General features: G+C 41.2%; 2 protein-coding genes across 2 annotated transcripts; one reads left to right on the top strand and one right to left on the bottom strand.

Annotated features, from left to right (window-relative positions):
• Window positions 1–5,070: 5,070 nt before the first annotated feature.
• On the bottom strand, window positions 5,071–27,452 carry WRNIP1 (Werner helicase interacting protein 1). Its single transcript, XM_006085711.3, has 7 exons — window positions 26,142–27,452; window positions 23,809–24,000; window positions 22,788–23,029; window positions 12,260–12,489; window positions 8,145–8,300; window positions 6,873–6,952; window positions 5,071–5,830 (listed from the first exon to the last, which is right to left on the bottom strand). Exons 1-7 carry the CDS (start codon window positions 26,979–26,981, stop codon window positions 5,555–5,557), a joined length of 2,016 nt encoding a protein of 671 aa, XP_006085773.1. The 5' UTR covers window positions 26,982–27,452; the 3' UTR covers window positions 5,071–5,554.
• A 9,657-nt stretch (window positions 27,453–37,109) lies between these two features.
• Window positions 37,110–117,786, top strand: MYLK4 (myosin light chain kinase family member 4). The gene is made up of 10 exons (XM_023751368.1): window positions 37,110–37,373; window positions 98,400–98,478; window positions 102,421–102,526; window positions 105,623–105,898; window positions 106,814–106,955; window positions 109,964–110,034; window positions 111,240–111,368; window positions 111,870–112,022; window positions 114,864–114,942; window positions 117,742–117,786. Exons 1-10 carry the CDS (start codon window positions 37,215–37,217, stop codon window positions 117,784–117,786), a joined length of 1,239 nt encoding a protein of 412 aa, XP_023607136.1. The 5' UTR covers window positions 37,110–37,214.
• The last annotated feature ends 25,193 nt before the right edge of the window (window positions 117,787–142,979 follow it).

Consider the following 142,979-nt stretch of genomic DNA (forward strand, 5'->3'; position numbering starts at 1 on the left):
AGCTTGTCAGGTCAGCATGTGGCCCCTTTTGTCCACAGTTGTAATAACAAAATGCATAAAGTATAGAAATTTATTTTTGAAAAAAAGTTCTTGCATTTTCTCTGGAGAAATTAGTAGTTCAAAATATATTAGAGTCCTTATATGTACTACATGTGGTAAAATTTCAACCTAAGATATAATATTTTATATGCTCTAATTAAAAAAGGATGATTAATTCTATAGTCTGAACCAAATTTTTAATATAAAAACCACTTTAAATTTAATTAATATATTTTAGAATAATTACAAAGAATATATGATATAATATTTGGGTTATGTATATTTGATGGTCTTTCTAAGTTAAATTTCAAGACTTTAACTGAGAGATAGCCTTGGGACATTACAAGGGCCCTGGAATGATTCAAGGATTTACTCTTGTCTTAAAAGAAATATTTTTGAACCCAATTAGGCCAATCTAATATACTTGAAATCATGTGGAAAGCTCTATCAAATAAAAATTAATAACTACATTTTATTTATATACATATATTTTAAATGTTGTAAAAGTTTCAACCTCTAAGGGAGGGTAGGACAAAGTTGCTAAATACTTTTAAGCAAAACCAGATTATTCAGCAGCAGAATTTCAAGAAACCCTCAGGCAGTCTGCTCTTTAAATAGGCTAAGGGGGTAGGGCAGCATCTGTACTTCATAGGTCAAATATATGTTTGCTTTTTCAATAAAGGTGCATACTTTAATTACTTAATAAATTAGCTTTTTACAAAATAATCAAGGTCTCATATAAACTCAGTTATATGAGACATCAATATTTTTATAAGTAATTAGATCTTAACAAAGGCCAAAGTAAAAATTTGCATATGTATGCAAATGATCACTAGCCAAAAAGAATACTATTTAAGAGTAAATTTTAAACTTAATGAAAAGGAGACATTTTAAAATCTCTTCCGCTACTATTTACAAAGTAAACTAAAGGTTATTATTCAAGCATTAAATCTCATCATTAATAAGTCACCAAAGGTAAAAAGAGAGTTACTTTTACTTGATTTGTATGCATTACAGTATTGGCCAGCATCTAAAAAACAACCAAGTTTGTTGCTCCTTTTAAGAGAAAGATAAAAGTTTTTAAAATAAACTCCCTAAATGTGGCCTAGAAATTATTCTAGGAGAAAAAACAGGAGATTCCCTTCAAATATCTAAGTAAATAATTTGTATTTTGCTTCCCTAACAAAGCTTATGTCAATATACTCAAAGACTGATAGCAGAAATCCAATTATGTCATTTACTGTCCACACCCAAGGACAAGTGAAGTTAGAAAATAAGCCTTATTTCAGACTGATTTAAATTGGCAAATTGAAATAAGTGAATATTCAGGGTTACTTAGTTGTACTAGGCAGGAGCCTATTCCTGGAGCATTAACTATTTTTTATTTATGGTTCATCTCATAGTAAAGCTGCTTATCATGCAATAAGTTCAAGGAATGTCCCACTTGCATGCTCCCAATTTAAAACAAAAAAGGGGGGATAGCAATCTCCTGTGAGTAAATTACATCAAGCCTTAATTACTTTAAAATTTTTTCACTTGTAATGCTGATGGCAAGACACCCATGGTGTCAGAATAAGCCAAAGGAAAATGATTTGGTTAAATGAAAAGATCCTGAGTTTGGTTTATAGAAGGATCCCTTTATTAACCTTTGGTCAAAGGTATGCTGTGTATTTCCAGAAAACTCCTCCAAGCCTGGGTAGATTCTTGCAACAATAAATCTGAGAGAGCAACTGCCCACCCTGTACCTGTGGCTACAGACAGACTACTCCAGCCCCAAATAGCAGTAGCCGCAAGCAACACGCTGATGAGACAGGAGGAGAAACAGTCCAGAGATGGGAGATGGTAAAGACGCCTTGCCATGCTAGCAGTCATCAGCTGTGCATCAGTGCAGGTTGCCCTGGACAAAGCCAAAGAAGGTTGGACCTGTATTGTCATTGCCCATTGTTTGTCCACCACCCAGAACTATCATGTCACAGGGGACAGTGATTGGAAAGGGGAGTGAAAGAACTGATGGCCCAGAAAGGAGCCTACTGCAAACTGGTTCCTTAGATGCCTGACAGCAATTTAAAAGGACATAAAAAAACTCAATCCTTTTCATTAAATTTAAAAATCTTAAAAGGACCTGAGCTCTGCGAATGGCATACACCTTTCTAAATTTATTAGAAAACCAAAAGGGGGATAGGCTGGAGGCAAAGACCAACAAGTAGTTAACATATAAATGCGAGAAGTCCATCAGAAGGCTGATGGACTTTGATATTCAGCAAGGGCTGAGAATCAGCACTGTATTACCCTGCTGCTGGCTGAATGGTTGAAGGCAATCTCGCGAGCCGCAGTTTGCTGACCACTGCCCTAACCTGATAATCCTTTATTGTTTACCAAACCTTACCATTGATGTCTGTTTGCTTTGCTAAAGGCAAATGTATATTCTAGTAAATAAAAAGCTATGTGTCTGGAGATTCAGGGAGCCACTCCACTAGAGAGTAGGTCTCCACCTGGTTCCTCCATGCCTTCTAAATTTTTATTTCTTGTCTAGTATATCCGTTTGTGCATCAGCCCCTTCTCCAGATTCTGAATCCTTGCTGCAAAAGGTGGCCACAAAGGTAGAGACCAAAATGAACAGAAAAAACAATTAGAGGAAAGAAGAGTATGTAGGGAGAAAAATGAAAAACAAATGTATTCTTAGGGAGATAAGCAGTCACAAAATAAATAAGTAAATAAACACAAACAACAAAGGAAAAATTAAGAGAAAAGTGAACTCTTGGAAATTTAAAACATGATGATGGCAAAATTAAGTAATGAAATATAATGTTGAGGAAATTTCCCAGAAAGTGGAACAAAAGACAAAAGAATGGGAAACATATACAGAGACCGGTTTGAGGGAGGGCCAACCTCAGTACTGTGAGTTAAAAAGGAAGGACCAGAGAGGTGAGAAGAATCCGCAGGTGAGAACGTGGGCTCCACATCAGATGGCCTACATTCAAACCTCAACTGGCGGGGCGATCCTGAGCAAAGATTAAACCTTTCTGTGCCCCCATGTCCTTACCCTAAAAATGTAAATAATAGTATTTTGCTTATTGGGTTATTGAGGATTCAAATTAGTCCATGCCAAAGCTAAGTTGTTACTTGTTACATTCTCAGTAAATGGCAGCCATCATTAAGTCCTCTTTCTCACACTACATACAACCTGTCACCAAATTTTACTGTATCAAACCACGTCTTACAATCTCTACTACCACCACTCATCCTCCATCACCTCTCCCTCAACACAGCAAATTCTCATTTCCCATCTCCCACCTCTGCCCTCCCTACAGTCTTATCTCAACAAAATTCAAGTCCCATTGTAGCACTCTTTTGCTAGAAATCATGAGTAAAAGCCAAACATTTTCCCATGAACAAAATGGTTCCACATAATCCAAACCCCCGTCATCTCCTGACCCCCCCCCCCCCCCCCCCATGACTGGCCTCCTTTCTGGACACTGTCTGCCAGGCACCTTCCTCCCAGGGCTTTGTGTTTGTTGCTCCCTCTGCCTGGAATGACCTTCTAGATATCTGAATGGCACACTCATGTTTTCTAATTCTTGACTCAAATAACCACCTTCCTAATGAGGCCTGTCTAGGCTACTCTAACTAAAACTGCAACCACACTACCTCCTGACCCTTCCTATCGCCATCCTGATTATTTTCTCCTTAGCACTTAATATTAACTGACATATTAAAATACTATTTTTTATCCTATCTGTTGTTTCATGAGCATAGGATTTGTCTCTTTTGTTCACTGATACATTCCCAACAAGAGTGATCAGTATAAGGCAGGCACTTAATATTATTGAATGAACTATATATCCACCTGGCTGGTATGGCTCAGTGGTTGAGCATGAACTAGAAGCCACGGTTGGATTCCCGGTCAGGGCACATGCCCGAGTTTCAGGTTTGATCCCCAGTATGGGGTATGCAGGAGGCAGCCAATCAATATTCTCTCTCATCATTGATGTTTCTATCCCTCTTCTCCTCTCCCTTCCTCTCTGAAATCAATAAAAACATTTAAAAATAAAAAAGAAAAAGAAACTATCCTAGAAGACATGAATTTCTGGATTGAAAAGGCCACTAAATGACCAGTAAAATTACTCCAAACATGAGGAACAGAAAGAGGATTCTATAAGCTTGCAGAGGTCATAAAACAGAATGTCATCTAACTTCTCAACAGCAATGTGGGGAAGAGACAATTGACAAATAATTTCTGACCTAGAATTTATTCTCAAATTATCAGATGAGTCTGAAGATTTTGACACTCAAAGTCTAAAAATATTTTGCCTCCCATGCCCTAAAGCTGCTATAAGGATGTGCATCACTTAAGCAGAAAGGAAAGCACAGGGTTCTGCAATCAGATGTGGTACAGGTCGAACCAAAGGACATTTCCAGGATGACAGCAAAGGGACAAGTGGGTACTAAAGCATGACCAGTCCAGACTGAAGAGGGAGGTTCACACACAGGGCCTGGGGAATGCCATTGTACAGCCCTCCAGCTTGGTAAAGGAGAAGGCAGAAGTCCCAGGACATAGCTGTGCAACATTCCAGACAGACGGAAGTGGCATGCCCAGGAGGGATCACACCCAGGGCGGAAACAGAACCTATGGGTTACTGATGGAGCCATCTCTGTGGAAATGTGTGCAAAATAGCTATTACGGAGTTTGAGAAGAATTAGCAGTAGATACAAAGAAAACTAAGTTCTCTCTCTGTGTCAGACATTTAACTTTAGGAAACACAAAAGTGAAATTCCTATATTATTTAGAAACACAGAGCTGCAAGAAGAAACTGGAGGAAGCAGGGAGAAATGGAACAAACAACTGGATTTTTATAAGCCATTTAAAATTATATGTATTCCTTTAAGAAATTAAAATTTTCAAAAAAATACAAAGCTTTTCAATTTCACCTATGATAATTTTTCTTTTACAGTATTTACCCACAATGTGATGGTAACAAGACGTTGGAACCTAGGTATCCAAGGCGAGAAAAACAGGAGCCAACTGAAGACTACTTTGAAATAGTTTTATTGGCTCATAAGACCTTTGCATATAAAAAAAATACCCCAGAACACTATGCAGTATTAAATCACAATTACATTTTTTTACCAATTAAAACTACCCAGAATATACATTTTTTAAAGGGAAAAAAATCCTACAGAACTGAATTCTGAAATGACATTATGATTTAAATACTATGACAAAATAGATAATTCCTTATAACATTAATTCATTGCACAAAGCTGCCAGACACTTCCATACGCATAACCACTGCAGAGTGCAAATGAACACGATTCAACATTACACACTTAGCTGAAGTAGCTGTGCCTCCACTTAAGAAATTCTCAAATTTCTGGCACAAAAAGTTGGGCTGTTTTAACTTTTACCAGGAAACCAACTTCACAATCCATTTACTCTCTTTCTGGCCATTCCTATTAAAAAAAAGAAGAAAAAGAAAAGAAAGTAACATCCTTCTGCTGTCATAGCCTCAAAGAGTCAGCATCGCCTCTGTTTGAAGAAATCCACTCCTCTCAATTCTTCGGGCAGGTATTCCTGGTCCACAGGCTCGCTGTACATGGGGTTGTATTTGTAGCCCTTGCCATAGCCCAGGTCCTTCATGAGCCGGGTCGGCGCATTCCTCAGGTGCAGTGGGACGGGGGGCAGAGGCCCCTGGTGGTTCCGCAGGCAGGCTTTGACGTTGTTGTAGGCGCTGTACACCTCAATAGACTTTGGGGCTCTGGCAAAATAGACTACACACTGGGCCAGAAGCACCTAGATGAAAAGGAAACATTTTGTTATGAAGGTACCAGAAAGTTTATTTTGCAGAATACTCTATGATGCCTTTAGTTAATTCTGAGAAGATTCCCACCACACTTTTATCACTCCTCTTTCTGCTTCCAGTCTGGACAACCACCTATGACAGAAAGAAGAAATGCCTACATGAGGAGAGAGGCTGAACCAGACCTGTGGTTTTCTTTTTTTAAACTGAAGAACTTTTTATTAAATGAAGTTTTTCTTAAAACCCCAATACATAAAACACAACTACGAAGCTGGTGTGTTTGTGGGTAAACTTGCACAGACTTCCTGTTCAGCTTCAACACTTCTGCCCCCAGGAAATTCTGAGCACTTCCTCTGAACCTCAGGTGACTGGAAATAGTTTGAAACCATGACCTGTCAACACCCAAGATTCTCATATTTTCTCTCTCTCTCTCTCTCTCTCTCTCTCTCTCTCTCTCTCTCTCTCTCTTTCTCTCGTCTAAGCTTATAAAATGGGAGTTAAATAAGAAGCTTCTTCAGTGTGACCACACATTAACTAATGGTGAAGGCAGAAGATAAAGGGTGTCCCCCCAAAATGTATACCACTTTGAATGATTATAAAGTCAGCGTTTATTAACATACAGTTCATTTACAACATTTAAAAGAATCTATAGAAATGAAGATGCCTGTTTTCAAACTGATGACTGCTGTGGTCCAGGCCCTGATGATAACATTAAGAATAATTTCGTTCAGTATTTGTGTACCCTCAATTTGTTGACTGTTGCCAGTTTTATACTGTAAACTTAGTATTCTATGTATCTCCATTAAAAAAAAAAGTCTAGTGGCACTTTAGGATAACTTTTCTTTGTTCAAAGATTAGTCTGACTTCACCCATTATTTCAAAGCAGTAAACCTACAAAGGAGTGAAAATTAAGTGAGTTATCAAGTGTAAAAGTGTGTATACCATTTCTGGGATACCCTATATATGTAAATCCACAAGGAGACACAGTACAAGAGAAAAAAGCTGATCTGCACAGAGCTGAGCTGAAAATGTTACCTCACATTCGGGCATGCCTATGAAGTGACAGCCCTGGTAGGCAGCTACTGCTTGTGGTAATGCGGATGGGTCTGCCAGACCTGCACACAGAGAGAAAGGGAGATGTAAGTCACAATGCACTCCCACCCTGATCTGTCTATGTGCTGCCGAGACCCGAGACTGTCACTGCTTGCAGGCTACTGACCAAAAAATCCCACTTAGAATGGACAGAGTTTTCTCTGATCTCATTAGCTTATTCAAGACAACGTTACTGTATGGTTACTGTGTGGTGTCAAAAATTGTTTCCTCAGGGATAAAATCTCCATTCTATCTAGTAGGAAAAATAATAAACATAAGGAGTGGAGACCATGAAGACAGTCACAAGGATGGATACATTAAAAATAAAACATTTACACCCTACCTGGTTTGGCTCAGTGAATAGAGCAGTGATGGCGAACCTATGACACGCGTGTCAGAGGTGACACGCGAACTCATTTTTTTGGTTGATTTTTCTTTGTTAAATGGCATTTAAATATATAAAATAAATATCAAAAATATAAGTCTTTGTTTTACTATGGTTGCAAATATCAAACAATTTCTATATGTGACATGGCACCAGAGTTAAGTTAGGGTTTTTCAAAATGCTGACACGCCGAGCTCAAAAGGTTCGCCATCACTGGAATAGAGCGTCAACCCACAGAAGACGGGTTTGATTCTGATCAAGGGCACATACCTCAGTTGCAGGCTCAATCCCCGGCTCTGGTTGGGGTGCGTGTGGGAGGCAACCAATCGATGTGTCTCTCTCACATCGATGTTTCTCTCTCTTTGTCTTTCCCCCTCCCTTCCACCCTCTCTCTTAAAAAAAAAAAAAAAAAGTCAATGGAAAAATATCCTCCAGTGAGGATTAACAACAAAAAAAGTAAAATAAAATGAAACATTTACTAACACCAAGAAAACGTTTTCTGATCTTTTTCTTTAAACAGTGCCCAGAATCTTCCATTTCTATCTCAGAAGCGATCCAATAAAAACCTGAAAAATTTGACTGGAAGCAAATTTAAAATATTTCTTAGATTTCAATACTCATGTTATGAAAATCACTACTGAAGAGGGAACAGAATGTTGATTTTAGGAACACACTCAAAAGCTCTCACACACAACATCAAGGAATACACTGAGTTCTTACTTCACTCTTATCTTCTTACCTGTCCCACATGGTACAAACAGCAACACTTCCTCCCTCCACCCACCCCAACCTCATGGGCTCCAGGCTCTGGGCCCTCCTATCACACTCACCTATGTCTTCACTGGCAAACCTCACCAGCCTCCTTGCCACATACAGCGGGTCCTCTCCTCCTTCGAGCATGCGTGCCAGCCAGTAGAGGGAGGCGCTCGCGTCTGAGCCCCGCATCGACTTATGAAGAGCAGAGATGCAGTTGTAGTGCTCTTCTCCTGGACACCACAGAAAGCACCTGCTCAGTTACTGGCAGAAAGAGGGACTCCTCAGGGCTCAGAGGAGGGTCCACCAAGCCCTATGGTGCTCTTACTGGCTGACTTAGGGAAGCCTAAACTCCCACAGTGCCTCGGAAAGCTGAGGAGCATATGTGGTAGGTTGCTCCGCACTGATCAGTGTGAGGGCACATGCCGCTAGAGTGGGAGTTAGAGCAGGCCTGTGCAGTAACCTGGGGTAGCCCAGCCCGTCAGAGCAGGAGGCTGCTGGACACCTGTGGTTGTTCACACTGAATGGGAGCCCAGACTAAGCAAAGGGAGGGACATTCACTGTGAAAGGTGGTCCTCACAGACCTTGGTGGATGTGCCAGAGCCATGAGTGGGAAGAGGGGGATTGTGATGTTCTGGCTTCTTGTGCCCCACTGGCAACTTGAGGAGAATTGACCCTGGGCCTGGATGTAGCCCATAAAAAGAAGAGCCAAGTGGCAAGAACAGCTGTTACAGCCCATTTGTTCCTCAGTGTCATGTCCAGTTGCCTTTCTGATATCTGAAGCCTGTGGTCATTTGAATCTGGTGTGGGACACATGTGCGTGTGGCAGGATCCCAGGACTGACACAGGGACTAACAGCTCTCACTCTGAAAGCATGCGGCCCTTCTCCCTCATCACTTGGTCTTACCCATTTTTTTACCCAGGACAACAAATCCGTCAAATGTGCTTTAGGAAAACATATTTAAGAAGAGAAAATTATGGCTAAACATTTGCAACTACACACATTCCACTATTTTCTGACCACCATCTCTTCCTTAAATTTGAGAAGAGGGCATGCTGCTCCTGAGAGAGAACTGTTATTCTTATTAGAAACAGTCCTTCCAGAGAAGCACCTGGTCTGTGCTCCTCAAGCCAAGGGCAACAAGACCATGACCTGCTCTATACAGCATCTGGGCCCAGGAAAGTCCTGGCGACTGACTCTGCTGATAAAGTGACAGCCTTTAGTTGAAGAGCACAGGACAACGAGAAAGACCTGTGAAGCTGACGGGGTGGGACCGAGCCTCTCCCACTTTTCAGAGGATCACCAAGGCAGATCCACGTTTTAGCAGAGCTGCCAGACTTCTGTGGACAAATTGAGTTGTTGCCTGTCCCAGGGCTTCCTCAACTAGGTCACAGTGGCGCAGAGACTGGCTGGAAAAGTGTCCTGATGAAACCCACATGGTTCTGCCTACCTCCTTCACAGTCCTGGACGCTGGCCCTGTGCTGAGCCCTTCCAGTGCTGAGCCTGGACATGGCAAAGGGCCAGACAGTGCAAGTCTGGCTGACTCATGGACATGGAGAAGGCAGCAGCCACCTCTACTTCACTCCCTGTCAGATATAAATAAGGAGCTGGCAATGACCCTCCCTGCCACAGAGGTTATTCACTTTCTTATATCTTTCCTGAGCGTCAACAACAAAAGGCAAGATGGTTAAGACCTGGGCTCTGGAGCCAAGCTGCCTGAGTTTGAACACCAAACTGGGCAAGTGACTGACCCTCTATGTAACTGAGCAAGTGACTGACCCTCTATGCCTCCTGGGGTTTCTCATCTGTAAACTGGGTATTATAAGACGAGCTAACTCACAGGGTTGTATTAAATAATGAATGCCTGGTATGGAGTAAGCACTATGGAAACATGTGTTAGATCATTATTCTATGCTAGCTTCATTTTTGCTTTTAGTTTATACCGCTTTATAACTTAAAATTATTATTTATGCAGAACTCTGACCTTAATGCATGGCAGAGAATGTGTTCTCACTTGGAAATTTCTTCATTCTGATGCAGAATTATCTGAGCTAGTTATTGGGTCCAACAATAATAGAAGACAGTAAAAGAAATAATTAGAATCCTGGGGGTAAGGGTCTTTGTTCCACCCGAGTTAAAAAAGGCCCCAAAGTATAAGCCAGCAGACTTCCAGGGTAATGCTTCAATCACCCTACTGATGGGGCAGCCTGATGCTCTAGGATGTGGCTCTAGGATTTGAATTGTGTGAGTCTCTGGATACACTGTGGGGCAGATAGAGTATACACAGTGAGTTTGAATGGGGCAGGTTGGGGTGTAAGACTTGTGGACTGTGTGGGTTCTCAAGACTGGGCTCCAGTGGCTTCCATGGCTCCAGCTCTTCCTAGGGCAGCAAAGAGCTATAGAGAAGGTGATCCCCAAGGAGCAGGAGCCCAAGGACTGGACATGTATGGCATCCACTGTGTGTGTCCATGAGTAGGTATGTGTGAATGTGCATGAGTGTGAGCAGCATGAGTGACCTGCTCCAGCAGTGAGACTGGTGACTGTGGGGAGGGGCTGACATGGAGGCAGCACCGCCCTGGGGAAGGACACAGTCCTCCTAACCAGTCAGACCTGGAGTTGAGGATGACTTTAACCACTTGCTTTGTGAATTCAGGCAAGTTTTGTCATTTGTAAAATGAGGATAATATTAATAGTTACCTCCTAAAGTTATTTTAAGAATTAAAACAAAGACAATGTATATAAAATACTGAGATTCAATATTAGCTAATGTTCTGTTAAATGGTAGCTTTCTGTTTTTTAAGTGACAGAGTGATAAAATGTGAAAGACCAGTTCTAGTTGGTCCAATCAAAATAAAGTCTCTTTTATGACACCTCCGAGTAGAGAAAAAGACCACTGTTGCTGGGACCCCCAAGAAACAATGGAGAGTCCAGCATGTGGGACTATTTCTACCTCTTAAAATTTTTAATTTTGTTCACATCTCCAATGAGAAATTCTACATCCAGAATGCTTTACTTTTCAGATTTTCCAAGCATTCATGACATTCAAGGCCTTTGGAGACCTTCGGGGCATAAGAGAAGTACCTGGTGAGAGGCACATTCACATCAGAAAGTAAAGAGGACTGTTGTTAAAGGCCTCTGATGTGTCCTGCCTGCTTGTCAGCCACCCCATCCCCATTTCACCCCCATTGTCCCCACTGGCTGAGGAGCTTCAGTCACTTCTCCAAGGTCACAGGTTACTCACTCACCAGGAGGCAGTGCCTAGAACCAAAGTCCTTCTTAAACTCCCCACCCTTCTCTAACAAATAAGAAGTCCTCTCCAACATCAAAAGGCATTTGGAAATACTGCTAAAGACATGGTGCAGCCTCCATGATCTCTGGAATGTTCAATCATCAGCTCCCTTTCCAGCAGAGCTTTCCAAGGTGTGGAAATTCTATTCCTGTTACTGCAATATCCAGAATCGCACAGATACTCAAGCCCGAGACATCCAGGCTAATCTACAGTGTGCTATCTTCCTCATCCACATCTTCTATAAAAAGACACAAATGTGCTGTGCTTATGATATTTAATATTGCCAACTCACGGATTTAATAAGAGCTGGTATCAAAATTGATATCTGTAAATGTGGTTCTACAAAAACATAACTTCACAAAGCAAAATTAAATTTTTTAAGAAGCTATTTCAAAATAAAAGCATCAAGATCCAAATAAACTTAATATTTAGTTCAGACACTAGAAATTAAGAATTTTAATTCTCATTAAACTAATAAGTCACTTATTTCAAGAGTCCTGCTGTTATTTAATGCCATTATAAATTATCTCAAGAATTATTGTTAATTGAATGTATGGGTTTTAAAAATGCTTGTCTTCTAAAAGGTGCCATCAGCGAATAATGGAAAAATAAACTACCTTATAAGGTAAGTTTGAAGCCTGCAATTTCAAACCCTAAAAGCCCTCTCAGTTCTCATCAGGACAGCTTCTGCTCTGCAACTCCCTTGAGAATGCTCAGGAAGGTGGGTCTTTGAAATCAGACTCTGAGTGTAAGGTTTAGGTCTATGACCAACCTGGAGATCCCAATGAGAAACACATTCATGCTTTGGACCAAGATGAAGGTCAGAGGCCTGGAAGTGAGAGTGTGTGCACACAACTTATTTCATTAAAGTTTCACTCTTTCCACACTTCAGAGTTATTTACCTGCTCGGTCATATAAAATGTGAGACTTCTGGAGGCCTTCCTTCACATCATTCTCAGTGATCAGAACTCTACTGGGAGAATAGGCTTGCCCACTCTTCTTACAAAACATCTTCCTGGAGCTTAACCTGGCCAGCACCGCCAGCTGCAGTCCATTTAGTCCAATTCGGGCATCCCCGTCACTGAGATAAGCCAGAGTGTCTACCGCTTTATCCTCTATGAATACGGAGGGCCTGCAACACAACCAGCGTTAGTTTTGGTCACACTGATATGACACAACTTTCATTCTATAGCACTTCCTAGCAAACTCTAAGCAAGGTCACTAAAAGCTACCTTATATTCAAGATTCCTTCTCTATTTTGAACTTACATTGTTAACATGGTTAAATACTGTGGAGACTGAAAACTGACCTGACTTTGAGTCATGAAGGTAAGCCACTGGATAAGCACATACACATAAGCATGTATAAAAACATAGAAGTTTTAGAAAGTTGCCGTGGACATGCGGTCTCCGTGGTTCTATCTTACAGAACAGTGAAAACTACAAAAACACCAGTACCTCATTATGATGTACAGAAAACATGCCTCACACGCAGGCCACATCCTGACAACATGGGTGTGCTCAGACCACTCCTCACACAGAAGAGAGGTGGCAACACATCAGAAAGCTAGTTCTGAACGGCTCCAGATCACAGCTCAATTACCTCATTTTATAAAAAATAAACCAGGTATCCAGTTATGCTGGGCAGAGCAGTACCTGGAAGCAGGTCTCTGGGATTCTGGCCTGGGGTGCACTTCCAGGTGGGTATTAATTGCCTTAAGTGTATAAAGTAGCAGAGGTCACAAAAGATTCTGCCAGGACTTAGCTGTGAGATCTTGGGTAAATCACCTAGCCTCTCTCTGAACATCACTACTAAAATTTATCATCACATTTCTAAATGTGTACCTTTATAAAGAAAGTCTAATAAGGATTCATTTTCCAATCTTTTTGGGCAAAATGTTCTATTCCTAGTGTAGTCAGAAAATATATCTAACACATTTAATTACTTAGAGGGGTCTTATTAAGTCATGGCTAGCTGTTAGCAGCACAATTTTTTAGTTACAGCTTACCCATGTCATTGCCAAACTTCAGCTACAAATAGCTATCGTAATTAATAAGTTGACTAGAACTGTCCAAATCTGCTAGTTGGAAAACAATGGATAGGCACCAACTGGGCTGGGCCAAGGCATGGGGACTGAGGTAGGTATGTGGGTGGCTGTCATAAAAGGGGGCCCAGCTTGTCTTCGTAAGTTCCTTACTGTACACCTACCCCAATACTTAGCTTGGTGAATGGCTTGAATAATACCAATTTGCATTTCATTTGTTTCTATCATCTTAAAGACCACTTCATCTCATTTCTTAATTTCCTTAAACTAAGACTCCTAGTTATTAATTGTGGATCCCGCGCCATTCATGAAGCACCTATTTTGCCTTATCCTATCCAATAAAAGAGAAACATGCAAACTGACCATAACAGCAGAATGACTGGTCACTATGACACACACTGACCACCAGGGGGCAGATGCTCAATGCAGGAGCTGTCCCCTGGTGGTCAGAGCGCTCCCACAGGGGAGCTCTGCTCAGCCACAAGCCAGGCTGACGGTTGCATGGCAGGAGCCTCTCCCGCCTCCTCAGCAGCACTAAGGATGTCTGACTGCAGCTTAGGTCTGTTCCCTGCTGGTAAGTGGACATCCTCCGAGGGCTGCTGGGCTGCCAGAGGGATGTCTGACTGCCAGCTTGGGCCCGATCCCCCAGGGAGCGGGCCTAAGCCAGCAGGTGGACATCCTCCGAGGGGTCCCAGACCTGCAAGAGGGCATAGGCCAGGCTGAGGGACCCCCCTCGAGTGCACAAATTTTTGTGCACCGGGCCTCTAGTGGCTTAATAATGACCAAATCTCTCATCAGACTCCTGACAGCCTCCTGGCCCCAGAGCCATGGTTGCAGTCTGGAGGCCCATCCTTCTCCCCTGCTGACCAAATACTCAAAACACTCAACGAGGCTACATCACTGACATTCTGTAAAGCTGACAGACCATTTCTCAAGCGGATATTCTTTAGCAGATTATAGATGATTTGGAAAAAAACGACAGACAATACACACCCAAAGAAAATGTGTTAGAAGGAACCAATATCAAGGACTGTGGCATCACCCAATGTGCCCCAAAGGGAAGGGCAGACACCTGGCTTGGTTACTGCACATCATGAGCGTGGGTATTGCAGGGACCAGGGGGGAGGGAGGGGGGGGAGAAGCAGAAGAACCAAAGTTGCCTAAATATCTCATTTCAGCCTCAGAACTAACAAAAGCAACACCTTCCACCTCCTTAAAAACCCTCCTGGCAACAACAAGCCTGCAGGACCACTTGCAGGAAGAAAAAAGAGTGAAGCAGGAACCCTAGTCAATACTAATCGATTGTGGAGCACATTCCTCATCTCTCCATTCCCTCTACATGTCGAGGCCCCAAGGACAGGATTTACGTTTTATTTTTTATTTGTATCCCCAGTACCTAGTAAAGAATAGGCATTCAATATCTGCACAATAATTTTCCCACAATTTTAGAGCAAAACATTTATTTCCTTTTAAATAACAATATAGATAGTGTAGCTCCACCCCCCCGCCCCCCCCCCCGCCCCGCCCCATCTATTATCTCTTCCACCTAGAGATAACAATAGCTACTACGGCCTTTGTTGAATTTCATTTTTGATCCATCCGCCCCTTCAACCATAAACCTTACATTTAATTTTTTTTTTAAATATATTTTATTGATTTTTTACAGAGAGGAAGGGAGAGGGATAGAGAGTTAGAAACATCGATGAGAGAGAAACACCGATCAGCTGCCTCCTGCACACTACCCACTGGGAATGTGCCCGCAACCAAGGTACATGCCCTTGACCGGAATCGAACCCGGGACCCTTGAGTCTGCAGGCTGACGCTCTATCTACTGAGCCAAACCGGTCAGGGCACCTTACATTTAATTTAAAACAAAATTGGGATCATAGTATGTATAGTTTGCATCCTTAACAATTAAATAAATTTTAGAAAAACAATGTACTCAAAACTCTAAATATTATTATTTTTAAAATGTACATTATATTAAATTTTAAAAATAGGGGTAAAAATCACTTATTGCTGTTTTACCTTAACATTAGTATTTTGGTATAAATCTTTCTATGAATTTGTCCTTTATATAGAGACAAGAATGCTTGTGTGACAAGAAAAAATGTGGGGCCTTTAATACTCTAGTGCAGGGGTCCTCAAACTACGGCCCGTGGGCCACATGCAAATACAAATATTGTATTTGTTCCCGTTTTGTTTTTTTACTTCAAAATAAGATATGTGCAGTGTGCATAGGAATTTGTTCATAGTTTTTTTTTAAACTATAGTCCGGCCCTCCAACGGTCTGAGGGACAGTGAACTAGCCCCCCCTGCTCTAGTGTATACTATCCTGCCCCGTTTCCATGGAGTCCCCATATAGAGCCAGTGAGCAGGCCCTTTTACTTATGAGAGAAGACAACTCATAGACTGCTTCATAGATTTATAGAGCACACAGTGAATAAGCATGTATTTGAGAATGGGCATGTACTGTATATGGCTGGAAAATAGGATCCTTCCTTCAATTTTTAAACTCTTAACCAAAGTCCAAGTTAGTCCATCATTATCTTTGTGAATCAGGTTTGAAGTCATGGAGAATGAGAGTGCTGCCACAATAAAGCCAGAGTTGAGTGCTTCCACCTAAGCTCCCACTCCATTCCTCCTCCCCTTCAATATGAACCACACTCCAAATTTCACCCAATGTTCAAAATAAGCTAGTTTTCTTTTAAAACACAAATGAATCTTCCAGAAGTTCTGGTCAAGTAATAAAAGCGATTACTGACGGCTCTCACAATGGTCAAATAAATCCCCAAGCGAAAATGTGCTACTAAGAACACTGTATAGGATGTTCAAAGGGTTCTACTTACCACTCAGTGTTTCCGGAGCCCTAGTTCATTCTACCTAGGTTCTGAGGAGTAATAAAATGTGTGAAAATACCTTGAGCTTTTTAGGAGAGAGCACAGATGAGAGTCCTTAGGCCAAGAATGATGAAATAAGGGATATTCATATTTATATTTGCAAAACTCCCCTCAGCAAACAGTAACTACTGCACAAAGTATCTTGAAAGAGTGCTTCTATTCCTGAGAATTTAACATGATTTTAAAATTTAAGCATAAACTTATAAAACGTTTTCCATTTGGAATGAATTTCCAAAGTTACCATAGGATTAAATGAGGCACAATTTACTCTGGGGCTAGAGTGTCTGCAATCCCATACCAAAATATAGAGGAAGAAACAAGATAGTAAATTATATTGTTACTAGAGGCTGGGTGCACGAAATTCGTGCACGGGGTGGGGGGGGGAGAATAAGGGGGGATCCCTCAGCCCGACCTGCACCCTCTCCAATCTGGGACCCTTTGGGGGATGTCCGACTGCCTCTCACAATCTGGGACTGCTGGCTCCTAACCGCTCGCCTGCCTGATCGCCCCTAACCCCTCTGCCTGCCTGCCTGATCGCCCTTAACCACCTCTGCCTGCCCGATTGCCCCTAACCACCTCTGCCTGCCTGCCTGATCGCCCCTAACTGCTCCCCTGCTGGCCTGATTGCCCCTAACTGCCTCTGCCTCGCCTTGCACCCGGGACCAGGATTCCCTTCTCCGGCTGGTCACAGGCACCCGGGACCCGGGCTTCCCTCCTCTGGCTGGCTGCAGGCACCCAGGACCCGGGCCAGCTGCAGCCACAGGGGACCGTGGGCAAGCGGCTTGTTCCTCTCCTGGGCCGCAGCCCCAGCCATTGGCGCCCGTGACCACGGGGAGGGCAGCTTGTCCCTCTCCCGAGTTGCAGGCGCAGCCGCTGGCGCCTGGGACCGCAGGGCAGGCGGCTTTTCCCTCTCCTGGGCAGCAGCCTGGCTGGTCCCCATTCCTCTCTCAGGAGCTCATTTGTTCCTGGCTGGTCCCCATTCCTCTCTCGCGAGCTCATTTGTGCCTGGCTGGTCCTCATTCCTCTCTCCCCAGTGTTGAATGTCTGAGCCATTACGGTGTGACAGCATGAGGGCATGATGACCATTTGGATATTAACGCTTTATTGTATAGAATAATGTGATTAAAAAACAAACAAACCTCAACACCAAATCCTCAACTGTTCCACAATGAGAAAAAAAAAAGGTTGAAATAAATGCTTTGAAAAGATCATATTTCTAGTTAATAAGACCTAGAAATAAAGATAGCCTAGTTTCTCCAACTGAAGCGAAATGCTTTGGACTTAGCAGGAATATGGGAAGCATGCTGTACATGCTGTAAAGACACCTCTTTCCTTTCTTTTTTTCTTTCAAGAGTGTGAATCTTTCTGCCCATTGTTTTTCTGGTGAATAACATAGGATCTGAAGGATTCTACTGAGATGGCTGGATATTTAAGTTGAAGGAGTGAGGTTCTAAAAATGTACCTGTTGTTTCATGGCAAAACAAAAGACTCAGTTAAACTCTCCCTAAATTACAAAACAATATTCTGTGAATCTCTTTCACTAAAGTAAAACATTCCATGGATAGGGTAACAACTGCTATGCAGTGGTCCTCTACCAGAAATGTGCATCAGATTACAGAGAATTTTCCCCAAGTACAGCCCGTGGATCTTACCACACATGTACTGATTCTGAAACTTCCAGGGACAAACCCTGAGCACATGTCTTGTCAAGACGCATCCCTGGTCATTGTGATGTGCAGATCTGGTTAAGAGGCACTCCTGCTAAATTACAGCTGGAAATCTTTCGTCCCTAAATACTTTACAAATTAATACAGTGTTGCCCTTACACACAGAAACAGATTAGAATATTAATACTAACTAGCAGCAGTTTTAACTTATACTAACTAGTAAGTAACCCTTTTAACTTCATACCCAGACCCCTTTTAATACCTGAGATAGTTTAGTAGTTAAACATGACTTCAAAACCTGGTTCTATTCTCTTCAAGCTGGGTGACAAAGGACAAATGTCTTTATAAAAAACAGTAAAAGAGAGTACACAGAGGAGAAGGCAATGTGAAGATGGAGGCAGAGACTGGAGCAATCCTGCCACAAACCAAGGAATGCCACAAGTCACCAGAATTTGAAAGGAAGGACTCTCTCCTAGAGTCTCTGAAGGGAATGTGACCCTGCCAACAGCTTGATTTCAGATTTCAAGCCTCCCTAACTGTGAGAGAAGAAATTTCTATTCTTTTAAGGTACAGTTTGTGGTAATTTGGCACAGCAACCACAAGAAGAGAATACAAGTTCCCTGAGATCTTTCTAGTTTCCAGTGTTTTTATGTCATCATTTAATAATGTATATTAATGTAACATTTTTCTTTATATCGAAACATTTTTAAGAAAAATTATTAAAATCCACAACTCCTTCTGACTAATACCTTCTATGCTTGTGTTGCTCTACCATTCTTTCTATTCAATGTTAGAAAATATTATTTTTAAAGGGCAGGCAGAATAGTTCAAACTTCTATAAAAAACAAAAACAACCAAGAAACAATCTCACAGCAACCTTGTTTTGGGCCACCTCATCTGGGCTCTCCTCTCAAGATGATCAGAGAAAAGCCCCCATCTCAGAGCCAAGCCAACGCACCTTCCCTTCAGGACAGAAGCCACTTCACCTCTTTCAACCAACTCTTGGAGCTCTGCCAAGTTAGACAGTAATACGGCAATTACAGACTCTCATTTCACTCTCTTCATGTCCACAAACTTATGCGCTATTATTTGGCCTACAAACAACTGATTCTTTAGGGGTGTTTTTGAATATGCACATGTCCTATGATCTGGAATTTACAATCCTTCAAAACAGCAAGTAAACATTAGTTTACCTTCTCATTTTCAAGAGTGCAAGCTCATCAGACAACAGACCACGTGCACAGGGTTGGGGCGGGGGGAACATGGATCTTTTTTTTTTTTTGGCCTCCAAAATTAACCCAAAGCACAGATAACATGCTTTACTGTACCATGTGACCAAAATGTTTAGAGAGCAAATACATGAAACTGCTGATTACTCATACAAACCAAAGGCACTATGGGATAGATAATTCAATATAAACTACCAGCTTATCTCCATCATTCTCTTCACAACCAAAACACAACTGAGTATACATAGAGTACTATTTTGCAGATGTCACACTAAAGCTGGAGGGTGAGAGGGAGGTGATATGCTATTTTTTGGCTGCTCTTCTTTCCTGTTGTCTGGAGTACAAATATAACAGCTAGATTTCCAGTAACCAGTTACCTTGGGGCATGAGGTAGAAGCCCTGTGCTCAAAGGGTAGAGCAAAAAGATGAGCCCATGTCCTTAAAAATACTGTGAAAGATAACTGGCTAGGAGCTGCATTTTTTATACCTTCAGACTAAATATAGGAGGGAAACAGAAAAAAAAAAACCTTTCATCTCATGCTAATGAGAATTTATATTGTACAGGTACATACTGCATAAGAATTCACAATTCCTCAAGTAAAATCAAGAATGGGCCCGGCCAGCGTGGCTCAGTGTTTGAGTGTTGCCTATGAACGAGGAGGTCATGATTCGATTCCCAGTCAGGGCACAAGCCCAGATTGCAGGCTTGATCCCCATTGGGGGATGTGCAGGAGGCAGCCAATCGTGATTCTCATCATTGATGTTTCTATCTCTCTCCCTCTCCCTTCCTTTCTGAAATCAATCTATATATATAAAAGCCTAAGCAACCGGCCAACCTGCCAGTAGCTATGACATGTACTGACCACAGGGGGCAGATGCTCAATGCAGGAGCTGCCGAGCTACGGTGACTTGGGAGCTGTGGTGACTTGGCAGCTGCAGTTCTTGGGTGACATACCCAGAACCAGAGAGGAGCAAGCCTGATTCTGAGGTGTGTCACCCAAGAACCGCCCTCTCACAATCTGGGACCCCTCGGGGGATGTTGGAGAGCCGATTTCAGCGGTTTCAGCCCGATCTCCACAGGCCAGGCTGAGGGACCTCACCAATGCACAAATCCGTGCATTGGGCCTCTAGTAAAAATATTATTTAAAAAAAAGAATGGTGTAAGCATCAGCTTACTTTCCAGATCTGGTACCTGCTCAGCTCCTCTCATGCACAACCTTAAATAGTCTGGGATTTCTCTGAAAATGTTCTAGATGTTATTTAGGGCACTAAACCATAAGAATACAAATGTACTCTCTCAGCTTTCCAGAGAGAGAGTAATTATTTGGGGTCAAAAGTCTTTTCTTCCCACTAGATTTTAGTGTAACCAAATCTAACTTACGTCCACAATAGTGTATATATAGTTAATGCCAGTTAGCAGGAATTTGAAAGTAAAATTTTACCTAAAACTGAAAGAGCACAATCCACTATTAATGATCCATGGCAACTGGGGTGGCCAGGTACTTCTATTAGGAATAATTCTTCCTATGGCCTATGACATCTCCCAACTTAACTTCTTCTCAGAATTTCTAACAAGTAGACCAATAAATTACGCTTAATAATCGTTAATTTCATTCTGCTTGCTGCTAGTTTGCTTGGACAGTAGTATTAAAGGGTTCTTGATACCTGGGCAATGGGGCAATTATCCCTTATGCTGGATTATACAAAAAAACAAACAAACAAAAAAACCATTAAACTATTTCTCTCATACTAAAAGGTACGACTTATTTATTCATTCACAAACCATTTATTAAACATATATTAAAAGCTGGGCTGTGCTGGGTGCTGGCGATATGAATAAGAAGGAAAAGTTCCTGTCCTCCTAGCCTACTCAGGAAGGTAAAGGATATAAGAAAATAGATAGGAGAATGAAAAGAAGTCATAGTTAAGATCAATTCTAGCTGAGTGGTAATGGAAAAGTGAACAATCTACTAGAGAGAGAAAGTGTTCTCTGACTGGAAGCAATTTTAATAGATTAAGAATCACTGGCTTGCCCAGTTGGTGTGGCTCGGTGGTTGCGAACTGACCTATGAACCAGGAGGTCATGATTGGATTCCCAGGCAGGGCACATGCCGAGGTTGCAGGCTCCATCCCCAGTAGGGGGCACGCAGGAGGCAGCCGATCAATGATTCTCGTTCATTATTGATGTTTCTATCTCTCTCCCTCTCCCTTCCTCTCTAAAATCAATAAAAAAAAATATTTTTTTAAAGAAAAGGATCATCGGCTCCACTTCTGTATACAGCTTCCAGTTTCACTTGCTCCTCTCAGATTTTAGTGTGCATGCAAGTGATGTGGAAATCCTGTTAAAATGCAGAAATCCTTTTTAGGATGAGCTCCATGGCTCCTCTGTCCTCATTTCACTAAATATTGGCATGGCAGTGACTGGGAGAGGAAAAAACAAGTGCCCAGCATACAGAGGGCTCCTAAGTCTGAGTGCATCTGACTGACAGCAGCAGCTCCATATATCTTCTTGGTCACAATTCTGATGGCTATCCCATCACAACTATACTCTAAAATGATGTGATTTTGTTCTGCTTGGGGGTCCTTGGCCACATTTTAGGTCTTTCATGAGATATAGCATAATTCCTCTTATATCTGAGACAGGAGCAAATGGGAGAGGCCAGACATATAGGGAGAGACTGTTGAAACCTAAACCCTGAGCCTATGTCTTGTACTTAATCCTCACAGAAGAGTGGCTCCAGAACTTGGCCCCAGGGCGGGCACCAGCAGCTGCGGGGTCCCCGGCATGAAGAGGCAGGCATTAGCCTCTCATCACACCAGATTAAGTTCCACTGCAATATTTCAACTGACACATGAATCAGCGACATCTGAAGAATACAGTCTAAAATTAAGAAATGAAAACCTATAACTGAAGTAATCTAATTGATTATCCATGATATAGAACCTGTGAATTAAGGACCTCATGTAGCACTCATGTACAGTTATTGATTACCGAGAGGAAAGGAACAGCCTCTATATGTCTTTTCAGTTAAAATTACTTTACTTCCATGAAATTGAGTCTGACTTTAGAGTATGCAAAAATCACTCTAAAATAATTTAAGTGATTTTATGGTACCATTTACATTAATTTTTACTTAATATTTTTAAAGAAGTAAACTGCAAGAAAAAATTGCAATCTGATTATAAACCTCTAAAGAATTATAAATTAAATCTATTCCATAAAATAATCAATAAGGCTTCCCATAGTTTTCCAAGACTTTTTAAAAAAGTGTGCTAGGTAAAGAACCAAATCCCTAAGCACAAAAACAAACACCCCAAAACTAAAATAATGGGCAAAGTAATGTTAAAGCTTGAAGAATTATAGATACAGACATTATAAACTACAAAATATCTTAAAAGAAAAAAAATATTTGCAGAGATATACTTGTTGGTATAATTCAGCACTCCCTTCTCTTCTGTTTTCATTACTTGATCAACATTTCTTCTCTGTCCCCACTCTCTCCCTACTGCTGTCCAGCCCTTTTTGGACCCCTGCCAGGGGATTTTCTGGGAGGTGTGTTACTCTAGGATACTGCACACAGTCAACTTACTCAGAACTGCTGTTGCTGCTGTGGCTCAGAGGGTCTGTGGAACGGCTGGAATCCAGGACGTGGATGCCCAGTGAGTTGATTGCTCGCATTAAAATAGTCACCATTGCCTCTACTGGAAGCTTCTCAAGAACAATAACCCTACAGCGGCTCAGAAGAGCAGCATTGACTTGGAAAGAAGGGTTTTCCGTGGTTGCCCCAATTAGAGTGATTGTCCCACATTCCACGTGAGGAAGGAACGTATCCTAATCATGGGAGGAAAGCAGAAGACATTGATTCCAGTCAACGACAACCTGCAGAGTCCTATGTAAGTTGGCCAACCATTCCTTCCTTTTCCTAATTTTGATTTCAGGAATAGCAGCTTTATAGTCACTGAATACTGAATATGGATGCAATAGCAAGAGAACACAACTAATGCGTTTTTAAGCCTAAAACACATCTTCTGGAATGCCAATGCCCAAGCCCGGTCTCTTGCTGGTAGAATAACAACTCAAAGTAGAATTCTACTCTAGTTTCAATATAAATCATTTCTTTACTTAGAAAAGTATCTTCTATCCCAAGGCCAAACTGAAATAGCTTGAATACAGAAGCTATGTAATTACAGAAGTCTAAGAAAACACAAAAATAGTATTTCCAAAATCTTCTTCCACTGCTAGTACTCAAGACATATTGTTATTCCTCCTAATAAACTTAGTAAATATATATGATATATTAAATATGTATATCAGTGAATATGTAACCACCAGATGCTGCTAATGGGAAATGCCAAGGTGAGTCAATGATCCAATCTGGAGTGCTAACATCCAGTTATAACTCTAAGAGTCTATTTAGTGATAGAGTCAAATCAGGTAAAAAAGTTTAGCTAAAGAGATGGGTTGGCAGCCTGTGCTTCTTTGTAGACAGTTAATAATGAAAACAGTTGCTAGCATTTGTATAGTGCTTAATGCTTTTCAAAGTGATCTTACATACTTTATATTATTTAATTAATGTTCACAATGACCAAAAGGTAGAAAAGTTAATATACCTGCTGAGATTTATTGAACCGGTGAATCTCATCAATAAAAAGTATGGTTTTCCTTTTGAAAAAGCTCTTTTCATTTTGAGCTTGTTTTATGACATCTCGTACATCATTTGTCTTGGCATTTGTTGCAGATAATGTCACAAATCTTATACTATGTTTCTTGCTGTTGTTGGCTATGATGTGAGCCAACGTAGTCTAGAAAAGATGACACACACAGTTTGAAAAGCTGATCAGACACAGAGAAAAAAGCACCCATGGGTACAAACACAATCAACATAAGCATATACCAAGCAACTTGATCTCTGAAAAATGCTTAGCAGCGTAGACACAATCTGAAATACCATAGCACATTATCAGAAATTTAAAAAGTTATGGATCAAACAGGAAAGTAGCTAAACCTTAGGTTAATCCTGATTTTTCCTTCTTTGTACCTAACCCCATTTGGTTCCTTTTTTATTTTATTTTTTTTTGGGGGGGGAGGGGAGTCTAAGATCTTTGGAATCCTAGTAAAAAGAACAGCTGTTTTGATTTAGTAGAGCCTGGGTGACAGCTGTGATCTCTTCCAGCCAAGAAAACATTATTGCTGAAGGACTAGGTGTGCAACTGAAGTGCAGGACCACAGACTCCATCAATTCCACAACTGGAACCTTTTGCAGCTTAGAAGAGGAGAGGTAGCCTTTGCATTGAGAGACCAATGACAACTAGCTAGCATTGAATATGACTGCATGATACTTCTGAATGTCTACTTTGGAAGGTGAAACAGCACTCTGATGCTCAGTACTTACCAGAAAACAATGGAGATCCAAGGGAAATACTGCTCAATGCCTGGCACTTAATGGTGCTCTACAAATTTGCATATGCTTATTAACATTATTGTTAGCAATATAGCAATATGGATAGGAATAAAGCAAAAGGAAAGATTAAAGTTTGGGAGTCAAATTTGCCCCTGAATGAAAAGGTGGCACTTTAATTTCTAAAAGTTGTATAGCACCAATAGATACGAGGCTGCTTCTGCAGCAAATTCCATTCTATTGGCTCCCAAGCCACATATATAGGCTTGTGACTCATCACCAACCACTACGTTGAGGAGTATAGCCTACTAAATCTTTTGTCCAGCATCTTCTGAGTTCACCCTACTCATCATCTCCCTGGGGACTTTGTCATGAGACCATCAACAGCTGATCAGCCATTCTCATGATGTTAAGTAAAGACTCATGGACAATTAATAAAACTGCTACTGCTCAATCCCCTAAATGGAGTAACAACTAAATCCACCACCATGGTAATACATTATTTGGGTTACATCTAATTTATACCTGGCCAAAGGGAAAATATGACAGCAAACAAGGCAACAAAAGGAACAACATGCATTTCAGGAACTGGGGTAAAGGGAGATGCGATATTAAGTTGTGGGAGATGAAGCTGGAAAGAAAAACTGCAGAAAAATCATAAAAGTTCTGGTGTACTAAGGAGTCTAAACATGAAAGCTCTGAGAGCCCCTTTACTCTGTTCCTAAATGTTGCCTTTCATTCACTGGTGCTCATTCCTCTCCCTCTTCCTATGGATTTTTTTTTAAATCACATATTTAAACACCCCAGCCTACTCTTTTTGTTGTTGTTGTTTCAGTCTTAACACTCCACTGTTTTTCAAGTGCTCTTCCAATGACATGTTTTCTGGACACCAATATCCTAACTGCCCTCCTTTGGACTTGTGGTAATTCCTAACAAAGTATATAGAACTGGACACCAAAATACAGCACCGGTTTTTCTCTAAATACATGGCATTATGCGGGCAGTTATGGAAATTCTAGATGAAAATGACTTGCACAGGGCAAAGTGTTCACACTAGTTTTGTTAAATAGTTTCTAAGATAAATACAAATCAGTCTGATAAAATAAATTAACAGCTAGATGAAAGGGAAGGAAGCACAATAGGGATTAAATTTTTTAAAAACTGATTCCATATACCTAAAAATGTAACATACAAATGATGCTCTGCAATTTATAACATGCTGTTTCCTTAAGAATTTGGTCATTAATGTGGTGTTGGAACACAAAAGTAGATTAAATCTAACAGTCCACATATTCTTGTAAATTTACGAATTCACCCAATTCTCACGTTGAACACGACAGAAAACGTGTCTGATGAATCTGGGTGGGTGTGCCTTTTTCAATCCATCACAACACCCGTGGGCCGGGCGCCGCCCGGCGCGGAGGCTACCTGACCCCTGCGCTCTGAGGCCTCAATGTCCAGACCGGCGGTCTTCGGGGCCGGCCGACGCCGCGGCTCCCTGGCCGTGAGATCCACGCCCGAGCCGTGCAGATCCCGGCTCGGAACCTTCCCGGCAAGGCGGCACTCACCTTGCCCGCAGCCCGGCGGCCCCCACAGGGATGAGCGAGGGGGATTTCGTTTCGTCTCCAGAGAGACCTGAGCAGGGGTCTCCTGCCCCACAGCTCTGCTCTGCCCCGATGTAGCCCTGCAGCGAGTCGGGGCGCATCTTGGTCGGGCAAGCGGCTTTGCCTCCAGCTTCTTACAGAATCTCCTTCGGCCGCCACCGCCCTGGGATGGCGCGCGGCCCCCGCCGCTGGCCCCGAAGGCGGCGGCGCCGGCTTCCCAGTGGCCGGGGTCGTCCTCGCCGTCGGCATCCGCGTCCCCATCGCCCTCGCCCACCGCTTCTTCCTCCTCCGGCGCCTCCGCCTCGTCCCAGCTCCGCGGAGACGCGCTCCCCGCCACGGCGGCCGCAGCGGCCGGCCTCTTCCCAGAGCCCTTCCTCGCCGGGCTGCTGGCGCGGGCCACCGGGAAGTCGGGGATGAGGCGGGCGCCGCTGGGCGTGGGCGGCGCGTCGTAGCTCTCCCGGCTCTCGGTCTCGCCGCCGTCGTCGCCCTCCTCGCCCTCGCCCTCGCTGCTCTCGGCCGCCGTCGGGGTGGCCGGCTGCTTCAGCGCCGAGCTCTCGGAGAGCCGCCGCCTCTTGGTGCCGGGAGGCGAGAGCCCCTTGGGCCGCTCCCCGGGTCCGTGCGGCCCGGCCGCAGGCTCCGCGTGCCCCGCGGGGTTGAGCAGCAGACAGCGGTCCAGGTGTGAGTTGATGTGCGCGGCGGGCATCATTTGCTGGCACACGGGGCACTGCACCTGGTGCAGCTGCGACAGGAAAGGGTCGTCTTCCGGCCCGCTCACCTCCATGGCGGCTGCTGCCCTCGCTGGCGCGCTCGCAGCGCCCCTACGCACGCCAAGGGCTCGCGATGCCCGCCGCTAGGCCCCGCGCCGCGCGACCCAGGCTCTGGAAGGCGGCAGGACGCGAGCCCGCCGGGGGAGGGCGCCGCTCATGCTTCGCGCTCCGGGCTGCCGGGGCGGCCCGCCCTCAGCCGGCCTCCCGCGGCATCTCGCGCTTTGCGTCGCGAAGAGTCCTCCGCATCCGTTTTCCGCAGCTGCAAGCGGGAAACGTGTCCCGCTGCCTGTCGGGAATTGTAGTCTGCGCACCCGCTTCTGGCCGACCTGCGAGCCTCCGGAGGGGCCAAAGAGGCCAGCAGATTGCGCGTGCGCACGAGCGCGTGGTTGACAGGCACCTTTCCGCGCATCTTCGAAATCCATGATATCTGAGCAGTGTCCATTGAAACGCCCCTAGATTGCGCCCTGGAAAGCGGTTTTCCACACCCGGAGCTGAACTGGTGTGTGGGGAGGGCGGAGGGATGGGAATTAAAGGGAAAGGGGTTCCCTTTTCTCCACATCCTCGCCAACACTTGTCATTTGTTGATGGTAGCCATTCTAGCAGGTGTGAGATGGTAGCTCATTGTCGTTTTGTAGGAAGGTAAATATATAAGGAAACTAAAGAAAATACAGGCTAGTTTGTTATGTAGATTCCTCTGGGTTAAAAGGATTTGGAGTTGTTTCTGGCCTTTCTGGTAGAGAGGGGAGTGGGGGTGGGCACCTTTACAATGTATGTCCTGCTTTTAAGTAAATTGGGAGAGAGTAGAGAACTGTATCTGCTGCTTCTCAACTGCCTTCAACTCAAAATAACCCTTATACTAAAGTGGCATTTTGGTGTGGCCTATTCCACTGCCCTTTAGGTTCTAGTGCTGCTCTCAAAACAGATTGTGAAGGTAAGTATCCTATATAATAAAGAGCTAATATGCAAATGGTCATCACACCCTCATGCCAGCATGCCTTAATGGCTCAGACACTCAACACTGGGGAGAGAAGAATGGGGACCAGCCAGGCACAAATGAGCTTGCGAGAAAAGAATGGGGACCAGCCAGGCTGCAGCCCAGGAGAGGGACAAGCCGCCTGCCCCGTGGTCCTGGGCGCCTGTGGCTGCAGCCCAGGTGAAGCCACCCAGCCACGGTCCTCTGCGGCTGCGGCCAGCCCAGGTGAAGCCAGCCCGAGTCCTCAGTGCCTGCGGCCAGCCAGAGGGAGGGAAGACAGGGTCCTGGGTGTGGGGTGAGGCAGAGGCGGTGGGGGTGATCAGGCCAGCAGGGGAGCAGTTAGGGCGATCAGGCAGGCAGGCAAGCGGTTAGGAGCCAGCAGTCCTGGATTGTGAGAGGCAGTCGGACATCCCCCAAGGGGTCCTGGATTGGAGAGGGTGCAGGCTGGGCTGAGGGACACCCCCCTGCACAAATTTCGTGCACCGGGCCTCTAGTTACTAAGTATGGAAATGTAATATACATTATTTTAAACATTAATAGAAATATGTATATTGACATATGGTCATCATGAACACAAGCAAAATACTTTAAAGTGATGACAATAACTGAGACAACAACTGTGAAGTTTGTTGAATGTCTTTTCTCTTAATAAATGTAAGGCTTACATTTTTTTTTCTTTAGAAATGATACATGCTTATTATGGAAAATCTACTCAGAGACCATTATTGTTAATATTTTAGTACCTTATTTCAGTCTTTTTAAATGATTTAAATAGTATACTGTGTATTTATATATAAATATGATTCTATGTTTTTATTGTTACCTAATATGTATTTTCAAAAATATATATACTATGAAGTCAAAATGGCACTAGACTTGGACTTTAAGAATCTGGGTTTGAGTTGGCTACAGAGTGACCTTGGGCAAGATTCTTAACTCTTTAGACTCAGTTCCCAAATCTAAAAAAGGAAATTAAATGATCTTATAAATGCAAATGTTTTGGTATAGTGCCTAGCACACAGTAGGCCCTTGATTATTATTTTATTTGTGAATCCCAGCTCATTTTGCCTGTAGTTCAAAGTTTCCTCAACTAGATGGTGATGGTAGGAAAAAAAAAAGAATAAACCATACCAGCTTTTCTAACCAAATTTAAACTTTCTTTTAAAATGAGCATAAATACAAATAAACTTAAACTCCATTATAAGGTCACAGGAAATGAGGTCAATGTAAAGCAGTAAAACCTACTTAAATTTTCTCCTTTAATACCTCACTGCTTAATGGTTTTCAGCTGACCTTGGCAGTTTGCTTGGGGTGGTGTAACCATCTTCTCTGTCGTCCTTCCCCAGACTCAGAATAGGGATGATGTATTCAGTGAGAGTCTCAATAAGCCCTTTGTTCCGTGGCCACAATAAAAGTCTCAGCCTGGCTTCAATGCTTAAGTGCAGATATGTGGCAGTTAGATAGGCAGCTAGGTAGACATGAGTTGAGCTGAGCAAAGACTCAGCCAGGTATAGAAAATCACCAGGGTAGAAAGCCCCAGGTACATAGCAATGGGCAAAACTGGGCTGGGACCTTGCTCCCAGGGTGACATTTCCTACCCTAGCATATCTATGATCATGTGGTTTAGACAGCCCTGACCTTTCATATCACTGGTCATGTGGTTTGTACCCTCCCCTGATCTTTCCTCCCCTGGCATGTTGCTAGTCATGGGGGTTGGAACCCCTTAGAAGGGAAAGAACAAGGGGCCCAGAGAATAGCCCTTAAGCATTAAGCCCCCAGGACAATGCCCCACTTCCACGATTTTCTTACCTCTCACATGCATCTAGGCCTCAGTTGTGTTTCAGCTCCAGGCCCAGAAAAGCAACAAAACCAGACAAGTGAAGGCATGGCTGACCTCAGGACCAGCTGCAATGCCTAATGAGCCCCCTGGTGCTGACTAATCAATAGAGATCCTGACCCTGAAAGAACACACCTGGAAAGCTGATGAATATTCTATTGGGATCTTCCCCTGAGACCTACAAATAAATACCCTCAAGAGCAGTGGTTCTCAACCTTGGCTGTACATTAGAATCACCTAGGAATCTTTTTAAAATCCTGATTTCTGGGCCTCATCCTCCGGAAATTCTGTTTCTTTGTGATGGGGTGGGGCCACAACATTAGTAACAAAGAAACAGAATTTCCGGAGGATGAGGCCCAGAAATCAGGATTTTAAAAAGATTCCCAGGTGATTCTAATGTGCAACCAAGGTTGAGAACCACTGCTCAAGAGGAAGGACCCTGTTTAGCTCTCTCTATGGAGCACACCTTTCCCCAGGCATGTTTTCCTTGCCTCTTTCTCCTAAGCTCTAAGGGCCCTCTCTTGCCTCTGTAACTTGTTTCCTGAGCCCATTTCTTCTAAGGCTCATTTCTTCTACCTCTGTGACTTTCAAAATAAACTTTTTTTTAGTTTGAGTCGGCTCTGAATTCATTCTTAGAACTCAAGTACCCAGGTTGGTGAACCGAGGTCCCACCTGCCTCCACTAGTCTCATACCTGGTACCGTTTTGCTGCCAACGGGTATATAATGTCTCCTAGGATTATCAAACTTCCAGGCATCATCTTGTACCCTCCTATTCATATCCAAGGTATGTTGGGATATATTGGACAATTTGAGTCCAGTTAGTCCCACCATAATGTACATCCCTTACATGTTTAGTCACCATCCTAAAAGTTAGCCCTGTTCTTCCTGCTTTGTTGTTATGGGTTCACTCAGCGAGATAGACCACCGACTCAGAATTCAAATTTAAGAGCCTTTATTAAGCTGGCCAGCTGACTACAATTACAGCACCCTGCCGAAGCAGAGGCTGAACTGCAGTGCCGACTGCAAGAGTTACATTTTATTATTAAATTTTGTGGAGGCCCAGAGAAAAATGTGTCTTTCAAATTCTGGGCCCCCAATATGGAGGAAACTCTCTTTATTTATACTTTTTCCAGTCCTTTGTCTCCCAAATTTGGAACGAGACATCTGGATCTTCTGAGAAAGAAGGCCTGCGTGCTGGGAAGGGGCCATGAGATCATATCTCAAGGCCTGGCCTGATGTCAGTACCTTCCTATCTATGTGTTTTAGGAACAGACAGCACAGCGTGCCCCATCTGGCCGAAGTGCCAGATATGCAGCCCAATACATTGTGACTTCTCTCTCCTAACCCAACCTCCTGCTCCTTTCTCTTCCTGACTTCCCCCTGTGTCCTTTGGAATCTGTGGCACATTATTCTAGTAAATTGTATACATTTCCTCACTATTGTAATAAGACCTTTTAATTGTTCTATTTTCTTACTGGTCTTATTGGTCTAAAAAATGCATTGATTTTTATTAATTTTTAATATTTCACCTTTTGGGGAACACTTTTAATAGTTTTGGGTGATTTTCAATTGATACCTGTAGTATAAAAAGAACATATCTGAACTTTTCTCTGGTTCTTGACACAGAGTTAAAAACCCTTGGAATTTCCTGAGTAATAGAAGAGTCTTTATTATGCCAATGCGGTTACCCTAGTCCAGGGGTGAGCAACACCTGGCACATGTGCCAAACATGGTACGCCAGTAACTTTTGCTGGCACACGAAACCTACTCTTATAATCTTCCATTTACAATTGTGAATCTTTGTTCTCAGTGATGAATTTTGTTAAGTCTCATAATAGGAGTAGCTCTGAAGGTCACGAAATATAAACCTGATGTAAAATCTCTGTCATCAGTGATGCAGCAGCAAAAGTCCCACTGATAATATCAAATGGAGTCATAAAGTTTTCTGTCGGACTATCAGTGTACATGTATACATTAAAAAATAAATGTATTTTTCATCATCATATACTGTGTTTTTGTTGCTCGAATGAATTTTATTTCTTCAAGGTTCTTCACATATGTACACCTTAAGAGATATCAAGTAGGCATAACATGTTCTCAAAAAACTAGGGTTGGCACGCCGAAGAATTTTGAGTCAGAGATTTTGCTGGTTTTGGCACGCACTCACAAAAAGGTTGCCCACCCCTGCCCTAGTCAGTCCCTGGATAGCTTCAGAATGGGGGCTGATCACCAGAAAGAACAACCACATAATTAGAGGGTTGGAACATCAGGCCAGCCATCTCTGGGGAGTGGAGAGGGGGTTGGAGTTTGAGTTTGATCACATAGCCAGTGATTTAATCAATCTGCCTACTTAGTGAAACCCCAAGAAAAACACTAAGTTCGGTGAAGCTTCTTGGTTGGTGAACACATGTGTGAAGGGAGGGTGATGAGCCTTGTCTTCAGGGGAGAGGGCTTGGCAGCTCTGTGTCTGGGACCCTCCCAGATGTTATATTATGTGTCTCCATTATTTAAAAACTGTAATCATAACTAGTGTGCTTTCAGTGATTTCTGTGATTAATTCCAGTGAATTATCAAACTTTAGGAGGTTGTAGGAACCCCCAAATTTGTAGCCAGTTGATCAGGAGTGCAGCTGGTCCCAAGACTTGAGGCTGGTGTCTGATGTGAGGGCAGTCTTATGGGGGACTTTGCCCTTAATTTGTGAAGTATGACACTAACTTCAGTTAGTTAGTGTCAGAAATGAATTGAGTTGCAGGTCACGCAGTTGGTGTCAGAACACTTTTGTCTCTTCCTCTTCAATTCCTTTATCTATTATTTTTGCCTGGGCTGACCAGCAGCCCCTGAACAACGGATGAACAGATTACTCCAACACAGTTTCACTGTGGAGGAGAGGGCAAAAGATGGCCCGGCTGAAGAAGCCAGGCAGCCTCAATTACCTGATTGCCTGCCTTGTTGGGCTTTTATTGGAATTTTTATCTTTAGATAAAATCAGTAGGGTGAGTAATCTTGGGAGGACACAAGATTACTAGGCAAGGACACAAGAATTAAGCGTAAGGATTCCAGTAAACACCCAGAGGTCTGTACATGCACAGACTTGTTTGGAAAGGTCAAAGAATAATTAGGGGCACCGCCTTCGACACTCCCCTAAGTCTCCCCTAAGTCGGAATTCCGATAAACAGGGCAGGCGGCCTTCCATACACTTCCCTTTTCTCAGAATGTCCACCTTACAACTTTCCAACTGAGTCTCGTGTGCTCCCCAACATCTCCCCCTTTTTTGTTTTGCTGAATGTGAACTTTCTGCTTTGGAATGTCGGGGTCCACAAATCATGTTTACTGCGCCAGTTCTGATTTTACAGACTATAAGAAAAACAAAAAGAGCTATGGTTAGTTATCTGGAATGCATGGAGTGTGAGTACGCTCCAATAATTACTCAGCCTCTGCCGTCAGCTTCATCATCATTCCCCAGGTTATTTCGGGGGCCATCTGGGTCCGGGGAAGGCGCTATGTTTGGTGCTACGAAGTCCCCAGGCTCAGATTCTTCATTTCTGGAAGAGGGTTAGTCCCGTGCCATGTCATGATAGGGTTTAATCTGGCGAGCTGGAACCCACAATGGCCCTGTGAGGGCAGAAACACATGCATATCCTCTCCCTCATGTTAATAATTCATTGGGTCCCATTCAGTTATTAGTGTCCACATCTCGCCACAAGACTTGTGGTTTCTGAGGTGGGGTTATTGAGGTAAAGTGCTGTTCTACAGAGGATTGAAAATGACCATTCAGATTTTAAAAATTAAGGGTAAAGTGTGCTTTAGATAGTATCATAGCAGAATCCTTGAGTCCTTTATTCCCCCCCCCCCTTTTTTTTGTTTTACTAGCATACCCTTCAGGGTAGCAGGGTAGTATGGTGGCCTGCCTTTGTGGATTGTAAGGGATTCCCGTGGAATGCTGGATAGACCAAGTTCTGCAAAACGTGGTGAAATCATGGCTGCTATAAGTAGGCACATTATCAGTTTATCTTGGTTAATATAGCTACAATTGGAAACAGGTCTTACTGAATTCATGCAAAGAAACGTATTGCCACTTATTAAGAATTGCCAAATACTGGAGGGACAGGTGGGGAGAATATATCTAATTTACCAAATTTGCGTTAAAAATGCTTCCTTATATCTGAAAAACAAAAAGTTTAAGAATCAGCAATACTTGCAAATGACATGGAATCTTGTCCTTTTTGCAAAACACAATATTCCAGAATAACAATTAGAGCTATAAATGAAAGCATACTATGGTTATTATTATTTGACAAAGCTTCACATGTATTTTAAGCAGAAAATTTTCCTTCATGAGAGAGAAAACAAATACTTGAGGCATTCCATCCAGGGCCTATTGGAATGATCTAAAGTCAATTTTAGGTCAAAAAAAGTTTCTTAAAATTCAAACCCTGGAAGGATTGTCAAATTTATTTTGCCAAAAGATGATATATCAAAGAGTATTAGACACAAACATGAGCTAGTAAACTTCAATTCCCATGATTAAAAGATTTATTTTTGTAAAAAATACCTGATTAACATGAAACATAACCATTTTAATAGTTTATAGAACTTTTGCTTCCTGGGTAGAAAAACAGGAAAGATCTTTTCCCTTTTAACAGACTAGAAAAGGACTAATCAAAATGAGGTTTATTCTCTAACTTCATTTGTCCTTGGGTGTGGTCAGCAAATGACACTAATTGGATTTCTGCTATCAATCTCCCTGAGTACATTGATATAAGCTATTCACCATCTGGTTATACCCTCTGGTTAGGGAGGCAAAATGAAAATCATTTACTCGTAAATGTCCTTGGTTTAGGGAAGATGGTTTACTAGATGGCTCCAAATTGCTGTTTACTATCCAAGTGGAAACATGTATTTTTATTTTATATAGAATACATCATTGATATGAATTAAAAATAAGAACTTTGTTTTTCTTTTTTGAAAAGCAAGAGAGCACCAGGGGTTGGTGTTAAAGTGGGGAGTGGAGGAATCAGCAAAGGCCCAAAAAAAGAGGAGAAAATCACCCAGACCTTGAGGAACTAGAGGATTATCTGTATTACTAGTTGTATTTTCTAAGCAAGCCATGTTTTAAATAAAGCTAGGAATGCACTACTGTTATAATCAGACAGGCGGATTATTTGGCTGGATTTTCTTTTCTTGGTCTGTGATGGAAAACTCGAGGGAAATGTATGGTGTTGCCTGTTCCTGTTCTTTGTAACTCCCTGGACGCCTGCACTTTCAACCTTTCCCTAGAATTGTAAACAGTTGGAGATATTGCAAGTAATTTTAAAGATTAAAAGATTAAAACTGGCTAAGTGCTTTCAGAAGATCTCTTCTATTCTAGTTGGACATGTTCACAGGGTAAGATGGGTAAACAAAGGTGTCTGTGGGGTTCTCTTACCAAGGATCCTCCTGGCTGGGAATGAGCAGTTATATAATCATGAGTCTGAAAGGGGCAGAATATCTGGACTTATGATCATCAACAACAAATGCAGTTTTATAATTCTGAGCATGTTGCCACACTGATGAGAGGAAAAGGTGAAGGTGATATTTCATCCACTGCTCCCAGTCTGTCCTTTCCTTACCTGACCTCTGAAATGGAGCCATTGGCCTTAAAAAGCCTGGTGTCTAAAATTAATATACTTCCCCATCTGACTAAGAAGGCAACAGCTGAGCAACATGAGATCAAGGACCATATTAGTTTAAACAGGAGCTCAAAGTGATGTTTGAGAGAAAGGATACTTCTTTTCATAGTGGAGGCTGTCTTTTCAGAAGGTTTATGCTGACTGACAGTGAAGGCTTATACCAGAAAACCATGTAGTTATTTTGAACTCTGAAAAACTTCCCTTCATCTGCCAGAACTCATACTCTACACTTGGAGTGCTCAAAACCCTAGATATCCTCCTATAAATGGTAATTACTCTATTTAAAAAAATTATTACAACCTCTCAAATCTCTTTTCTTTCTCTCCACATTGTCTTAACAAGTTGTACCAAACTCCAGGTAGAGATTAACATTTAATTTTTTTTCAAAATTATTATCCCTTGAACCTAAGCTTTTTTAAAAAAATTATCTTTATTGTTGAAAGTATTACAGATGTCCTTTTTTTCTTTTGTTTTCATATGTTAATTGTTGTGTGTGTTTCTGATTCATTTTGAGTTCCATTTGCAATGACCTATTATATTTTAGTCATAATTTGCCTTAGAAATAGTTATGCATTTCTCTCCTCATTTTAATAATGAGTTTCTTTTCAGGGCAATTTGAAAGAATTCTAATAGTGGTCTATAACATATCTTATAGAGTTGTGGTTGCTACTATTTACATTTTAGTGTGTCTATATGTAAGATCTTCATGCGGCTACGTTGAATTTTGTAGAGCACTGAATTTTAAATAATTTGAAACTCAAGGTATAATTTTACTATATGAATTAAGAAAATGAAAGATGAAGTTTTGTGGAGATAAAGACAGATTATTTTAAATTGACAAAAAGCTGGAAGAAGAAATTTTCAGAAAATCTCCAGCAAGGGCCACAGAAGTTGGTGTTGGGAACTTGCCACCAATTCAAATCACACCCTTCCCCACCATATAATCAAGGGATGTGTAGATACATGCATGCATACATACATGTAGATCTCTAATATCGAAGCAGTATTATGTGTAGGACCTTATTTGTAAGGAAAATATTTCAAGGAAAGCATAAGGATTTGAACTCCTTGGTACTGAGCTATTAATGAAGATGAAAAGAAAGGTATCTGGGCAGATATCTTATCTACATGGGAGGGCTAGAAGGAAACGAATTTATTTTTAAAAATAAACACCGAACATTTTAAAGTCTAGGCAGAGAAGGGCTCTGGAAAGTATTCATTTGGTGGAGACCACTCCGCAGAGGGAGCAAAATTCCCAGGAGAAGCATGTGCGACCTTCCCACAAGAAGCCCTTCCTACTGGGGCTGGGAGAAGCAAAATCTTCAATCCCAATGAAATACAAAGACACTTTATATTCTGTATTTAAACTGGCCACTTGATAGAAATATTATTTTATGCAGTGAGGAAAATATTGTTGCCCAGTGAAACTTAAGGTGCTTCTTACTGTTTGCTTTGGTAGCAAAATGTGTGTGAAAAAACTTCTTTCTTTTAAAGTTCCATCATTTGAAATTCAATACTAATATTAGCATTTTTCTTCCTATTTTTGGATCCTCCCTCCAGTTTAAACAGAAGAAACTTCAAAATTTTCACCTGTCATTTTCCCAAAAGTCAAATAAGTGAATAAGTGATGAGAACTCTGTTTCCTTTCTTTGCAGTCAGGAGGAAGGTGCAATCAAAAGTCACAATTGCATCTTGATTTACAAATCTGGGACAGAGGGAGATGAACACAACACTCCAGACAGTCACTTCATCGGACTGACCACCACGATGTTAAAAGTGAAGAGGCTGGAGGAAATTACCACGTGTTACAACAGCAACCGTCTGGAGAAAGTGGCCTTTTTTCAGTGCATGGAGAAGGTTGAGAAGATGAAGTGTTTTCTAGAAGAAAGTTCTAGTGAACAGGATTCAAGATCTGGAACTAATGAGGTAATTGTGTGCTAATTTAGTCCCCTGAAAAGTCCTAGTTCTACCTTATCTTTTCTTACATACATCAATAAAGATAGCCATTCATCAGACCTCTTTCAAATTCTATTTTGTCACTTGAGTATAGGATTAGAGAACATTTATAAATAGGAAAGTTTTAATTTTGTTTCACTGAGGACTATGCATTTGTAAATTAAACAACTGAGTTTGGGAAGTACTTAAGAGGCCTTTGATTATGCATCTCTACCCGCAGGCTACATTATAGTTAGTGGCTTTGAAGTTATGAAAGCGAATTTATGGAAACACACATTTCTTAATATGAAAACACACATTTCTTAAGAAGGATCATTTAAAAGCATGGAGTTGGACATGAACTTTTGAGAAGCACTGCAATGGGTACAATTGCTGTGCAGAAGTTTCCAATTTCCTCAAGACATTAATCTCCCAGATCGGTGGTAGAGCTGTTGACACTGATGGTCAGTGGCAGGGATAAGTAGGCCTTGCCCAATGGCATGCTGTGTCCTCATCTGGGCTGTACATGGGCCCTGAGCCCATTGTGGCTGCTTGATCTTTGGTAAGTTACTAAACTCCACCTTATCTGGATAATGGGATGATAGCTGTTGTGGAAATTAAGTGTGATAATGGATAAAAAGCCCTAGCATACTATCTGCCACCATGCTAAGCATTTGCTACATGTTAGCTAGCAACAATCCCATCCCCTATCTTAGCTCAGTTAGTTCCCCGTCATCCCTTTGTAGATAGGCAGTTCCTGGCCCAGCATGGGCCTCACAGTGTGTTGCCTGTGCCTTGATTCCAGCACAAGCAATTGTTTTGAATGTGTTTGTCACTTTTTTCTAGTGTCACTCCTCAAGGTCGGGAACTCATATTACTTTGCATTCTCAGGTGCTTTCCCAGTAACTGGCACATAATAGGCACCAAAAAAAATGTTTGTGGGAGGAACAGATCTATTTAAGTGCAATCTGCTTTCTGGCTAAGGGCTAGGAGTCATTGTTCTTAATAATCAGAGCAACCTACTCTTACTAAGCAGGTTTGGGAAACCTCTTTCTTTGTCCAGTTACTTTCTGAAAAACACTATTCAGACAGGAATTGCATTTTTAATGAGCAACAGAATGAAATAGATCTGTTAGGTATAAAGGGCAGAGGTGTCTTTACTGTAAGTGAATACAGAATGGTAGAATGTACTAGAGAGGAGTGAGGTCAAAACGTAGGTTTTCTGAGATCTCTACTTTCCCTATTGAGCTAATGTCTTGTTCAGTATACACCAGGAAAAAATTTCCACAGGTGAAATTTCAGTCAAATGCAAAGGGCTTCCTCGTGAGGGCTGTTTACAGCCCAAAAAAACCAGAAGGATTTCTTTCTCTGTTCATTCATTTCTGTAGACAGAGAAGACAAAATATTCTTCTCAGATAACTTTGAAATTACCAACTGCCTTAGTAATTTATATGAATTTGATTACTTTTCCAGTACTGTTTTTCTCCACATTCTGATATAATTTCTATGAGTAGGCAATGTCTTCAGAGTGAGACGGTGCTAAGTTAAAACATGGACATTTTAAGGAAGAATTTTTTTGGTGATGAATTTCTTCAGAATATTAGAAATCAAATGATTTGGTAGTCAAATACTTTAGGATGCATATACCTATATATGTACCATATACATATTTACTTCTCACCCAAGGACATGTTTTTATTGATTTGAGAGAGAGGAAGGGCGAGAGAGAAGAACATCGATATGATACAGAAACATTGATTGGTTGCCTCCCAAATGCTCCCTAACTGGGAATCAAACCTGCAATCTAGGTATGTGTCCTGAGTGGACACCTGCCACCTTTTGGTGCACAGGACGATGCTCCAACCAACTAAGCCACCTGGCTAGGGCTAGGATATTTTTGAGGGAAAGACTGAGAATGTCATTGCTCAGAAACCCTAAGAACATCCTTCACAATTAATCTGATGTCCTTTGTGTAACCTGGGCCTCCTGGCTGGGTCCTGCAGTCAGTGCTGTGAGGAAGGTGTGGAGGAATGGCAAGTAGCTCCATATGTCCCATTCAGCTTCTTCTTTGTAAATGGCAAGGGGCCCAGAAATGTCAGCAGTAAATTTCCCTGTCTCTCTCTTGCCTGGTGGAGGACAGATGGGCACACGAATGTGAGGCTCAGAGCTTTTCTCCTTTCTGTGGCAGCCAAGGTCCCTGTGTTGGAGGCTCCTGCCTCCTGAGCCAGTAGGTGCCAGGGTAGCCAGAGGCCTTGGCAGTGGGTGGGTGGAGAAGGGCATTCCAGCAGCTCAGATGTCTTTGGATATGTAGACAGAGCTAGATTGACATGTTTCCATATTCTGCTGGGGTCACAGTAAAGAACACTCTTTTCTCTCCAGGGATTATTTTTTTTTAAGCCATAATTTTCTCCACTTATTCTCCTTTCTCTTTTATCCCTTCTCTCTTTGAGAAGATTAGCACTGCTAATCATAGTAAAAATCTTCACCGTGGTGCACTGGAAAGAATGTACTCTGGCTTTCAGACACTATGTGATGTGGAAGCTGTGTTTGGAAAGTTTGGAGTACAATTCTTTCTAGAAAAGTCTTTACTCTCCAGTCCCAATAGGGCAAATTATCTGCAAATTTAACAATTTATATTTATTAACATGGTTTGGTAAAGTTCAGATTATTTTCTTTTCCTGCTCTTAACCAGGTTTTCTATTTCATTTATATTTCCTCCACTGGATTTATTTTAAACTATCTTCTTTCAATTCCTCTATGTTTTGTTGAATTTATTAAATACTACATATTCTCCTTTATAGCATGTTTTATTCATTTTATTTTTGTAAATTCCTTTTTATCTTGTTTTTTAATTACTTTTCTCATTCTATGATATTTAAAGGTATTCAAAATCACCTAAATAGTGTAGAATTTTAAAAGTTTTTAACAGATATGCCATAATAAACTAGATCTAAATGTATAATCAAGTAAAACCTAAAATAAATTAATCTGCCACATATGAGTGATGGGTTTCATAGCTGTGTGTATATACCATGAATTCATACATGATAAATGACTCATAATGCTAATTAGTATTGTTTTTGTACAATCAAACCCAGGGTTTCTCCTACTGTTACTTCTCTATTTCTTGTATGAATAGCCCCATTCTGCATTTCCCTCAGATCTAATTTACTGTTTAATACAAATACATGTACACACTATCCTATATAATAAAAGCCTAATAAAAGCTAAGTGTCTGGTTGTCTGGTCATCCATTCAACCAATCAAAGTATAATATGCTAATGATATGCTAAGGCTGCTCAACCGCTCACTATGACGTGCACTGACCACCAGGGGGCAGACAGTTGACCAGTCGCTATGATGTGAACTGACCACCAGGAGGCAGACACTCTGACTGGTAGGTTAGCTTGCTGCTGTGGTCTGGCCAATTGAGACTGAGCAAGATAGGCCAGACATGCCCTGGATCCCTACCGTGGTCCCTCTTCGGCTGGCCAACCTCCTGCCTCCCTCCCCGACCCTGGTCGTGCACCTGTGGGGTCCCTTGGCCTGGCCTGCACCCTCTCTCAATCTGGGACTCCTCGGGGGCTGTTGGAGAGCCGGTTTTGGCCTGATCCCACTCAATGCAGGAGCTGCCCCCTGGTGGTCAGTGCGCTCCCACAGGGGGAGCACTGCTTAGCCAGAAACTGGGCTCATGGCTGGCGAGCACAGCGGTGGTGGTGGGAGCCTCTCCTGCCTCCACAGCAGCGCTAAGGATGTCCAACTGACAGCTTGGGCCTAAGCAGTCAGTTGGACATCCCCCAAGGGTTCCTGGACTGTGAGAGGGTGCAGGCCAGGCTGCGGGACCCCCCCCCCCCCCCCGTGCACGAATTTTGTGCACTGGGCCTCTAGTTAGCTTAATAAAAGACAAAAGAACCAGATAATTTTTTTAGGCAACCAGAGTTCCATTTTCCCTTTGTGTTCTGTCTGCATCCCCTGCTTGCTATACATACCCCTACATTTTATGCCCAAGACTATCCACTCTCACCTCCTTGTTCTTTGATTTCCCCTACCTTCCTGTACACTCCTAGTTACTTATCCTCCATCCAAATGGCATGGTCCTGACCAGGGAAGTAAGGTGAAGCTGTTGGGGGTGTGGGAGGGGGGTGGCTGGGAGCACAGAAGAAGGATGACCCTAACAGAGGCAGGATATCACAGCCTCGGGAATATTTAAATGCCTAGTACAAATGCTCCAAAGATCAAACAGGAAAAAACATTAATTAACAGAATGTGAATAGGATAGAGTGGGTTGGAGCAAAACATGGATCTGCCTCTTTGGATTGCAGTTGGTGCTTTTAATAGTAGGTGGCATTTCCTGACTAACTGCTATGAAAATGTACCATCAGTGGCATTCATAAAGATTAAAACTTAGATCTCAAGTAACGTTGATGAGGGTGGAGGTTTTATAATTTTTCAAAGTTACATTTCCCCACCCCACTTCTTTACTCCTCACCCTTGGGGCAGGAGGAAGCTGCCTGGGGGTGGCCCCGCCATCCAGGCGGATGCCAATTTCTGTCTTGCTAATCTCTTTGAACTGGGCACAAGCTCCGTCTCCTTGGTGTCAATTGTCACCATAGGTCTCTCTCTGACCCTGCACCTGTTTCAGATCTGTTACACAGACCATCATATTTTTCCTTTTAAAGAGGCGATTATCTGTGGATCGTGTAACTGGAACATCTATTGCAGGACCCTGCAAGCACTCTCTGTGATCTCACACTGCCTGCTCCTCAGAGCAGAGCGTTAACAACCCTGTGCTGGGACATGTGCTGGTGCGAGAGTGGGAAAGGGAAGGAACATATAAGCCAGGTGACTTCTTTATAGCCGCTTCCAGAGAATGGACCTACCACTTAGAAGGAAAGACGTCTGGATTGTAGGTAGCGTGTGCCTCATCTCATCTCCCTTACTCTGGCGTGTGCTGCGGTCCAGGATGACACAGGGAGGTCGCAGACAGGCTCCTGCTCCTGAGGACGCACAGGTAGTGTTACCACTTTCAACTAAGACAGATTCCTTTTACTCTTGTTTGAATGTTTCCAATCAGGGAGTGGTGCTCGCCAAAGGGGATGGAGTGCATGCCCCAGACTGCCCTCTCAGGAGAGTCGGGTGATAATAGAGGCAGGTGCTACATTTCAAAGTTTCCAACACTTGCACCGCCTTTTGGGAACCTCAAAGCAGCTATTCCTGGGGGCATGTTAAAGTTGGCGACCTGTTTTTGCCTGTGAGAGCTAAAAATTAAGTCAGCATCTCTTCATTCTCCTGCTTATATGACAATTAGAAAATAAAATAGCACAAAAGCAGAACCCCCTTTCCCTTGTTAAAAGTCTATGGCCAAAGCAGTCTCTGAAGAGTGACCTCTCTGCTGAGGAAGCTCTTCAGCGCGGCCTTCTGTGCTATTCCCTTGAACCCTTGCCCCATGATGCCTTTCACTTGATACCATAGCTATTCCAGGAATGGAATCCAGCCAGGAAAAGAACAGGACTCGGAAAGAAGAAAAATAACTCAGACTCTAAGGATATTAGCACTTTCCAGGAGATGGTATTGCATCTGGAAAAGCAGCCCTTTCCAAATATTTAATTTGTTTTTATCAGTTAACACAGAATAAGTTATTTTTAGAACAATGTAAGAGTTTAGAAGATGCTACAGAAGACAGTCTGAACCACTGTTCCCACAGGAAGTGGATTTACAGTGGTGGTCCTGAGCTTTTTCCATTATCATCTACCTCACTTCCAGAGACTTTTGGCTTTCCCCCCCTAATTGAACACCCCCTATGAAATCTTAATACCATAGATAGACTGTATATCTGTTTAGGTTTTAAAGATATATCTGTGTTTTATACATAAAAAGAATAAAAGTTTTTTTAACCCTCCTAAAGAATCATTTTTACCCCCTTGGGGGGTGATATTACCCCCATTGAGAATGCATGATTTACAATTAAAATATTTCCCTCCCCCAAGCAATTGAGCAACATTTTCCTATGCCTATATAGGAGGGCAAAAGTAGGTTTACAGTTGTGAATATGTGAAACACAGAGTTTATTCTTGTAATTTTATTTACTAATTATTGTATGTTTTCCATATAAACCTTCTATCCTCTTTGTATATAAATGCCTTTCTTATACCTTATTTAACAAGAAACTACCGACTCAGCACCTTGGTGGTGTTTAGAGGACTGAGCGCCCTGGGATTCAGGCTTTTTGGATGTCTCAGACTTTTCAGGGGATCCTGACACAGTAAGCATTTCTGGGATCCTTAAGTTCACTCTCAGGAGAATTGCCAAACCTTGGAATGGTTTATCATCTGGTCTGTTGTCCTTGGGGACAAAGTAAGAGAGATGGGAAAGACATGGATAGACATGAATGGATTTCTTTTATTTAAAGAAGACATCATAAAACATTGTAAATCTCTTTAGATCTGACCTAACATCATGATTAGGTCTGTGTTTTCAGACTTGGTCATTGGTGCCCAAGCATTTATAATTTTTGGCTATTTAACATATCTCCTATGGGAAATGCTAGAAGGGTTTTCATCTTCCAAATGGAAAAGAATGTTATTCACCTAAGCTATGAGAATGTAGCCCTCAAACTATTTCTCAATGAAAAGGTTAGCAAGATATATGGCCTACTTAGGAGTGTTGTTGGTGTGGATTTAAGAAAGTTTTGGAAACTTTTAACTCTTAAAAAAATGTCTCTGTAATCAGCTTCTACAACATATACTTGCACTTTTTCCCATCGCTAATAATTATTCAGAAATGCGGGCTTAGAAATTTCTATAAGCCTAGCAGTTTTAAAAACAGTTGTTTATAGGGACATCAGAGAATCCTCTTTGTGATATTAATGTGCTCTGTATCCATTTATAACACGGAACAACTGAAAGGTTTGTCCAATATGCTGGGTAGAATACCTGCCATGTCATCCAGGCGTGCTGTCCCAGACATGCCGATGAGTCATATTTATGTTTGTGTCAATCCAGGTTCTCAGAATAATTAAAATTCTTGCTAGTTCTGTTATTTGGGGGTAATATAAGAAAACATATCTTATTTTTATCTTTCTACAAGTTAAAGCAATGTAGTACAAAATATAAATATTGCAGATCAAGTCTGTGTTCCTAAATAAGAAAATGTATAATGTACGTGAGAACAAAATTCCTGAATGTCCCTATCGACTTACCTAAACACGATGATGGCTGTAAAGAGCACATTTATCTATTAGTGTTTCCCAGACTTTCATTTTTCACCTACCACCTCCATGACTTTTGCTAATCTGCATACTCATTTTACTCCTATTAATTACTTTCACGTACCAAGTCATTTAAAAAATGAGCAGAATCAATAACAGAGTGAAGCCATGGTCTTGATATGCTTATCCTAAATGTTCAAATATACAGTAACACGTGTGAATTTTAAAAATGGTGTGTGAGTTAACCCCAGGTCCCTAGCAATGAGGTTATCCCAAGTCAGCTCGTGGAAGCAGTTTCCAGGTCTCCGCCCTGTGCCGTTTGGCACTTCCAACTTCATTTCTCATTTTCTGCCTGCCCTGTAGCGACAATAGCAAAGACCAGAGAAACTGAGAAGCAGTCAGCAGTGGAGAGAAGAGAGAACCGAAGGCTTGCCTCTAGATAGCAGACACATAGAAAATCGATAGCAGGTAAAGTTTGTTTAGTGCTTTTTATGTGCTTGGACCAGAGTTCTCCATGTGGTTGCTTCTGAGGTCCCATCAGAAAGCGGAGCTGAGACAAGAGCATGTGTTGTTGATGGATCGTTTTGGGAATTGACTTAAGGGCATAGGTGTGGGGCCTGGAGGAGTGTGAAACAGGGAAGGAGAGAAGCTCCAATGAGGTCACATTGCCAAGCTGACCACTGCTGGGTGGTGACCTCAGAGCTGTTCACCTATCGGACTGCGGGGGCTTCTGACCCAGCTGGCGCCATCCCCACTGGTTGAGGGTTGTCCCCTGGAATTTTCAGTGGCATATGGGTGAGTGCTGGCTCCCGTTGGGGTCCCAGCAGCACTGCCACCTCATTTACAACTTTTAATTAGGGAAGAATGTTTGCTTTGCCGTCCATTGATTGTGTAAAAATGACAGGTGCTCATTTGGATACTAGCACAAACTAGCATGTAATCCATGGCTTGTGGCTTCATGCATTCAGAGATTCTCATGGGCATGGTTGTTGTGGTATTTCCATAGTGAGTGGACACCACGGGCCTGTGCTCTGCATGTAGGCTGTGACTCAAAGGTTAGGAACACTAGGGGCACAGCCTTGAGAGACTGTGGAGGTCAGCTCAGCCAAATCCTTTTCTGTAGGGGGAACTTAAAGTCCAAGAGAGACCAAATGGACTTGCTCACTATTTGTGACATCAAGGGACTATCCTAAAATTAGAGTTGTCTTCTAACTACATTTTCTGATGCTCTTTCCATGTTTTCTTTGGTTAGAGCCAGGCTCCTTCACAAAGGGGTGGGCAGCACTTGGCATGGTCACTGTCAAGGTTCCCCACTGGCCTTTTCCCATGGGGGCCCAGCACAGATCAGGGCAGACTCCTCCTCGCAGGGTGGCTGACCATCAGCAAGGCCTGCTGACCTCCTGCCTTGGCACCACCTCTTTCTAGGTAGGAACATCATATTTTTTCACTGTACCCAGACTCCTCCTCTAAGAATAATTTCCCCAAGGCCTCAGTCTGGGAGCTGGCAAGGCTCAGCTTTAATGCTCGTGTCAGTGACGAGGTGTCAGGAAACCTAAAAAAAGGCCGTGAGCAGGCTAGAGGTGTGAGAGCCAAACCTCTGACTTATCTAGTTGACCTTTAGCTTCTAGTTTTTGCATTCCAAATGTGAGCAGTGAACAAGGATGTAAAGTTCTCCTGTTCTTATACTTTTTATACAATTCAATGCTTATCTGAGCTAACTTAGGATAAGGGGTAACTATAAAAATTAGTTATAAATACAATATTTTAATTCACAATGTATTTTTTTGTTGTTCTTGGGAAAGGACTCTACCTTCTGTATAATGTTTTATAATAGTACTCTCCTGCCTGGCTGGCATGGCTCAGTGGTTGAGCATCAACCTATGAATCAGGTGGTCATGGGTTCAATTCCCGGACAGGGCACATGCTTGGGTTTCCTGGGTTTTCGGCTTAATCCCCAGTAGGGGGAGTGCAGGAGGCAGCCAATCAATGGTTCTCTCACATCATTGATGTTTTTCTCTCTCTCTTCATCTCCCTTCTTTTCTGAAATCAATAAAAATATATTAAAAAATAGCATCCTCTCACTTCCAGTCATACAATTTAAGTGGAGCTTTTGCTCCATTGTTTTTTGGAATGCCAGGGTGCATACCCCTGGTACTTTCCTTTTCTTTCATTCTCACCTGAGGATATATTTATTGATTTTGTATGTGTCCTGAACGGAAATGGAACCCGAAATCTTTGAGTGCACTGGACGACACTCAACCAGCCGAGCCACCCAGCCAGGGCTACCCCTAGAACTTCGACTTCCCTGTGCCGATAGCTAGTATTGTTCCATCACAGGGGCCTGTTCCAGAGCACCTGTCAGTTCTACTGGCCCGTTTCCAGCTTGGATAACTTTGAGTCTAGAATATCTTTAGTCTTCTGGATGCTCCCAGAACACATAGGGGATAAAGGAGGAAGAAACAGCAGGGGTGAAGATTTGATTTAGAGCTTCTAACTCTCCCAGAATCTACCAAAGACCTTAGCATTGCTCTGAATCACTCAAACTCCTTTAGTTCTCTGGAGAGAGCTTCAGAGAGTCTCACAAGTGTGGCCTCAGAAAGTGTCATCACCTACTCTAGCCTGAACCCAAGGAACTCCAGCTCTTGGTGTTTTCCCAAATTGCCCAAGGAAGGAGAAGCTGGAACAGGCAAGGGCAACACTTGGAGAATCTACATTGGCCAGTGCTGTCTTTTGCTGAGACCAGCAGTTCTCAAAGTGAGGTCCCTGGACCCCCGGGGGAGTAAGATGTAAGGCTCTTTCAAATGTCTACAAGGTCAAAACTATTTTAAAATAATTCTAATATTTTGGCCTTTTTTCCTGCTTTGACATTTGCACTGATGAAGAACAGGCAGTAGTGGGTAAAACTGCTAGCACCTCAGCACAAAATATAGCAGCAGCACCAAAGTGCACTAGTCAGTAATCCTAGCAATTTTTCATCACTAGACACTCAAGTATTTGTTTTTAAAGAGCCAGTCTTGCTTAAGAATGTCCTTGATGAAGCAGGAATAAAAATGTACTTAATTGGACTATATCAGTGTAAATATTCATTTAAATCTTTGTGCCTAGATTCCGTATTAATTTACTCAATAAAGAATTGCTGAGCCCCCCGCTGCACAAAAGACAGCATTGGACCTGCTGGGATTCTCCCATAATTATTGCCAAATATAATACAGGTTTGCAGAGCAGATGCTTGGAACTCAAAGATGCAAGAAATTTCATTTACAAAGGTCTCTGACACTCTCAAAAAGAAGTAGAATCTGATAAAACATGATCATTTACTTAAAGGATAAGTATAGGAGATACATTTGAGTTGCAAAAGGCTCTTTCAGTCTGTAGCTCAACATATTTATAGAGGTGTTTTATGTTAAGGTCTTTCTTTAAACTACTTGGAAAATTCTTACTTAGAAATTTAAAAATTGATAATTATAAGTGTTAGGTCTCACTTCTTCCCAACCTTCTAGAATGAGCATGTTGAATTGATATTATGATATGAGTAAGTTTCTACATTCTTTAGGCTGTTTTTGCATTTTACCTATTTAAGATTTAAACATGGGTCTCTATTTACTTATTTAACAAATATGTAAATGGTCCTTGCTGTGTGCCAGATCCTGTGCTAAGCATTGTACAAATATGAACTCATTTAAACCTGCAGGTACTACCCTGCTGGGCTCTGTAGAGAATACTAACAATTTCTGACATTTATGTTGTGTTGCTTGTGTTCTAGGCACTGTGATAAGTACTTTGCACATGGCAAGCACTTCAGTTAATCCTCACAATGGCCCCATGAATTTGGTATAATCATCATCTCTTTTTTATAGCTAAGTAAACTGAGACTTAGTGATGTCAGGGACTTGCCTAAAGGTTATGCAACTATATACCATGTTATTTCTCTTTGAATGGATTAGTTTGCCCAACACATGACATAGATAATTCAGCTTATATATAGACAATTTAACTAGAGTGTACTTTTTAAAACGAAATGTTTTAAATTCAAATTTGAAGAAAAATTATCTCTGATAAATTTTCTAAGGACAATTTGTATTATCTTCACGTGATCTGAAACATAGTTCACATTTGATGATTGTTTTGGCTCTTTGTTCCAATTCTTTATCGAGTAAATTAATATAGACTCTAGGCACAAAGATGTAAACATAGCCAGAACCGATGGGTAACAGGAGCTAGTTCATTTTTCAAGGCAAACCAAGGCTTGGCTCTGGGACCACGAGGTAACAGTGACCTCTAGTGGGCAGAAGTTACGAAAGTTTCTACAACCCTGTGGTGAAATCAGAGCACTTTAGGGGAAAACAAATTGTTGGAATCAGTGTCATGGGTCTGCAGTCAGCACACTCTCTCAGCTGTTGGTTAATGAACACCAGAAGAATACACTGGGACTGGTGATTATCTCAAACATATAATAAGTTTGGGAGTTTATAAACTAAACTAGAGGCCTGGTGCACGAATTTGTGCAACAGTGGGGTCCCTTGGCCTGGCCTGAGGGATAGGGCCGAAACCAGCTCTCCAACATCCCCCAAGGGGTCCCAGATTGCAAGAGGGTGCAGGCCAGGCTGAGGGACCCCTCCAGTGCATGATCGGGGCTGGGGAGGGATGCAGGAGGACTCCGGGGTATGTCCAGCCCGTCTCACTCAGCCCCGATCGGCCAGACCCCAACAGCAAGCTAACCTACTGGTTGGAGTGTCTGCCCCCTGGTGGTCAGTGCACCTCATAGTGAGTGGTTGAGCGTCCTTAGCATATCATTAGCATATTATGCTTTGATTGGTTGAACGATCGACTGAACAACCGGACACTTAGCATATTAGGCTTTTATTATATAGGATACTGTTTGTCAGCATGCTCGAAAATACTTTTTTTGTTATACAGTGCATAACAGTTTTTATATTTTCCATACTTTATTAATCATAATTATGTCTTGACTATTAAATGAAATTGACTTTTCACTAAAGATAGATCAGGTGTTTGGGTGGTTTGCATACACACGGTTTACCTAATAATGAGAAGTTACAATGTGAGACATTGTTTACTGTCTGGTATGTTCAGTGTGAGACTACAGATTGAATTTCATTTCTGCCTCCTGCTATCTTTAGGACACTGAGCACAGTATCGAGCCTCTCTCAGCCCATTTCCGCATCTGGAGCTAATGATACTGACCCCACAGGACTGTTGTAGAATCCAGTTAACATCATGCTTAGCATGGAGAAAGTGCTCCGTATACCAAATAGGAAGCTTTATGTGACACTGGGCATCTTTTTGGTGGCCTTGTCTCTTTCCTGCTATGAGTCTCACAGGTCTAGTTTCCTGAAGGACTCTTCTCCTTTAACATCTTTCCACCTTGAATTTCCTTCCTTATTTTACAGTGACTAGACTGGAAACCTTAGTGATCTTGTCACCTCACCATCCTGCATTATTGACCCTTTCTATTCCCTGTCACATCCTATCGGACATCAGATAACAAATTCTGTATGTGGCATCTTGAAAGGTTTCTCAGATCTCTCCTTTTCATTCCCACTGGGTTGATGGCAAAATGGGTTTGTTTCTCCCACTGTCACTTAAGGATATGTACAGAGAAATTGAGTTATCTTCTCTTCAGAGGGAGAAAGGCATTGCGTGCAGTTCAGCATGAATGCTCGTTCAAGATGCCCAACTACATACAGGATAATGGGAATAGGACTTTAAAAATGAAAAGGTTGAAATTCTTAATGGTGGGATCATCTTTTTTGATATAGAGGATTTGGCCACATGGTCTTAGTAGAACACGAGAGAAGGCAGAGACTATTATTTTATTGAACACATTACCCAACATGCCATGGGAATTGGACAATGAGTGGTTTGTTCAAGCTTGAGGCAGTTTACAAAGATTTATAAACTCACAAATTACAACAATTGCTATCACTGTCATGACAAAGCGGGTGGGAGAAATTCCACCGGTGCCCTGTCCAGAAACTTAGTCTCAATATTTCAAGTGGTGGTCGATCAGGCCTGACTTCCCCTGCTGTTGGATACCACAGGAGAAGCTACATTCCCACCTCCCAACTTCCTGTCCTCATTCCCTGAGAACCATTCCTGGTCTCGAGCTCAGACGGCCACACACAGTTTATTACAGAGTTGTCTATTCTAATAAAATTAACTGGGGATAAAGGAAAGAATGGGAAGTTACCAGGCATAATGTCTAACTCTTAAGCTTGCCCACCAGAAGATAATGACTTAGAGTTGAAGCTTATTGATCCATTTCCAATTATCCTACTTTAATATCATGTGCTTGCATGATCAGCATCATCTTATGTGAGATTATTAATATTATTGCTCAACACATAATATTGGAAATTCTCAATGCATGTTAAAATATTCAAAGCTCTGCCCTGGCGTGTGTGGCTCAGTTGGTTGGAACATTGTCCTACACACCGGAAGGTTGTGGGTTCAGTTCCTGGTCAGGGCATATACCTAGGGTGCAAGTTTGATCCTCAGTCAGGGGCACGAATGGGAGGCAACCGATCAATGTTCTCTCACATCGATGTTTCTCTCTCTCTCTCAAAAATCAACAAAAATATTTAAAAATTTAAAGGCTGTGAGAGGTCCCCCTGTTCAAGTGACAAGAGCAAAACTATTTTCAACCACGCACATGAGAAACATTTAATAAATGTTAAGTTATTACATTTACTTGAAATATTATTAGCATTAGTATTTATCATAAGAACTTTCAAAATTTATTTGACCACTGAACTCCTCTGTTTCCTGATTTATATTCACATCTTAGGGTACCTAACATATGCCCTGGGGAATGCTGGTTTGTTGACAGAAGACCAGTAATTGACTTTGGTATCAAACAGACCCAGATTCAAGTCTCTGTGGGAGCTCTTACCAGCTGTGTGGCCTTCATCATTTAACCTGAGCCTCAGTATTGTGTTCATGAAAATGGTGTAAAAGCACAACTTTGCAGGATAATTGGGAAGATTGAATTAGTTAACCTATCTGTTAGCACGTAGATGTGACCCCAAATTTAATTTTTGTTCCCACTTTTTACTTTTCACGACCATTGCCCTCATTCTTGCTCCATTTCTATGCCTTTTGAAACCCTTTCTGTTCTTCAAGGTCAGTTTCAAATCCCTCCACAGTTGATCCTAATCTGACCTCTGAGTTTGCATTGACTACATCATCCTTTAAGTACCCCGTTTAAGTACCCTGTACCATTTGTAGGAATGGGTTTGGTGTTCTTATTTCATGGTTGGGCCTCCTACTAAAAAGCTGAGGATCATCCCCTGTGTCCTTTGTGTCCTCATAACAACTGTGCTATGAAAGTCAATTTTCATCTGTGTACTAGTTATTACTAGTACATCTCATATTTTAGCCTTAGAAGTGAGCATAATTATTCATATACTTGTTTCAAATATTTAAACAAAGTAATGAGTAGGGCCAATTTCCAAACAGCTATTTGGAGTAATATTAGTGTTGGACATTTCTCCCCAGAGTTCCAGGAGGCTGACTTGAATTAAGTTGTAGTCATTTCTAGACTGGCAGAATCAATTTAGAGAGCTTGGTGTGATCTGATATACTACAGCTTTCTTCATTTACCCACAGATTAAATTGTTCTCCATAAGAGATACCTGCATGTAATTCTGGGTGCTTTCTGCTCCCTTCTGAAGAACAAGGCAATCTTCTACCTCTTTCTTTCAAGTCAAAATTTGTCAATCAACTTGCACTCTGAAATGACTCTAATAAAATTGAATGAATAGCCAAGAGGCATTGCATAGATTCTGAAGTCCCTTTTGAAATGAGTTATCCAAGAAAGAATGTGTTAATTTTAACACAGTTTTTATATGTTTGCTTGCTTCTTTTTTATGTTCTAATCTTTGAAAGTTGTTATTTTATGTGTGATGATGGTGATCATTCACTAACAACAAGAATCTCTTGCTCTGAGAGTGGTCTGTAACTTGTCAGCACCACCTGGTTCCACCCAGACCTACAAAATAGGAACCTGCATTTTCACAAGATTCCTGGATAGTTAATGTGCACATTAAGGTTTGAGAAACACTAGAATATTCGTTACCTCCTGCAATTGAAAAATGAAGGTCAATTAAAGTTTGCTGTAAAAAAATTGCTGAAAGAAAACTAGACATTTACTACTACAATTGTGAATATGTTTACCTAAGTATATATATACTAAGTATATATCCATGTCCAGATTATATATATATATTCTCCCATGGGTCTCTCAGGCTGATCCTTGGGAACCAGGCAATATCCCAAATCCTTTCTTGAACGTTTTCAGAGCATATTTTCCTTGGTAAAATAAATATGTCTAATAATAGTTCTTTCCATTAGATTTCCCAGGCAGACAAAATGCAGAACTTGTACTGTGGCCAGTTAGATAAGAAGGGTGAGAGAACACGTGAAAAGCCGGGTGTGGCCTGCCTTCCCTGTGAGGGCCACACTGATTCTCAGAGATGTGTTGGGCCATGCAGATTCTCACCCACCTGAAGGTGGTGTGGCCCTGTGGTGAGATGCTATGTCATAGAAATTCCTTGGTCTGCTCTTGTCGGCAAGGCAGCAGGCAGTTTATATGAAAGCCACATATGTACTGAGTAAAGGAATATAGTACGTGAGAATCTAACTTGCAACTCAGTTACTTCTGCAGGTACTTTCTAGTATGTAAAAAAGAGAACATGTCTTGCAGAGTGGCTGAATCCTTTTCATTCTACTCTTGCTGGTTTTAGGATGACTTTAAATTCAGAAGGTCCCAGGGTCAAGTGGGAAGATCACTGGTACCTGTGAGTTTGCCACTCACATTGGGTAAATGACCTTGACTTTGTATGTGACTCTGATCTTTGTTTATCTGGGTTGAGAACCACTGTGCTAAGGTGGTGTTTCTCAAACTCTCCTGAAGTTGAGAATCATGGAGGGGGCTTGGTGAGCAAGTATACAGACCCCTAGGCCCAATAAACGATGGATGGAGAATCTCCATGAGTGGAGCCTGGGAATCTGTGTTCTTAATAACCCTCCAGGAGATTCACTAAAAATTTTTTGTTTTGTTTTCAATTATAGTTGATAAACAATATTATATTAGTTTCAGTTATACAATATAGTCATTAGACATTTACATAACTTATTAAGTGATCCTCTAATAAGTCTAATACCCATCCAAAACTAATAGGTAGTACAATATTGGGTGGGGCAAAAGTAGGTTTACAGTGATTTGTATGGAAAATAATACAAAAATTAATAACTAACGATACAAGAATAAACTTTTTCATGTACGCACAACTGTAAACCTACAGTTGCCTTACCATGTATTATGGACTAAATTTTCTATGTTGTACTTTGCATCTCTGTGACTGTTTTTATAATTGGAAATTTGTATATCTTAGTCCCTTCCCCTTTTCATTCATCCCCCAAATCCCCTCCTATCTGGCAACTACCAAAATGTTCTCTGTATCTAGGAGTTTATTTCTGTTTTGTTTGTTCATTTATTTTGTTTATTTTTTTGGGAGGGATTAATGATAGCTTTTATTTTATTGTTCTTTTTAATTTTATTGTTCATGTTTCAATTAAAGTTGACATTCAATATTACATTAGTTCAGGTGCACAGCATAGCAGTTAGACATTTTTATAACTTATGAAGTGATCCCCCCAATAAGTCTTCCATCTACCTGACACCACACATACTTATTACAACATTATTGATTATATGTCCTAAGCTGTACTTTATATCCCATGATTGTTTTGTAACTAACAATTAGTACTTATTAATGCCTTCACCTTTTTCACCCAGCCCTCTAACTACCCTCCCATCTGGTAACCATCAGTTTGTTCTCTGTATCTATAAGTCTGTTTCTGTTTCACTTATTTGTGTTTATTCTGTTTTTAGATTCCACATATAAGTGCAATTATATGGCATTTATCTTTCTCTGTGTGACTTATTTCACTTAGCGTAATATCTTCTATGTTCACCCATGCTGTCACAAATGGTAAGATTTCATTCTTTTTTAAGACCAAGTAGTATTCCATTGTATATATGTACCACTTCTTCTTTACCCATTTGTCTTTTGATTGGAACATTTAATCCATTTACATTTAAAGTAATCATTGATAGGTAGGTAGTTCTTGCCATTTTATTAATTGCTTTCTGATTGTTTTTGAAGTTGTTCCCTGTTCATTATTCTGCTGCTCTCTTCTCTTGTATGTTGATGACGTTCTGTAATGTTGCGTTTGGATTTCTTTCTCTGTATTTCTTACAGATTTTTTGTCTGTGGTTGCAATGTACTTCATATATACCAACCTATGTTTTTGCAGTCTTTTAAAGCAGATGGTCCCTTAAGATTGAACACATTCTAGAATCATTATCGTTTTACCACTCCCTCCACATTTATATTTTTGTTGTTACTTTTTTACTTCTTTTTTGTGTGTGTGTGTATCCCTTAATTTACTGTTGTAATTACACATGATCTTCCTATTTTTGCCTTTTAACCTTTGACTAATTACAGTGTTAGTGCATCCACTGCTTCTATTCTGTGTTTGCCTTTGTCAGTGAGAATTTTTTTGGCAATATTTTCTTATTCATATTTTTGAACATTTTTTAAAAGTCCCTTTAACATTTCTTGTAATAGTGGTTTGGTGGTAATGAACTCCTTTAGCTTTTTCTTGTCTGGGAAGGCTTTAATCTATCCTTTGATTCTAAATGCTAGTCTTTCTGGGTATAGTAATGCTAGTAATCTTGGTGGTAGACCCTTACTTTTCATCAGTTCGTATATTCCATGTCAATCCCTTCTGGCCTGCAAAGTTTCTGCTAAGAAATCATCAGACAGTCATCTGGGAGCTCCCTTGTAGGTAAGAAACTGCTGTTCTCTTATTGCTTTTAAGATTTTATCTTTGTCTTTAACCTTTGACATTTTAATTATTATGTGTCTTGGTGTGTGCTTTTTGGGTTTATCTTGTTTGGGACTTTCTGTGCTTCCTGGGACTTCTATGTGTATTTCCTTGGCCAGGTTAGGGAAGTTTTCAAATTATTTCAAATTATTTTTTTTCAAATAGGTTTTCAATCCTTTGTTCTCCCTCTTTCCTTCTGACACCCCTATGATGTGAATGTTGTTATGCTTGCTGCTGTCCCAGAGGTCCTTTAAACTATCCTCATTTTAAAAATTCTTTTTTCTTTTTGCTGTTCAAAATGGATGTTTTATGCTATGTTGTCTTCCAAACCATGGATTAGATCTTCTGTTTCATCTAATCTGATATTGATTTCATCTAATACATTCTTCATTTCAGTTATTGCATTCTTAATTTTTGACTGGTTCTTTTTTATGTTTTCTATCTGCTTTTTAAACTTTCCTGTTTGTTGAAGGTCTCATGAAGTTCATCTACTCTTCCTCTAAGTTTATTGAGTACCCTTTTAACCAGTATTTTGAACTCTGCATCTAATAACTTGTTTGTCTCAATTTTGTTTAGTTCCTTTTCTTAAGTTTTGACCTGGTCTTTTGTTTGGGACGTGTGTCTTCGTCTCCTCATTTTGGTTGTGTATGTTTCTATATATTATGTAAATCTGTATGTCTCCCAGTCTTGGCAGCATAGGTGTCCAGTGGGGCCCAGTGGTGCAGTCTCCCTGGTCACCTAAGCTGGGTTCTCTCTTGTGTTTCTTGTGTGGGTTGTATGTGCCTTCCTGTTGTAGTTGAGCCTTGATTCCTGTTGTAATGTCATGTGAGAGATTGACTCTCAGTCTGACTGGTTGTGAGAGATGGCCATGACTACAGAGAATGAGCTGTTGTGCAGGGGCTGGACTTGCCCAGCAGGATTTATTTTAGTGTTGCTTTGGTGCTTGCTGACTCTACCCTTTGGGTATACTATTTGTGGTGCTGGTTGGGTGGTGCTCTGGTGTAGTCTGAAGCTGGCCATCAGGTATGTTGGTTCTGGGGCTTCTTGGGCAGCATTCTGGTGTTGGTCAAATTAGGCTGCTGCCTTTGCCTGGCCTGGAGCTACCTGGTAGGAGCTACAGAATGATCTACAGGTAGATGTCACCTGTGCTAGGCTTGGGGGCATCAGGTAGAGGCCAAACTGGGAGTTGAGGCTGGCTGTCACTAGTGCCTGGGTTGGGGCCACTTAGCAAGAGATATGGGGCTGCTTATTTGGGGTTTGTGAACCTTTGAGGAAAGTTAGCAGCGTGAGTCCAGGCAGGTCACAGGAGGAGGTGAGCACAGTGTTTACCTACTCTGCCATCTTGACTGCCAGTCCCAGGGGATTCTCATCAGAAGTGTGGCTAGCACTGTTCTAATAAAGCCATTTGATTACTATCCGGCTCTTTTTCCTTCTTTTGTCCTTAAATGTGCTCATATTAGGAGATGAAAATTGGCAGCTAAGAATGTGATATAACAGTGCTGGGGGTTGGTTAGACTATTAAAAAATACATGAAAATTTGAAATATTTGCTTTCTTTAGAGGATGAATACTCATTACCCCCTATGGTTAAGTTAGTAAGTCTTGTGACCACTTGGGGTTTCTTGTTTATACAATAAAGCTGATAATAACACACACATATTAGCTTATATAATAACACACACATATTGTTCTGAGTCAATGCTACATGAATCAACTGATATTATTGAATTTCTTTTCTCTCTTATTGCTTGTTTTGTCGTTGAGGTTATTTTGATCTCTAGAGATTAGTAAGTCATGAAAAATGTTGGTAACTGTAGTTTTTATGTGTATACGTCATTTTCTGCCATAACCCTATCATTTTTGCATCAGTTGCATCAAGACTAAAACAAAAAATGCTTTGTGGAATTAAACATTTGTTCTCTCATGCTCGGTAGAGTCAGAAACCTTTCCCAGAGAGAAGGCTGTCTTCTTTCACACTTTGGTAGAAGAGATATGATATGTAGTTGAAGTAGCCAAAGGGGATTCATGCAGGTTAAAATCATAGCTTTAAATAATTTTAAAAGAAGGCCAGAGTACAAAGATTTAAAGAAGAATTGAGCTGAGCATCGTTTTGCAAGCCCAAGTAGAAGGACCTGCCTCTGTCTGAACAATTATAGTAAAGTAAACCTTCCTTGAATCTACTTGTGAAATTGAATGAAATCCAACCCCAGTGTTCCTAGCCCTAAATATATCCACAAATAGATGGGGACAGAGGGTCAGGGAAGGTTGGACGTGAAAGAATGTTTAGGAGGAACAGCCAAGAGTAGGTGGAGTGGAGCCCAAACTCTCTGCAATGTGAGGTTGCTCTCAGCATAGATAAAGCACTAGCGCAGTCCCTTTGGCCATTCTTGCAAAACCTTGTAGAGTTTCAGTTTTACTGTATTAGCAAGAGACTTGACTAACCTCCCACAATGCTGATCTCACACTCTCCCTAGACTCCAGCGGTTTCAGGGTTTACTCAGCACGGCCTGGCACAGCACAGCGTCCTGGGGTCACTTTGTTGAGATCAGAGTCCAGCTCAGAGACTTGGGCTGTCCATGTGGGCCAAGGTGAGAACTGTGGTGACTAGAAATACAAGCACTTGCATCATTCTGCTCAGGCCGATTGGAAAGGATTTATTAGGTACTTCCCGAGTGCCCAGGGATCTGATAGGATGTGTAGATGTGGCCAAAGAAATGGAATTTACAGTGCCTGTCATGATTAGCTGTAGGACCTACATCAATTCCTGTAGCTTGCTAAAAAGGTATTTGAAAGATGGGATGCATAATATCACTGTCCTGTGGGTTGCGGTACAGAATCCATAGAGACTGTATATCAAATGCTTAGCACTACTCTTGGTACAAAGTAAGGACTCAATAAACAGGAGCTACCATTAGCAGTAAATGATTGCTACTGTTACTCTAGAAGCTTATCATTTAGTTGAGGTTAAAATGTCTAATTATATGAATCAGGAAGAAAACAGGACTGGGCACATTCAAGTGTGATTCTTGTGGACTATGACTTTCAAAGAGCACACAGCAGCCTGCTCCAGACTGAATTCCTGGGACAGGCCTGCAGAGGATGCTGTTTAGCACTTTCTCTACTCTCACTCAGGTTTATGTGGAAATGGAGTCATCTCATAGGCCCTTAGCCAGGTTGCCTGTAGATAACCTCACTGCCTTGTTGAAGGGATAATGCTTTGACCATATATTTTAGTGTTACCCCTCTGCTTGCTGCCATTTTCTCTCTCTCTCTTTTTCTCCCCAATTCCTTTATAATTCTAACTTTGGAGTCAAGACTTCAAGTCCTTTAGAATAAAAGATAAAATAGGTATATGAAAGTAGAATCACAAAGTCTGGCATTTATTTATTTCATCAATATTTGTTGAGCACCCAATGGGTAAGTGGGAGAGGTTGGATACAGTGATGAATAAAAGACCCCCTCCCCTCCAATCTTACAGAGAAGCCAGGCAATGGAAAAGAGCGCTGAAGGTTAAGAGAAGAACAGATGCAGTGGAGCACCCAATGTGTAGGGATTAAGAAGGGCCTCTTTGAACAAGTGGCGTTTCTGTTTGCACCTGAAGGATGAGCAGGAATAGAGCCAGAGCAGCAGAGGAGGCTCAATGAGGTTTCATCACCAGGGCAGTGAAGGAGGGGCAAGGCAGAGAGAGAGGGGAGAGCAGCCAGGGGCATGGCTTAGAGGCTGCATGCCCTTTCAGACCTGCCTGGCTACAATCCGGAGAGAGTGGCACCTCTTAGCTGCCCCTGAGTGGAGATACCAAAGGGCAGCCTGCTTCCATCCCTTTGACAGGTCTGATTTCTTGCTAATATTTCTACCTTTATTTTGTCACCCCCAAAAGTTAATTCTGGTGGTTCCAGGGCTCATTCCTGGGACGTCTTAGAAATGGTGCTATTTCCCTTCCTTCTGAAATTACTATTGCTATATTTTTAGTATGTTTTGGGAGAGCAGAAAGCATTACTTACCTCTAGTTTCCATATAACCACTTCTGATGACTACCCCTTTTAAATACTGTTGTGTGTTTTTTTTTCAAGCTATCCAGCCTGAATTAACTTTTCTGTAAGAAAAGGCCTTTCATGGGTTATAAATTTTAATGCAGGATGCTAACTGCCAGGGTATTTTTGGACTACGACCAGGACTTTAACCAGCCTCCTTTCACATATGAAGCGAGGCCAGCCGACCCCGCACCTGGACACAGAGGCCCTTTCATTGCTCACTTCCAAAGTCACGACACCTCCTGGTTTAACCTCAGGACGTCAAGAATTTTCTTTTAAAACCTGTTTCCTGGAAATAGGTCTTTGCTGTGCTAATGAATAATTTTTCACTTTATATTTTTTTAAGGTTCATAAATTCTATTTTTTTCTTCTTGCAAATAAAATAAAAAAAACACCCTGGGTGCGGGGGTCACGGTAAGCATCTTCTCTGTACTAAGAGGTACAGGACATCCCAGTCCTAGATTTCTAAATATTTCATTAGCAGCAAGGGCTTCTTACACTGCCCCATTCATTCCCTCTCCCTCCTCAGACACTGGACTGATTATTTTGACTAAAAGTGCTGAGTAAGAGAATGTAGTTTGAAAATTAGTCTCCTAAGTGAACCCAGAGCCTTTACCCACACAGGGACCTGCTCTGGTGGCTGTTTAGGGCCCTTTATTCAATGCTGCAGTTAAGGAAAACTGGGTTTTTGAGATTTGACTCTTGGCTCTGTTTCCCCATCCTTCCTTCTCCTGCCCTGGACAATCCTCCTAGGGTGAGAGGCTTGCTCCAACCTGGCAAAGTAGCTTTGTGCATGACTCACAAAGGTGCTTTCTCTAGGGCAGTGGGTCCGTGGGGACATCCTTCTGAATGCCCTGTGGGCTGACATCCTGACCGCAGACAATGCTCAGAGGAGAAGAAAACAACATCCCTTCCTTGGGTTTGGCCCAGGGAGCACAAGCGGCTTGCTGCTCATTTGCCCCTGGAAGAGCTTCTGCAATGAGTGTGTGGAGCGTACAGCAAATGTGGGCGTCTTGCGGGAATGCAGACCTTTTTCCTTAGGGAGCTGCCATTTCTCCTCGTCAAACTGCTGACATTGGTGAAGAAGACTCCAGATAATGCATTTGTAGAGGAAGAGCAGTGGGTTTCCCAGTGCGGTGGTGCTTTAGAGAGGACAAAAGCTAGCATTTGCAGACTGCCTCCAGGAGGAGGTAAAAAGTGGTCTTGAGCCTGTGGGGAGAAATTGCTCAATTGACCCTTTTGGGTTACATATGTGAAAAATATCACAGAAACTGCTTCCAGGATTTATTTTTTAACATGATCCTGTGTAGTTCATTAACGACTCCTTTTCCAACGGTTTTGCTGTGTAAATGTTGAAAAATGCCCTTGAGGAGGAGCCTCCTGGAAAGAAAAAAAAATATGAGGCCTTCATTTTCTCCCCAGTGAGGTTCAAAGTCATTAAATGAATCTATGAGCTGAAGTCTAGTCTGGAAATTACCCCCAGAGGCCCGAGGAGACTCTTCTCCAGGGTGTCTGCCCTGGGCTGCAGGGAGCAGGCAGGGGAAGGGCTGCCAAGGGATATGTGAATTGCAGATAAACAATGTACCTTTTTTAGTATAAATATGTTCATGTAATACTTGGGACATACTTATACCAGAAAGTTACTCATTGCTTGTTGATATTCAAATTTTACTGGGCAACCTGCATTTTTTGTTGTTGTTTTGTTTTTAATATGTTTTTATTGATTTCAGAGAGGAAGAGAGAGGGAGAGAGAGATAGAAACATCAATGCTGAGAGAGAATCATTGATTGGCTGCCTCCTGCATGCCCACACTGGGAATCGAGCCCACAACCCAGGCCTGTGCCCTTGACCAGAATCAAACCTGGGACCCTTCAGTCTGCAGGCAAACGCTCCATCCACTGAGTGGATAGGGCTGTCCTGCATTTTTTATTTGCGCAGAAACAGAGCATGGCTTGTGAGTTACTGCCCAGAAGGTGTTCTGTGGCCGTGGCTATGAGCTAGAAAGTGGGGAGCCAGGTGTGAGTGCAGTCGGGCTATCCCACAGAAGGGAGTGGGAGCACAGGTGACCCATTGCTTGAGCACTCCGATAAAGATCTGCAAAGATGTCCTTGTAGTGCCAGACACTGCAGCGGCCCACTGGGGAGGCAGCAGCAGAGGGCAGAGCAACAGAGACCTGAGACCACGGGTAGTGGGCACTGTCCAGCTTCCTCTTCTTGGTGGAGGAAGTGGAATCTGATTGGGAGGAGGGGGTGTGATGAGTTAATTTGAAAACCAGGAAAAAGCAGTCACGAATTGACTGTATTTCTGCATTGGTGAAGAGAAACTTGCCAGGTACAGAGGCCTTTTGGTCATGGTGATAACCACAACAGAAGAGAAATGCATTCTGTGGACCCTGAGTTGGTTCCCAGCCTCAGCCTCAGCTAGAGTCTCAGTAGAACCAGGCCTGATGAGAGTGAGGAAACCAATGGGGTGGGGGCAGTGAGGAAAATCACAGATAGAAGAGAGTGCACCGCTGAGCAGAGCCCGGCAGGCAGAGTTAAAAGGGAAGTGACAGAAGGTGAGGATGGAGCAGTAGGTAGGCTCAAGGCCACCAAGAGCCCAATAAAAGAGGTGAAATCTCCTGAAGGTGGGGAAATATCAAACTTAAAACAACAACAACAAAAACTTTCTTCAAGGAATACATAATGAGTTAAAGACATAGAAGTGGCCCCTCAGAGGGCGAGGTGCCAACCTCTTGCTCTGCAGAAAACAGTAAGTTTTCACTACCCCAACTGTTTTGCTACCCAATGTCTGATGCCACTTTTTGGGACTTCGATTTTCAAACTGTGGAATATGGGTCACCTTTAAAAATAGAGATATCAGCTCTGCCACTTACTACTCAAGTGACCTTGGACTCATTTCTTAACCTTTCCATGCCTTGGTTTACTTGTGTGTAGAAAGGGAAAATAAACCCTTCTAAGGTTGAGGTGGATTAAATAAGGGCAGTGCCAGGCCATTCTAAGTCATCAGAAAGTGCTAGATAATAATAATAATGATACTACTACTACTACTACTACTAATAATAATACAACAGATATGAACCAACCATGTTACTATTTATTTGACTTCTGAGCCATCTCCAGACCTATGAGATCAAATTTATGATCTTCACGTTTAAATACAACCCCCAGTGATTCTTAGGCTTTCTGAAATTTTGGAAACACTGACTTTAGCTTTCCTAGGAAGAACAGCCATCCTTGGGGGACTTCCTGCCCACTTATGGGGAGAGGTTGTACACCTGAGACTCTGGGTGAATAGGAGGAGGTTTTAAACCCCCCCCCCCCCCCGCCACACACACACCCGCTGCACCCTGCACCCAGCTGAAGGTCAGCCCCTCTTCCTGTCCTGCCCCCACCCTTCTAAAAGTCCACTTGTACCCTGAAATCCCTGTGGGGCTTTCCAGTATCTCACTTCTTCCTTGGGGCCAGAATCGTAGAGTAGTAGCATGCAAATGTTTTGTGTTGGAGGCAGGGAGGAGTTCTATCTGTTTTATTCTGTTTTAAAGGGTAGCTGCTTTTGACTTTGATTTAGTTCACAGAGCCAGTTCTTTAAGATTCGTGAAGAATGACAATGAGATCAGAAAAAAACAAATTTCCCACACCTGCATCATTTCTGCTCATCTGCCTGCATCTATATTCTCTGACACCCCATGGTAGACTTTCCTAGGACCACATTTCAAATAATAACAGAATTTGACATATCACAAAGTTGGTCTTTCCTGCTGTAAGGTAATCATCCAGTGTTTATACAGAAATTTGTTTCAGCCTGAGTATCACATGGTTAATTGTACAGTAACTGAGCCAGGGAATTGGAGGCTGCTTGGTCTGGGCTTTCTCTGAGCCACTCCTACTCTTCCTTGTGCATTCTCCTCTTATAATGGCCTAGCAACTCTGAGCATGGCTTTTTGGCTTTTGTCTCCTCTAAGTTTGAGGAGAGTAATGGCTAAGAGGAGAGTGTGACAAGGATGGGATTTACTTAAGCAGACACCTCATACTAAGATCTGGTTTCATGCAAACCACTCACTTACATTCTCAAAACATAAAACCATTTCCTGGCAAATGGGTAGGCTTTGTGTGCCCAGACCGCCTTCCTTCCTCTCACCTACTACATCTTCTCTGCTCTTTATTACAAAAGTGAGTCTGTAACTTGACACATTTTACTTTTTTTTTTTGCATTCCTGCAGTTATAGAGTCACAGCACCATTTTTGGACTTGTAAGCAGTATTCATTCCCTAAATTCATTGGAGATGCTGATTATTTCTTAGCATTTTTAGAAATGGTTTAGAAATGGCCCCTTAACAGTGTGAGACGTTTGGTAATGTGCGCAACTGAAAATGAGAGAAGTCTGCCGAGGGAAGAGACAGCTCAGCACCATTGGCCACCCCTTGCTCCTTGGTAAACTCCTCCATGTTAGCATCTTAAAGATAAGGGACCAGAAGTACTAACATTGGTAAATAAGAATAGACCTTCCCAATACTAGCAGTCATCAGCTTGAAGCTGTATGACCACTTGTCAGGATATCATACAATGGGTTTGAAGGAGATGAACTCCTGGGACTCTCCAAACTTTATTTTTTAAATACTTGAGTCCCGGTGTAGGCTGAATTCTGAGGCACATTCCCCCAGTACCTTTGAGGTTATTTTTAACAATGCTCTGCATATCAAGGTTTAATTTAGGGAGAACCAACATGGCAGCATAAGGTATACACCTGTACGTGCTGCCTCCCACAACCACACCAAAACTACAACTAAAAGACAAAATGGCTCTCATCCAGAACCATGGGAAAGCTGGCTAAGTGGAAGTTCTACAACTAGAAGGAAAGAAAAAAGCGCATTGAGACTGGGTAGGAGGAGTGGAGGCGCCAAGAGCAAAGGTGTGGAGGCATGCAAAATGGGCTGGCAGCTGAGTGCGCTGTTTTCAATTGGAAGGGAGATACAAGCTCCCAACTGCTCTGAACTCCAGTTTCTGGCGAGACTCTGGGGATCCAGACTCCTACGGGGAGAAACTGAACTATCTGGCATTGGGTTGGAAAGCGAGGGTGGCTTTCTTGCAGAGGTGCTTGCAGGGATCATTGTTACTGCGTGGGGGCACAAGACGCAGGGACGCAGAGATGCGGAGACACGGAGACGCGGAGATGGCTGACTGGCAGCCATTGCTGATTGCTCTGCCCTGGTGATCCCCTGAGACCCCGCCCCACCCAATCTACAACCCCACCCAAGCTGTGCGCAGCAGCCTTTGTATATGAATGGCCTGTCCTTTCACAGCCTAACCTAACAAACTGCAGCTGAGTCAGAGAGCTCCAAAACTTCCAAACCCCAAACAGAGAGGAGAAATCTGCAGATCTTGCTGTAGCTCCTGCTGGGTGGCCTCAGGCTGTGGCTGACTTTGCACCTCCTTGGAGATCCAGGAGCCATTGTACCCAGTGGTCAGATACCAGATTTCAACTCCTCACATCCATAAGTGACACACTCAAGAGGCAGACTCAGTGTGCACCAAAGCCCCACTGAAGCAAGTCTTGCCCTGGAGGGGTGTTTCCAGCACAGAAGTTCTCCCACTGCAGACACAGCTGATTCTCACAGCCAATTGGCCTGGAGGTCAATTCCTCCCAGTGATACCTACAACAATCAAGGCTTAACTACAACAAGACTGTGCACAAAGCCCACAAAGGGGTGCACCAAGAGTGTCCACCTCAGGTAATTGGGGAGGCTGAGCCACTGGGCCCTATAGGACACCTAGCACACAAAGCCACTCTATCAACACAGGGAAGCATAAAAAATGCGGAGACAAAGAAACAGGTCACAAATGACAGAAATGGAGGAAGACAAACTACTGGATATAGAGTTCAAAACCACACTTCTAAGGTTTTTCAAGAATTTTCTAGAAACCGTCGATAAATTTAGTGAGACCCTCAAGAAATCTAGTGAGACCCTGGAGGTTATGAAAAAGGACCAACTAGAAATTAAGCATACACTGACTGAAATAAAGAATATTATACAGAGATTTAATTTAAAAAAAATAAAAAAAGGTCTAAAGGATGAATTTTCATAGTGTTGTTTTCACTTGGCAAAAAAAAAAAAAGGCTGTATTCTTTTCTTTCCTCCTCTATGTCCCCCACAGCTCTCACTGACCCTCCACACTTTCATTCCTCAGCACAGGGGGACAGAAGGTCTCTACAGGCCTGCCTTTCTGCTTGAGTTAGAGCATGGCTTCTCAGCTTGATCAAAGTCGGAACACCCCTTTCATAGCTCCTATGGATCTGAACCCTCTGGGATTCCTGTTGCTTTTTCCTAATATACCCCTACTGAGAACACATTCCTGAGGGACCCTCAGAAGCAGGACCAGCAGAGTCCAGGGTCTTGGTGATGATGACTAAGCAGCCACTGGAATGTCCTTTATACGTTTAGCTCATACAAATAAGTTCTGGGGCATTCTTGGCTACAGGGAACCTGAAGGAGGACAAGGGCATCTGTAAAATGATCAGTCATAGAGCCAGTGTGAAGGGTATCAGAAACCAACAAAATAACTCTGTGTAGAAGACAACCAAGTTGTCTCAGAGCCCAGAAATGATATGGCTGCTAACAACCTATTTAGCCAGGAATGCCTGGAGTCTGAGCCACCCACAGCCCAGCCACTTCCACCTGAGCTCTTACTGAGGATGCAAAAGCCAAAACCAAAACTTTATGAGGAGCTCTGACTGGGGCACAAGTGAAGAGAAAAAACATGGAAAATGGATTCAAAATGAAAGGACAAATGCAGACCCTGAGGTGCCAGTGAGCTCTAGAGAGTCTCAGAGAGGCTGGGATGAGGGCAGTCGTGTCATTTTTTGACAGACCTTTGCATCTTGTGCACTTCCAAATATCTGAGTGCTGAACTGCTGGAGCAAATTTGTTTCAACTTTAAGCTTTTAAAATAAACTTCCTGATGTTCCACTGGGATGGGAAAGGTTACATTTAAAACTTCATCTTAATAATTATCAGAGCTCACATAGCTTTCATTTAAAAAAGTAAAAATATGAGAGTGTGTATCACTGACAATGTGATTTATTAAGTGTAAAAGTGAATCATTAGGGTAATATAAAAAGGTCTCAAATTGTCATGCTAAAAATTTGGGCAGTCAATTAACTGATAATTAAACCATTTTATATATAAAATATTTTTACATAAAAATGTATTTTTACATAAATTTATCATATTATATATTACATAATTTATGTATTTATTCATTTAAATTTATTGGGGTAACATTGGTTAATAAAATTGTATAGATTTCAAGTGTAGAATTCTATAATACATCATTTGTATATTGCATTGTGTGTTTATCATCCAAAGCCAAATTTCCTTCTATCACCATATATTTGACCTGTTTAACCTTTACTACTTGTACCTATCCCCCTTTCTCTTCTGGTAACCACTATACTGTTGTCTGTGTCTATGAGCATAGAAGAAAGCATAGCTATGCAGTAAACTTATGGACCTTGGAGAGGATTTTATGAATTTGACCTCAAAGACAAGGGAACTAAAATTAAAAATGAGTGAGTGAGACTATATTAAACTAAAAAGCTTCTGTACACAAAAAAGAAACCATCAACAAAACAAAAAGGCAACCAACTGAATGGGAGAAGATATTTGCAAACAACACCTCAAAAATGGGGTTAATATCCAAAATATATAAAGAACTCATGCAACTCAACCCCAAACAATCCAATTAAAAACTAGGCAGAGAACCTGAACAGACACTTTTCCCATGAAGACATAAAAATGGTAACCGTTCAAATTAAAAAAAAAAAGCTCAACTTCATTAGCTATTAAGGAAATACAAATAAAAAGTACAATGAGATACCACCTCACACCTGTTAGAATGGCTGTTATCCACAAGAGCAGTAATCACAAGTGTTGGAGAGGTTATAGAGAAAAAGGAACCCTCATTCACTGCTGGTGGGAGTGTGAACTAGTGCAGTCACTATGAAAACAGTATGGAAGTTTCTCAAAAGATTAAGAATATCGTTACCATATGACTCAACAATCTCTCTTCTGGGTACCCACCCAAAAAATTTGAAAAAATTTATTCATAAAGATATACGTACTCCTATGTTCATTGCAGCATTATTCATGATGACCAAGATATGGAAATAGCTGAAGGGTCTTTAGATGTATAATTGGATAAAGATGTGGTACATTTATACAATGGGATACTACTCAGCCAGAAAGAAAGGTGAAATACTGACATTTGTGACAACATGAATCTTGATAATACAGTATTATGCTAAGCGAAATATATCAGATGGAAAAAGTTAAGAACCACATGTTTTCACTCGTACATGGGATATAAAACTGAAAACAACCAATGAACAAACAAGACAAATATACATTTACGTAATTTAAAGAGTCATAAAGTTCTACAAAGCTTTTGGTGACAAACAGCAGTCCCTACCCATCTTGTCCCCATTTCTTCCTTGCCAGAGATAAACATTTTCATTTGTTTTAGCTGATTCTTTTATATTCTGAGTTTTATATCCTGCATCCTGCCCGTATTCCCCCAAAATAGTTATATTATAATTTGTGGTTACATGAAAATCCAGTGTTTCAGTTGTGATTTTGAAAATTCTGATCATGCTTGAGAGAAATGTAGAGCACTACTGTGAATTTTTATTTCTGACTTGGCCTTCCCTTTCTTAGAGTAACTGGTTGCTAGATTAAAAAAAAAACTTGCTTATTTAAAAAAACCCCCACTTAAATTGAAACACATTTATTAATTGTCTAAGTATTTGCTACATATCTTCAGATATATTAGGTACCCTATCAATTTTATCTTCTTGATAAATTTCTCCCAGAGATGTATGATCAGTATGAATTTTATTTCTCTGTACAGCAGTTGCCCATGAAGCCTGAAGCACAGCTCATATCCTAGGATTTCTATTCCCCATTGGTCTGGAGAGACCTGTATCCTATGTTGGGTAATCTCTGTTGGATATCCCTTGCTTTTCTTTCTTGTTTTACTCCTTTGTTTAACTAGAATAGATCTTCTAATAGTTTCATGAGAAGCGATAGAGGAATATAATACTTTTTAGATATTTCATGTCTGAAAATACCTTTATTTTACACATGCACTTGGATAATAGTTTATTTGTATAATTCTGGTTGGATTTGTTTGCCCCCCAGAATTTGGAAGGCATTGTACCATTGTTTTTTAGCTTTCATACTGCTATTGAGAAGTCTAAATAAGTTCAGAATCCTGATCCTTTGTATGTGGCATATATTTTTCTTTCTAGCAGCTTGTGAGACCCTCTATTTGTCTCTGACATGCTGAAATTTTACAGTGATAAACCTTGTACGGGTGTTTCACCCATTGTGCAGGACATGTGTTGGGCTCTCATATTCTTTAGTCTGGGAAACTTTCTTGGACAATTTTATTTTCTCTTCTTCTTGTTCTGGAGCTTCTACTATTTGAATGTGGGAGCTCCTACTCTTATCTAAATTTCTTTTTTGTTTGCTTCTATTTTTCTTTTATGTATCTGGTTGCTTTGTTTCCAGGGAGACGTCTTTATTCTATTGTAGAAGTTTTCTTAAAGTTTTTTTGTCCACTACCATAGTTTTAATTTCCAAAAGCTCTTTTTTATCCTGACATTTTAAATGAATTCTATTCTTGTTACATAAATTTAATACATTTTCTTATTTCTCTGAGGATACTGATAATTTATTTTTTGTTTTCTTTTCTCTACATTATCTCTGTTTCCTCCAACTTGCTTTCTTTCATTTAGTTTTAGTCTCTGTTTTTCATGTTAGGGCAGGGGTCCCAAAACCCGGCTGCATATTCGAATCACCTAGGACAGTGATGGCGAACCTATGACATGCGTGTCAGAGGTGACACGCAAACTCATTTTTTTGGTTGATTTTTCTTTGTTAAATGGCATTTAAATATATAAAATAAATATCAAAAATATAAATCTTTGTTTTACTATGGTTGCAAATATCAAAAAATTTCTATATGTGACACGGCACCAGAGTTAAGTTAGGGTTTTTCAAAATGCTGACACGCCGAGCTCAAAAGGTTCGCCATCACTGACCTAGGAAATCTAAAAATTCATGCTAGACAATTAAATCATAATTACTGGGAATAGGGCATAGGAATCAGTATTTTTAAAAACTTTCTAGGTGAGGTTATGAGGGTTTTATGGGACAATTCAAGTTGCTTCTCCAACTTCTCTGTTGTCTTAAGATCCACCTTTTCTGGCTATGCCTAGTTGAATACCACTTATCCATCTTCCCCCAGCTTCCAAAATTCTACTACTGCTGCCACTTTTGTCGCCTTTTCTTGACCCTGCATGTGCGTGCTTGTGTGTTTATGTGTACCTGGCCATTTCACTAATCCCTCTACTGTTATGTTTAATGGGATTTAAAGAAAGAGCAGAGTGTGGAGTGAGAGTAGGTAAGAAAGGATACTTTGAGGAGGTGAGTTTTGAACTGGACGGGTCCTATTGACCTACACACAAATATCAGCAATAATTTTGACTTTATTTATTCAAAAAGGACAATTCAAATTTTCTTTAAATATGAGAACACTAGCATCCTAGTCATTTAAAAAGTAAAACATCATGTAGTCAAGCTTCCCTAATTTATAATTAGTTTACTAAATAATAATTAGCAATAATAGTCTTTTTAAGGTTTACCTTTGTTCTATTTGGCAGGGAGAGGATTCAATTAAAAATACTAGTGTAGTCCAGTTGGTGTGGCTCAATGGTTGAAGGTCGATCCATGAGCCAGGAGGTCACAGTTCGATTCCCTAAAGGTCGATCCATGAGCCAGGAGGTCACATGCCTGGGTGTGGGCTCCATTCCCAGGAGGGGTCCTGCAGGAGGCAGCCGATTGATGATTCTCTCTCATCATTGATGTTTCTATCTCTCTCTCCCTCTTCTTTCCTCTCTCTGAAATCAATAAAAACCTATGAAAAATACTAGTGTAAACAAAATTGTAGATTGGTAACCTGGATAAGAAAGAAAATATTTAAGGATGTCATAGAACTTATATGCAGTAGGACAAACTAGTTCTTCAGATTACAAATGCTGCTTGTTTATGTGAATCTGATATGACACACACTTGAACCTCACTTTATTAGCTATTAATTTGTATTACTGAATTAACAAAACTGGAATAAAATTTGTGCTTTTTTTAAAAGCAAATTCCATAATTTTGTTTTTTACAGACTTCTCATCTACCTGAACTTGAAATTGTTGAGGACTTACCCTAATGAAAATAACAGAAAAACAAACTGTGAATTATAACATGTCATTTATAATTAATAAATCATTAAACACAGGCAAGAAATTCAAGGCCTATAAAATGCCATGCATTTTCACAGTCAATTAATACTAAATTATTTGAACATTCAATTCTGTAGCTAGGTGAGAAATTACTATATTTAATTGTTTTCAAATTCACAATTTTACCTGTGAAATGGTGGGCCTCTTTCCAGTCTCAGGGACAATTATAAAACATGAGGGAAATTTTGCTTCAGCCTTCTAGTTCATAGAAGTGTTGTTGGTTTGTCTCTTTTTATTACTACCCATTGCTCTTGTCTCTTTCCTCTCTCCCTCCTTCCCTCCCTTCCTTTCTTCCATCCTCCCTCCCTTCCTTCCCCTCCTTCCCCTCCCTGTCTACTTCCCTCCCTTCTTCCTCCCCTCATAGATAAACATTCAATGTGCTGGTCTTTATGCATGAAGTTGGGTGTAGTGTTTTCCCCAATGTGTGACTGGATGTAACTCAAGGATGTACCCCAAGCTTTGGCTGCTCAGCCTGCACTTTGAAGCATTTGGTTTTGGGGAAGAGTGCTGACTTTCCTTAAGAAGAGCCCCCCAGTTTTGATCATTCCTTGTTAGAGGGTCTGTCTGCAACAGCAGTCCAGCGTAATGTCAGCTGGATGCTAGCAAGAGAACTACATCATGAGTCCAGAGAACTCACCTGAAGAAGTCCCTTTAAGGATCAAATTAGACTAGTGACTTCCAGCCTTATTAGTTACAAGAAAAAAATCCACACTCCTTTATATTAGCAGCTACACTGCTGTCACTTCCTGTTGAGAAAATATATGACTAAAAGCTATTCCTTTTTTTTTAAAATCCTCACCCAAGGATATTTTTCCATTGATTTTTAGAGAGAGTGGAAGAGAGACGGAAAGACAGAGAAAAATATTTTTGTGAGAGAAATAAATCAATTGGTTCCATCCTGCAGATGCCCTGACCAGGGCCCAGGCCAGGGAGGAGCCTGCAACCGAGATATGTGCCCTTGAACGTAATTGAACTTGGGACCCTTAGGTACACAGGCCAATGCTCTAACCACTGAGCAAACAGCTAGGGCTAAAAGCTATTTTTATTCAACAACTCTTTCAAGTGAGTTTTTTAAAAAAAATATTTTTGTTGATTTCAGAGAGGAAGGGAGAGGGAGAGAGATAGAAACATCAATGATGAGAGAGAATTATTGATCAGCTGCCTCCTGCATGACCCCTTTTCCCTTTTTCCCCCTCTTCCCCCCCTCCCTCTTTCCCCCCTCCCCCGACCTGCACTGGGGATTGAGCCCATCATAACCAGGGCATGTATCCTGACCGAGAATCGAACTGTGACCTCCTGGTACATAGGTCAATGCTCAACCACTGAGTAACACCAGCCAAGCTCTTTCAAGTAAGTATGAAGTTGACTAACCACACCGGGATAAATAATCATTTGAACAGCACATGCTAATGTCCAGCCCGTGCATCACTCAGAGTTGTTTACAGCTTCTACAAACAGAACTCCAGTTCCGGTGGTTTAAATCCATAAAGATCTAAGAGAAAGAAATTCGAGGTGCTGGTGGATAGCCAAGATCTCTGAAACTCTCACCTTTTCCTCACAGTCCCACAGTGGTTGCTGGAACTGCTCTTTCCCGGCAGCTTGAAGAGGGGAGGGCGATGGAAGGGCAAGGAGTTTTCCTTAAAGTTTTATTCTTTTATTCTTATGTCTCAGAGGCCATCTCCTCTGCGAAGGAGGTGAAGAATGTGGTTTTCAGCAGAGCACATGATCCAGGTGTGTGTTAGAAGAGAAGGAGGGAGAAGGACATTGGATAGCAGTCTCCGGCATGGGCCGTCTATAGATGATGCTGAGAGTGCATTTGGAATCACGAGCAATGAGTGTGTGGTTTGGAGACCACAGGGCTAGACATTCATGATTTCTTACATCTCTAACACGCTATTGTTTTATGACGCTGACATCTTGGGTGCTGAGTTTAAGGCATTTCCCAGAGGAGGCAGCATGTAACAGTGAAAAAAGAGTATCAAAAGTGTAGTTAGAAGACATGATACAAATCCTGAGCTATTGGTCAGGAACTTGGTCAAATTGCTTAACTTCTCAGAATCTAAATTCCCTCCCCCCCACAAGGAGGAAGTAATATCTCATAGGATCCTGGTGAGAAGTGGATGAGATGAGGTGTGCAAAAGCCTCTGAGTGCAGAGTCTCAAGCACATGAGTGCTTCCTCACTGAGACTTTAATTTGGGATCACAAGATCACGGTTTAACCTTACATTTGGGGACAGCCAAAGAAATGGGTGCTGATGGATCTGTCATAAGGTCATCTCTTGATGCCAAGCAGCGTATTGTAAATAACTTAACCCCAGAAGCAGGTGTAAATTGGGTGGCAGGAGGCTGAAGGCCAGCTCTATGCTGCGTGTCTGTGCTCTGCAGGTCTGCACAGGTATCTGCTTTATATTTCAGGATTTTCATTTTTTAATACTAGCTCATTTATAGATTTTTTTTAAAAAACAACATATTCTTATTTACTTATTTATTTTATTATTTTAAATATATCTTTATTGATTTCAGAGAGTAAGGGAGAGGGAAAGAGGGATAGAAACATCAATGATGAGAGAGAATCATCGATTGGCTGCCTCCTGCACGTCCCCCACTGGGGATAAAGCCCGAAACCCAGGCATGTGCCCTTGGCTGGAATTGAACCTGGGACCCTTCAGTCCGAAGGCTGACGCCCTATCCACTGAGCCAAACCAGCCAGGGCAATATAGATGTTTGATCAGGTGTGAACTTCTACCAAGAAGACTATGAAAAGCAATTTAACAAGTGAGCCTGAAATGTCATATGAAGGGTCAGACTTCATACAAATTATGTACTGGACCTTAAAAATGTACAAAGTTGCTCTTTCTTCTTCACTTTCTCGACACACTCCTGGAATGAAAGTTCAGGAGTTCACATTGCCTGTTTTAGGCTGCTGTCCAGAAAGTCCTATCTCCCTGCCTTTTCTCATACTTTTCTGTTTCCCTAAATGCCCCTTTCCTTCTATTCATCTGGCAAAAACCTATTTATCTTTGAAGGTCTGGCTCAAGGAGCATCTCCACTTCAAAGCCTTATAACCCAGGACCCAGGCAGAAGAAACAAATCTCTTTTTTCTATGCTGCTATAATGCCTTTCTTGTATCTTTACTATAATAACATCATACACTTATTGAGAACTTACTATGTACCAGGCATTGTTCTAAGTGCTTTACATTTGCTTATTCATGTACTGATCATAGAAACACTATAAGGCAGGAACTGTTATTATCACCCTCGTTTTACAGATGAAAATTGAGGCACGAAGAGGTTGAGCAGCTTGCCCAAGATTACACAGCTAGAAAGTGGACATGTCAGTATTTGGACCCAAGTTCTTAAACAATTACAGCAAATACATAATTATTTTAATAATGTATTTATCAATTTTCTTTACTAGATTGTGAGGACATTTCTGTCCTCTGCTCCGTCTTATTCCTCTGAGTATACCCAGCATATTATCTTGAATGAGTGAATGAATGTGTACATACATACTAGTGTGGGGTAGCAAATTTAAATTGTGCAGAAACTCTAAAAGGAGGAGAGATTACTCAATGGTCCTAATTCATGTTTCTCTCTCCACAGTAAACAGTGTCAATCCTCTTATGGTTTATCCTAGAAGTTTTTATGCACATATCAGCATATATGTACATGCTTTACAGGATTTGTCCAAATAGGATCACACTTAAAACACACTATGTCCCTTGCTAGTACATTGACTTTATGACCTTAAAAACTGTTGCTCATTTAAAATGACTGATAATAGTTCCAATTCTAATTTTTAGAAGGTTCTAACAACATAGCAGTCACCTCAATCCTTTGGGAATGAGGGAAAGAAGAAAAGAGATAATTAGTCATCTTTTATTTATTTATTTATTTTTTCACCAAGGTGCTAGTCAGCATCGCTCACTCAGAATCTTTTGTTTTATAAAGAAGTCCTCACTAAATTTTTCAAAAGGAGCTGGGGAGCAGAGAGAGCTTTGAGTGGAGCTGGAAGGCTCTCAAATCCACGCAGCGACAGGCTTGGGTGCCTGTGTGGTAGGGGTGCATCACCGACCACGGACTCCCGACCAGCACAGAAAAGGCTCCACAAGTCTTGGACTTCCCAGGGAATTTTAGTTTCACACGTGTTGTGAGTTCTACTATGCAAACACTTCATCTCCTTCTCTGGCAGGGAAAACACCTTCATTTTTTTTACATGGGACAAATATGTACTTCTCTCAGAAAGAGAGCAAGAATTTCTACAAAGGTGAGCCTGGGAGGAACATATTATTTCATGATTTTGATCCTTGGCCACAGACCAAACATTGAAGCATGACTAGCTCATTCGTGGAAGTCAGCAGAGAGCTCTGATTCAGGCGCTGTAACTCCTGTGATGTAGCCGGGGAACCTCAGCGCAGCACTGCTCTCTGCCCACCATTGTCTGTGTCAGCACACTCTCTCCTCAGACACTTTCCAAAAAGCAAAACATATGAAGTTAGCTTTTATTACTTCTTAAAAATTGTGGTAAAATGAACATAACATTTATCGTCCTCACTATTTTTTCATGAGAAAATTTGAAAGCAACTGGTAGCTAAGAATATTTAGGATATGGAACCATCTGGGGGTAAAGTTAAGGGGCTGCTAACACATCAAAAACACTAACAAAAGTGTAGCTTGCATTCATCCAGAAAATGTCATGCTACACTCATCGCACCCCCTTTTATCCTGGGTTCCTAAACTAGTTGATGTGAGAATGCCATGATTTAGATTAATTACTGCAACTGATTTTCTTACCAGGTCTTGTGGGAAATTCAGAGGCATGCAAACTGGATAACAGATGAGCTTGGTGAAGCTATGGTTAATTAAAGAGCCATACTCAATATATGGTAATCGATGGATTAATATAAACCTAGAGCTGTAGGCTTCAGCACGTTTTCTGTGTGGCTCCTGTGGAGGGTGAGTTTTAATCCTAGACCTGCGTCCGTGGTTGTATGCAGAGTTGTGCACAGTCTAGCAGACTGGCTAAGGTCCACTCTGTTTCTTTCACTCGAGAAAACACACCTGGACACGAGTTAGTGCAAGAGACAGCAGGAGGATAAACTTACCACTCTGATTTGGAAAATGAAAGGCTTGCAAATTTCCTTATCTTGAACATTATTATTAACAAATATTGTGTGACACTATAAGATACCAGCTGTGACTCAGCCCTTTGTCCCTCGGTCTCATCCTGTTCAATATTTTAAACATCAACTTTAAAGAACACTGAAAACCGTGCTTCAAATCTCCTAAGAAACCTCGTGGCTTAAGAGCTTCTAACTCCGAATCAGAAAGCAGCCTCAGAGCAAGGAAGGCACTGTCCAGAACTGGCCGTGCCTTTCAGTGCCAGAAAACCTCTAGACGAGGGAAGTGGTAACTAGCATTTAAAAGTTAATTTTTAAGAATGTACTTTTTGATATCTCCATTTAAAGAGGTTTTAATTCTGTAAGTCTTGTTCCAAACAACCTTCTCTTATAAACAAAAATATCAACACGATCACTTACTGTTTAGGTAAATAGTTTAACTAACTTATTTCTTATTTTAATGAAATATATGTTCAAGTAAGGAAGATATTATTATTATTATTACTATTATTATTACTTAAATCCTCACCCGAGGATGTTTTTACCTTTTATTTCTAGAGAGAGTGGAAGGGAGAGAGGAAGGGAAAGAGAGAGAGATAAACATCAATGTGAGAGAGACACATCAATTGACGCCTCCCACATGTGCCCCTACCAGGGCCCAGGAACCTGCAACTGAGGTACGTGCCCTTGACCAGGAATCGAACCTGCGACCCTTCATTCCTTGGGTCGACATTCTAACCACTCAGCAAAACTGGCCAGGGCTGGAAGAGTTTATTTTAGTTCATTTTTAGACTTAGTTTCTTGAGGGCAGGAAATGCCTTGTTTATTTCTCTGTTGTCAAATCCTAATGTGTCTTCAGCACATACTATTAAATTTTGGTGAACTATACCCTAGTAAACCAAATCTGAAATAGAGGTCTTGACTGAGGCAACAGAATTCACTTTCCACTTAAGAAAAATTGCAAATTAGAGGAATGGTACCTTAGCCAGCCAACCCTAGGGCACAGGCTCCAGTTAAAATGGAATTTGAGATAAATAATGAATGGCCCATATATTGTATGGGTATGTTTATACTAAAAAAGTATTTGTTGCTTATCTGAAACTTAAGTGGGCATTCTATGTTTTCATTTGCTAATATGACAGCTCTACACATTTATAAAATACCAAAGTGTGGCCACACTCCAGAGGTGTGGCTATAACTAGTCTGGAATGGGACACTAGCATTGGTATTTTTCAAAGGCTCCCCAAGTGATTCTATTCTACGGCTAGGGTTGAGGGTCACTGTTCTATAATGTGTGTTTTGACTTTGAATCTTGTTCCCATGACTTCCAAGTGTGAGCTTCATCCCGTTTTCAAGTCATCTTGTGCTTTAGCTTCCCATGTGCCAACCTCAGTGGGCCGTAGACCCACAGGATCAGCGTGGAGTGTGAACTTCTAGGCAGCTGCACCCTCTCTGCATCTCCTTGGAGGGGGGGAGCTTTCATTTTAGTTTTTCCCTATAAGGATTTGGGGGAAATGAAGCATCTCAGCATGGCCACCAGGCTCTTTTCCGTACCTCCAGCCATTGCACGAAGCTTAAGATGATTATGGCACCTACATAGTTCACAAATATGTAGTTCCTCCCTGTGGACACTGCAAATTCTTATATCGGGTCTCCTACGCGAGTCCCCACACCATAGCACCATCTCCCAAGGGTGCCCAAGATATTAGGACTAGGCTCTGTTATTCCCCATTTCAAGTATTGGTTGTTTGTGTAAGAACTGAGTCTAGACCAGCCGTGGGCAAACTACGGCCTGCGGGCCAGATCCGGCCCGTTTGAAATGAATAAAACTAAAAAAAAAAAAAGACCGTACCCTTTTATGTAATGATGTTTACTTTGAATTTATATTAGTTCACACAAACACTCCATCCATGCTTTTGTTTCTGCCCTCCGGTCCAGTTTAAGAACCCATTGTGGCCCTCAAGTCAAAAAGTTTGCCCACCCCTGGTCTAGACCTAGAACTTGTTGGACTGTTTCCAGAGATGAGCAGCATCCTTGGACCCAAGCTCAGTATGCCTTAATAATCATGTATAGACCTTTTAAAGTTTCATTTTCCTGACTGGAATTCAGAGCAGTGCTCCTCTGGATTCCCATTTGGCCTGCTGTGCTCACCTGTTGGATTCCTGGTGCCATGCACCAGTCTAAACACTGTTGCTTGCCGTGCCTTCAGGTGGGTGAGTCCTCTTTATAAACTATGCCCGATGGGAAGATGAGAACTCTAGTGTGAGGCCAAGACCTTCCTGTCTTGCTTTGGATGGGATCCTGTGCTTCATGGGCAGATCTACAAACAGACACAAGCATCACGGCTCCAGACAAAAACTGGAGCAACAGAAAGGCAAGCCAGTGGGGGTGTAAGATGTTGCATTTTATTTTAGACTAGAGGCCTGGTGCATGAAAATTCATGCACTGGAGGGGGTGTTCCTCAGCCTGGCCTGCCCCCTCTCACAGTCCAGGAGCCCTCAGGGGCGACATCCCCATCACACCTCTGCTGCTGCTACTGCCAGCAGCGCAAGCCTCGGCCAGCCCTGGTTACCTGAGCCTCCGGCCAGCCCTGGTTGGCTTGGGGCTGAGAGGACTGAGGGACTCCAGAGGCAGGCATGCCACATGCCTGCTGCCCCAGCAGGGCTGAGGGGACTGGGCACCACTATCTTGTGGCTGTGGGCACTGCCATCTTTGAGGGTGGGGCAGTCAATTAGCATATTCCCTTCTTATTGGCTGTGGGTGCTGCCATCTTTGTGATGGCATGAGAGTCAATTAGCATATTCCCTCTTTATTAGATAGGATATGTAAAGTTCAAAATTCTTTATTTTATTTTATTTTTAAATTAAATCTTTATTGTTCAGATTATTACAGTTGTTCCTCTTCCCCCCCCCCATAGCTCCCCTCCACTTGGTTCCCACGCCACCCTCTGCCCTTACCCCGCCCCCCACTGTCCCCATCCATAGGTGTACAATTTTTGTCCAGTCTCTTCCCGCACCCTCCACACCCCTTTCCCCCCCGCGAGAATAGTCAGTCCACTCCCTTTCTATGCCCCTGCTTCTATTATATTCACCAGTTCATTCTGTTCATCAGATTATTTATTCACTTGATTTTTAGATTCACTTGTTGATAGATGTGTATTTGTTGTTCATAATTTGTATCTTTACCTTTTTCTTCTTCTTCCTCTTTTTAAAGGATACCTTTCAGCATTTCATATAATACTGGTTTGGTGGTGATGAACTCCTTTAGCTTTTTCTTATCTGTGAAGCTCTTTATCTGACCTTCAATTCTGAATGATAGCTTTGCTGGATAAAGTCATCTTGGTTGTAGGTTCTTGGTATTCATCACTTTGAATACTTCTTGCCACTCCCTTCTGGCCTGCATAGTTTCTGTTGAGAAATCAGCAGACAGTCGTATGGGTACTCCCTTGTAGGTAACTGACTGTTTTTCTCTTGCTGCTTTTAAGATTCTCTCTTTGTCTTTTGCTCTTGGCATTTTAATTATGATGTGTCTTGTGGGTCCTCTTTGGGTTTCTTTTGTTTGGGGTTCTCTGCGCTTCCTGGATTTGTAAGTCTATTTCTTTCACAAGGTAGGGGGAGTTTTCTGTCATTATTTCTTCAAATAGGTTTTCAATATCTTGCTCTCTCTCTTCTTCTGGCATCCCCATAATTCAGTCGTTGGTACGCTTGAAGTTGTTCCTGAGGCTCCTTACACTATCTTCATATTTTTGGATTCTTTTTTCTTTTTGTTTTTCCAGTTGGGCATTTTTTGCTTCTTCGTATTTCAAATCTTTGACTTGATTCTTGCGATCCTCTGATCTGCTGTTGGAACTCTGTATAATATTCTTTATTTCAGTCAGTGTATGCTTAATTTCTAGATGGTCCTTTTTCATAACCTCCAGTGTCTCACTAGATTTTTGAGGGTCTCACTAAATTTATCGACAGTTTCTAGAAAATTCTTGAAAAACCTTAAAAGTGTGGTTTTGAACTCTATATCCAGTAGTTTGTCTTCCTCCATTTCTGTCATTTGTGACCTGTTTCTTTGTCTCCGCATTTTTTATGCTTCCCTGTGTTGATAGAGTGGCTTTGTGTGCTAGGTGTCCTATAGGGCCCAGTGGCTCAGCCTCCCCAATTACCTGAGGTGGACACTCTTGGTGTACCCCTTTGTGGGCTTTGTGCACAGTCTTGTTGTAGTTAAGCCTTGATTGTTGTAGGTATCACTGGGAGGAATTGACCTCCAAGCCAATTAGCTGTGAGGACCCGCTGTGTCTATAGTGGAAGAACTTCTGTGCTGGAGACACGCTTCTAGGGAAAGACTTGCTTCAGTGGGGCTTTGGTGCTCACTAAGTCTGCCCCCTGAGTGTGTCCCTTATGGATCTGAGGAGCTGTAATCTGGATGTTCCCACTCTGACCACTGGGTACACTGGCTCTTGGATCTCTAAGGAGATGCTAATTTAGCCTCTTCCTGAGGCTACCCAGAAAGAGCCCAGCTGTGAAGCAATGCAAGCTGCTGTGGGCCCTTGGGCCTTCTTTTGGAAGTTCTGGGTCTGTCTGGCCCAGCTGCAGTTTGTTAGGTAATTTTCAGATTGCAAAGGGCCAGGCCTTTCATATGCAAAAGCCTCTGCTACAGCTTGGGTGAGGCGGGGTCTCAGGGGATCAACAGGGTGGAGCAAGCAGCTATGGCTGCTCCTCAGTCCTACCCTAAGAGGCCCCAGGTCTTAGTGTCCCGGTAATCGTTGCAAGCACCTCTGAGAGAAAGCCGCCCTCAAGTTCCGACCATGCCAGACAGTCCAGTTTCTCCCTGTATGAGTCTGGATCCCCAGAGACTTTCCCGGAACTGGAGTTCAGAGCAATCAGGAGCTTGAGACTCCCTCCTGATTGAAAAAGACAACCGTGTCCTCAGTTGCCAGCCCTTTCCACGTGCGCCTCCATACCTCTGCACTTTACTTTCACACCTCCTCTGAGTCTCAGTGTGCTTTTCTCTTTCCTTCTAGTTGTAGAATTTCCACTCAGCCAGCCTTCCTGTGGTTCTGGATGATGTCCGTTTTGTCTTTTAGTTGTATTTTTGAAGTGGTTGTTCGAGGCAGCAATTTCTGGTGTTTACTTATGCCACCATCTTGGTTTCTCTCCTCAGAATTCTTATAGTATGACCAAATGTTAAGATCTAGTCATCATTGGAATTATGAAAATAAAGACAGAATTTTTAGTTCATTTGTACAGAGTCTGGTTGAAAGGGTTGCTAAGCTCTCCAAATGGAATACATCTTGGCTCAATGTTCACAGATATCAAATACATAGTAAATGAGGAAGCTGGTAGAATGTTATTATGGCCAAAGAGGAAGAAATGTCACACAGCTATCAGTTTCTGATTATGCATAAATAATGATTGCCACTACTGGGATAAGGTCTAAGCTGAAGAAATCAAAGGATCTTCTAAGAGAATGAGACCATCTGAAATCTGGGTACACGACTTATGAAGGGAAGTCAAACATTTTTGGTATTTTTAAAAGTGCCATATCAGAGTTGCTCATTTAGAAAGAAACCAGATAGTGTTTTCAAGGATATGACCTATGTTGGAAAATATACTGAGGTGTAGAAGTCAGAAGATGAACCCAGGCCTTCCTTTAGTGTAAGACTTCTGCACTGAGGGAGCCATGTAGGCAGGAGACCAGAACTTAAGTTATGAGTTGGAGTACAAAGTAATAAGCCAAAGGGTTAAGTGGACTGGGACATATAGTCCTGGATATAAGCACAACAACAACCCTTATGAGAAGCTGAGAGCTGACAGAATCCCTAAGCTTATTAGTAATAGTCAATTTACTCCTGGGCTACCTAAGACTTATGAGATTAATGGTGTAAGTCAAAGCAAATATAGTTTTTGAGATTGAACAATTCCTTCTGTTTTGTTAGCAGAGAAAATAGAAAGGTAAGCCACATTTTTTCCCCCCAAAGCCAAAATTCATGACAATGATGATTGCATCATGTGGCAAATTTATGAAGTTAAACTTTGATAAGTAGAGATCAGTTCTTTGGTATTCTCTACAAAAAATAATTCACAAAACAATTGAAGAATATAACACAATATAATGCTTAATGGCAATTTTTAAAAAACTGGAGTTTCCATGAAAGAATATAAGCACACATTTCTATTATTTCTATGCACAGATAGGTTAATAGATTCACTGTCACTTTTCCAACTTTTATTTTGGAGCTGGTAGTCTGTTTTAAAAAAATTAACTATTTTCCAATTACAATGTACATACAACATTGTATGAGTTTCAGGTGTACAATCTAGTTATTAGACATTTATATGCCTTCCAAGTGATCACTCTGAAAGTCTAGTATCCATCTGTCACCAATCATTATATTTATAATATTATTGATTATATTTCTTATGCTGTACTTTACACCTCTATGACTAATTTTTAAAATAATTAATTCATTAAATTTATTGGGGTGACATTGGTCAACATGAACATATAGGTTTCAGGTGTGGGACTGTGACTTTTTTTATAACCAGAAATTTGTGCTTTTTAATCCCTGAGCTGGTGTTTTTATTAGAACTTGAGAATTTAGTGAGGAAACTTATTATAATAAGTTAATTATTAAAATAAGAAATTGTTTAGAGCAAGTATATTTAGATATAAGATTGCTATTAATTCTATCAAAATTCATATTATAAATTTATTAAAGATATGAGATCATCTGGGGTAGAAAATACATACACTCTGCAGACATGAATTTGGTTAAATCAGCAATGATGGGGCATTATTGAATAAAATATGGATGGTTATAAAATGTGTATGAATGGTATGCCATATTATTAAAAATACACACCTATGTTATATAATAAACTAGTCTCAGTTATTTAATTACTTGAAGAAAAATACAGAATTAAGTATTTTTAGGTGAGGAATTTTTTGCAGCTGGAGTCTCATTTTATAGAATGTGAATTTTCATAGAAGTTGTAATCCTCATCTGGTTAATTTGCCTTAAAATTCAAAAGAAAAACTGCATGGGACTTTGATACTTAGTGTAACAACCTTTAGTAGAGAAAAATTTTAGGTGATTCTAACTAAAGTAGAATTCATAATATGTACTTAACACTTTTTATAACATCTACCTGAAAACTGAACTTATTTTAAAATAACACTAGTTCTCTATTAGATGGGAAAATTTTTGCAATATGTGTAATTTTGTGGGAATGAATAGAAAATGAGCAACAGCAAAGTACACGAAGAACTTTTCATGTTCAGATTTGACTGATGTTGCTATATAGTAAATTTTATATTTGTGTAAACGTACTCCACCAATAATGAGGTCAGTTTGAAAAATATATTGCTTATAACTGAATTAAATCAAAATGAAAAATTTTACAGTGATTGTTAAATGCCAAATTGAACTGATCTCATTAAATGTGAAATTCAAGTATATTTAGCCTATTGCCTAAATTTTAATACATGAAAATAATGAGATATGACCAGAATAATTGAAAAAGTTGCTTCTCTTTCTTTCTTTTTTTTTTTTTTTTTAGCAGTTTCTCATTTCACAGTTTAGATTTATTTTTTGGACTCTAATGAAATAGCTTAGCACATGAATATGAGGTCTGTGGTACTGCTCAGTTAACAGAATAAAAGCAAACATATATCAGCCTGTGTTGCTTTACACAAGTATTTTGCTCAAAATATTTTCTTAAGGGTGCTACTTTTGTGTGCAGGTCAGCATTCACAAAAAAGGGAAAGTTCATTAAGCACTCTGGGAGAGGTGCAGCTGCACGTGATATACACAGATGGAGCAGTTTTATAGGAGGCTCCTAACTGAAAACAGGCTTTAATTCTGTTCTTGGAATACCCACATTGTAGGCATTTCATTTATTGCTATTCTGGCTCTAGGCTAGCAAAGTTTCCAGAAAGGCAGAAGAGCAAGTCTGCACTATTTTTGCTTCCTATGGAAATGAACGCATGTCATGTATGGTATCGCTTCCTCCTTTCCCGCAGGGAATTCCAAATGGAGCTCTCCACAAGCCAAGGAAAGCATGCCCACCCCTCCTAGTTCTCAGGTGCCTTCTAGCTAAATGTAGAGATTCACATTTAATACTTACTGCAAGTGCTAATGGTTTCTTAATCCTGTCTATTATTATGTACTAGAGGCCTGATGCACAAAGATTCATGCAAGAATGGACCTTCCTTCCCCTGGGTGCTGGCATTGCCTTTGCTCATGCCAGAGCTGCCTTTCCACCTTCCCACACTGCTCAGAGGCCCAGAGTGGCTGGGGCAGTGTGGAACAGTCAAATTAACCCACCATCTTTGTTGGGTTAATTTGCATACTCACTCCTGATTGGCTGGTGGGCGTCATGAAGGTATGGTCAATTTGCATCTTTCCCTTTTATTAGTGTAGATTATTTCAGAAGGATTTTTTTTTCTCCAAACAAAAATAGTGACTTTAAAGTTTACTTGGCCTAACTGTGTACTCCTCACTATAGCAATCCAATGCTTATACCAATCCCTAACATAAATCAATCTATAGTTGTCTACTTTTTCTAAACATTGGAGAAAACTGAGGCATAATGAGAAATGGTATGCTGAGAACTATGTGCACATTTTAAAGCTGCATTGTGGTGGGTGAATGTCTGATAAGAGAAAATAAAGACTGAGACTGTCTGCCACAATGTCTCATTATATTTTTAAAGATGAAGATGTTGTGGGGAAAATTACCAGTGTTTGGAGTAACCACCCATTTTAGTGAAACATTTTAAGAATAACTAAAATATCCTATAGTTAGGTAAAATTGGGTAGAATATCATTTGTTATCTCCAGCTGAGCTGACTAGGCTACATGCTCTTTAAGGTCTCTTCAATTCAAAGTAGATTTATGATTTAGAAAGGGTTTGATTTCTTTGTATCATTTGAACCTTCAGAATATTGTGTTCTTTGGGGGTAAATTGTGTAGTTGAGAATACAGAACACTTACATATATAACCCACTGGATTGTGAGGCAAACTTGTACTATTGTTCATTTCTTTCTAAAATCTAATTGAAATCTGTGATGTTAATCTAAGCCAGTGGTTGGCAAACTCATTAGTCAACAGAGCCAAATATCAACAGTCAATGATTGAAATTTCTTTTGAGAGCCAAATTTTTTAAACTTAAACTATATAGGTAGGTACATTGTTATTAACTTAATTAGGGTACTCCTAAGCTGGCCTTTGCTAAAAACGTCCTCAATCTGATTGAGGTACACTCGTCTTGTATACTTGTTTCGTCTATCTCCTTTCGTTCATCCTCTCTATATGTCCAAACCATCTCAACATACCTTTCTCAATCCTCGACACTACATCTTCTTTCACTCCACAACGTTCCCTAAAATTAACTTAATAAACTTTACTTAAAGTTTTAAGTCTTAGTTAAACTATAGGTACGTTGAATAAAACTTGATATCATATTTAATAACAATATTATTTATTGATAAAATTGAATTCCTTACAATTTACCTTACAATATCCATAAAATTAAATCATGACAATGACTGACAAACACTAATGTGAACAATGGCCTTGCATCTCCTTGGAAAGTTTGGGTAAATCAGTTTTGTATGTTGTTGTTTTTAATTTTAGGCACAATTCCAGGTTCTCATCAATAAGATGACTTTTCAATTTACTCTTGATAAGGTTCATGCTTGAAAATGATTGTTCGCATAAATATGTAGACCCAAATAAGGAAAGAACAGCAAACACTAGTTTTTTCAGTTGATTATATGAGTCAGGAATACTATTCCAGGTGTTAAAAATCAACATATCTTCCTTCTCTAGGTCTTTCAAAGCAGACCACTTGTGCTGTGAACTAAGTTCACATTTGTTTTTCTCCAATACTTCTATATTAGCACAAAGACGTCCAAATTTCCAGCTCCGCAGTTCTTTGTTTTTTAAATCCAGCAATTGCATTTCAAAGTTGCCAATGTCAATATTAAAGGGAGAAAAATTTAATTCTGTTACAGTAGCATTGAGAGTTTTTTAAACAAAGGCTAACGTCGCTTTGCTGTTTCTGAATTCCTGAAACCTGTTGAGAAAAGCTTCCCTCATATTTAAAAGTGTTGTTTTGAAATAGCAAATGTCAATATCAGAATTATTTTCTTGGCGATGTTTCAACAGGCTTGAAAGTGAATCAAAGTTTCTCTTTCAAAATCTTGAGCAAAAAGAGATAATTTGTTTTCGAATGAAATAACTTCTTCTGACATCGAAAAAACTGTGTTTCCTTTCCCCTGTAGTTTACAATTAAGCTGATTTAGATGAGAGGTAACATCTACCATGAAATAAAATTTTTGGATCCACTGATCGTTCGTTAGTTCTGGATAGTGAACACCCTTCTCAAGGAGAAATGCTTTAATTTCTGTTAATAAGGAAGCGAAACATTTCAAAACGTTTCCTTTTGATAACCAACGTATCTTGTTATGCAGCAGATCTGTGTACTCACTCTCCATTTCAACCAAAAATTCTTTAAATTGGCCATGATTAAGAGCTTTAGCTATAATGGAGTTGATAATCTTAATCACCAATTCCATAACTTTGCAAATTTCTTCTGAAAATGTCTGTGCACAAAGCGCTTCTTGATGAATGATGCAATGGTAAGCAAGTATCTCGTGATTAATTTTTTCTTTCAAAATAGCAATAAACCCATTTCTTACTCCGGTCATACTTTTCGACCCGTCTGTTGAAATTGAGACAATTTTATAGAGTGGAATATGGTGTTTTTCAATGCACTCAATTACAGCATTTGCTATATCCTCTCCACGTGTTTGACCTTTGAGTGGCAATAATCCTAAAAGTTCTTCTTTAGGACCTGTAGATGAAATAAATTGTACAAAAAGTGAAACTTGAGCTATATCATTTATGTCACAAGACTCGTCAACTTCTATTGATAAAGCTGAAACCAATTTAAGATCTTCGACTTGCTGGTTGGTTATATTCAAAGACATTTTGACTGTTTTATCTTTCACTATTTTAGCAGAAAATGGTAACTCTTTAATTTTTTTTAGAATATCTGCTTTGTTCTTGAAATCCCGAAATAGCTCTTCGGATGCATTTATAAAACAACTTTTTATGTATTCGCTGTTTGTATATGGTTCTCCTCTCTTAGCAATCTCTTGACTAACCACAAAACTTGCAATATTAACATTGTTGGAAGATTGCATCCAGTAATTAAATACAGAATTTGATTTTTCTTGACTCTTCTGAAGTTCCTCAACTGCTTTCTTCCTTGCAACACCGACAGGATATTTAGTACTAAATGACACGTGTTTAGTTGTAAAGTGTCTCTCCAAATTTGATTTCTTGTTATGCGCCAATTTTTCCTGACAAATAAGACAGGTCGGAAGGCCATTTAAGTTTTAAATAAACGTGAAAGTCTCAGTCCATTCAACTTTATATTCACGGTTTTCGTCTTCTGTTTTTCTTTGCTTCTTCTTTGTAGCCATGCCAAACAGGGCACCTAAAAAAATGTTTCATTTTATAATAATAAAGCCACCAACACAAAATAATTACAATTCTTAAATTGATGACAAAAATACCTGTAGGATTTGCAGCTGGTTGGAAAAATACAAGTAACTTTATGCTTTGAGTAGGTACTTTTGTCACCCGCACGCGATTTACGGATGCGACTAGCACTAACCACTGCACAACGAGACTGCTGACTGACTGGCTCACTCAACTCGTGCATAAATCACGTGCACTTCCCCTGCACTGCGTATCCTGCGGCCCGCCTGCGCCGCGTCTCCTGTTGCCCGACCCACCGACACCCCCCACTTCTTCTAACGCCACTTCTTCAAAATAGACTTGCCCAGGCGGAAAACCGACTTCTGCGCATGGGCCACAAAGTTTCAATCGCACTGTACGTGCGCGCCCACATGTGGTATTTTGTGGAAGGGCCACACTCAAGGGGCCAAAGAGCCGCATGTGGCTCGCGAGCCGCGGTTTGCCGACCACTGATCTAAGCTGATTTTTTAGATTTTTTTCTTATTCAGTCTTCAGCCAATGTGGACAATAAATAGCTGATTACCACAACAAAAAATGCTACCTTTTGTTTTGTTTGGCTTTAGTAATTAAAATGATAATCTCTTGTCTCAGAGAATAATGTTGGAGATTGTTATTTCTATTTGAATCTGCAAATGAAGCTCCCTGTTTCTACAGGGAGGTAGGTTCATTGCCATGCTGTCTGAGACCAGGGATTGAGAAAGAAGCTGGAGGAACACGCCTTGGAAGCCCATCCTCAGATCACTGGGTGCTGCCTCTGAGCGATGCTTGAGAAGAAATATTAGAAGAGCCCCAGGACTACTTGCATCACACTCCCTTCCCTGCAGAAAGAGGCAAATGGGAAACTTTGTTGATAACATCCCCAAGAGAACTTCTTCCACTTTGACAGGGACTAATGCAGTAGGGAGACCATAATAATCGCATTGAAGCAAAGCCCTTGCTTGCTGAGAAACGGTAAACAAACAGCACAGAATGGCACAAACAAGCACACCACTTCTTCCTAGGATCTGCCATAAAGACGTTTGTACTTAGGCATCCGGTTACTACTGAGTCATCATCACAATGGAAGATTGATTTCGGGGTGAAGATACTTGGAAAAGCACCTGAGAGGTGGTTTACAAAGGTGGCATACAAAGCTTCAGAGCATGCTCTTTAATGGTGCCAAGCGTTTTTCTGGATTCTGTGGCATCATAGAACATAGAGCTGAAGGAACACTATGTAATGAATGTGATGTATGGTGGGACTGACTGCTTAATCACCGTTAGAAATATTGTAAAGGACGTTACCAGTTAAATGCAAAGACATTTACTTAGTACCTATTTTAGTGTTGGGCTAGGGGATGTACCAAATAAGTTTAATCAGACTTTTTAAGTAGATAGCTACTGCTCGTTCTTGCCTTTTGACAAAATTAGGTTCCAGAATCATGGTAAAGTAAAATGTGGCAGAAAGAAAACCTAACTCATCTTCTTCTCATTTTCCATCATCAAAAGTATTCATTAAGTGTCTCTCAGTGCTAATATGTTAAAGCATATTAAAGAAGTTATGATCAATGCTGAAATATTAATGATAGATCTTAAACATGCACATTTAGCAAAGGAATGTTTATAGTACGTGTCCTGATTTTCACTAGGCATAAGACATGTTGAGAAGGTGGTAAAGTCTAAATTATTTCAATAACCCATGCTGAATGTTATTGGGGACACAAACATTTGAATTATGAAAAGGTCTGAGAAGACTGTGGGCTTATTCCTAGGCCCAGGCCAACAAATTGCTGTTCATGACAATGAGGACTCCTAGGAGCCACAGAAGCCTGGATGCTGGCTATCAAAGGCTGATATTGAGGAGGATATAATGAAGGGCACACTATGGCATCCCTTAAGAAAATATTTTATATAAGTGGTTGAAATGCTCAGCAAATTCTGCCTGGCATCAGCTTCCCCACCTCCTTAAGCAATCAATCAGCCAATCAATCAATCAATCAATCAATCAGTGTTTGTCTAGGAGGGCCAGACATGCAAACAAATAATTCCAACCCAGTATGAAAACTACCTGACAGATGAATGGCTAAGGAAGGTGGAGGAAAGATTGACTGCTCTTTTGGTATAAGAATGGGGGTAGTAGGGAGTGTTCCAAGGAAGAATTCATGTAGAAAAATCTTCTTAAGTAGGGTATTAAATAATGAGTAGGAATTCCATATATTTTGTCAATGTAAGATCCCAGGACTACCTACATCAGGACCACTTCCAGAACTTGTGAAAAATGTTCTTGGGCGCAGGCTAAGACCTACTGATTAAGTCTCTGAGGCAAGATAAACTTCAGGACCACTGTCCTAATGTCTAAGTAGGCAAAGGTGTTGCTGGTAGTAACTCCCCTGCCTCCTTTCCATTCATCAGCCATGGCTCTCTCTTTGACTGTGAAGGCATACTTTCCAATTTCCTGCTCATAATTACCTCACAGGGATAGCATAAGTAAAATAAAAGGATTTTAAGCAAATGTTAAAAATTACTCAGCCAGGAGCCAGCCTACCATTGTGGCCAGGTACATTCATATTATATTAATGTTCCCTGGTACAGTACTGAATTCAGTAGCTGGGAGTCCACAGTCACTCACCTGTCAGAATGGACTTAGTTGGAGCAGGGTCCTGGGGGCCCCGCCAAGCTAGTCACTGACCCTCTAGTTACTGAATCTTATGAAGGTCCTCAGGCTGGGCAGGGTGGCTAGGTCAGGAGTTGGAAATGGGGTTCCTGGAAGTTTCAGGACATCTACTACTTACCAGCCAGTATGAAGGATTTCTCTATTTTGATAATTGGTACAGGACCAGTATACCAGCTGAATATTTTCCTGTATGTACACAATAAAACAGAAGACTATGAGATAGAAACACAAAGAGTTCAGTAGATGTTTATATTCTCCATTAATTGAGGGTTTAACAATATCTTAAGAAAAAAAGCACAGACAACTATACGGTGTCCCCAAAATGTATACATACACTTTGGTATTAGTGCAGTGGTTCTCAACCTTGGCTGCACATTAGAATCACCTGGGAATCTTTTTAAAATCCTGATTTCTGGGCCTCATCCTCCAGAAATTCTGTTTCTTTGTTATGGGGTGGGGCCACAACATTAGTAACAGAGAAACAATTTCCGGAGGATGAGGCCCAGAAATCAGGATTTTAAAAAGATTCCCAGGTGATTCTAATGTGCAGCCAAGGTTGAGAACCACTGTATTAGAGGGTATGTATTATCGGTTTACTTTAAAATTTTTGGTTCATAAGAACTGGACTAAATAAAAATACTTTTGTTCCCTTTAAAGTTGATAGTCACCTTTACAGCAACCATGTTATAGCACTTATATTAATAATCTGAACTGTATTCGTTGATTTTGGAATGGATCAGAATATATTTCTAATCCTCTAGAGCTTACTGTTGGCACAGTTTTGTTGCTGTTGTTTAATCCTCACCCAAGGATATTTTTTCCATTGATTTTTAGGGAGAGTGGAAGAGAGAAGGAAAGACAGAGAAACATGGATATGAGAGAAACACATTGATTGGTTGCCTTCTGCATGGGCCCTGGAGACTACAACCACTGGATGTGCCCTTGACCAGAATCAAACCCAGGACCCTTTGATTTATAGGCCGACACTGAGCCAAACCAGCTAGGGCCCATTGGCACAGTTTTCACTGAACCTTTCTTAGTTTGTGCTGCTGTAACAAAATACCATAGGCTGGGCAGCTTAAACAACAGTTTCTTTCTCACAGTTCCGGAGGCTGGAAGTCCAAGATCAGGGTGCCAGCATGGTGTGGTTCTGGTGTAAACCCTCTTCCTGAGTTGCAGATGGAGACTTCTCATGTCCTCACATAGCGGGGTGTAGGGGTGGGGGAGAGAGGGAGAGAGAGAGAGAGAGAGAGAGAGAGAGAGAGAGAGAGAGAGAGAGAGAGAGGATGCTTCGGTCTGCCTCTTCTTATAAAGACACTCATGTCATCCTAAGAACTCTCCACCCTCAAGACTTCATCTAAACCTAATTACCTCCCAAAGGCCCCACCTCCTAATTCCATCATATTGGGAATTAAAGCTTCAATATGTGAATTGTGGAGGGACACAAACATTCAGTTCATAACAGAGCCTTTACACCTTGATGTTGCTCTTCTCTGAGGCCTGAACTCAGGCATTCAGTAGATCTAGAGACTAGGAGAGTTCCAGGCACATGATAACAATTCTTGCTTTCTCTTCTGAGCTCCTGCTGTAATAAGTCTCCCAGGTCAGTGTCAGAATTCTGGACATTCTTTAAAGCTCACTAATATCATGATGCTGGACTTCCACTGGCTACTCTCCTGAAGGCAACCGACATCCAGGCCAGCTGAGCATCATCTCCACTGTCCTTCTTTCTCCACTGTCCTCCCTCTGAGTTTGCCCAAGTATGACATTAACTCTTTGTTGATGGAGGCAAGATTTAAATAACTACATTAGGCTGTGACAGGTATTTTGTCACATATCGTTTTTCATACCAAGTCATTAGTTACGTTATCAAGGCCGATGCTTCTCAAAAAACCATGTGCATGGGAACCCCCAGGGATTGGTTAGAGCTCAGATTCAGGGTGTCAGTGGGGGAGGGGCAGAGAGAGCTCAGTTTCCAACAAGCTCCCAGGGGATGCTATTGTACTGTCCAGGGACCTACTTTGAGTAGAGGGGACTGGACAACTAAATAGTTTGGGCATAGTTGTAACTAATTATTTTATAGCTACAAAGTTTGTATCACATATTCCAAATTCAGAGACTTTTTAAGAGCTTTGCAGCTTCTCACTGCTTTTCAGAAAGCGTTTTAAAACCACTTTGTAGTGTGCTTGTGGAATTTGCTGTGCAGGGGAAGATGTAAACCATTAAGAGGTTCAGTGTTTTGCTCAGTGAATCTAAGTTCAGATCTCTGAACTTGCCTTACAACCCCTGGGACTGCACCTCACCTTGGGAACACTGAGCTGTGAACCTGAGCCAACGTGTGCCAGCTCCTGAGCCAGCCCTTGGTGTGTGTGGGGCGGGCGGGGGGAGCGGGGAGGACCGGGGGAGTTGAGAGCTGACTGGTTACTGGGAGCAGGAGACAGGGAGATGGGGGGATAAAGGGAACCTAATGTAAACATTAAAAAGCACACTGAGAACACCAAGTGCAATGAATGCTCATGAAACTGCCCGCAGCGGGAAGAAATCAGTTTTATTAAGTGATGAAAACCACTGTAAACTTCTTGTGAAAACATTCCAAGGTTTGGTGTTGTGTAGCATAAAAGAGGAATTTTACTAAGTAAGATTCATTTTAATCAAACGAACATCAAGGAGCTATAATTCTATTTATACCTGCATATGAAATTGGTTATTAAGGCACGTGCACGCGCACACACCCCCATTATACTTTCATAGTAACCTCCACATAGTTTCTGAAGTCCTTAGGTGCTATTCTGGTGACAAATCCCATGAAAAGCTTGACACGACACATGGTGCTGTAAGTAACTCAATGCCCTGAGTCCCCCTCGTCTGCTCACCTCCATTTCGGTGGAGGAATTAAACCATTTCCAATGATCAGATTTTGTTTCTAATCCTCAGCCCTGGACATCAATAGGTTGCCTCCGCACATACCTTGATGGGAATTGAACCCTCAACCTGGGCATGTGCTTCGAATGGGATCAGGCTCAAAACTTGGGCACATGCCTGACCAGAATCAAACCAGAGACCTTGTGGTGTAGGGGAGGATGCTCCAACCAGCTGAGCTACCTGGCTAGACCTCAATTCCTAGATTTGACCAGGAAGCAAGGCCGAGGATTGGCTTTTTGACTGGCTTGCTCTCCCTGGATGCCCTTGAGATCCCTTAGAAGGGAGGCATGCATTTTAGGGCAGTGTGCCAGTGTATCTCAGATTCATTCCACATAGGTGTCCCTGGGTGGGGGTGAGGAAGAGGCAGTGGTTAATCCATCTGGGAGAGGATTAAAGACCCTTGCTGGTTGGGGGAGGGGAGCAGGGATTAAGAGAAACACGGAGTCTCTAGTGTTAGCACTACCATTTAAAACTGTGGCCCACAGAGCAGCCTGGGTGGTAAGGACTCAAAAAAAAAAAAAAAAAAAGGAAAAGAAACAAGTGATAGGAGCTGTAGTTGACAGGGGCAGTGGCTCTCAAACCTTGCAGCACATTGGAGTCAGTAGGGTGTTTGTGCAGGGGTTTGGGGGAGGAAGTAAAAATACCAGCGTCCAGCCCACCCCATCTTTAGGGGCAGGACTCAGGCATCACCAGTTCTCAGCTGCCTCCCAGGTGGCCAAGAGTTAGAGCAAAGGAGAGTCTGCAGGGAAGGTAGGGGGATGGCGCACAGGCCTGCAGGCCAAGCAGTCACGTTGGCAGTTTGAGTGGGAAAATGAAGGGTTACACAGCAGAGGGCTCAGTGTTTTCTGTTTGGGGAAGACAGAAAAGGTGATAGTGAGAAGGAAATAAAAAAAATATATCAATCCATTAGTAGGCGTCTGAGGTAGCTCATCCAATGGGCATAGGATGAGGAAAAAAATAAAACCTGTATGATCAAAGGACCTAATATGACTAAATATTTAGGTGAAGATTCTTAATTGGTTCCAAGTTATTTCTAACTTGCTATTTTAAAATCAACAAAGATAGGCTTGATAGAAGGATGGAGGAGAACACGTATTGTAAATATTTGTAGCTCTGGTCCGTAGCCTGTCCCCTGATGGTGGCAGGGCAGATATTAGAATCCCATCACTCCCATAACTCCCAGCTCGCACACACCTCCTCAGGACAGAACCTGCAGCCCGCATGGTCTGGGGTATAACAGGGGGCTATCGGGACAAGGAAACCCGAACATGTATTTAAATGAAGAAACGTGCATAGTCAGTTAGAAATAACCTGATAGAGTCCATTTGACGAGAGCTGCTCTCCCAGTGTTTTTTGTTTGTCTGTTTGTTTTGGTTTTGCTAGGGGAGGCTTTGTTCATGGTACTGCTCAATACATCTTATAATCAAAAGTAAAATTACCCATGTGTCTGCACTTGGCAGATTGTCCAGTTAGACTTTTCTGAAGCAGCACCTTTAATTTCAGGCCCTTCCTCGCTGTGCTGTCTCCTTGAGGAGTCCTGTTTCCCTGGTACATGAATGAAGGGCTGTCCGGGTCATAGTGGGCACATCCAAGGCTTTCGTTTGCCCCGAGGGATTATTTTTCTAAGATGGCTGTTTGATTATTCTCTGCTTTCAGCAGTTGGGGAGGGTCCACTTACTGAGGTTGGAGGTCACGGTCAACCCTGTCCCTTTCTGGATTCAGTCAGTCGGATCCTGTCCTGCCTCTTTCCAAGCCAGTCCCCACAGGCCACCGCACAGCTTATGCTGCATGAGAACGCCTTTCCTTAGCCAGGGACTGACACAGAATTTGAGTGTGTCCTGAAGATGAAGAGAAATAGGGTTATTTTATAAGTGAGCTCTAAAATTATCTTCCCTGCTCAGGCAAGGAAATGTAGTTTTAATATTTCTTATGAAAATTCCTCTTTGGATTGTTTTAGGCTCTATGCTTTCCTCTTCCCCACGAGGAGCCTAATCAAAGTTGAATAAACTCATTATAAAATGTTATAATTGTGTTTATACTTATAGGCATTAGGCTGAAATCACCAAGAGGTGTTCATCTTGGCATCTTCATAAACAGTCACATGGAAAGCCCTCAGCTCAGGGTAGGTAGTTACTCTAGTCATGTCCCATTCTGATGTCAAGAAAACATTTTCTGCAGCAACTAGAATCCCACAATGAAGAGAGGTGGCTGCAAAGAAGGTGAGCATCGGTGACGGTGACAGGGATGCGTTTCTGATGGTGCCGGGGGTAGTCCTGCTTTTCCAATGCAGCTTCTCCGCGATGCAGCTGCTGAAAGGATGCTCTCACAATGAGGGACCACTTCGAAAGCACTTCTTCCCTTCTTGGGTTCAGCAAGCATTTCAGAACTCGGAGCCCTTGTGTGGTGCTGGGAGAGCAAAGGCGAAGAGAAGGTTTCAAACATTTCCTTCATGCTCCCTAAAGACGACCTAGAACACTCTCTGGCTACATACAGCCACTGAGGATCCCAGGCTAGGAAACCGCACGGACTGCAAGGAGTAGAACTGTGTTTCGGATACTTGGGCACTTGGGCCAAGTCCCCTTCCCATGTCATTCTCAATTCCCTGATGTATTATAAAAGGAATGGCTCAACGGTTACAAAAGGAATCCATATGCAAATCTCTCAGTGATTACTAAGTGAGTGAATAATGAGTGAATTTAGTGAACTGTGATCCTCCAACTGGTCTGGGTTATCAGTGTGAACTTAGCAGAGGAAACTGTCTGAATCTGACGTGGTTTTTATCACTGAACAGAGGATGGCAGAAATCCTTACAGAAACATCATGTTTAATGGCATCATCCTGTCCTCTGCAATCAGTGGAAAATAGGTTTAGTTTTTGACAACTAACTAGATGGATCCACAGATGTGCTTCCTATTTTAGCAACTTCCATATCTAACTGGGAAACACAAAGTAAAAACTCTTCATATTGAAGTTGTTGTCCGGACACAGAAAAGGAGAAATACAGCCTGTTTTTTAAGAATCTCTTCAGTTGAAAGTTCCTCTAGATGTCAGTATTACATAGGGAAATGAAAGTATAAAAGACCGAGGCAATGGATAAAGACCTTACATTATTTAAATGGTAAAACATGTGATATATAATTGGTGGAAAAACCAACCTCATTTGGAAGTTGGTTGCTTATGTTCCTCAGGATCGAATGGCAGCTTCTCCTGTGACTCTAGTCAGGCTGCTGGACGCAAAGAACGCTAGGCCAGTTTGTGGACATTTGCCACAGACACTATGGACAGCCTTAGAGGCAAATGCTGATCCATCATCACTCCAGTCTTACAACCAAATTCTGAATTTTACACGTGAATGGATTGAAATGGACTGAAACACAATGGTTGTCATTACAGAGTCCACTTAGGCATTGACCATCATGTTCCTGCCATCCAGAACAAACCCAGAAGCACATGGGCTATCCACCAGGAGTTTTCATTTTGAAAGAGAAGCATTTGAAGGCACAGTTATAAAGTAGCTTAAGAGAAATTTTTTAAACTATCCCTTTTTACTAATTTGGACATATTTTCAAAATTAGACTTAAATTCTCTCTCTTGCCTCTCTCCCATGTTAATTCTAATCTTTTGACCAATAAATATTTCTTCACTCTACTAATTTGTTTTTATTTATACCCTTCTCTCTTAATCTTATTTTTATCTCCAGTAGTGTTGGCTGTGTGGTGGATATTCAATAAATATTAACGGTATCTACCTAGACAATTTAGTAGTTGAGAACACAGATTGAGTAAATAACTGAGTTAGAATCCTGGTTATACCATTTCTGGACTATGTAACCCTGGGGAATTACCCAACTTCATTATACAATAAAGTTAATAGTATCTATCCCAAAGGTTGCTATGAGGACTGACTAAGCTAATAATGTAACAAGTGTAGAAAAGCACCTGGTATGCAGTCAGCGCTTGGTATATATTAGTCACCACTGTCATCATTATTATCACTATATCTCAGTCTCTGGGGTAAACACCAGGAATTCAAAGATACACCAGTCACCAGTCTTTTTGCCCATTTGAGGCAAAAAGGAAAAAAAAGTTTAATAAAATGTTGCAAGAGATACCAGGCTTTCGTGTGTGTGTGTGTGTGTGTGTGTGTGTGTGTGTGTGTGTGTGTGTAGGCACGCGCTGAGTGCTGTGCAAGCTGAAGGGCATTTTTCATGCAAAGAAAGAACTATGCATCCATCACCCCTACACTTTGACTTAAAAGAGAAAGTTACAACTTAGGCTGCAATGTCTAACTTTGTTTTAGAACAGATTTACTGAGCACGCCCCTGTGTTTCAAGGTCCCTGTCAGAAAGATGGAAGTGCTCGACCTATGGAGTTGCCCTCTGGATTGTTTAAAAGCGCATTTGCAGTTTGTCTTGATGTCTGTGAGCTGCATTTACACGGCGTTTCATGCAGTCAAGTCACCCTGAGGCAAAGCTTGCCTCTTCCCAAAGGAAAAAGACTGGTTCTTTGGATATCTGTACAACTTCATTAATTTATAATGTATAACTTTAGAATTTGGGATAATTTGGGTGGATTGGTTTACCTTTTATGTGGTATTTAAAAAGGGTTTGCTAAGCTAATTCAGAGAAGCCGGGACTGTGAGAAGAATGTTTATCTGCTTAGGAAAAGGGCCATCTGTTCTAAGCGATGTAAAAGCTCCATTTATAAAAGCTTACTTTAGTCTTCTACTTTCTGGTTTACAAAACCAATCACATAGGTCCTCTCATTTTTTATTTGATTGAAATATGAACCACATCAAGACAATATAAACAGAGGTCGAGGGTGACTTGAATATTATCAATATCCTTTAATCTGTTCACAAAATTGGCCTTCTTCTATAAACAGTGCTAGAGTTTTACAGGATTTCTTTTAAAATAAGGAGTTCATTTGTCTTCTAATACTGTAGTCTATATAGAGTTTCATTAATTCAGACTGTTCTGCCCTCTAAATACTATTAATTTTTTCCTGTGTTTTAATCTCATAATATATGGTTCTCAATCTGGGGTGATTTCACCCCCAGGGGACATTTAGCAATTTCTAGAGACATTTTGAATGTTGCAACTGGGAGGAAGGATACTATTGGCATGTGGTGTAGAAGCCAGAGATGCTGCTGAATGTCCTCAAATGCTCATGGCATTCCCCACAATGAATTATCCAGCCCACGTGTCAGTACTGCTGAGGCTGAGAAACCCTGATATGATGTGTAACCTCCATGACTCAATTGTGTATCCACAGGCTAAGGAGAAGGTGTGGTCATATCCCAACCTGAAAGAAATGGCACCTGTCAAAGGCAAGAGGACATTGGCCCCCACAGGTAACAGCTTTAGAAGACCAGATATCTATGGATAAAGAAAGTTCTGTTACAAAAGTCAGGTTGCTGTTGTTCTTATTTAGAGGAAGTTACACATTCCTAAAGCCCCATGTTGGGAGAAGTGCTGCTTGAATACCTTTATTTGATTGGCTTTGGGTACTAGTTAGCAACTAGAAAATCTTGGGGAACCCAATTGTTAGTTAGTTGGTCATATTCACGTATACTTTGCTTTTCAAAAACTCGTATCTGCTGATAAAGACAAAGCTGAATAGGGATGCCATTATATAAAGACAAAATGATATTGATCATACACATCCTCCATTAAAGTATTTGTGTCCTGTGGTGGCTTTTAGAGAGATCTTCTCAGAAGAATGAGCCTTCCTCTGACAAAGAAAAGGTTAAAAAACTCCACAAGGAAAATGCTGAGAAGACCAATGCCTCTCTAGTTCAGAGAAGTTTGTCCACATTTTATGCAAAAAGACCACAAGACAAGATAGAAGATTTTGCTCTAAGAAAGTCCATAGAACCAAGAGAAAATACAGGTGGAAGAGACATTTTATACACAGAGAGACTGTGTCGACAAGCACAGAACAGTGCTGGAGATGATAAGCAAGCCACTGTGGATAAAAGTGAATGTCTAGTGTTCAAAAGGGAGGAAAATGGGCTTCATTCTAAGGAAGATACTAATGAAAGAGACCCTGAGAAAAAAGGGGGATCATCTATTGCAAGTGAGACAGTGATGGACAAGTGTTCAAATATAAAGCAAAGTGTTGATAAAACTAATGGTGATCAGTTCTGTGAAAGGTAGGGGTAAAAACATTATACATCTACATTGTTGTTCTTTATAGATATACAAGAGGCCCGGTGCACAAAAATTTGTGCACTCAGGTTGGGTCCCTCTGCCCAGCCTGTGCTCTCTCACAGTCTGGGTCCCCTCGGGGGATGTCCACCTGCTGGCTTAGGCTCACTCCCCCCGGGGAGTGGGCCTAAACTGGCAGTCAGACATCCCTCTGGCAGCCTGGAAGCCCTCGGGGGATGTCCACTTGCCAGCGGGGAGCAGGCCTAAGCTGCAGTCAGACATCCTTAGCGCTGCTGAGGAGGCGGGAGAGGCTCTTGCCATCACCGCTGTGCTGGCAGCCGTCAGCCTGGCTTGTGGCTGAGCAGAACTCCCCCTGTGGGAGCACACTGACCACCAGGGGGCAGCTCCTGCATTGAGAATCTGCCCCCTGGTGGTCAGTGTGTGTCATAGTGACCGGTCAGATGGTTGGACACTTAGCATATTAGCCTTTTATATATATAGATGTGCCATTGCAATTTATGGCCATAGCAAAAGGATAGCTGAAGTAAGTTTAAAGCAATGGTTTAGAAACCAGTATTCACCTGTGTAGATATTTTTTGCCATGTTTTCTTTCCATTACTTTTTCTTCATGCCTGTAACATGTTCATGCATTGTATTATTTTCTAAGCCTACTACCAATGGAAAGACAGAATAATGATTAATAGTACTCACATCAATCAATATTTTTTAAAGATCAAGTAAAATTTTCTTATTTTTAGCAATATAGAGCACATCCTTCCTAAGATCAAGAATTGAATAAGGATCAGATTTATTTGTAAGTTAAATCTAATTCTTCAAAAGTTTACCTACCCATTTAAGCTTAAGAAGTTGCCTATTTCCCTCCAAATATTGAGAGGATTGAGTAATAAATAGATTACTGCATCATTCTTCACCTGCAAAGTTTCGCAAATAAATGCAGGTCATTATGTAGCCAATTAATTATCCTACGTTATGTTGACCCACAGATCTATTTGGAACAAAAAGAATGCAAACATCTGTGGTCTTTTTTTTTCTAAATTGGTTTAAGATATAATTCTTATTTCATTTTAAACACTGTATTTGAAATCTAATCATGGAGAGGTCTAATTTTCCAAGAATTAAACATAAACAGTTATGTTTACTAAGAAAGTCCATTGCTGGGAAGGTGTGCTTCCTAAGATCTGGAGCTGTTGCAAACTGAAATTAGGTCAATTCCTTCACCAAGAAAGGCTTACTCTCATTGCTGTGAAAGTCCACAAAGATTATTACTTCTTTTATTATGCTTTAATTTAGTCATTTCTCTCTTTTATAAAGGAAGGAAGTGAAAAAGTGAAGATCAAGTTAATTATGTATTCATGAAATGACTGTTTTTGTAAAGGGTCAATGGAATAACTTGGGGTCCCAATGAAGTCATTGGGGAGATTCTCTGGGATCCTAATTGCCTACACCCATCATTCTGGCACTCAGATTTGATGGGGAAGCATACTGCTCCATTTTATCCCCAAACACTGACATCACAGCCTCTCTGTCACAAAGCTTAGGTCTCTTCACCAAAACACCACTCTGAGGAAACTTTAGTTCTAAGAAATTTGACCACCTAAACGTTTTCTTCCCAAAACTTTGAGAGTTGCAGCTGAGGTTTATTTTCCAGGTGTGTGTCAGCAGTGTAAAAGCCATCTCCACAGCACGAATCCTCAGAAAATCAGCACTAGGACCCATTTTCCAAAGCGCTGAGCAGACAGGGCATGCTGGCAGTAGTAAGCAGAGAGTGGTGGAGGAGCGTGTCAGCAAAGAGGACAACAGAAAGAGCAGAGTAGATGTTGCGGGACAGGTGAAGGATGCACACTGAGAAGGACACAGGAAACCAGACCAGTCCAGGGGAACTTAAAAGGCCAAACCTCTGGAATCTACTGGAATTAAGACCTCCAGACAGCAAGATCTGGTGACTCCACTGGGTAGGAAACAGCTTTTGTTTCAACCTCTAAAGCTTCTTAACTTTTTCAGCAAGCATTTCAGACTAAATTTAACTTATCCCAACAGCCTGAAGAAGACATTAGGCTGTGTTGATGCCATTTATGTTTGTAACTCTACCACTTTTTCTAGTCTGAAGAGAAGAATGCCACTGAGAGAATTTTTTTCATGACTTCATTTTTCTGCATATTTATGGTGTAAGAGGTGAATGTCCATTTCAAATCAGATCCCCAGAGACTTATATTACCTCAATTAAAAATATTAACACTTGGAAAAGTGCCTAACACAAGATAAATGCGTAAGAATTATTTGTTGAATACATGTAAATATTTGAAAGCAAAGTTATTATCTATTTACCTCTTTTGTATCTTTTGTATGCATGTAAGCAGGTGTGTGCAATAGATGAATAAATGGGGAAATGAATAGGTTTGTGGCAAGCAAGCTGTAACAGCAGCAATCATGGAAAAGTGAAAAGAATATTGGGAAAATGTAATTTTGTATTTCAGAATCAATCTTGAGGTGGACTAGAGTTTAAACCCTTAGGCTAGAAGGTAGAAAGCAGGAGAAATTTGAGAGCTGTGGAATATATACTTAGCCAGTTTTACTGGGCATTTTATTTCCAGCCAGAAAAAACTCATATTTGTGCCTTAAATGTCTTAAATAAAGGCTAAAATATTTTGGAAAGTAATATGTAATAATCTCAAATATTTTAATGACATAAAGGAACTTTTCACTTTTTTCTCCCTGCTTTAATTAAAATAATGGACTAGATTTGTGGTACTTAAAAATATGGAACAAACAATATCTCATGTTTGAACTTAAATGACCATAGGCTTGGAAGTCTAACCTATTTGGACTGTACTGTGGTTGGAGATTTTCAACTATGTTGATATTTCTAAAAGTTGTCCTGAAGATGGTATGAACCAGAGGTTAGTGGTCCTGACATTCTTTCTCAAAGATGTCAGGTGTCACCTTCATGAATCACAGATCATAATATGCAATGAAAAGTTATACTCCCTGGATCATTAGGAATAAAACAGATGGCCTGCTGTATTTTATTATTAAATGAGCAAAATTTCACTCTGAGGCCCAATGCTTGGTGCTATAAAGAGTCTGACTGCTTAACAGATGGCCCTCCTTTCCCTCTCACCTTCTAGATGACGGCCCGGCTCCTCCCGCACCCTTTCATCACCGGATTGTAACAGCCAAACAGACGGCAGTCAACAGTCTCTATACTGTGAGCAGAACAGAAATTTTAGGAGGGTAAGTCATGCTCTATCTTAACACACTTTCAACAACAAAAAAGAGAACTTTCAAAGATCCGGAGGGTTTCTAAATATTTGCCAGTCTGGACCTGAGAATCAGAAATGTCATCAACAAACATTTTAAGAGATTTTAAGCATCACTGATGCCAGAGAGGTAGATGTGGGGGACTAAATTCCACATTAATTATCCACTTTGCTTCCCGTGTTGCATTGTCTGAGAGGAGAGCGCCACTGTGAGTCACCAGAAGGTCGAGAAGCTGTCCAAAGTGTGAAAACTGAGAAACAAACTGTGGAAATGAGTGAACACTGTGTATTTCTTGCAGCGTGTGTTAAATCATTTTGATCCTTGCTGTTGGTTTTCCATTTATGTTGTATTGTATTAATTACTCTTCTCCATTTCAATCAATTACTTTCTTCACTGAATAACTTGTTGGAAGGACATCTAATTGCACAGTCTCTTCCTGAAGAAGAGAGAATGGAGTCCATCGGGGACCCGCGATCATTACTCTTTCCTTCCTCTTCTACTTCAGTCACAATCCCCTATGATATCTTGTTATTTAAAGCCTAAATTCTAAAATTTACTACCATTAACATATCTATATAAAATAAGAAGAGGAAAATGGAAAATTTGTACAAGTACATACAAAATTTACTTAACTGCACACTGGAAAATATCCATGGCTACTATAATGCATGTTACTGTGACTGGCCATTGGGGGTATGGTTGACATTTGTAAAGTCCCTTCTTGCTCTTCCCGTTCTGTTTGTTTGTTTTTTCCCTCTACCACACAGAACCACCTGAACTTTTCCTCCTCAGCAGCCTGTTCCTGGAGAACTCCCCTCGGGACTGTGAGGATGGGCTGAGGGAGGAGCAGGGGTTCTGAAACACAAGTAGGTGCCATGGAGCCTGCAGCAGCTTGCCTAGGTCTTCAGTGGCAAGCTAGCAACTGTTTCTCTAAAGGAGAGGAATTATTTGGCAGAAGAATCTTTGAAACAATCCCCAGGGCTGTGTTCCTGGTGAAAGCTGTCAATGGCTCCTTGAGAAGTTCATTGGATCTTCTTGGTTGTACTGCAACCCACACCAGCTGCTGGTCATCTACTGTCTGGGCTCCACTCAAAACTGGCTGCCAGACCTCACTTGGCAAATAAGTTAGAGGACCAAAGTCAAGTGTGTATTGTTGCCTCAAAGTGCAAAGAGATAATCAATGGCTGTATCTCCTTTTCGGTAAATAGAGTAAATAGAGGTTCCAGATGCAGAAATTTATTTTTCACTTTTAGCAAAGGATCACTGGGCACCGCCCCCCTCTGCCCCCCCCCCCCCCCGCCAATGCCGGCGGTGGCAGGCTCCTGAATTTTCCTGGGGTTCATCTCCCAACCTGTGGCTTCAAGGGTATTTATAATACCAACTCAGCATATTCAGCTAGCATGAGTTTATCAGTGTGGTGGGCCAGCAGGAATACTGGGAGGCGGCCTCACCATTCAAGGCACTTGCAGAATAAATCATGTGAAAGTTGAAGTAGTTCTGAGGTTAAAAGTGATGTGGCACCTCTGCTGAGCCAGGCAGTCCTGGGGGCTTTTGCTGGGGAAGGAGAAAAAAAAATTTCCTAATCAGCAGCCACTTAGAATTCAAGTTATCACTTTGCTGTTTATGGACCCATCTGCTTCTGCCCTGGGTTGCGTAGCTGAGCTGCATGGGGTGTGGTGGTAGTCATCACCCTCCCTCTTTCGGTTGTTGCCAAGACCCTCACCTCTGCAGGCCTCTAAGAGTGCAGTGACATTAGGCTCCCAATGCTGTTAGGGAAGTTTCCTTGTGGCCCCTGCTGTGAGAGCCATTATTGCACAGGCAGGCACTGGGGTTCTGTCTGTTTTACTAAATCAGGAATCACAGCAAGCAAGTCAGACTGGAAAATTGTTCATGAGGGTGCATTTCTGTCTGTGATTACCTTTGTAAGAAGCTGTCTTACAAAGTGTATATACATTTATCTGGTATATCCAAGCTAAAGTGTCAAAAAGCTCAGAGATGCTGCCCTGGCTGGCGTGGCTCAGTAGTTGAGCATCAACCTATGAACCAGGAGGTCATGGTTCGATTACTGATCAGGGCACATGCCTAGGTTGTGTGCTTGATCATCCCCAGTAGGGGGCATGCAGGAAGCAGCCAATCATTGATTCTCTCTCATCATTGATGTTTCTCTCTCCCTCTCCCTTCCTCTATGAAATAAATGAAAATATACATTTTAAAAAAGCTCAGAGATGATTATGTATATGTGTTTATATGTAATATTGTTATTACTTATTTATTTATATGCATTTCCAAAAACAACGATGTGCCTTTTCACAACTTGTATTGTTCACATACTTACAAAGCCTAGCTTATTATATTTCTACTAGAGGCCTGGTGCATGAAATTCGTGCACAGGTGGGGTCCCTAGGTCTGGCCGGGGATCAGGACCTATCGGGGCCATCTTGCCCAGTCCCTTTTGGGGCAGGGCTGGACCGGGCCTGCCGACTGCTGGACAGGGCCTGCGGGACAAGGGGAGGTACCACAGAAGGTTTGCCAGCTGGGGGTAGGGACTGGGGGAGGTGTGAGAGCACACTGACCACCAGGGGGAAGCTCCTACTTTGAGCATCTGCCCCCTGGTGGTCAGTGCGTGTCATAGCGACTGGTCGACCAGTCGTTCTGGTCATTTGGTTGTAATAGTTGCTTAGGCTTTTATATATATAGATGTATTCAGAACAATTCTAATTTCTTCATAACAGAGGTTCTCAAATTTTAGGGTGCATATGAATTACTCAAGAAATGTTGTGAAATGCATATTCTGGGGCCTCATCCCCGATTCCTGTTTCAGTAGGTCTGGGGTAGAGCTGGGAAACATGTATTTCTACCCCCAGAAGATTCTAATCCAGTGACCCACAGACCACCCCTTGACACTATTGTAGAAGTTTATTGGCTACAGTAGATGCACTAACAGGTTTGCTCATTCAAACTCAAAAGGAGAAATGCCTGGGGCAACTGCCTCATCTACTTGGCAGTGACTAAAGCCAGATTCTGGTGGGGACAGAGCCCCAAGCTGCACCTTGTCCTCTTCTTTGGCAGGGGGCGCTTTGGCCAGGTTCACAAGTGTGAAGAGAAAGCAACAGGTCTGAAGCTGGCCGCCAAGATCATCAAGACCAGAGGCCTGAAGGATAAGGTAAAGGCTGTGCCATGTGGGTGTTTCCTTACTGTTACCCTCACTTCACTGAGTGCCTGTCCCTCTTCTCAGGATGAAGTGAAGAATGAGATCACCGTCATGAACCAGCTGGATCACGTGAACCTCATTCAGCTCTACGATGCCTTCGAGTCTAAGAATGACATCGTCCTGGTCATGGAGTAGTATGTGTTCCCTTCTGCTCCCTCTTCCACTCTCCTGCAAAGCTGTGTACACGTGTGGAGAGAGACCCACAGCACCTGTGACCATGGTGCTCTGTCCCATCACAGAAGTTGCTAGATCCATGCTTGATGCTTGGTGTACCACTGGTTCTGATAATCTCATCAGTTTCAGAAAGGACATTACTTAGAAATAGCTATTTCCATATATGATTTGATTAATAAGAAGTAGAAAAGCAACATAGATCTAACGTTATATGTAAGCTATACTGTAACAAATCCAGCTTAAATATTATTCTGGTTGACTTGGAGGAAAGTGATGTTTGAACTACATTTTACTGTCAACCTAATCACTAATATAAAGTTCATGTCAAACTCTTAATAATTAGGGCTAAGAAATTTCCATTTAAAATCAGCTTTCTAAACTTAGTGTTTAGTTAGAAAGTGAATCAGTATTGTGATTCAGTTCATTTTCTCCTCATTTTGGATTTTCTTTATCATTGTTTAATAAGGAACTTTGAATACTAAATATTTATCATCAGCCATATAGATGCACTTTATCACTGATATTAGTCTGAGGAGACCCTGTCTGACCCTCAGTTGGTGTTTAGAATTTCTCTCCCTGCCTTCTTAGAGGCCTCTTTATTTTCCATGTCTGTTAGAAAATGGTAGATGTGGACTTACTCCAGAGCGGCAACCACTGCATGAAAGGGAGTTTGCGACTTTGTAAAACTGATGGTAGGTAAGACAAAGGCATTCAACCTAAGAGTCATCTAACTGAGATAGCAAAGAAGGCAGAGAAAGAACTGTGTGCACACCGTTATTGGAAGAGCTAGAGAAGCTTAAACACCAACCTGTTGCAAGGAAAACATGTTCATGAAGGAATCAAGACTCAGGACTTCACTCCTCTCCCTTCTGCAGTGTGGACGGAGGCGAGCTATTTGATCGGATCATTGACAACAACTACAATCTGACTGAGTTGGACACCATCCTGTTCATCAAGCAGATATGTGAGGGAATACGACACATGCATCAGATGTACATTCTCCATCTGGACCTGAAGGTAGAACATGTTTTGTATTCTGACCTTTCCCCTCGTGTGAATCAGAGGGCCCTGTCAGATACTATATACCAGCTTGGGACACTGAGACTGTGACTTGGTACATATTAAGTAATTAATAAAAATCCAGATTCTTAACCTTACCTTTCCATTTCCAACTTCTGTCACCCACTAATATTTGCATTCTTCTTCTTTAGAGACTACTATTTAGATTCTTGCAACTTGCCTGTGTTAAAGGAATCTACATGGAGATCATTTCTCTAAAAGTTTAGAATTAAAACCACCACCACCATCACCAACATGGTGCCCTTGTTGTGTCCCTGTCATTATGTGTTAAGTAGGTGGGAGGATTTTACTAGGTCAACATACCCTTGTGGTAGCCAAGCTTTCAGCTCTCCAGGAGTCCCCAGCATTCTTCTGAAACTCACTCAGGCAACTCTGGACTTTAGGGCTTTGTTTTTCGACGGGCATGCTAGAGCACTGAGGAGAAACCAATGGCAGGATGGATACAGGGCAGCCAGAAAAGTAGTGAGAAAATGCTGGAATTGCTGGAAAGTTTCTGTAAGCAGTGGGAATTCAAGATGCCTTCCTTTCTTCTCTTATTTGATGACCCTTCCATTTTTGCTTTTGTTTTTATTAATATTTTTTTTCCAAAAGCAGAGTGGGGAGAGGCAAAAAGGGATGGGTGTGATGAATCCAGTGGGTCTAAAGCAGTGTTTTTTTTATTGTTTTATTGCTTACAGTATTACAAAGGGTATTACATATGTGTCCTTTTTTTCCCCCGCCCTTGACTGATTTCAGAGAGAGGAAGGAAAAGGGAGAGAGATAGAAACATCAATGATGAGAGAGAATCATTGGTCGGCTGCCTCCTGCATGCATGTGCCCTCCCTGGGAATCGAACTGTGACCTCCTAGTTCATAGGTTGATGCTCAACCACTGAGCAACACTGTCCAGGCAATGACCCTTCCCTTTTGATTTCTCTCCCATTATGAAGTCCCCAGGTTGTACCCAGTTACAACCAATGAAAGACCCAGGGCCAATAATTGACCAGCTCTGATATTTCGGCTGAGCATCATGAAATGTATGTTCTGTGTGGCACATTTTCTCATTGCCCTATTTACACAGCTTGGCAGTGAGATAAAGTATTCTATGTAACATACCATCTATGGTAAGTCATCAGGGGTTGTAGAAGTAAATACACTTAACTTCCTTAAATAGTTTCCCATGGGCCTCTCTCCTACAACTTGTCTTCCCTCACTGTTTTGATTTATGTGCTCTGCCTCTCCCATTCACAGGGCAGGAGTAAGTGGTATAAAATGGCAAAGTCAAAGGTTAAAAATCATTAGCAAAGCCCTTGGCTATGAGCTGAGTTTGAGAATGCGTATTTTCATGGAGCATTTCAATGAGTATGGATATTCTGCAGATATCCCTAAAGGGCTTTGATTGGCAACTGGAACTAGGACCCGACCTATCATAAGTCAGACAACTCCATATGTGGCTCCATAATGTTGACTGAGGTCTGGCAGTGAGTAACTTTGGCTATAACTTGTATGTAAAGATATTAATAAAGGCAGCAGCTGGACAGGCCATTAAGGACCAGTCATCCTTTCAGAAAGCTCCTTGGAAGGAAAAGGGCCAAAAATATTGAGTGCTTGTCATGTGTAGAGGAGCTTAGAGGTGACATAAGAATGCTCTCCTTTATATTTTTCTCTGTTTTACAAATCTTATTCAATGAATATGCTTTAATTCTATAATTAGAAAAAAATAACTTTTCAAGTGCCCTTGAAACTGCTTCTTTACATTCTGCAAACAATTCTTTTTGTGTCATAGTTGTCTGACAACTGGATAGCTTTATACATGATTGATCAGTTATTTAAGCATAAAACCAAATGTTCTTATATGGTACCCACTTCTCTATAGTTTTTTCTCAGAAACATCTGTTTTAGAGGTATTTTAGAAAAGATCTTCCAAAGACATTATACCTACCCAAATGGACTATGTTATTTCATAAAGTGTTTTCTGAGTTTCTGACCTCATCTGAACCTCCTCTTCACCCAGACAGGATCCCACCTAAAGGATGGGACATGGGATCCTAAGGATTCAATTACTCAGCTCATGCCCCGCCTCCTCCCCGCAGCAATCAGGGAAGAGTTGGGATGGATTAGAGCTCGAGAATCCAGGCAATTTGTTGAAAATTTTCTCTTTTATGGATAACCTTAACTTTAAATTAAATCTCTCATATTTCTCTGACCTAAGCTTTTCTGTCCTAACAAATGTAGGTACAAGTGTAAGACATTCTGTAAACGGTTATAGTGCTACTATCTATGTTTCTCCCTCTTCACCCCAAGACTGTCGGATTAGCAGGGCAAAGTCTTCCCAGAGTCAAACTCCAAGGGAACACTTAGTCAAGGGTGTTAGGCATTGAGACCTAACTCAGCAAAACTTTGGAATTACAGAGAATGAAGAATGAAATGGGGGAAGCCTTCCTTTGACACATGACTTTCTCATATACCAAAACATAAAGGAAAATCTGGAGGTCGGAGCATTCACATTCTACTGCATATTCAGTGTGGCTGTTCAAATGAATCAGGCCATTTCTCTTAGAACTCATAAATCCTTGGGTAAAATATTCCTCCAAGAAGGGAAATTCATACTTCATAATTTTAGGGGGGCAGATGTCAGGTCTGAGACAGCCCCCACAGTGCATTTGGAAAGTACTGAAGCAGTCCCCTTTTCCTTCCCTCATGGAGGCCTCCTGCCTGAACTCACACATCATGGTAAACTGCAGGAGCAGGGGGAGAACAGGCGGGGTAATGCAAGTTTGGCATGGTACCCAAAACCTCGTCTACCACATAATTAAAGGAGAAAATACCCACACAGACAAGCCAGCCCCAAAGTGAAAGGCCTGCTATGTTTTTCCTGAGCATCGTTGTATTTTTAGTCGTGGTTCAAGGACAATTTGAGTGAATGATGGTTGTTTTCATTGCTAATGTGTCTCTTTCTCCTGGCAGCCTGAGAATATCCTGTGTGTGAATCGGGATACTAAACAAATAAAAATTATTGATTTTGGATTGGCCAGAAGGTACGTCTATTTGAACATAGGTGTGTGAATGGAGTTAGGGAGCACGATGAGTGCTCTTTCTTTGTAAAGACAAATCTGATAGATATATCCCTTGGCTTCATACCCTTATTTAGATTTAACTTAACAAAAATTATGTTTCAGCTTTACCTTGCTGACTTCAGGATTTGAAATTTTAGAAGTTTTTACAGTGCATGTAAGAAAAAGATAAACAATGAAAACTCAATACAGTGAAGTTATTAAATTTGAAAACATTAATTTAGAATTTGTAAGAGTTTGTCTTAGTCTTTTATATTTGTTCCATCTGTAATGAGATTTACTTTTTAAAAAGTCATAGTCTAAACAAGATTGCAAAGGGTTCTGGCACATTTAAGGTTCTGAAGGGAACAAAGAATTTACATGCACTTCAACACATTAACAATAAATATAAAATAGGTGTTGTAAATTATTGCATTTAATGTATCCTATATAATAAAAGCCTAATATGCTAAGTGTTCAGTTGTCCAGTCATTCGTTCAATCAATCAAAGCGCAATATGCTAATGATATGCTAAGGCCGCTCAACCGCTCACTATGATGTGCACTGACAACCAGGGGGCAGATGCTCTGACCGGTAGGTTAGCTTGCTGCTGGGGTTCAGCCAATCGGGACTGAGGGAGATGGGCTGGACATGCCATGGAGCCCTCCCGAGGTCCCTCCCTGGCTGGTCAACCTCCTGCGTCCCTCCCTGGCCCCATGTATCGGTGGGGTCCCTTGGTCTGACCTGTGTCCTCTCGCAATCCGGGACCCCTCGGGGGATGTCGGAGAGCCAGTTTTGGCCCCATCCCTCAGGCCAGGCTGAGGGACCTTATTGGTGCACAGGCTTCTAGTTAATTAATAAGGGTTTATTCAATCCATCTATGTGTCAAGAATCATATAAGTTTTTATTTGGTCATATTCTATAATTCAGATGTTCGAATTATTCTGAGTGGCTTTTCTCATAACTGTTTTAGATTATTAGATTATTAAGGTTTTATTGTATGAATTATGACTTAAAACTCTTAGAACTTCTTCACAAGTTTTTGACACTTTAAAGTGATTTCCTTTAAAGTTTATTTATTCTAAATTTGTTGTATGGCTGAAGTCATTTCATTTATAGACTGCATCTGTTCAATTTCCATGATCTTTGATTACCACTCTCCATCTCTCCACTTGTCTTCTAAATTTCAGATACAAACCCAGAGAGAAGCTGAAGGTGAACTTTGGAACCCCAGAGTTTCTTGCCCCTGAAGTCGTGAACTATGATTTTGTTTCCTTTCCCACTGACATGTGGAGCGTGGGGGTCATCGCCTATATGCTGTAAGCAGATCACCAATCTCCCTGACACTTATTCTCAATTATCATGCATATTCTATGAGGTTTTGCTATTTTGAATGAAAGCTCTAATTTAGCTATTTTAAAAATAAATAACACCATGCCATAGTCAACTACTTTCTAGGCTCTGTTGCATGCTGTGGGTGAAAGGAGTAAATTCCTTCCCTGAACATCATCTGAAAAGTAACTGTATGTCTTCTTCATTGGTCATTTCAACTCTTAGGACACCACCCAATGCCTTAAAAATAATTTTTTAAAAAAACCCTTACTCCCAAGAGGTGACACTCCCCATGTTTGCCGTGTGTGTGTGTGACAGGCCATGGGTTGGGGGAGGTAAAAAAGTATATTTTTATGTTTAAATTATGTTTAAATATTAGGTTGTTTGCTTTATTTCATCTTTAAATGATAGACCCACAAAAAGCAATCTATTTATAAGGCTTTGAAGCGGTTGAAAAAAATACTCACTCTGGACCCTGTGTCTTGTAGACTTAGTGGTTTGTCCCCCTTCCTGGGTGATAATGATGCTGAGACCCTGAACAACATCCTGGCCTGCAGGTGGGACTTAGAGGAGGAAGAATTTCAAAACATCTCAGAAGAGGCCAAGGAGTTCATCTCCAAGCTTCTCATTAAGGAGAAAAGGTAACCCCAGTTCATCCAGGGCTCTGGAAGAAGTTGGGGCTGTAGAGTAGCAGTATGTCACCAGGACTATTAGAATTAATGATAGATAACTACTGAATTCCCTTTGTGAAGTTGCTGATGCCTGCACCAAGTTGTAAATAGGAAACGTTGATGCTCTTGACCCAATTTACTGAAATATGGGACTGCTTTGGTCATGAGGTTTGAGTGGAGCTGCAAAAACTCCCGTCTTTGCCTTTTGAAGTAAGGCTCTTGCACTAAAGGGCGCTCGCTGGGCCTCAGTGACTCACCCTCAAAATGAAGGTTTTGGGATGAGTTATTTCCATGATGCCTTTCACATTTACGAAGCACGAATACAGCTCTCTGTAGCTGAACACTTAACTATTATTTCATTTGAGAACCTACAATGGGCCAGACTGTGCCAGGACATTATCTCTTTCAACCCCCACCCAATTCCATGAGGTGGAAATTATCATTACTGCTTTATGGATAAGACTCTCAGGAGTTTGCCCAAGATCATACAGCTAGTAAGTGGTAGAATTTATAATCAAACACAAGCCTACCTTCCCCCAAGGCCAGTCACTTAACTGTTATGTACTCCATGGCCTTCTATTTCCTGCCATGCTGAAACAACATTCGTGTAAGTTTCAGTTGGTGAAGAAGAGTAGGCTGGCCTTTTAGAACAATGGACAGGGGAAGGACATTGCCATTACCCTGCAATCACAGTTTTAAATGGTTTTATATCTAAAACATAGTACAGTAGGTAGTTTTTAAGATTCTCAGGGCCAACAATACTTGCTTTATTGTTTCTTTATATTTTTGGCTTTTAAGTTATTAATAAGCATGACTGTGAACCAATACATGGGAGGAAGCAGTGGAGGGGCTGGTAACACACAGCATGGGAAAGGGTCTGGCACAGTGCCTGCCACACAGGAGGCTCTTTTCCTGAAGCAAGTAAGTAATTACCTACAGTTTGCCAGGGAATGTGTCTTGGGCATTGAGGGCAGATGTATAAAGCCCAGCCCCTGCCTTTAGGTAACTCATGATCTAATAGAAGAGATAGGTATTAAAAAAATAATGCGATGTGACTAATGCAAAGATAGAGCGTATTGACAAGGGCCAGAGCTGAGTCATAAAGGGGAGGAGGACTTGGCCAGGCTGGGGTCTCTAATGAACAGGCACCAGCTTTATCTTGAATGGAAAGGCACATTCATGGAAAGCTGATGTTATTATCAGTATTTGTAACACTTAATGCCAAGCAGTGAATAGAGGGAAAACATCAACTCTATCAAATCTTTGATAGATAAGAAATACGAATTTACTGAGAACCTATTTAGAGATTAGTGAGTTTTCACTTAATGTTGTCCATAGGAAACTTGGACATTTGGAAACTTGACTTTAAGTGAAATGACATATACCGAAACCAATTTTACCATGGGCTAATTGATTCAAACAAGAGTTCAATTCCTATGGCATATTTCTGGTCACAAAAGCACCAACAAACTTCTAAATAATGACCCAAAACACCAAAAAATGAAGGTGAGCTAATATATTAAGAAAGATTAATTAAAAACAAGGTCATGCCCTACTTATTTTAGTTCAGGCTTGAAAGTGGCTCAGGGCAAAGGTGAAACCCATGCTGGACAGGATGCCCTTCCATTGCAGGGCACAGTAGACACCCCACATTCGCTCAGACGGGACAGTGCAGACACTCCAATGCATGCAGGTGCACATCTCTGGGTTGTGGGAGGAAACCGGAGTGTCCGGAGGAAACCCTTGCAGATAGGACAGAGTACACATGCCACAGACAGTGGCCCCAGCTGATTGATTTTTTCCTCATCAACGTATAAGGAAATGACATTGAACTAAATGCCATTATTCAAGGACCTGTTGTATCCATTTACCTGTCCTCTGGTTTGATCACATGGAGATCCTGAGGTGCGTGGCTACTATCACCATCATGTTATCACTGAGAGCAGTGAAGCAGTCAGGGCTCCTCAGGGCAGATTCTGAGCCAGGCCTGTTGCACTTCAGCCCCAGGCCCTGCCGCTCTCTTTGTCTGCAGGTTGCATTAACACTGAAGGAGCAGCAGTTACATGTTTGGGCAGAATGACAACTAGTTAAGTATTCATGTCAATATTTGATGAAACTAAGGCCAACGTTAAATATCACCATCACAGAATATAAAATACTCTCTCCCAATACTTACATTAACTTTCCACCTATTTCTATACTTAACTCTTCAAAACTTTTTAATTAAAAAGTTAGTAATACATATAATTAAATAGTTTTAATACATCAATTGCTTTTGCAATCATCAAGAATTATTGTAGCATGTTGTCCTTACAATAATAGACATAGGTTTTTTCTTCAACTGACTGAGAGCTCAGTTTATGAAGCTCAGACAGTACATCAAGAATATAATATCCTCTCTCTATATAAAAGCCCAATATACAAAGATAATTTTTGTATCTATTATAAACTGCCTGCAGCCCCTCCCCCTGCCGGCCTTGCCCGATTTGCCCCAGTTGGGGTGGGCCGGCCGGAACCCACCCGTGCACGAATTCATGCACTGGGCCTCTAGTCTACTTATATTTGAAAGTAGATGTTCAGTTATTAACAAGAACTTGAAGTTTCCTTGCTTTGTCTTCCCCATGTTATTACCCTGGTTGAATTAGATAGTAACCTACACGACACTGACAATTCCAGAGCCGTCAGAATGGCCTGGGAACTTCACAGTCTGCATCCAGTCTCCCAAAGGCAGTGGCCAGAGCTGAGCTTGAACGGCAGGTGCAGGCCTCATCAGGCGTGTTCCCACTAATAACCTTCTGAATTTCCCTTTAGCTGGCGAATAAGTGCAAGTGAGGCTCTCAAGCATCCTTGGTTGTCAGACCACAAGCTCCACTTGAGACTCAAAACACAGGTAACTAAGGCTCTTCTTTGTTTGGCCTCAGTTTGTTGATGATCAGATGCTTGAAGCATTTTAGCCTTAAGAGAGGTTCTTTTTAATTCCTTTTCTCATAGCCTTCAAGTCTATGCTAATGTTAAATTGATTAAAATGCTTTTATTGAGCAGTTTGTGTTTTTAAAATAAATGTTAATTGTGTTATATTTATTATTAAATCTTTGTATCTATTATAAACTATGCTATGCATATATACTTAAACACACAAACACACATACACACATATAGCCTAGGTCAAATGAACATATAATGTTTGGGAGACTATATCAATGTATGTTATGTCTCCTTAAAACAGAACTCAGAATTTCTAACTTCTATGCTTACCTGGTTTAGTCTTCTTTGGCACCAAAAACTATAATACTCAGCTTGGTGCAGATATTAATGTAAGTATATGTGAAGGATACTCTTACCAGAGACGAAATGAAGATGACAGAAGGATTTATTGAGAATAATTGAGCCCACATCCTGCAATAACTTCTTGTAATAAATTCCTTATCTACTCTCATGGCGTAATTACCATTTATGTTCCGACTCTCCCATCAGTCCCTTCAGCACAGATTTGTTTCCTGAACTTCAGGTACAGAATCCACGCGTGTACTGACATTTCCACTTGGATCTTCTCCTAAATTGAACTCATCTCCCTGCACCTCACCTCATCCCCAACCCCTCCCAGAGTGACCCCACTTAATAGCCTTAAAGGACATCTTCATTTTTCTCTCTTTCTTCCTCAATCCCCTCATTTCATGCTTAATTTATCCCCAAGTTCTGCACATTATTTCCCTTAGTTACTTCTGGAATCTGTCTCCTCTCCATCCGCATGGTTATTCTGGTCCAGGTCAACCCTCACCTGAATGACCATGATAGCCTCCTCGAGACTATCTCCAAGTCACTGTGGATTATGCAAATGACATGGGAGCAGATGTGTAGCATTTAAATAACTTTACTAAACATTTAGAATGTTCAACTGAACAAGATACATTCAGCGCAATCAGCAGTCTAAGTCTTCGGGCTCACTGAGGGTAGGTGTGACGCGAGCATCTGGCCCCTGGGTAGCATGAGTCTGACACACTTTCACTTCCCCGATCTCTGCTCCTTGTCCTCCCCGCTCCCTGGGGTTCGGAATGGAGCTTTTCCACTGACCAGCAAACCTTGGAATGACTATGCTTCAGGTACTCATTTTTTCCACGTTCAGTTTTTATTGAAATTAGCTTTGCTTCTAAATTCAGCATCAGTACTCAATTTTATTTGTGTCTGAATATACCTTTCCTTGATAATTGGTACTGATGGCAAGTAAAAATAGACATATTACCTATTCGGTACCTTACTCAGACTACATAAACTGCTTATTAGGGTTACCAACCTATTTTGGGCCAATTTTCCACCAATGTATTTTTATCCAAGCTTATTGGTGTCTAAATACACTTTGACGTGGTAGGACAATATGGAAACCACAGCGGATAATTAATGACATTATACAGTTTGGAAAGTATTTAAAAATATTTTTTAAATGATGTAACAGCAACAAAATCACCTTTTTGTTATTCTATCTGCTGGTACCTAACGTGGATAGATATTTCAAGAATGGTGAGAATTAAAAAAATTCCATTGGATAAAGCTAGTTCATTATCATAAAAATTATAGTTATATGGCATTGTTCCTGGCAATGTTCTAACTGCTATACAAATATTAACTCATTTAATCCTCACACCAATCCTCTGGAACAGGCACTGTTCTCCTCAGTGTGTGGATGAGGAAGCTGAAGAGACAGCGTAAGCTTTCCTTATGACCCAACCATCCATATATAACCCATCCTGCATCAGACACAGCTCTCTGTGGGGAGGAACAAAGCATTCCCAAACTACAAGTCTATTAGAACTCAACCAACACCTACTACAGACAGTAAATGCTTTGGAGCTGAAGGAAGGAAAACTGAATAAATGTGACCTGTTTCCTTTTCTCCCAGTGCCTTCTACCTTCCTTCCCAGTCCCAGCACTACTCCCTTAGCACATGCTCTTCTTCCAATTCACCGAGCTAATAAAATAACCCATGAGCCTATATTCAACCTCCATTGGCTCTCTTCGCTAATTCACCAATCATGATTTCTTTCATTACAACTCTGATCAAACAGTCTTCAAGTGCTCCCCATTGTGCACAGCAGGCACAGCCAACAGTCCAGGCCTGTTCCAAAACGCCCGACCTCGGGTCCAGTCTTGTCTCCACTCCTCACTCTAGATCAGCTCAAATCATGGCGATTGTCTAAGGCCTATTTTAAATGCCACCTCCTTTAAGATGGCTCTTCTCAACCCCCAATTGGAGGTGCTTTCTCTGTCTTCCTGAGCCTCTCTTGTAGCACTTGACTCTTGTCCGCTGGATTTGAAAACTTTTGGACGAAGCAGTTTCTGTGTCCAGCGCGTCTTTGTTGTCACTGCAACCCAAGTCTCAGTCCTGACTCTCATGCTTTGTCCAAGTGAATGTGTCCAAGGAGGTTTTGACAGCACACACACGTGTGAAACTCAGGTGTTGTTAGGTGCTGAGCTCTTTGTTCCTGATTCGAAGGGAGGGTAGTGATGACAGGAGCTCCAGGGCAGAGTGGGGTTGCGCCTGAGCTGGACTCATCGTATCTGTCAGAGGATCATTAGCAACAAGGTTTCAAGAACTTTCTACTCAGTAGAAAATAATTGACTCAGGTGTTTACATAAGTCAGGAACTGATGCAAGAAGTTCTTATCCTTCCTCAAATGTCTTTGGGTTTTCCTAGGAGAAGAATTGCTGCTCTGACGCTCAGGACCTTGTGACCCAATAGTCTTCAGAAGAGGCCCATTTGGAAGGTTGGTCTCGGTGCTGAGCTGTGTGCAGTCCTTTTCCTGAAGAGCTGTGTGCAGTCCTTAGGAGAAATCCAGTGTTTGTTGCATTATGTGGGAAGCAGAGGGGTGTTTTGGTTGAGATGGGGTGGGGGACAAAGATTGCAGTATTTGCACCCTGACTGCCATTTTCTATCTGAGAAACCTCAGTTTACTGGTTTGTGAGTTGGGGATAGTCTTACTTCCTAAGCTTCTAAGTGGCTCCACTGAGATATTCCAAACAACATCTCGAGACCAGTGCCTGGCACATAGTAGGTGCTCAACAGGTGCCCATAATGGAATAGAAACTGCCTCTGGTGGTCCTTACACCAGCTGTGTTAGATCAGAGGAAGTAATATATTCTTTTGCATAGACAGGTAAACCAAGCCTTAGAGAGACTCAAAGACTCAGTAACTCACCCAAAGCCATACTGCTGGTCAGTAGTAGAATGCCATCCTCTTAGGGTCTCTGAATGTAAAACCCACATTGTTTTTCTCTCCGAAGCTGCCTCCTGGTCTTCACCCAATCTTGGACCCCAAGGACTCTACCCTGCTTAAAATTTTGTTGGAATTCTTAAGAGATAGTTTTACACATGGATATCTGCTATTATATCAGTAAGCTAGCCCAATTTATGCCCTAAAGGAGAAGCCCAAGAAAGTGTACTTATATTACAGAAGGCTCATAGAAACTCCAATATTTATGTTCTTGTTGGGGGATAAGTCAGTTCTAATCTAGGGCAATGAGTCCAAGGCCTTTTTGCAGCTCAATTTTAACAACTATGTAGGACTCAAAATTTGTGAACCTGCATTGTTGCTGCCTTCTGGTATTAATCTCTTATCCTGTAAACAAATGTGGCTGTCCTGTCCTTGGGGTTTCCAGCAATTAACAAATCATGGGGTGTGCAGGAGGTGGCAAGCGCTCCAGATTGGCCTGGGGTTGGGAATTCAGTGGCGACCGAGGCCAGCCTGGCAGATGCCCTAGAGCTTTGGGACCCAGCATCTCACAAGCTCCTAAGTGGCCCAGGGCCTGCCCAGCTCCTCCCGGGCCCCTGGCAACCGCTCCAGTTCAAAAAAGCCCGTTGACTCTTAATCTTTTATTCGGATTTGTATTTATTCTGGTCTTAGGTTTTTGTCTATTGGGCTGTGTATATTCTTGTAAGCTGCCTTGAATCTTTTATAGAGTAAGACTGGGTAGAAATAAATCAATACGTCATAATAAAAGTCACAAACCAATATTAGAAATACCTTTGGCCTTTGGTGTAAAGGTCACTTACTTAGGAGTCTACTACTTATCCTGGAATCTGTGACCTGTCACAGGGACAAAGACTAAAGCCCTGAGCCGGTCACACTGTTGCAGTTATGTAGGACCCTTTTTGCTGGAACAGCTCGAGGAGCCCTCTCTCTGAAGTTGGTCCTGTCTGCTTCCTGACAGTCTCTTGGGCCATCCGCCATCCCTTCCTGGGTCCCCCAGCTCTGTCTAGCCACAGAGGTCACCTTGGCCCCCGCAGGTGCAGGACGGGTGTTTCAGGTCCACGCAATGTGGCCACTTCCGAGTTTATTTTTTCACTTTTTGTTTTCATATTAAAATGTAAGCTTAAGATATGAACTCTGGGAGCAGCCTCAAGTTTTTTAAAAAATAGCTCATTCTTCACAATATTTCCTGCTAGGCTAAGATGGGGTTTTTGGCAAGAACTATTATGAGTAAAACCAACTTTGAGATAATATTGATTTTAGAAATCTGGTGGTTAGAGATTATTTCTGTGGAAAAAGTATGACTTCCAGGCCCTATGAATAAGGCATAATCCACAACGTAAATTGTGGCATATAAATCTCCTGCAATTTGTTAGAGGTTTTTTGATGCATTGAGGAAACACCCTAAAAATCTCTCTAGAAACAGCGGTATTTCACTGTTCCCACTGCATTCTTTGGAGCCGTGAGACATAAATTTGGGACACCCCAGGCCTATAGGAATGATGTAGGGCAGCAAATGGTGTGTGGGCCAGGTCAGACACGGGCCTAGAGTGAGTGGAGGTCTCCCCACTCGCGACCCGCAGTCTCACTTTGATGCCGGATCGAGGTGATAGAGTGGACGGTGGCAAGAGCCTCGGGAGCTGGCTGTGCTTCTGAGGGAACAAAGAGGCCTTGTCCTTCGATATGGCAAATAGTACTGAAACATCTTGCATAAACTGAAAAAAACCCAACCCCACTCTGGTAAGCATTTGGACTCCTTCAAAGGGTTTCTTTTTTTTCTCTCACATACACACATACTACATTATAAAAAATCGTGTGTGGTTTTCCTAAGGGCACAACCAACTAATTACAATTTTAAAAGCTCTGTTGAATTAACAAGAGTCATATTTTGTTTGCTTTGCAGGAAAACCGCTGGGGTTGCTGCTGCTTTGAGATTTTTTGAAAAATCAGCAGTTCTGATACCTTGACCCCTATGATGACTGGCGGCCTTGGGGATGTGGGGGCCACCGCACTTGAACTCAGAGCCTCTGGCTCCAGGGGGCCTCCCAGCGCTCTGGTCCCTGGGGCACAGGCAAGCCTCACACCCCTTCTCTCGCTTCCCCATACCCTATGGTAGTGCACACTTGGGAAGCTACTTCCCTGCTATCTTGAGTTTTTTATGTTTATTTCTTGATTTTAGTCATGGACTAAATGCATTATGTCTGCTACTTCTCAGTTTACTGACTATCATACCAGAGATTTCTTTTAAAACCTGGAGGATGAATTTAGAGGAAGAAAACTGCTTCCAGTTATTAAGTGATGCCTTTCAAAGGGATGATCATATGGCCAGAAAAAATGCAAAGTCTGTTGCCCTTGAACACTTAGTTTCTTATTATTTTGTTTTGTTCTGAAATCAGGTGAATGCAATTGATAAATAGTTTGCTTTCTGGAACATAAGCTTTCTTTGAACCCTGAGGCATGAGGCCTCAGACTTCCTATCTTCCGTTTATTCTGCATTTCCCCCCAACTGCATCAGGTTCTCCCAAGTAGCTGATTCTATTTCAAATGAATGACACACAGTTTCCTAGTGCATTGCCTGCTTTCCTCTGATTGAACATTCATCTGCGTGCAGCCCGCCTGTTTCGAGAGGTAGTGAAGGAGACATCTGTTTACGGGTGGTTTTTACAAACCTTTGGAATGATGTCAACAGTGATGAGAGCTCTTCTCGTGCTGCACTTGTCAACAAGGAAAGATACGTCTTGGGCAGCCTGTGGGAGAACAGTGCTGTGCTTTGCAATGTTGAAGAGACTGGGAAACGGTATTCAAGTAACACAAACACTTTCAAAGCCTCATGATCTCACCTACGCGGAGTCTCACAAGGCTCAGTGGTTGAGAAGAAAGAGCATCCAGAAGTCAAAAGTGCTCATTTTTTGGACACGAGAATGATTTCCTGTGGATCATTCTTGTTCCTGAGCTCCTGCAGCATTTCATCATGGATGTGGAGTAAGGGACATGAGCCCAACAGAAAGGCACAGGGCCTCTCAGGAATGAGCTGGCGCCGTTTCATCAAGAAGAAGAGGCCATGTGGAGCCACACTAACTCCAGTTACACACCTACCACCAAGCTCACCATCAGCTTCTTAACACTTTCCTCACTTCCCATGTCCACATATCTGCTCTGCTGAGATCCGCTAGGATAATGTCTTTATTGTTGGCTGTAAATTGTTCTAGGCTCTTGCTGTCGCAAAAGCAATGGAATGAACTAAGAATAACTTGGTGGCCGCATCACTGAGGGCAGTTTTAACCTGCATTGGCTTTTCGCCATTATTTCTCATATCCACCCAGTGAATCCGTATAGCATGCCAAGAACCACTATTTGAACAATGCCCTTATTTTCACATGGAAGGTAACGAGGAAGTAGAGAAAGAAGAAAATGTTTAATTTAGTTAAGGCCACATGATAATTTAGTGGTTGTGCTGGAAAATGGACCTTCCCTACCCATGGCTCCTACACCATGCTGCATTTCTCCTTTCCTTTGGCCCATGCATTTACCCAAGGTTGGCTTCTCCAGTTCCTGTTATGTGACTATGCTTAAAATGTTTAATTTAGTTTCCTTAGAAAAAAAAGCCCCATGACTGAAGTGTTATATTGCTGTGCTATCTTTAGCTGATGGTATTCATAGAGTCTGGAAAAATACAAGCCAGTGCACGCATTAATACTCAGACCACAGAGCGCTGGCCTTTACTCAAATGCTAAATAAGACACAAGGGTCTGATTTGAAAGCCCGCGTGGAAGGCTTTTCTGTCCTGTGGTGTGCTCTCTCTACCAGGTCTTCTGCGTGATGCACAGTTTTCGTCCCGCTCCCTGCCTCGCGTTGGCTGATAAACTTTCCCCAGGCCCTACCACACATGGAAGAAAGCTCTTAGGCCAAATTTCTTTGCAAAATTAATCCACTGATGACCCTGCACTTAGTGGGTGTGATTTTTTTCCAGAAAAGGTTTAGAGAGGAGACTCTACTTTGAAACTGGATCTCCTTTGAATTTGTAATTAAATTTCTACATTTGCATGAGGAGGCCTCCCCATGCCAGCAGGGCACCTTTCACAGGAGAGCTGAGGGCGGTTTGCATGGTAGAGTTGATGATCACAGTCTAGAGTTACGTGAAGGGGAGCATTTCAGCCCCCTGCTCATCCTGCTGCCTTCCTCCGCACCCTGTGAGGCTTTCCAGCTAGAGCCCTGATGGGCAGATTGCAGATTGGAAAGGAGGCTTTGTACAGCGAAGGAGTCAACCAGCATGACCCATGGAAGTTAAGTCTGGCTAGACTGCGGCTATTGTGATAGATTTTTCCAAGAAGTCATTAGGACTCGAGAGCCTGTATTCCTTCTCCACCCTCTTAATGACGTGATATGGCTTCGCTTACTTGAATTAGGCAGTTGCCATTCCTTAGTAAATGGAGGAAATTAAGCACTGATGTGGCCCTTCCCACTGCCTGGAGAGAAATAAACCTCACAAACTGTTAAGGAAAAAGCATGTCCACATTTGTAATTTATAAGATACCATCACTTACGCAGAACCTGTTGCTATTTAAAAATCAGGGAGAACAGGCTCATGCTCCAGTTTGTAGCACAAAAATCCCTGAAATGGATTCTCACCTGAACTAACCTGGGGAATAGATTTCTAGGTTAAAATAGGATAATTCTCATGTTTGTCAAGTACCATAGGTTTCTTTTTAGTTGTTTATTTTTTGTCTAACAATATTATTTTGCTTTCTTTCCTCAAAGATGTAACTAGGCATGCTGCCATTGTCACCACATACTTTGATGTGAGCGTGTTTTGAAAGATGTGTGAATACTTATCTTTTCACCATTTTTATAAAAATCAATAAATATAGCAATTTTTTCTTGTTTTAGAATAAAAATATGGATTTGATATTAGAAAAATGAGGGTCTTGTTCTATATTTCATTCTTTTCTTATCCCGCCTGCCCCACTACCCTACCACAGCGATTAGGCAAGGGGAGCCAGCATGCATCCACATGCTTATTCAGTTGGCTGTAGGCCAGGTGAGGGAGCTCCATTTGGAAAATTCATTTGTGAAAGTGTAATGATGGGGAGACCTGGTCGGTAGACTCATTCCACCTCTCTGTTCTCTGGCAATCCAGGTTCAGGGTGCATCACCACATGCCTCACTTCTCCCTAGCCACCATGCTCCCAGCCTTGCGTTTGCTCTTTTTTATTTTTTTACTTCTTTCTTTTTTTTCCCCTTAATTTAGAGTCAAAGTCCTTCTTCTCATACATCATCATGCTTCCTTACAAGCCTTTTTAGGATAAAAAATTATATTTCCCAAGGTAAGTTACTTTCTGTCCTAAAGAAAACTTGCTGCTGCACTTACTAGATGTTCAATGCCTACATTAATATTACTTTCTTGCATAGTATGAGTCTGCAGTTTCTCATAGAACTTCTCATATCTCAGAAGTTCTAGATATTGCTTCTAGTTCCATTTTAGTTGGGTAGTGTTTTTTACAAGAAATTTTTATATAAGTAGTTTCACCTTCCATGAAGGCTTATAACTCAACTACTACTTATTCAGAAGAGCAGGAAACATCAGATACCTGAGTGTTCATATGCTGACCTACATGTGTTTGTAGTTGACTTCGCTGGTATATGTCAGTGAGTCCTGAGGTGCACCTGTGTAGATAACAAATAAAAATGGATTCATAATGTGGTGATTGTGTATATCATGTGTATTTTTATTTCTGAATATCATTTCATTCAGCTCTATTTCATTGTCTTATAAAATGTATAACAGTCATGGAGTATGTCTTATATTGAAGAATAAACATGGACCTTATTTGTCCTTTCGTTAAAGAGCTCAATTATTCAAATAAGTGGTCTTGGCAAATGCAATACAAACTCTCTCCTTTATGACAAATTCCGACATATTAAAGCCAGTGCCATTAAGAGAACAATGTCATACTCACAGGAACTCTAGGACCATCGCAGGAACATGGGCTGGTTCCACACAGGAAAACAACCTCTCTATTTGAACACAATGTACCAACACAGGTTTAGGGTTTTTTTTTTTTTTTGCTATTCATAAAAAACCTACTTTCTGAGATATAAAGTGTATAGTGTCAGAGCAGTGTCTAATAAATTACTAAGGCAGTTATCAGTTCAACCTCTTTAATAATGTACCTTAGTGAATATTTCTCAGACCCCACAAAGTATTTGCTTCAGAAAATCTACCACTAAAACCTCCAGTGTGAAGTGACTGACCAGCAGTCATTGGCGGCTACGTTGCTCCTGGTTGGAAGCGCTGCTTTGACTGGTCAGCTCCAAGGCCCGCATACCTATCTGAAGATGATGTGTGAGTCCATGAGAACATTCACATTTCAGCCCAGCAGTGACTGACTCAGTGTCAGCAAAGTTCCTCACCCCCACCTGGTGAGACAGTCCCACTGAAATTTCCATTGTCTCAATTGCAGGCAGAAGGGGGCCTTCATGTTCTCATGTAAAGCAATCCTGTCCCTCTCTTTTGAACCCCAGTCTTTTCCCACTTAAACCCCCAGGTGAAGCAGGCATTGTGACTTCTTCCCCAAATCGAGGAAACCTTACTGATGCTCTGGGATACTGTGATATAATAAGAACTATACATTTGGTCTTTGTTCCTGGTTCCTGGCACAGAACTCCTAAATCCCTTGTAATTTCCTAAGTGGTAGAGGAGAGAGGAACATCTGTTGTTGTTCATGATCAGCCCCTTTCAATCATACCTGAGTTTCCCCAACCAAGGTGATCCTCAGAGAGTGGGGCTGGTTGCCAGAGGAACCAGCCATGTGTTTAGTGGGTTGAAGCTTTCAACTTCACCCTCCACCTTTAGGGAGGGGAACGGAGCTGGGGATTGAGTTAATCACTAATGGTCAATGATTTTATCAATCATGCCTATGTAACGGAACTGTTATGAAAAGCCTATGCAAAAGGGTTTGGGGAGTTTCTGGGTTTGTGACCAGGACACCTCCACATGCTGGAGAGTGGCTCACCCCAGACTCCACGGGGACAGAGCACCTGTGTTCAGGCCCCTCCCAGAACCTCACCTATGTACCTTTTCATCTGGCTGGTCATTTGTGTTCTTTATTACATCCTTTATAATAAACTGGTGATAGTAAAGTTTCCCTCTGGGTTCTATGAGTCATTATAGCAAGTGATTGAGCCTTAGGAGGGGGCTGTAAGGAAGCCTGGATTTATAGTCAAATCAGACAGAGTGTGGACAACCTGGGCACCCACCATTTGTGATTGATGTCTAAAATGGGGCAGTCTTGTAGGACTGAGCCTTTAACCTGTGGGGTCTGTGCTAACTCCAAGAGGTTAGTGTCAACATTGTTTAATGGGAGAAAACCACCCACCCATTTGGTGTCAGAAATGTTATGAGAAGAGAATTCGTTTTCCTTTACCCTCCAATGTTGGCACCAGGTAGATCCCAATGGACAGATCCACCCTTTCCCAGATTCTCAAGACTAGAGCTTCAGGGCCTGGGCCTGGGAGATAAGAATCCGTCATCTTCCTCTCGGGCCTTCTCCTGGGGTAGAGTGGAGTGGGGCGGCCTCCCTCACCATCCCCACAAAGGGAGAGCCCTGAAACCCACCTTGTCACTTCCTCGGAGCACTCCCTGTTCTGAAAGGGGCACCAACCCTGGCTCAGGACCCAGACCCATTAGGAAGATATGTGCTTCTCGATGCTCCTCCCTCAGTAACTTGTTTCTATCACTCCTCACACAGGACTCCGCTAGGAGCTTGTAACCTATGTTCCCAGACACTGCTTTGGGTACACGGGGACTGATCTGTATTGAGCTGGCTCAGGACCTCAGCTACATAGCTGAGGGCCTTTGAGCCCCTCATAGCTCACCCTGTTATTTCTAGAGATGTCCAAAATAATCTTACACAAGCTCAGAAGCCAGTGTGGCAGGGAGAGTGACTAGAGTGACCTCTTTGGCAGGATACCAACTGCTGCTACTCTAGCGCACCCCCACAGCAGCTGACCCAGCCAAGGGCACTGCCTCCCAGCATCCCCCAGAGGCCAGCCCTCTCCGTACCAGCCATGTGGTGTTTCCTGGAGTCCCCATCACACCAACACTATGTGCACAGTCACATGGCCACACAGAAGTGCAGAGAATGCTCACTGCCCTGTCAACTCACTCCTCATGCTAATCACAGCCATTAAGATCTCCTCATGAACTATTACCAGTTTCCAATAGGTAGAGAGAAGTGAAGCAACCGTCTCCTCCCATAACTTCACGACTAGGTGGGTTTTGGTACAATGCAATTCAGCCATGCTCAGGCTGATTGATGGGTAGCAGGTACAGGCACAGTTATACAAATGGTTGTGTGAGCCCAGTGGAGCCTCATTTGTCTGGCCTTTTAGGCCCTCTGCATGAAAGGTCACTCAAGGCAAATGTGACAATATTCTGATTGCACAATCCAGGTAACTGTGTAGTTGGATGGGGTTACAGCATCCTCTGTAAGAGGCTAAACCCAGAACCAAGTGGAATTCTCAGGATTAGGGGCCACTCCCAAGCATATAGGCTCCTGGGCTTACTGAATTCTTATACTGTTATGTAAGAATTATTGCATTATTATTACCATTCTATTATTATATTATACTTGAGGCCCGGTGCATGAAAATTGTGCACTTGGGTGTGTGTGGGGGGTCCCTCAGCCTGGCCTGTGCCCTTTCGCAGTTCAGGAGCCCTCGGGGGATGTCTGACTGATGGCTTAGGCCCCGCTCTCCCTGGCTTCTGGCTGAGCAGTGCTCCCTCCTGTGGGAGTGCACTGACCACCAGGGGGCAGCTCCTGCATTGACTATCTGCCCCCTGGTGGTCAGTGCACATCATAGCGACTGGTCATTCCACCGTTCGGTCGATTTGCATCTTAGCTTTTTATTATATAGGATTCTCATTCTTTATTTATAAGTGGAAATGTCTGTACAACATTTCTAGCCAATCCATATACTGTACACACTACTTATTTCACCAGTTTAAAAGATCATTTTCTATTTTGCCAATTTCAAATTCTTCTGGTTTTAAATAGACATAGGATAGAAGAAATTGAACAAACTAGCCTCCTTATGCTAATTTTAAAAGCTACACGAACCATGGAGTATATGTTCTTGATTAGATTAATATCCCTCAAATGTTTACTAACGCCTGTGCCAGAATAGTTTAAAGTAAATCACAAACAAACTCACATGGTCAGCCCCAGCATCTCACACCATTCTTCTTAAAACAATCTCTTTCAGCTTCTGCACTTGACCCCTCACTGAGCTGGTTGAGGAACATACAGGAACGGCTACAGATCCTCCTCCTTGTCCCTCTCTTCCATGAGAATTGTCTGCTCCAAAATACACATCTCATAGTGACATCATGTCTGTCTGAATTCCCAAATTGCTGCCTGTTCTCTTTAGTGACATCTCTGCATTGTAGAGTTAGCTAATGCTTATGAATCATCACAAGACTATTAAATAAGAATGTTTCAGTCCCTCTTCACAGTCAGATTAAGCAAGTCCCTAAAGCAGGTATAGAACAGCAAAGAATCTTGCTGCTCTAGGGGACTCTAGGGACACACTCATTTCTTCCAGAGGGATGGCCCTTCTGTGTTCACATTCTTTTTAAAACTAGGATCCTGTAACTTTCTGTGGAGAGTTGAACTAGTAATGAGCAAACACGCTTCTTAGATAACCATCTGCTTTGTACCTCTCCATCCCTCATCCCCAGCTTTAGGCTGGTGAGTACTAGCTGTTACACACTTCATTCTTCACAGATTCTCCTGGATTTCATGATTGGTGTCTTGGACTTCAGTCTCTTTCTCCTTTAATCCTTCATATTGATGATAATTTTATCTTTAAAGCACAAATCTAATAACACTTTAATGTTTCAAGTTTAGACCTTTAACCTAAAAATACCCTTAAGCTCCATAGTGTCATGTTTAAGATCCTCATGTATTAGCATGGTTTACCTTACTTTTCAACATCATTCACAACATTTTCCCCAATGTCCTGACTCTAAAGATACAGAAGTTATTTCCTAGGCCTCAGCGGAATCATCATATAGCATCTCTGACCAAAGTAGGTCACATGAGGATCTCTTTTAGCAACACCACAGTTGCTAAAATTTTGAATTTAATACTTTTAGACCATTCAGGAACTAATAAAAGGTTCAGACTATTTGTGCTGTTATTTCTCTTTTTTAAACATATTTTTATTGTTGATAGTATTACAGATATCTTCTATTTTCCCACAGCCCCTACCCACCACCCCCAGGTCTTCACTACCCTATTGCCCATGTCCATGTGCTATGCATATAAGTATATACAGTTTTTGGTTTATCTCTTCTCATCCCCCCAAACCCACATCAGGGTATGTCACTCTGTTCCATGCCTCCATGCTTCGGGTCATATTTTGTTGGTAATTCATTTTTCTCATTAGATTCCACAAAGAAATGAGATCATGTTAATTTGTCTTTCTCAGATTAGCTTAGTTCCAGGTCTTAGCATAATATTTTCCAGGTCTATCCATGCTGACCAAAAGGATAAGCGATCTCTCTCTCTCTCTCTCTCTTTTTTTTTTTACAGCTGCATAGTATTTCATAGTGTAAATGTCCCACAGCTTTTTTATCCATTCATCCACTGATGGGCACTTGGGTTGTTTCAAATCTTAGCTATTGTAAATAATGTGGCTATGAACATAGGGTCCTATAAATCCAGGCTATGAACCACTGGGTCAAACAGAAGTTCCATTTTTAATTTTTTTGAGGAAACTTCATACTGTTTTCCATAGTGGCTGCACCAATCTGCATTCCCACCAGCAGTGAACTAGTGGTTGAATATTTCTTCAGACTATCTGTGCTCTTATTTCTCATTTTTTTTAATTTTTAAGATTTTTTATATATATTTATATATTTACACACTTGTTGCTTACCAGCACTTGTTGTTTGTTGATTTTTTGATGATAGCCATTCTGACAGGTGTGAGGTGATATCCCATTGTGGTTTTAATTTGCATTTCTCGGATGATTAGTGACTGAGCATTTTTTTCACATGTCTCTTGCCACTTGTATGTCCTCTTTGGAAAAATGTTTATTCAAGTCTTCTGCCCATTTTTTAATGGGATTGCTTGTCTTCCTTTTGCTGAGCTGCATGAGTACTTTATATATTTTGGATATGAACCCTTTATCAGATGTACCATTGGCAAATGTGTTCTCCCACACAATGGGTTCCCTTTTCATTTTGATGGTGGTTTCTTTTGCTGTGCAGAAGCTTTTTATTTTGATGTAGTCCAATTCATTTATTTTCTCCTTAGTTTCCTTTGCTCTAGGAGATGTATCTGTAAACATATTGTTATGAGAGACATTTGAGATTTTATTGCCTATGTTCTCCTTTAAGATTTTTATGGTTTCATGCCTTACATTTAAGTCTTTTATCCATCTTGAGTTTATACTTGTATATGGTATAAGTTGGTGGTCTACTTTTATCTTTTTGCATGTGTCTGTCAAGTTTTCCCAGCACCATTTGTTGAAGAGACTGTCTTGACTCCATTGTATGTTCTTGCCTCCTTTGTCAAATATTAATTGACCATAATGGTGTGGGTTAATTTCTGGGGTCTCTGTTCTGATCCATCGGCCTATATGCCTATTCTTGTGCCAGTACCAGAGTGTTTTGGTTATAATTGCTTGTGGTATAGTTTTATGTCCGGTATTGTGATTCCTCCTACTTTGTTCTTCTTTCTCAAGATTGCTGCAGCTATTCGGGGTCTTTTATGGTTCCATATAAATTTTGGGGGTATTACTATTTTAATAGGGATTGCACTGAATACATAGATTGCTTTTGGAAATATATGCATTTTAGTGATGTTAATTCTTCCAGTCCATGAACATGGTATATGCTTTCATTTGTTTGTATCTTCCTCTATTTCTTTTTTCAATGTCCTAGTGTTTTCCAAGTATAGGTCTTTTACCACCTTGGTTAAATTTATTCCTATGTATTTCACTTGTTTTTGTTGCAGTGGTAAATGGGATTGTTTTTTTAGTTTCTCTTTCTGAGAGGTCATTATTGGTGTATAAAAATGACATAAATTTCTGGATGTTGATTTTACATCCTTCTATGTTGCCGAATTCATTTATTAAGTCTAGTAGTTTCCTGGTGGAGTATTTAGAGTTTTCTAGGTACAATATCATATCATCTGTGAAAAAGATAGTTTTGCTTCCTCCTTTCCAAATAGGATTCCTTTTATCTCTTCTTGTCTGATTGCTGTGGCTAGGACTTCCAGTACTATGCTCAATAAGAGTGGTTTAAGCGGACATCCTTGTCTTGCTCCTGTTCTTAAGGGAAACACTTTTAGTTGTTGCCCATTGAGGATTATGTTAGCTATAGGTTTGTCATATAAGGCTTTTATTATGTTGAGGTATGTTCCCTCTATTTCTACTTTGCTGAGAGTTTTTATCAAAAAAGGGTGCTGGAATTTTCTAATGCTTTTTCTGCATCTATTGTCACGATCATGTGGTTTTTATCTTTCAATTTGTTTATGTGATGTATCACAGTTATTGATTTGTGACTATTGTACCAGCCTTGCATCTCTGGAATAAATCCCATTTGATCATGGTGTATGATATTTTTAATATATTGCTGGACCCAATTTGCTAATATTTTGTTGAATATTTTAGCATCATTGTTCATCAAAGATATTGGCCTATAATTTTCTTTCTTGGTAGTGTCTTTATCTGGTTTTGGAATTAGGATAATGCTGGCCTCATTAAAAGAGCTTGGAAGTGTGCCTTCCTCTTGAATTTTTTGGAACAGTTTGAAGAGAATAGATATTCTTTTTTGAATGTTTGGTAATATCCTCCAGTATATCCATCTGGCTCAGGACTTTTGTTTGCTGGAAGTTTTTAAATTACTGCTTCAATTTCGTCAATTGTTATTGGCCTACTCAGGTTTTCTGATTCTTCCTGATTGAGTTTTGGAAGATTGTATGTTTCTAAAATTTGTCCATTTCATCCACATTGTCCAGCTTATTGGCATATAGTTGTTCATAGTATTTTCTTACAATCCTTTGTACTTCTGTGGTGTCCATTGTCATATCGCTTCTTTCATTTCTGATTTTATTTATTTGGGTTCTTTCTTTTTGTTTCTTGATAAATCTGGCTGGGGTTCATCAATCTTGTTTATCTTTTCAAAAGAACAAGCTCTTAGATTGATTGATCTTTTGTACTTTTTTGTTTGTTTTCCTTTGTTGTTTTTTTAGTCTCTATGTCATTTATTTCTAATCTAATCTTTATTATTTCCTTTCTTCTACTTACTCTGGGCTTTTCTTGCTGTTCTCTTTCTAATTCATTTAGTTGTTGGCTTAGATAGTTTGTTAGTCCTTTTTCTTATTTCTTGAGATAGGCCTGTAGTAGGAACTTCCCTCTCAGGACTGCTTTGGTCATATCTCATAGGTTTTGGGTGGTTGTGTGTTCATTTTCATTTGTTTCTAGGAAGTTTTTCATTTCCTGCTTGATCTCATTGGTAACCATTCATTGTTTAATAATATGCTATTTAGCCTTCATGTATTTGAGTGTTTTTGAGGATTTTTATTGTAGTTGATTTTTAACTTTATGCCATTGTGATCTGAGAAGATGCTTGGTATTATATCAATCTTATTGAATTTGTATGGACTTGTTTTGCTCTAACATGTGGTCTATCTTTGAGAATGTTCCATGTGCACTTGAGAAGAATGTACATTCTGTTGCTTTGGGGTGAAATGTTCTGTAAGTATTGGTTAGATCCATCTGATCTTGTGTGTCATTTAAGGTCTCTGTTTCCTTGTTAATTTTTTGTATGAAAGATCTATCCAGTGATGTCAGCGGGATGTTAAAGTCCCCTACCATGACTGTATTGCTGTCAATCTCTCTCTTAAAGTACATCAAGAGGTTTTGTTTGTGTACTTGGGTGCTCCTATTTTAGGTATACATATGTTTACAAGGGTTATATTTTCTTACTGAACCATTCCCTTTAGTACTATGAAGTGGCCTTCTTTTATTTTTTAAATATATTTTTATTGATTTCAGAGAGGAAGGAGAGGGAGAGAGAGACAGAAACATCAATGATGAGAGAGAATAATTGATCTGCTGCCTCCTGCATGCTCCCTACTGGGGATCAAGCACACAATTCAGGCATGTGCCCTTGACCAGAATCAAACCTGGGACCCTTCAGTCTGCAGGCTGACGCTCTGTCCACTGAGCCAAACCAGCTTGGGCTGAAGTGGCCTTCTTTGTCTCTTGTTATGGCCCTTGTTTTGAAGTCTATTTTGTCTGATACAAATATTGCTACCCCAGCTTTTTTTTCCTTTCCGTTTGCATGGAATATATTTTTTTCATCTCTTCATTCTTAGTCTGTATATATCCTTTGTTCTGAGGTAGGTCTCTTATAGACAGCATATATATGGGTTATATTTTCTTATCCATTTGATCACTCTATGTCTTTTGACTGGACCGTTTACAGTTATTATTGATGATATTTATTTATTGCCACATTTATTTTCTTTATGCCTATGATCCTCTCTCTTTCCATTTCTTCATCTTAAAGCAGTCCCTTTAACATTTCTTGCATTGCTGGTTTGGTGGTAATGTACTCCTTTAACCTTTTTTTTTTTTTTTTTTTTTTTTTTTTTTTTTTTTTTTTGGTCTGGAAAGCTTTCTATTTCACCTTCAATTTTTATTTTTTTCCTCTTTCTTTTAAAAAAATATATTTTATTGATTTTTCACAGAGAGGAAGGGAGAGATATAGAGAGAGTTAGAAACATCGATGCGAGAGAAACATCGATCAGCTGCCTCCTGCACATCCCCCACCGGGGATGTGCCCGCAACCCAGGCACATGCCCTTGACCGGAATCGAACCTGGGATCTCTCAGTCCGCAGGCTGACGCTCTATCCACTGAGCCAAACTGGTTTCGGCTCACCTTCAATTTTTAATGATAGCCTTGCTGGATGCAGTAGTCTTGGATTTAGGCCCTTACTTTTCATTACTTTGAGTACTTCATGCCACTCCCTTCAGGTCTAAAATGTTTCTATTGAGAAGTCAGCTGACATTCTAATGGGAATTCCTTTGTAGGTAATTTTCTGTTTCTCTTTGCCTTTAAGATTCTTTCTTTGTCTTTAACATTTGCCATTTTAATTATGATGTGTCTAGGTGTGGGTCTTTTTGGGTTCATCTTGATTAGGTCTGTGCCTTCTGAGCTTGTGTGACATTCTCCTTCACCAGGTTGGGGAAGTTTTCTGTCATTATTCCTTTAAACATTATTTCTGTTCACCCTCTCCCCCTTCTGGTATTCCTATAATGCAGGCGTTGTTATGTTTCACACTGTCCCGGATCTCCCTTAGACTATCCTTCTGGTTTTCAATTATTTTTTCTATTTACTGCTCTAATTGGGTATTTATTTCTACCTTGTCTTCCAAATCCCTGATTCAATCCTTGGCTTCATCCAATCTACTGTTAATATCTTCTAGTGTGTTCTTGAAGTCATATATATCATTCTTCATTTCTGTCTGGTTCTTGTTCATGACCTCTATTTACCTTTTCATGCTGTTATAATTTGTACTGAGTTCCTTAAGCCATTTTATAGCCATTACTTTGAACTTTATGTCTGATAGGTTGCTTGCCTCCATTTCATTTAGTTCTTTTTCTAGAGATTCATTCTTTTCTCTCATTTGGGGGTGCTTTCTTTGTCTCCCTATTTTAGCTGTCTCTTTGTATTTGTGTCTATATATTAGATAGAACTGTTATGCCTCCTCGTCTTTGTGGGATGGCCTTATATAGAAAGTGTCTTGGGGGTCCAGTGGTGCAGTCTCTTTGTTTCCCTGAGCTGGATGCTCTAGGAATGCCTCTTGTGTGCCTTATTTGAGCTCTCTTGTTGTAATTGGGACTTGATTGTTGATGTCCTATTTGTGGGAGGGATCTCTCTCCCAACTTGCTGCCACTGAGGTTCAACCCCATTGTCATCATGCCAGCTGTTATACAGTGCTTTGGGTCTGCAATTTGTGGGGACCATTGGATTTTTCTCTGATGTTGTTGAATCTTGTCCCTTGCTGTGTCTATTGTGAGTCTCCTGGGAGCTTTTCTAGTGCAGGTGAATGTGAGTCACTTTCCCTTTCTGGCCCTGGGCAATCTGATTTAAGTCTGAGAGGTTGAAACCCCTACTAGTCCAGTGATCAGGAATTCCTTAGCCCAGAGGCTGGGTCTGCCTTGAGTCTCACACCTTGATTGCCCCTGTTCTGAGCTGTACTCCCTTCCCCCATGGAGCTGATCCTATAGGCTTCAGGTGAAAGCATTTGGGGTCCCACTGGCTTTTGCCTTAATGCCTGGTGTGGGGTGGTGTCTGCAGTGGGGATTCAAGTGCTATTTCTGACTAATTAGATCAGGCAAAGACTCAAAGCCTCCAGAGACCCACCTCTGCTCACGGATTAATTGGATACAGCCTTGAGTAACCTCAGGCAATCGTCCACAGGTGAGGTGAGAGGTTTTCCAATAAGGTGGGGCAATTGCTTCTGCCTGGAGGCTAATTATTATTCTCAGTCTCATAATGCACCTCAGAAACTCCACAGGTGGAAAAGGGGTTTTTCCAATAGCTTGGGTCAACTGTCTTCCCCCAGGCAAAAGTGACCTGGGTAGCAAAGGTCTGCCTTAGAAAGATGACCTCCACAGCATGAGTGAATGAGTCAGCACAGAAAACCAGGGTGTCTGCCTTCCAAGCTCTAACCCCAGAGCCCCCAACCCTGGCTTATGCTTACTCTCCAGTTCACTCTGACCCCCACTCTCTGCTGGAGCCCAAGGTGAGTGGCTGCACATGAAATTTTGTGATTTGGCCCTTTAAGAGGGTTCCTGCATTTCCAGCCAGATGTTATGTGGACATATTTCTCAGTTCTGGTATTCTCTGTTAGAAATGGGGTGAGCTTGGGGATTAGACCCCAGAGTTCTCAGTGGCAACCCCCCACAGCTGAGATATCTCTCTGGAACTTCAGCTGCTGTCTGTGGGAGCTGGGTCAGCCCTTTGGTGCCACTGCCCTTCCTACCAGTCTCTATGTGGTCTCCAATTTCCATACTTGGTTATCAGGGTTCTCTCCAGCTATTCTTCAGTTGATTATTCAGGATGGCTTTTGTTTGTATTTTAGTTGTAAGTCCAGTTTGCTGCAACCTTTTGCAGCAAGGATTCAGAATCTGGAGAAAGAGCTATGCGCAAATGGATATACTAGATAAGAAATATAAATTTAGAAGGCATTGGGGGAAAGCCAGGTGGAGGCCTCATCCTCTAGTGGAGTGGCTTCCTGAATCTCTAGACCCACTGCTTTTTATTTACTAGAATATACATTTTCCTTTTAGCAAACCAGACATATCAAAGGTAAGGTTTGGTAAACAGTAAAAGATTATCAGGTTAGGAGATTGCCTTCAGCCACCATTGTGTCGACAGAGCAATCGGTGCATAGCTTTTAGCCCTTTCCAAAACCCCCAAGGTCCATCAGCCTTCTGAGGGGCCTCTCACATTTATTACGCTAACTATTTGTTGGTCTCTGCCTCCAGCACCAGTTGATTCTGGGAGCGTGTCTGTGTAGCATCCACTTACTCCATCACCATTTTAAAGCCCTGTTATTTTTCCTTATCATAGATGACTAGTGCTGGAAAAGACCAGGACTGGGGCTGGAGGCTCCATTTCCCAGATGGCTAATTTGCATAAGGTGGCAAATTGATGCTGACTTTGGCAAAAGGCCTCGGTTCCTTCTCCATAGGGAACATGTGGCAGCTGGCTTCTCAGAATGAATAGTCAAGGAGAGAGTAAGATAGAAATCTTAATCACTTTCCTGACCTATTCTCAGCTTCAGTCATACTCCTTAATTTCCACAATGCCCCAGAATACGTGGGAAGGAACTACACAAGACAAGAATAATAAGAGGTGAGAATCATTAGGGACTATTTTGAAGGTTATCAACCATTGTCCATCCTATGACTCCCCAGCAGTACATGTCCCACACACATGCAAATCACACTCACCCATTTGCCCATCAAAATCTCATCCTATTAAAACATCAGCTCAAAGTAAAAAATCTCATCTTCCAAATAAAGGTATTTGTGGATGAGTCACTATGCCTTAAGTATAACTCCTTGGGTACAGTTCCTCTTGGTCCAAAGACATGTAAACTAAAGATAAACTTTATTCCTCCTCTAACACACCCACACTTAAGACATGATGATGGACAGGTATAGGACAGCCATTAAAAATATTCCTCTTTAAAATGAGGAAAAAGGAACAGCATACACAAATCACTGGTTCATAGCAATTATAAAATTCAACAAGGTAAATGTTGGGAGTTTCTTATTATGACTTAAATGTACCCCTTCCCAGGATTGATTCATGATGACTCTTGGCTCCACCCTTCAGGCTTTTAGTTTTAGCCTCTGCGCCACTCTTCCCTTTCCATGGAAACTAGTCTGTATGTGCAGCTGTGTAGATTTCTCAGCCTACTTTCTGCCAGTAGAAATTTGAAAAATACAAAGCCCTGTGTCTTCTTGTGCTCTCTTTACCCATTTTAGTACAAGCTGGCAATATGAATATTTTTGGTATACTTGGCAATATGAATATTTTTTTTAAAGTTTATAAGTATCCTGTGAATTTGATTAGAGTTGACTCCATTAGACAAAGACCAAACCAACACATCTCTTTAAGATATACTCTTCTTTTCCTTGAACTGCTGAGCCTCTTGAGGGACAACACTCTCAAACCTTATAGGGAAGCTTATTGTTTAAATGATTCTCTGATGCACTGTCTTGAATATTTCTGAAGTGTTAACAAAGAATTTTAAAAGAAAATTTAAAAATTCCAAACTTTCAAAATTTTTTATGATTAGACCATGCTTTCTTCAGAATGTGCTGAATTTGATCTTTACCTAGAAGTCTTTTCTTAATTACTAGTATAGCGTCATTTGTTGTCTTCAGAGGCTGAAATTTTTAATTTCCTTTTTGTTTAAAAGTCCTTTTTTTAGTTCATCTCTCTCTTCTAAAATTTTATTACAAGCAGAAAGAAGAAACCAGGAAGCACTTTCAATAGTCTGGAAGTGTCCTTAGCCCAATTGCACAGTTTAGGTAAGTTTTCTATTTTCCCCATTATTGCAGATGACATTGTTGCTAAACTTTCTAACTCTATATGACAAAGACCATTTTTCTCCAGTGTCAAATAACATTTGCTTCAAGCCCTTACTCACATCCTCCTGAAGGTCATTAGGATTTCATGAAACATTCTTCAAGGCTCTTCAGGCTCTCATCAACACTCTCCCCAGCTTTCCAACTTCTCTCCACAGCTGTTTCCAAAGCCTTTTCTCCTTTTAGGTTTTTGTTATGGTAGCACTCTACAACTTCTGTTAGCACTGTACAAAAACCTTATTTAGAATTCTAAAGGTTTATACATGCTCTTTTTTTCTCTCTAAAATATTTTCTGCTATTCTTATCTACTGGATGAACACCCAAATCCCACCACATTTCCAAATCCAGGGCAAAGCCTTATGTACTTGTGACATCTTCTATATGTTTCTTATAACAGTTGTAACACTATTTTCTAAACTTAGGCTCTTTTTGGGGTGGGGGGGGCGGGAGGGTCTGGCTCTGCTTCTCCTGTAAGTTCCTTGAGTATAGGTCGTTGGGTCTTATTTTTGGCATAATTATCCTTTTCTCTCCAAGTTTCAACAGAGATACTTTTTGCAGTGAAAGAATAGTTATTTTTGCTGGATTTGGAATGAGAACATTTCAACACTATTAACAAACGTATTGAATAAACTTTCAAAAATATTTAGAATCATATTTTTCTTTTGGTGTAGAACTATTTTTTCATTTTCCTTCTATGTCTCATCAAGTGATTAATGGCAAAAGTGCAGAATATTATAAATGAGATTTTACTTTCCATTTGTATTCATAATTAAAAAATATTTCCACTATACATATGCTTAAAATTGTGTCAACTTGAGAGAAAACAATCCAACAAGGATATTCATAATTCTTGCTAATTAATGTTTGAAACTTTCCCCCCTCAATTACTTCACACACCTGTTCACTATAAATTTCCTTGGCAATTTTATACCATAATAACATTGCCTAGAAGTTGGATGTGCACATGAGGTTTTTCTGAATTTTAATTATTTTCAAATTAATTTAAATATTATGAATAATTCCAAACTTACCCATATGTTTAATATAATGGAACTGTTAACTTCAAAAAACTATGAAGTTTTCCTAAGGTTTCAAGAGACAACATATGGTCTGCTTTTATAAATGTTTTAAAAATAGTTTTTAAAAATTCTTTTACTGAAAATCATCCTATTTGTTTCAAATCTTATCATTCTATAGTTAGCAGCCTTTCTCATACTCAGTAGTTCAGAGCCTTCCAAGGTGAAACATGGGTTTTGCTACTCTGCTAAGCCTACCTTCTGCTAACTTCCCTTAAGTCAGATTCCACAGTTTTGGTCACTGTTTTCCAGTAATAGTTTTCATTTTCTTTTGTCTCACTCCGCAGTCCTTTTGCTTTAGGTTGTGCTATCTTACAAATTTGGCTAACAGCCAGATGCTTCATAAAACACCAAATGTTTAAGGCACTTCACAACATTATGACATAAAAAGGAACAAATCAGATGGTAATTGTTTCTGTTGTGCCAATCTATTGCGACTTGTAATTTTCAAAATAATACTTGTAGATCACAGGACAAAAGGGGATCTTGTTCATATTGGCAAAATGAGATTTCCATTTTTCTCACAGTAAGCAGAAAACAGTGTTTGCTCTTTCCCCTTTATATAGTAGTTTGTGTTGCATAGGAACATAGGCATTTTATAAGTTATTGGCAGTTATAATATGGTAACACTATAAAGGTGACTGGGGGACAAAATAACTAGGCTTAGATGGACATATATGGCACATGAACTTTCTGAATTTAAAAATTTCTAGGTATGGACCTCTTTTAGTTTATTCTATTTGGTGTCTGTTGAGCATCTTGATATTTCTATAAGTCTCTCTCTCTCTCTCTCTCTCTCTCTCTCTCTCTCTCTCTCTCTCTCTCTCCCTCTCTCTCCTCTCAGTCTCTCCTCTTCCATTAAGTTTATGATGGCATGCTTGACGATATCTAAAGTTCTGTTTATTTTTCTTCATTTTATTTCTCTTTGTTTCTTCAACTATATAACTTCAATTAACTTATTATTAAGTTTGCTGATTCTTTCTTTTATAAATTAAAATCTGCTGTTTAGTTCCTCTAGTGAAAATTTTACTTCAGTCATTACTTTTCAACTCCAGAATTACTAATTTTTAAAAATAACTTCTAGCCCTAGCCGGTTTGGCTCAGTGGATAGAGCATTGGCCTGTGGACTAAAGGGTCCCAGGTTCAATTCTGGGCAAGGGCACATGCCTGGGTTGTAGGCTCGATCCCCTGCCCCCCAATAGGGGGTATGCAGGAGGCAGCCAATCAATGATTCTCTCTCATCATTGATATTTCTATCTCTCTCTCTTCCTCTCTGAAATCAATGAAAAAGAAAAAAGAAAAAGAAAAACAGATCCAGAGACAGAGAAACATAGATCAAACTGTCAAACCTTAGAGGGAAGGTAGGGGAGGGTAGGTGTAAGGGGGAGAGATCAACCAAAGGACGTGTATGCATGCATATGGGCCTAACCAATGGACACAGACAACGGGAGGGGGGGGGTGAGGGCATGGGTGGGGGGGAGGGAGGTAATGGGGGGATAAGGACACATATGTAATACCTTAATCAATAAAGAAATAAATATATATCAGCAGCCTTAAAGGAAAATACAGAAAAAAAAAACTTCTATCTCTTCATTCTTATACTCTCTGGTGAGACATTATTCTCATATGTTCCATTAATACTTTGGACATGGTTTTCTGTAGTTCTGAATAAAATTTTAATAGCTATTTAAAAGACTTTCTGATAAGCTCTCAAATATGGCTTCCTTATGGACAATTTCTATTGATTACTTTTGTTCCCTTTTATGAGTTACTAGAGGCCCTGTGCACAAATTTGTGCACGGGTGGGGTCCCTCGGGATGGCCTGTGAGGATCGGATCCCAGCTCATGCCCCCAGCCTTGCAGCCCCACAGCCCCACCTGGCACCCTGCCTTGGCCTGGCGCCACCCCGTCACCTGCTCTACCATCTGCCTGTGGGACAATCAATTGGGGCCAGGCCCCTCATCTGGTTCCCTCAGTGCCTGGGAGCCAGGTGGTGGCCCTGCCCCCTGCTGCCGCTAGTTGCTGTCTACAGGGTTATCAGTGGGGCCATTAGGCCCCTGCTTGAACCCACCATGGCCTGGTGCCACCTGCTCACCTGCTCCACTATCCCACCGTGGTCCCGCTCTCGTTGGGGCTCATCAGGGCCAGCAGCACCTCCACTGGTGCCCACTGTCAGTGCCGCATCGCTGACACCCACCATGTTCTGTGCCACCCCCTCCCTGATGGTCAGCGCATGTCCTAGTGAGCGGTCAAACTGGATTGAATGACCACCCAAGGGGACAATTTGAATCTTAGGCTTTTATTATATAGGATACTTCCCTTTTTCTTTTAGTGTCTCATAATTTAGGTTGAAAATTGGACATTTTAAATAATATAATATAGTAAATGGGGAAATCAGATCGCTTCCTCCTGAAAATTTATTGTCGTTGCTGTTTTGTTGTTGTTGAAGATGATGATAATGTCTGTTTAGTTACTTTATTAGACTGATTTTGTAAAATCTTTATTTCCTGTTACTTGTGACCTCTTAAGTCTCTGCTCAGTTAGCTTAGTGGTCAATTAATGATTAGACAGTGATTTTTGTAAATGCCTCAAACAGTAAGTTTTCCACCCTTTGCTGAGGGGCTCTCTTAGTGCATTGGAGCACATCTTCAATGAAAGCCTTTAGAATTCTTGCCTTTGCCTTCACTTTCTGCTCACATAGGCCTCAAGGTCAGCCATTATTAGAGCCCTAAAGAGATTAGGGTTTTTTAAGCTTTTTCCTAACTTATTATGTACATAGCCCTGCACATGTACATGGCTTTCTATATCCCCTGAAATATGTCATAGTTTTAAGTTTTTGGCTAGCCTCTTGTTTACCCCAACTGAAAATGCCACCTCAGGCAGCTGAGATATTAAACAATTGGTTGTTTTTGATTAATGCCCTGGGGATAGAACTTTCCCAACTCAAGGAGTTCTGAGTCAGGTCAAATAATAACAAGCCCTAAAAATGGGGATTTCCCAGGAAGCTGGCAGAGGAGACTAATACTGACAGTGCTCTCAAGGTAATGCTTTGTGGAACTTCAACCCTGTATGCCTCCTTTAATGACTACTAAGCTCATAGTTTTCAAGACTACCACAAACCTGGGTAAAAGAGAATGAGAATAAAGATAGTTAAAATGCTGCAAAGCTGACTGTACATTAATATTCAGCCATTCTTGAATAAACATTTTTTGGATGGTTACAAGTCATTAATTAATTTTCAGAGTTCTGAAAAGGTTGATCTTTACCATTTTTAAATTGATTTTCAGAGTTCTGATCAGGTCGACCTTTACCATTTTTGTCAGTGTTTTGTTTTCCTAATGGAGCCATGGATATTCAGATCCTCATTCTACCATTCTGGGTCACACCCATTTTGATGTTGTGACCTCAGGGAGTCAGTTGCTTTCCTTCCTTCCCCAGACAGGCGTGGCTAGGACATGACCACATGACCCAATCCTGATTAACAGAGAGGAATTATGCTACAGTAGTGTTTCTCAATCTAGAGTTCAAGAAACACTAAGTGTGGGGTTGGTGTCCTGTATTTGTTTTAATTTCCAATCCATTTAAAATGGATACTTTTGTGAAGTACAATGAAAAATCAATTGCTAATAAAATGAAATAGAAAAACAAAACATTCAAAATGCAAGCCCCATTTTTCATTATTAGATTCAGCAGACATAAAATTATACTTTAATAAATACAAATAAAATAAAAATAAGAAAAATAGAAAATATGTATACTCTTGATTGAAAATCTGCATATAGGCAATCCATATGGAAAATAGCTAATATTCCCATTCCTTTAATAGCTTTATTGAGATATAATTGACATAAGATAAACTGTACAAATTTAAAGCATAGAACTATGGAACCATCACTACAATCAAGATAATGAACATAGCCATCTCCCCCCAAAATTTTCCCTTGCCTCTTTGTAAGGCTTCTTCCAGCTCTTCTAGCTTACTCCTGCATTCCATTACACATGCTGATCTATTTTGTAACAGATCTAACACTGATTTGTTCGAATTTTCCAGAATTTCATATAAATGGAATCACATATGTATTCATTTTTCATCTGGCTCTTTTCACGCAACATAATTACCTTGAGATTTATCCTTGTACTGTAACATCAATAAATTAATTCTGCTGGGGCTGACCAGCAGACCCTGAGCCACAGATGAATAATTACTCTGACACAGGATTGCTGTGAAACAGAGGGCTAAGGGACTGCCTGGCTAAAGGAACCAGTCAGCCCTGAGCGCCTGCCTCTTCAGGCTTTTATTGTAACAGCAGTTTGAGATAAAGTTTATCTTTTAGATATAATCAGTAGGGCATGTAATCTTGGGAGGGTACATGTGTCTGCAGTGTCCTTTAAGCAAGGACACCTAAAGATTAAGCATAAAGATT

Source organism: Myotis lucifugus, unplaced genomic scaffold (assembly GCF_000147115.1).
Source record: "Myotis lucifugus unplaced genomic scaffold, Myoluc2.0 scaffold_21, whole genome shotgun sequence".
Lineage (NCBI taxonomy): Eukaryota > Metazoa > Chordata > Mammalia > Chiroptera > Vespertilionidae > Myotis > Myotis lucifugus.

What these genes read in the sequence shown, in the direction of transcription:
- WRNIP1 (XM_006085711.3), bottom strand. Translation starts at nt 26,981, where the DNA reads ATGGAGGTGAGCGGGCCGGAAGACGACCCTTTCCTGTCGCAGCTGCAC. An exon ending in CATTTTATATGACCGAGCAG is followed by an intron (nt 8,301 to 12,259) that starts GTAAATAACTCT and finishes TGTGGTGTCCAG; the next exon opens with GAGAAGAGCACTACAACTGC. An exon ending in TAGGCATGCCCGAATGTGAG is followed by an intron (nt 5,831 to 6,872) that starts GTAACATTTTCA and finishes CTTTTCATCTAG; the next exon opens with GTGCTTCTGGCCCAGTGTGT.
- MYLK4 (XM_023751368.1), top strand. Translation starts at nt 37,215, where the DNA reads ATGTTAAAAGTGAAGAGGCTGGAGGAAATTACCACGTGTTACAACAGC. An exon ending in AGAACAGAAATTTTAGGAGG is followed by an intron (nt 102,527 to 105,622) that starts GTAAGTCATGCT and finishes CTTCTTTGGCAG; the next exon opens with GGGGCGCTTTGGCCAGGTTC. An exon ending in TTCTCCATCTGGACCTGAAG is followed by an intron (nt 106,956 to 109,963) that starts GTAGAACATGTT and finishes TTCTCCTGGCAG; the next exon opens with CCTGAGAATATCCTGTGTGT.